The sequence below is a fragment of the Sciurus vulgaris genome (assembly GCF_902686455.1).
Source record: "Sciurus vulgaris genome assembly, chromosome: 7".
NCBI classification, from domain to species: Eukaryota; Metazoa; Chordata; class Mammalia; order Rodentia; family Sciuridae; genus Sciurus; species Sciurus vulgaris.
In genome coordinates this window covers 120,203,286-120,347,464 of record NC_136467.1, presented here as the reverse complement: position 1 = coordinate 120,347,464, position 144,179 = coordinate 120,203,286, and the positions used below count along the sequence as shown (strand labels likewise).

The 144,179-nt window shown below is 42.9% G+C and overlaps 3 protein-coding genes across 5 annotated transcripts; 1 reads left to right on the top strand and 2 right to left on the bottom strand.

Annotated features, from left to right (window-relative positions):
• Window positions 1-17,829: 17,829 nt before the first annotated feature.
• On the bottom strand, window positions 17,830-18,659 carry LOC306665918 (transmembrane protein 217-like). The gene has a single exon (XM_079147583.1). It carries the CDS (start codon window positions 18,629-18,631, stop codon window positions 18,059-18,061), a length of 573 nt encoding a protein of 190 aa, XP_079003709.1. The 5' UTR covers window positions 18,632-18,659; the 3' UTR covers window positions 17,830-18,058.
• Window positions 18,660-52,161: 33,502 nt separating this feature from the next.
• Window positions 52,162-127,419, top strand: TBC1D22B (TBC1 domain family member 22B). Of its 3 annotated transcripts, none has more exons than XM_079148353.1 (13): window positions 52,162-52,379; window positions 66,153-66,209; window positions 74,917-75,224; window positions 77,383-77,562; window positions 78,073-78,143; window positions 80,266-80,394; window positions 81,656-81,721; window positions 85,874-85,988; window positions 99,528-99,634; window positions 100,087-100,162; window positions 102,500-102,627; window positions 102,903-102,998; window positions 127,341-127,419. In XM_079148353.1, exons 1-13 carry the CDS (start codon window positions 52,324-52,326, stop codon window positions 127,347-127,349), a joined length of 1,398 nt encoding a protein of 465 aa, XP_079004479.1. In that variant the 5' UTR covers window positions 52,162-52,323; the 3' UTR covers window positions 127,350-127,419. The 3 variants fall into 3 exon arrangements, with proteins under 3 accessions (XP_079004479.1, XP_079004478.1, XP_079004480.1); XM_079148352.1 differs by lacking the exon at window positions 127,341-127,419 and adding an exon at window positions 117,383-117,648 and having other exon boundaries at window positions 52,163-52,379; XM_079148354.1 differs by lacking the exons at window positions 52,162-52,379; window positions 66,153-66,209; window positions 74,917-75,224; window positions 127,341-127,419 and adding exons at window positions 75,302-75,352; window positions 117,383-117,648.
• Window positions 127,420-133,411: 5,992 nt separating this feature from the next.
• LOC306666370 (BCL2/adenovirus E1B 19 kDa protein-interacting protein 3-like) lies at window positions 133,412-136,030 on the bottom strand. Its single transcript, XM_079148400.1, has one exon. The coding sequence runs from the start codon at window positions 135,962-135,964 to the stop codon at window positions 135,305-135,307; it is 660 nt and encodes a 219-aa protein (XP_079004526.1). The 5' UTR covers window positions 135,965-136,030; the 3' UTR covers window positions 133,412-135,304.
• Between the last annotated feature and the right edge of the window lie 8,149 nt (window positions 136,031-144,179).

Below are 144,179 nucleotides of genomic sequence, written 5' to 3'. Positions count from 1 at the left end.
CTCCAAGAGACCTAGCGGTGTCCTCCTGCAGGAAGACTTCCCTGACTGCACCCTCTGACAGTGCTTCCTCCAGCACTTGGTATGTTGGATCCAAGTGACCCAAGTGACCGGTCTCCTCACTAGGCTGGGAGACTTTGAAACGTGGGCTAGGACTTGCTTCCCAAGGTACTGCCTCGTGCTAGCATGAGCTTCATGACACAGGAATAAACTGTAAGAAGAGCAGCGGGGGCAGCTAGAGAATCTTCACAAAGGGAGGGTATGGGGGGATGCGGGCTCTGAGGGTCACCCTGCTCAGGGACACCTGCACTGCAAAAAGCACTTATTTCACACTTGAAGAGAAGGAGCTGGAGGTGGTGTGGTGTCCCTGGCCTCAGCGGTTGATGTAAAGGAAAAGGAGTGGGGAACAAAACCGAATAAGGAAGCTGAGATCTTCTCCTTGGTGGGTGTTGTCCTTCCTGGAACTCTCTAGATTCCTCACCAGGGTCTGCAGAAGTGACTGAGAGAAGAAAGGGGTAGGAAGAGGAGATGCTGAAAGACCAGTAAGAATCTGCCTGTCTCGCCAGCTGGAAAACCAGAAACAACGGGCCATTTTGTTCTGCCGAGGGTCTGTGTCCATTCACTCCTCAAGTATTTATCAAGTGCATGTTAGGTGCTGGGCCTTGCTGTAGGGAAATAGCATGGTGCTCCCACATCTTGCGGGTGGGAAGGATAGCTGGATATGGTTAGGCAGGTGATAATATGTGCTAATAAAGAAAAATAAAGCTGGACTCAGTGGTGCACACCTGTAATCTCATTGACTTGGGAGGCTGAGGAAGGAGAATCAAAAGTTTGAGGTCAGTCTCAGCAACTTAACAAGGCCCTAAGCAACTTAGTGAGACCCCATATCAAAATAAGTAAATAAATAGGGCTGGGGATGTAACTCAGTGGTTCAATCCCCAGTACCAAAAAAATAAAATAAATTTAAGAAGCAAGGGGCTAGGGTATAACTCAGTGTTAGAATGCTTGCTTAGCATGTGCAAGGCCCTGGATTCTGCAGCCAGCATCAGAAAATAATTTAAAATTAATAAAAAATTTAAACATCTAAAAAAAATTTTTTTTAAATAAAAAAATAATAAAAAGCTGGATAAGTGGGTCAGAGAGGGATGGGAGGGGCAGGGAGAGGCCGTTTCACGTAGGTCAGTAGGAGGCCTGTCTGCTAAGAGGTCTTTTGAGTGGATACCTGAAGGAAGCCAGTGCATATTGGAGCAAGAACATTCTAGGCTGAAGGTACAAAGGCCCCAAGCCCGGAATGTGCTGGGTGTATTAGAGGAAGCCCAAGGAGGCCAGCATGGCTGGAGCAGAAGGAAGGGTGACAGAGTGATTAGAAAGATCAAAGGGATAGCAGGGAACTGGGTCACTGAGTACCTAGTGACATGGCACGAACTCGGGAGGTTTTATGCTGTGTGGGGGAGACTCTGGTAAATTAATAGGCAGAACGTGATCCGACTTAGGTTTCAACAGTCTCCCCCTGGTGGAGAATTGACCTCAGGAGGAACAACGTGGCCTTGGACAGACCAGCCAGATCCACTGACTCAGGCTCTCTCGCTTGCTGCCAAGATGTCAGCTGGGGTTGAAGTTGCCCCAGGACTTGACTAGAGCAGGATCCGCTGCCCAGCTCACTCAGGGGCTGCTGGCAGGATTCAGTCCCTTGTGGGCTGGTGTCTTCAGTTCTGGCCACCTGCGCCTCTGCGTGGGGATCCTCCCAGCATGGGAGCTGACTTCCCTTAGGGAGGGAGCAGCACTCATCGCCTTTTGTGACCTGATCTTGGAAGTGACATCCATTCCTTTTGCTGTGTCTCTTTGTCAGAAGAGGGTCACCTGGTCCAGCCCAGGTTGAGGGATGAGAAGTGTGAATGTCATTTGGGGGACTATGTTAGAGGTGGTCTCCATTCCAGGAAGCAACCGGATAAACACGTCCAGAGTTCAGGGGAGAGGTTGGGGCTGGAGACATACGGGGGTGTCTCAGTAATGGGCCTGGTTGAGGTGGGCAGGGAGAGGGAGAGACCGAGAAGAAGAGAGGCCCCGGGACCAAGTCTGGAGCCCTCCAGTGTTTGGGGGTCAGGACGATGAGGAGGGGCCAGGGAGGTGGATGGGAGTGGAGAGAGTGGCCGCCCTGGTGCCCCATGGACCCAGGGAGAAATCTATTCTCAGGACAGCGAAGGGTCAGCAAGTCAAAAGCCACCGAGCACTCAGATCAGTGAAGGCGGAGAACCAACGAGGCACTGGGTGGCGTGGAGGTCACCTTGACAAGAGCAGCCTCAGCGCAGCGTTGGGGTGAAGGCTTGACTAGAGGGAATGGAGGGCCAGAAAGCGGAGGCAGCCGCTTCTGAGGAGTCTCAGGGTAGAGCGCAGCCCAGCTTCGTGTTTTAAATGTTCCCTCATCAAGGGCTGGGATGTAGCTCAGTGGCAAAGCGTCTACCTTGCATTCGCAAAGCCCTGGGTTCAACCCCCAGTTCCAAAAAAAAAAAAAAAAAAAAAGAAATGTTTCCTCATCAAGTACCTGGTAAGGGGCTGCTCCTCCATGACACATGGGTCTCTGTCTCCTGGCCTCCGCACTCCAGCCACTCCAGCTAGGAAGGGCCATCAGAACCCAGAAATTTGCTCATATTTTATTTTTTGCGTTTTTGGTGCTACGAAGAAAAGGCATGCCTGAGACTAGAGCAGAAATACACACCCTTAGCTCCTGTCATCAGTTCCAGGCTCCCTAAATCTTAAATTAGTTCCCTTCAGAAGACCTGGTGACTGGAAAATGATGCTGACTGGAAACTTATTACTGACTGCCATCTTGTGGTCATTTTGGGCACTGCCTTAGGTCCAAATTCATCTTTTATAAGTTGGGTGAAGCGTTAGAATAGGACCTGGCGGTTATTAAACAAATTTCAGTAAAAGTGACATACTATCATGGTAATCATGGTTTGAAAAACTGTAGTCAAAACAGTGTCCCTTGACTAGGGACAAGTGAGCTACACCCTCAGCCCCCAAGTCCCTCTTTTTATCTTGTTCAAAGTAAGAGTGCTAGGCTGGGTGCAGTGGCCTGTCATCCCAGCAACTCGGGAGGCCGAGGCAGGAGGATCACAAGTTCCAGGTCAGCCACTTAATGAAACCCTGTCTCAAAATAAAAAATAAACAATGGTAAGGGCTGAGGATGTAACTCAGTGGTAAAATCCCCCTGGGTTCTATCCCCAGTACCCAAAAGAAAACAAAAACAAAATCAAAACATTACAAAAGGCAGTTGAATGTAACAACTCTCAACTCTAGGGGTGCATTTCTTTAAAATAGTATAGTTCTCAACTGGGGGTAATTTTGTCCTCTAGGGACATTTGGCAATGTCCGGAGTTTCGCTTTTTTTTTTTTTTTTTTTTTTTTTTCGTACTGGGGACTGACTCCAGAGGCACTTTAGCACTGAGCTACACTCCTGCCCTTTTTATTTTTATTTAGAGACAGGGTCTTGCTAAATTACTGAGGCTGGCCTTGAACTTGCGATCCTCTTGTCTCTGTCTCCTGAGTAACTGGGATTATAGGCGTGTACCACTGCCCCCAGCTTGGAGATACTTTTGGTTGTCACAACAGGAGGCTGAGAGGATGCTATTGGCATCTGCGGGGTGGAGGCCGAAGAAACTGTTTAACATCCTATCATGTACAGGACAGGTGCCCAGCACAAGGAATTATCAGGTCCAGATTGTGAAGTGTTTGAATGGAGATCCTGGAGCAAGTTTGCTTGTTTTTTCTTTCTTTCTTTTTTTGGGGAAGGGGGTACCAGGAATTGAACTGAGCCACATCCCAGCCCTATTTTGTATTTTATTTAGAGACAGGGTCTCACTGAGTTGCTTAGTGCCTAGCTTTTGTTGAGGCTGGCTTTGAACTCGAGATCCTCCTGCCTCAGCCTCCCGAGCTGCTGGGATTACAGGCGTGAGCCACCATGCCCAGCTGGAGTTTTCTTAAGTGGGGATTTTTCTTGCCATGTTGTTATGAACCAACATGATGATCTACTTTCTGAAGAGTCTGAAAGAAGGAGAGTGATGCATGAAGCTGGAGGGGGTCCTTTCTCTGGCTAGAAGCAAACGGAGTCCCCGGTACACCATGCTCTCCAATGAGAGTAACACCAGCCAGTCACATGTGACTACTGAAATCGAAATTAATTAAAATGGAATAAAATTTAAAAAGTCCTTGCTGGGTGATAATAGCCACACCCTAAGTGCTCAGTAGCCAGCTGTGGCTCATGGACAATACAGAGATAGAATACTTCCACCAGCCCAGAAAGTTCTATTGGCCAGCACTGCTTCAAAAAGGGCTGAGTGGGCTGGAGAGATAGCTCAGTTGGTAGAGTGCTTGCCTTGCAAGCACAAGGCCCTGGGCTTGATACTCAGCACCATAAAAAAAAAGGGGGGGGGGCGGGGGCTGAGCAGAGCCATGCAATTTTTGGACAATCCACAACAGGTAAATTAGAAGCCAAGAGTACAGAGAGGAGGGGACTGTGAGGGACAGAAGCACACACCAACGCGATGGTGAATAAGCATGAAGGTAATATATCATTGACGCTAAAACAAGTTGCGCATCCTCACCCTGACACAGGATCAGTCCATGCAACTTTCCCTCCCCCAAGAACTCCCCTCAGTGCAGAAAACTCAAAAACCCAGAAAGGGCAAGCAGAATCACCGGAAGGCATGCGCCCTGGCACAGTTTAGTTTAACTTGCGGTACAACATTCCCTGTCCGACCGGTGGCCACGAGTCCATGGTGCTAATGGAGGAGTGCCTGCGGCGGCCGGGCTTGCCCAAGATCCTGGAGTCCTTGTAGATGGAATAGCCGTGGGTGGCCACGCAGGGCAGGCCGCAGAAGTGCAGGATCATCCTCGAGACTTGGAAGACCAAGTACAAGTGACTCAGCTCCCTGAACTGGTTTTTGATGATCTTGTGGAGGAGTATGACTATGGAGAGGTGGATGCACTCGTAGAGGACGATCCACACGGCGTAGATCGGCAGCCCGGTGTAGACGTTGTGGTGGATACAGTAGAGGAGGAAGCAACTGACGGCCACAGTGATGACGGACAGGAAGGTGTTGATGAGCTTCCTTTTGCTCATGACCCAAGAGTCCAGCGCAGAATCTGTAGTCTTGTAGATGTGGAACTTGTCTTGGTAGCCGATATACGTCATCTGGTTCAGGTCAAAGATGAAGAGCTGAATGGTGTTGAAGAGGGAGAAGAGGCCCACAATGAAGGACAGCATCCTGGCGTCCATTGTGTACCTGGTTTACCAGAGGATTTCCTGCAGACCAAAAAAAAAAAAAAAAAGAGAGAGAGAGAGAGAGAGACACATACACACACATAACAAGATGGCAGAACTGGCCTAACTCCCCAAGCCACTAGGGCTGCAGAGAGCAATGCTGCTCTGAGGACAAGCAGTGGATGGGAGGTCAAGGGACAAGGGGTGTGATCCCTGCTCTGATCTAAGCAGCTGTGGGGAACCACATCGCTGGAAACTGAAAGCACCCGTGGCCTGGGATGACCGAAGGAAGCTTCCAACTCTGCTGTTCTAATGCCGGCTTTGCTTGAAGATGCCAAAAAAAAAAAAAAAAAAAAAAAAAAAGTGCTATTATTACTGTAGGTCTGTGGGCCTCAGGAAGCTCCTGTGTCTGGGGTAATCATGGAATGAGTTTCAGGGCTCCCTACTGGTGAATTTGTTTCTCCACAGAGAGAAGACTCTTCTGGCTCCTCAAAGCTTGGTATCATCCCCTGACCCTTCCCCCTTTCTTTCTTTCCAAACCCTTAGAAATGGAATTGTTCTGCTTTGCTCCCTGAGAGTGCCAGTCTTGTCCCCATAGGGTTGGGCCAGCAGTGGGTGACCTGGGGGAAGGTTTATGAATGCCAGGTTTACTATTGAGACCAAGATGCTAAGCAGGAGAACCTGGCAGGCAGGCAGGCCTCCAGCTGCAACCTTGGTTAGAGCTGAACTCTACAGGTTGGCTCCAGCCAGGGTGGAGATTCCCAGAGCCCAGGCAGACTTTGCTGAGCATTTATAACAAAGATGTCCCTCCACAACCTGAATCACCTCCTTCTAGTTCCTAGTTCAGAAGACTCCCCAGCAAGCCTCTTGCCTCTTCATTCACCACCCCGGTGAGCTACCTGGTGAGGGAGAAGGAAGGGGCACAGTCACACACTGAAGGGAACACATACTTATTCTCTGACTGACAAACTTCCCATGGGGGATGGTTAGGCGTGGCTGTCAATTTGATCAGGTTGACAGACATCTAGAAAATTTGTGAAGAGCACTTCTGGAGTGTGTGTGTGTGTGGGGGGTGTGTGAGGGTCCTATGAGTCAACAAACTGAGGGTGGGGGGAAACCCACCCTGAATGTGGGCACCACCAGCCAACAGGCTGGGGACCTTCAGGGAATAAAAAGTGGGAGAAGGGATACATCCTCTGCAGGTGGGCCAGTTCATTATTATTTTTTCCTTTTCTCCTCCTCCTCCTCTTCCTCCTTCTTCTTATTTGATACTAGGAATTGAACCCAGGGATGCTTAACCAATGAACCACATCCCCAACCCTTTTTTTTTTTTCAATATATTTTATTAGAGACAGGTCTCACTAAGTTGGCTAGGGCCTTGCTAAGTTGCTGAGGCTGGCCTTGAACTTGGGATCCTCCTGCCTCAGCCTCCTGAGCTGCTGAGATGACAGGCATGTGTGACGCCTGGCTCAAGTCTTTTTGAATGGGTGCGTCCTTGCCATTGCCTGTGGACACCAGACTCTGGATTCTCCAACCTTTGAACACAGTGACTCTAGGGAGCATCCGGACCTTCAGCCTTGGACTGGGGCTGCGTATTGTCCATCTTCTTCTGAGGCTTCCAGCCTCTCCTTCTTCTTCTTCTTCTTTTTAGTTCGTTTGTTTGTTTTGCAGTTCTGAGGCTCGAATCCACAGTCTTGCACATACTAGGAAAGTGTTCCATCACTGAACAACATGACTGCTTTTTTGTTTGTTTGTTTTTTTCTTTAGAGGAGGAAAAGTTTATTTTGGCTCATGGTTTCAGAGATTCAGTCCATGGTAGGCCAACTCCATAGCTCGAGGCCCAAGTTCAGGAAGAACATCATGGTGGGAGGGTGTGGCAAGAGAAAAGCTGCTCAGGAAGGAGGAAGAGAGAGAGAGTGAGAGCTCAGAGGAGAGGAGAGGGAGATTTTTATGTTGAGACAGGGTGTCACTCAGTTGACCAGACTGGCCTCAAACTTGGGACTCAGCTTCCTGAGTAACTGAGATTACATATGGGGCACCCGGCTCCTTGTTAGATCTTGATGGCTAGATCACCTCTTCCTCCACAGCATTTACCACACTGCATTATAAGGTTTTGTTTGTTTGTTTGTTTTCTTTTCCTTAATTTTAAAAAGCATCTTATTCATTCGCCTTTTATTTGTCTGGCTTCCCCACTGGTATGTTTGCCTGTGTATCTGCTGTGTCCAGCACAGTTTCTGTCACACAGTAGGTACTCATTAGATGTCTGCTGAGTGAAAGCTGAATGAACAGAATGCACCAGAGGATGTCTGCAGGAGGCAGAAAGAGAAGCTAAGTGGTTAGTTCAGTGTCCTGGGGAGGTGTTGAGGGTAGAGACCAAGGCTGGGGCGGTAGGGATGTGGCACTGTTGGGATATATAAAGGCACCACCTTGAAACTTACAACATAGACATAAAGCAAAGGAATAAAATTGTGTGATTTGGGCCCAATTTTTGGAGAGTTCAGGCCAATGCTTCATTGGTAGTGTTCGCTCTGGAAGCTGCTGTTTGACGCAGGACAGAGGTAGGCCATGCTTGCAGGGGATGGAGAGGTATCAATACAGCTATGAACAGCCAATACACTGCCTCTTTTGCCTGCCCTGGGCTTTTCCAGACCTGGGGTACAGTGAGAGTTTTGTGTATCTGAAGTCATGCAGGGTCAGGAGGATGGTGGGAAATTAAGTGCAGGAATAACTAGGATGCACCTTAAAAACATGATACCAGCCAGGCATGGTGGTGCACACCTGTAATCCCAGTGGCTGGGGAGGCTGAGGCAGGAGGATGGCAGTTCAAAGCCAGCCTCAGCAATTTTGCAAGGCCCTAAGGAACTTAGCAAGACCCTCTCTCTAAATAAAAAAATGAAAAAGGGCTGGGGATGTGGCTCAGTGGCTGATTGCCCCTGGGTTCAATTCTCAGTACAAAAAAAAAAAAAAAGAAAAGGAAAAAGAAAAAGACATTATATTAAGTGAAATAAGCCAAATACAAAGGGACAAATATTGTATGATTCCACTTCTATGAGTGACCTAGAATAATCAGATTCATAAAGACAGAAGGTAAGATTATGGTTAATTGGGGCTGTGAGGGGAAGAGAGAATAGGGAGTTAGTGTTTAATGGGCATGGGATTTTTGTTGGAGATGATAAAAAAGCCCTGGAGAGTTAGGCATAGTGCTGCATGCCTGTAATCCCAACTACTAGGGAGGCAGAGGTAGGAGAATCTCAAGTTCAAGGTCAACCGGTGCAATAAAGTGAGACCCTGTCTGAAAATAAAATAAAAAGAGTTGAAGATGTTGCTCAGTGGTAGAATGCTTGCCCAGCAAGTGCAGGATCCTGGATTTGATCCCCAGTACTAAAATAAATAAATAAATAAATAAATAAATATATAAATAAAATAAAAGGAAAGGAAGCATATTATTGTACTACCCATAAGGTTCTTATATTAGATGTGTAGTAGCATAATATCACTTAAAAGTAGACTGTGATGAGTTAACTATGTATACCATAAACCTTAAATCAAATACTAAAATAACACAAAATAATTGTATTCAATAAAGTAACAAAGACAAAATAAAACCATAAGAAGTATTAAATTAATACAAAAGAAGGCAGAAAATCAGTAAAAATGAATGAACAGATGAGACAAACAGAAAACAAATAACAAGATGACCATTAAATGTAAATGGCCTAAATACTCAAATTAAAAGTCAGTGGTTGTCAGATTAGAATTAAAAAGTAAAAAAGCAAGACCTGATTATATACTACCTATACTTGGCATACTTTAAAAGTTAATTAATTAATTTATTTATTACATTGGTGGAGATGGAAACCAAGACCTTAGGCATATGATAGGCACTTGCACTACCACTGAGTCACATCTCCCGCACGATAAGCATACTTTAAATATAAAGACACAGTCGGGCAAGGTGACCTGTAATCTCAGCAGCTTGGGAGGCTGAGGCAGGAGGATCATGAGTTCAAAGCCAGCCTCAGCAACTTAGTGAAGCCCTAAGCAACTCAGTGAAACCCTGTTTCTAAATAAAATATTAGAAAGACTGGGGATGTGCCTCAGTGGTTAAGCACTTCTGGGTTTAATACCCTGAACCCACCCCACAAAAAATAAGGACACAAAGGAGTTAATAAGTTAGAAGTAAAAAGATAGACATACCATATTAACAAAAATCAAAAGAAGAATGGAGTGGATGCATTAATACCAGACAAAAATAATTTCAGGGCAGAGTATTCCCAGAGGTAAAGAAGTTCACTTCAACCAAGTGCAGTGGCACAGGTCTTAATCCCAGCTACTCAGGAGGCTAAGGCAGGAGGATCCCAAGTTTGAGACCAGGGGATGGGGATGTGGTTTAAAGGTGGAATCCTCCTGGGTTCAATCCCCAGCATCCCCCTCTCCATAAAAGTCACTTTTGTTATAGCAAAAAGATATAACAACCCTAAACATTTACATACTCATTAACATTCAAAATACACAAAGAAAAGGCTTATAAAATTGCAAAAATAAATAAGCAAATCCATGATTATAGTCAGAGATCTTAATACTTCTCTTCAAGTAACTGATAGAAGTAGACAGAAGTGGCCGGGTTGTGGCTCAGTGGAAGAGTGATTGCCTAGCACATGTGAGGCACTGGGTTTGATCCTCCGCACCACATAAAAATAAGTAAATAAAATAAAGGTATTTTGTCCATCTGTAACTAAAAATATTTTATAAAAATTTAGAAAAGAAGTAGATAGAAAATCAGGAAAGGTATTACAAGAATTTGAACAATATTATCAACCAATTTGATCTAGTTCATATTTATAGAACACTGCATCTAACAGTAGCAGAATATTCTTTCCAGGTACAGGTGGAACATTTATCAAGATTTAATGTCATAAGACTAGTCTTGGTGTTGGGTGTATGGCTCAGTGGTAGTGTGCTTGCCTAGCATGTGCAAGGCCCTGGGTTCAATACCCAGCACAGGAAAACAAAAACAAAAGACTAATCTCAATAAATTTAAAATGCTTATAACTGAAATTGCATTAGAAATCAATGACAAGACGTGTGCAGTGGCACACACCTGTAATCCCAGCAACTCCAGAGGCTGAGGCAGGAGGATTAAGGTTCCAGGTCAGCCTTGGCAATTTAGCAAGACTATGTTTCAAAATAAAAATAAAAAGGGCTGGGGATGTAGCCCAGTGGTGGAGCACACCTATCTGGATCCAATCCCCAGTGCCACTAGGAAGAAAATAAAAAAGGAGAGAAAGAGAGAGAAAGAAGAAAATATAAATAAAATATAAAATAAATCTGACAAAAGACATGAAAGACTGGAATGTTGAAAGCTATAAAACATTAATGAGAGAAATTAAAGACTTGAATAAATGGGAAGATCTCATGTATTAGAATTGAAATCACCAAGATTTGAAATCAAGATTTTAATTCTCCCCAAATCCATGTATGGATCCAATGCAATCCCAATCAACATCCTGGCAGGCTTTTAAAAATTTATTTTAGCGGCCTTTTAAAAATAGAGTTGCTTCTGAAGTTCCTAAGGAAATGTAAATGCCTGACTGCTGTTGGAATGTTTGCCCCTCCAAACGCCGGTTGCAATTTCATTGGCATTACGGCAGTGCCCCAGGTGCGAGCTTTGCACCAGGGCTCTCCTCTCGAGTGGACTCAAGCTACAACTGTGGGAGGGGCTTGCCCAGTGTGTTCCCTTTCTTACCCTCTTCTTGTCCATCTGCGTTGTGAGACCTTCCGTCATGTCATGACATAGCAAGAAGGCCCTGGCCAGATGCGGCCCCTCGTTCTTATACTTCCCAGTCAATGATGAATTTCTGTTCGTTTCAAATTACTCAGTATCAGGTTTCCTCCTCCTCCTCCTCCTTCTTCTTTCCCCTCTCTCTCTCTCTCTCTCTCTCTCTCTCTCTCTCTCTCTCTCTCTCTTTTGGTACCAATGATTGAACCCAGGGTTCTTAACCACTGAGCCACATCCCCAGTCCTTTTTATATTTTATTTAGAGGCAGGGTCTCATAAGTTGCTTAGGCCTTGCTGAGTTGCTGAGGCAGGCTTTGAATTTGTAATCCTCCTTCCTCAGCCTCTTGAGCTGCTGGGATTATGGGCATGTGCCACTGTGCCTAACATTTTTTTTTTTTTTTTTTTTTTTGGCGGTGCTGGGGATGAACCCAGGGTCTTGTGCTTGAGAGGCAAGCACTCTACCAACTGAGCTATTTCCCCAGCCCCAACAACATATTTTTAATTGGCAAAAGCTCTGAATAGACACCTTGCTGAAGAAGATATAAGAGTGCTAAATCAGTACATGAAAAAATATTCAACATCATTTGCCATCAGGGAAATTTAAATTAAAACTACAGGGAAATACTACTATAAACCTACTAGAATGACTCTGATGAAAAATTCCTGTCCAAGCTAAATTCTGGGGAAGATGTGAGGCAACAGTAATTCTCGTAAACTGCTAGAGGGAATTTAATGGTACAGGCACATTGGGAGAGGAAAAAAAACCAAAAACAGTTTCTTTAAAAGTGCAAATGGTATTTAGTGAAGATAAATCAAAGCACAAATCCATATAAAACCTTGTACACAAATATTTAAATTTTTCTTATTCATGATTACTTAAAAATCAAAAACCAAAAACAACAATAAGAGAAAAACCTGCCAGATGTCCTTCCACAAGCAAACGGATAAATGCACTGTGGTACCTTCATGCCAAGGCACACCTGTCAGAAGAATACCCCATCCACACACACCTGGATTAATCTCAAAGCATGACATGAGTGCAAGAAGCCAGACCAAAGAAGGGCACATCCATTAGTGAATTCTAGAAAGCAAAGGTTAATATATAGCAATAGTGAACCAGTACCTGCTGATGGTAGGGGGAGGAATAGAGAGTTGGAAGACAGGGATTATACGGAATGTGGGATGATGTTTGCTCATGAATCTGATCCTAGCGATGGTTCATGGGCTATACATATGCCAACACTTGTTAAATTACAGGCTTTATTTTTCTTTGAAGGTCGTGTAGAACTCGGCTGAGAATCCGTCTGGTCCTGGGCTTTTCTTGGATGTTAGGCTTTTAATGGCTTCTTCTATTTCATTGCTTGATATTGATCTGTTTAAATTGTGTATGTCCTCCTGGTTCAGTTTGGGAGGAGCATATGTCTCTAGAAATTTGTCGATGTCTTCAGAAGTTTCTATTGTGTTGGAATACAGATTTTCAAAGTAGCTTCTCATTGTGTTATGTATCTCAGTGGTGTCTGTCGTGATATTTCCTGTTTCATCACGAATTTTAGTAATTTGAGTTTTCTCTCTCCTCTTTGTTAGTGTGGCTAAGGGTTTGTCTATTTTGTTTACTTTTTCAAAGAACCAACTTTTGTTTTGTCAATTTTTTCAATTGTTTCTTTTGTTTCAATTTCATTGATTTCCGCTCTGATTTTAATTATTTCCTGGCTTCTACTACTTTTGCTCTTATTCTGTTCTTTTTCAAGGGCTTTGAGCTGTAATGTTAGGTCATTTAGTTGTTGACTTTTTATTCTTTTCTTGAATGTGCTCCATGCAATGAATTTTCCTCTTAGTACTGCTTTCATAGTGTCCCAGAGATTTTGATATGTTGTATCATCGTTCTTATAGACCTGTAAGAATTTTTTTTTATCTCCTCCCTGATGTTTTCTGTTATCCATGTTTCATTTAATAGCACATTATTTAGTCTCCAGGTGTTGGAGTAATTTGTTTTTTATTTTGTCAATGATTTCTACTCTCAGTCCATTATGATCTGATAGAACACAAGGCAGTATATTTATTTTTTTGCATTTCCTAAGGGCTGCTTTGTGGCATAACATATGGTCTATTTTCAAGAAGGTTCCATGTGCTGCTGAGAAGAAAGTGTATTCGCTTGTTGATGGATGAAATATTCTATATATGTCTATTAAGTCTAGGTTATTGATTATGTTATTGAATTCTATGGTTTCTTTGTTTGGTTTTTGTTTGGGAGATCTATTCAGTGGTGACAGTGGTGTGTTAAAGTCACCCAGAATTACTGTGTTGTGGTCTATTTGATTCCTGGAATTGAGAAGGATTTGTTTGATGTACATGGATGCACCGTTGTTTGGGGCATAAATATTTACTATCGTTATGTCTTCCTGATTTATGGTTCCCTTAAGCAGTATGAAATGTCCTTCTTTATCCCCTATGACTAACTTCGGCTTGAAGTCCACTTTATCTGAAATAAGGATGGAAACCCCCACTTTTTTACTGAGTCCATGTGCGTGGTAGGTTTTTTCCCATCCTTTCACCTTTAGTCTGTGGATATCTTTTTATGAGATGAGTCTCTTGAACGCAGTATATTGTTGGGTCTTCCTTTTTAATCCAATCTGCCAGTCTGTGTCTTTTGATTGATGAGTTTAGGCCATTAACATTCAGGATTATTATTAAGATATGATTTGTATTCCCAGTCATTTGGGCTTATTTTTGGTTTTTAACTTGGCTTGGTTTCTCCTTTGAATGGATTTTTCTTTAAGGCAGTTCCTCCCTTTGCTGATCTACATTGTTGTTTTTCATTTCCTCCTCATGGAATATTTTGTTGAGAATATTCTGTAGCACAGCCTTTCTATTTGTAAATTCTTTTAACTTTTGTTATCATGGAATGATTTTATTTCATCTTCAAATCTGAAGGTTAGCTTTGCTGGGTATAGGATTCTTGGTTGGCAACCATGTTCTTTCAGAGCTTGAAATATGTTGTTCCAGGCCCTTCTAGCTTTTAGAGTCTGGGCTGAGAAATCTGCTGATATCTGTATTGGTTTCCCCCCTATATGTAATCTGATGCTTTATTTTGTATGTTAGGCATTTTCATTATAATACGCCTTGGTGTGGATCTGTTGTAATTTTGTGCACCTGGTGTTCTGTAAGTCTCTTGTATTTGATTTTCCATTTCATTTTTCAGGCTTGGGAAATTTTCTGATATTATTTCATTGAATAGGTTGTTCATTCCTTTGGTTTGTATCTTTGTGCTTTCCTTAATCTCGATAATTCTTGGTCTTTTCATGATGTCCCATAGTTCTTGGAGGTTCTGTTCATGATTTCTTATCATCTTCTCTTTGGGCAACTTTATTTTCAAGATTAAATATTTTGTCTTCATTGTCTGAGGTTCTTCCAAGTGGTCTAGTCTTTTGGTGATGATTTCCATTGAGTTTTTTACTTGGTTTATTGTTTCCTTCATTTCAAGGATTTCTGGGTTTTTTGTTTTGTTTTGTTGTTTTTTGAGAATCTCTATCTCTTTGTTGAAATGATCTTTTGCTTCCTGCAGTTGCTCTTTCAACTGCTTATTGGTATGATCATTCATTGCCTGTATTTGCTCTCTTATTTCATCCTTTGCTTCATGAATCATCTTAATCATGTATAATCTGAAGTCCTTTTCTGACATTTCTTCTACCATACTGTCACTGGATTCTATTACTATAGAATCTAGATTAGTTTGGATCATTTTCTTCCCTTGTTTTCTCATGTTGTTCATGTATCTTCCCCTCCAGCAGTGCAGATCTGGGGTATTGCAGTTTTCCCCCATAGGCTTATAGTGATCCTATACGTTTCCAAAACCTTTTCTTTAAGGGGGGGGGGGGGGGATCAAGATTAGCAGTGCCCAATTCAGACAGTATGCAATCCTGGACCAAATAGCCCCTATGAGGACATTAACAATATTGTCATAATAAACAGAATGAGTTCAAATATTATCTTCAGTATAACAAACAGATTTGCAATAAGGTCTGCAGTTTCTAATGGAGGACAAAGAGGATGTGGAGGGGTCTAGGATGTTTTTGTTAATGGGATAAGAAAGGAATATATAGAAATTCTAGATCATAGAAAGAGTGAGAGTGTAATCAAAAGAAGTTGTTTGTTAGCATGGGAAGAGGGAGAGACTCTGAGGAACAGGTAAACAAAAGGAAAAGAGAGCAAGAAAAGTAAAGAAATAAAAACTTAAAAATTTTCAATGAGAAAAAAGAAAATCTACACTATAACAGTCATATAGTATTCAAACCTCCCAGTCTTCAGTAGCCTGATGTATGAGAGGTACCTGACAATGAGCTTCAAGTCTCCAGCAGGCGTCTCAGGATGGGATTTGCCCCACCTAAAGATCAGAGCTATGGCTTCCAGGATTATCCAAGATGGCCACTCTGGCTTCCAAATGTGTTGGCAAATGGGGAGCTGCAGCTGGGGGTGTGGCCATGGTCTGCTGGAGGTCCTGTAGGTGGGTGCAGTTGGTCAGGCAGGGGTCCTGGAGGTGGGGTGTGGTCAGTATGGTTGCGGGGATCCTGGAGGCCAGGTGCAATCAGTCAGTCTGGGGGTCCTGGTGGCGGGGAGCAGTCAGTAGGGCCGGGGTTCCCGGAGGCAGGGAGTGATCAGTCAGGCTGAGGGATCCTGGAGATGGGGCTCAGTCAGTCCAGCCAGGGGTCCTATGGGGTCTGGCTGTTGTCTCAAAATGGCGGCAGCCACGTGTAATCAAACCTGCAGGTACTGTAACAGTGAACTTCCAGGCAACAGCAGGCAGTTGGTGCTCCACTGGTGGTCGGCGGTCAGTTTGCTGACTGCTGTCAGACAATCGGGAGGTAAACCTCTGGCGGTGGGTGATGGATAGGTGTAAGGCAAGCGATGGCAGGCAAGAGGCAGGCAAATGGCGGATGATAGGCGCCTGACAGTGAGCAGTCTGCACTCAAAAAGGTGTCAATATGCTGGCAGACTACAGGTGATCACAGTAGACAAATGGGGTAAACAGCAGGGGATCCATAAGCAGCAAAAACTGCAAGAAACAGATATCCTCTGTGTAATGTATAAAGCTGTTCCCTGCCCATTCCATTGCAGTCATTTTTCCCCGCCTCCCAACCACTTGTCAATCTGTGAACATCCTGGATAGCTATTGGTTCATCAGTCAGCTTGCAAGTATCCTTCTCCGTTATTGGTCCCCTGTTAGCCCGGGGGAATTCAACCGCCATCTTTCCTTTCTTGCTTCTCTCTCCTACACACTTGCTTTTTCTCATCCTCGCTTTCCACTCTCTCTAGCGTGTGCCCTTTCTCTTTCCTTTCTCTTTTCCTCTCATTTTCTCTCTTACCCTGCAGGGAGACACTCTGTTTGCTTAATAAAGTCCCTTATGTGATTTCCCGTGTCCGGCGTAGATTTCTGGGAGCTATTGTTGATCCGCAACTGAGACCGAGTGTGTGGAGCGCCAGTTCCATTGGAGGGGCTGGAGCTACCATGGGTCCTGAGCTGAGCTGCATTTTTCCTTACACTCTGCTTGAAACCCAAGTTATGGATCGACAAGGAACCCAGACTCCCTCTAGTCCGCCATCTTGGATCCACAAGCGTTGATGGATGTTGTTGCTGGTCCAGGAATTTGACACTGAGTAGCAAGGAACTGACGAGCAAAGGCATTGTTTTTATGTTTATTTGATTTTTGGTACTGGGGATTGAACCCAAGAGCACTTTACCACTGAGCTACATCTCCAGTCCTTTTTAGTTTTTATTTTGAGGCAGGACCTTGCTAAGTTGCTGAGGCTAGCCTGGAACTTATGTTCCTCCTGTCTCAGTCTCCTGAGTTGCTGGGATGACAGGCATGCACCCGGCTATATGCTCTAAAATGTGTGTAATTTATTGTATGTTGGTTGTATTTTCAGAAAGATATTAAACAGACAAAAGCTTAGCATAATGTCTAACATTTGAAGCAAAAGTTTCCTCAGTGTTTCTTCCACACCAGTTTAAAGTGCTTCTGACATTTTCGGAACCTAACCAGGAAGTAGAGTTTGTTGATTTGCAACAGTGTACAACTGTACATCACCTCATATGGTTGGTTAATTGATTCATAAACAGTAAATTAGTCTCTTCCACTAAGCTACAAAATCCTCAAGGATACTTTTTTTGGTAACCCCCACAGTGTATAGCACAGGGATAGTCATATAAATAAGTTTAATTACCATTTTTCTTTTTTTTTTTTTTCCAGTACTGTGGATTGAACCCAGGAGTGCTCTACCACTGAGCTACATCCCCAGTCCTTTTAATTTTTTTTTTTTTTTAATTTTGAGACAGGGCCTGCTTAGTTGCTGAGCCTGGCCTTCAATTTGTGTTCCTCCTGCCTCAGCCTCCCCGAGTGGCCACTGTGCCCCACAAATTTAATTACCTTTTGAATAATCAAGTCCCCTTGGTGCTTCTTGACAAAGGAGGGAAAGAAGACAGAGATTGAAGAACGATTCTCCTCTATTTTTATTGTCTTACTTATCTGGAATATAGCATAGAAGACAGAGGGGAAAATGATAGCACAGATCCATCCCAAAGCCAACAGTAATATACTTGTGCTACAAAAATCAGCGAATAAATACAGATGAGGCCAACCTGGGGTTAAATTAGGAAAGCTGTAGGTTGAAGGTTAATGAAGACATACCAAAATGAAGGGCTGGCTCTCCAGTAAATAAGCTTAATTTCTTCCTTTACTGTCTTGATTTTGACCAATAAGGTGCACTACTAACCAGAAAAAGAAGACAGAATTCAAGGAGGGCTTGATAGACAATCATGCTCTCTAACGAAATAAATGCTCTCAAGGAGCAGGAGATTCCATTTGTGATCGTACTCACTTTTCTGTCCACATTCCCCTGAACGAGTGGCAGTGGGGTCTTTACTTGCCCAACTACTCAGCAAACTGGGCCGGTTGCGGGGAGAAGGCAAGACATGAACGACCCTCGGAGCCCGAGGCCGGCCTCTGGGGAAAGGCCGGAGCCACCTCACTCTTTGTAGTGGTGGGCAAAGCTCAGGATCTTGGACTTCCGCCGGGGGGTTTCTCCGCTGCCCATGGAAACGCGCCGGTCGTAGAAGACGATGTTGCCCTGGTTCTGACTCTTGTAGACCATGTGGGCGTAGACGACGACGAAGAACATCCCGAAGCAGTGCAAGAGGGCCCTGAACACGAACCCCAGCCAGCGCATGACCCGGACCTCTCCGATGCTGAATTCGTTGGTGAAGATCTGAATGACCAGGTTGACGGCTTCGTAGACGAGGATCCAGGCGACGTAGAGCAGCAGGCCCTTGTAGAGCTGGGCGTAGACGGAGTAGAGCAGGCAGCAGCCCAGCGCGATGGTGACCGCGGACAGGAGCAGCACGATGCGGAAGCTCCAGCAGATGACGAACTGCCGCAGGTCGCTGATGTTCTCCTCCTGAGGGCCGATCTCGGAGCAGTTGCCGTTCCCCAGGTGCTTCTGTTCGAAGATGAGGTACATGTTGGTGGCGATGATGGTGAAGACCCCCGACAGCACGGTGCCCATTTTGGCCGACATCCCACACCACTGCTGCTGCTTCATGCTGAGTCCTCCTGTGGAGACAGACAACACGCCCGAGACCGGGTCCTGCCCGTGCTGCAAGTGCCAGGGCCTCCGCCTCCTTCTCCGATCCACCTTGGAACGATGGAAATAGGGGAGTCGCGTAGAAAAGCCGGCCGGCTGGGGTGGGGACTCAGTGGAAGAGGCTTGCCTAGCAAGTGCAAAGCCCCGGGCAGGAGCCTCAGCACCGTACAAAAACAAATAAATAAAAATAAAGGTATAGGGCTGGGGTTGGGGCTCAGCGATGGAGCGCTTGCCTGGCATGCATGAGGTGCCAGGTTCAATGTTCAGCAGCACATAGGAAAATAACTTTATATGATTTATATAAAGTTATTATGTCCATCTACATCTATTATGTCCATTTTTTAAAAGGTATTTTAAAAACCCCACCCGATTGTGGGGTGGGGAAGAGGGAGGATTCAGTCTGGAGCTGGGAGCAGCAAGCTGATAAATTAAAAGTGGGGAATTCTCAACCCTGGCTGGGCATTTGAATTGCTGGAAGTACCCACCCCAGACCAATCAAAACTTCTCTGGGTTCAAAACCTCCTAGTAATTTTCATATGTAGGCAGTGTTGAAAAACATCAAGTTATACAAAGGTGGTTTATTATTATTATCATTATTATTAAACTGGGGATTGAACCCAGGGATGCTTTACCACTCAGTCATATCCCCAGTCCTTTTGATTTTTCACCAAGTTGCTTAGAGCCTTGCTAAAGTGCTGAGACTGGCTTTGAACTTGCAAGGCTCCTACCTCAGCCTCCAGAATTACAGGGACTATAAGGGTGTGTCACCTCAGGCAAAAAGGTGGTTTAAATTATGCTCTTACCTCTCCCAACATTGCCTCAGGCAACTATTGCTGCCCCTGGCGACTGCATTTGTTCAGACCTGAGAGCAGGTCTCAGACCAATCACCAGGGCAGGACAAGGACAAAGTGCCCTGCGGCTGAGGAGTTGGTGAAAACTTCCTAGCTTTGGGCAGTCACTCCTCTATCCATGCCAAAACTTGAATCTTAGTGAAAGCTGTGTTGTAAGGGAAATTTAGAGCCCTAGAATAGAATAGGCTTATAGTAGGAAAGAAAAAGCAAAGTGGTATTTACAGTTTACTACAATTTACAACTCAACATCATGGGGACAAAAACCAAGAACAATAAAAAAATAGGAGAAAGAAGTAAACAGAAAGAGTGGACATCAATGAAGCAGGAAATGAAGTGGAAGGACCTCTTGTTGCTAGGTTATTTAAAAGGGTAACTTGAGGCTAAAAACAACTAAAAAAGAAGTTTTTGTTTTGTTTTGTTTTTGCGGTGCCAGGGCTTCTAGCTTTCTAGGCAAGCACTGTACCACTGAGCTACAACCCCAGCCCTGAAATAACTTTAAAATATTTTAAAAGCACAGAAGTGTTAATCAGGTGGGAAGTTTAGGAGTTTGGCAAGCAAAACAAGGATTCAGTTGTGCTGAGGATATTTGCCAATCTAGGCAAATGTAAATTTCTTTTTTTGGTACCAGGGATGAACCACCAAGCCACATCCCCAGCCCTTTTTATGTATTATTTAGAGACAGGATCTCACTTAGTTGCTTACGGCCTCGCTAAGTTACTGAGGCTGGCTTTGAACTCGCGATCCTCCTGCCTCAGCCTCCAGAGCTGCTGGGATTACAGGCATTTCCCCACCCCCCAACCTTGCCTGGCAGATGTAAATTTCATTATGACTGCTTTGCAGGGTTACAAGGAATGAACCCAGCTCCACCCACATGGCACATCTGTTTTGAGGAATTCCTGCACATTAGCTGTGGTTGGTCCTCCAAAGGGCTACAACCAGGGTAACCATGCATCAAAAGTATGCCCCCTACATCTTTCTCCCAGGAGAGACTAAGTTCACAGTACCACACTGAGCAGACAAGGGAAAATCCTTCTTGAGACCTTGGAACCATCACCTCGTGAGTGTCTGTAGATTTATAACCCAACTTACGTAAAGTTTTTTTTTTTTTTTTTTTTCTTAAATCCTTTCATTCATAAATCTGATTTAGAATGGTCTTAAACTGGAAGTGTCTCTAAGTGCCTGGCAGAAACAAACTCAAATCCTCCCTGGAGGACTGCACTTTTTATGCTGGTCCTAATCCCTCAGTCACCATCAGCAACTTTTCAAGGACAATGACCCAGTACATGGTAAAAAAAAAAATAACCAAGTCCATAAGAACAAGCTGCAGGGAGAACCATCCAAACTTCAGGAATAGAACTACAATAAACACCAGATTATAAAACAACTCCGATGTCATTTTTATTTTATTTGTACTGTGGTATAATACACATAAAGTAAAATTTGCCATTATAACCATTTAAAACGATTTTTTAAATCTTTCTTTCTTTCTTTATTTTTTGAGACAGGGTCTTGGTCAATTACCCAGATTAGCTTCAAATTTATGATCCTCCTGCCTCAGCCTCCGGAGTAGCCAGGGTTACAGATGTGTAGATGTGTGCCACCGTGCCCTGCCACCATATTAACCATTTTTAAGCATATAGTTCAGGAGGAGTGTTAAGTATATTTATACTGTTATAGACTCTCCAGAACTTGTTCATCTTGTAAAATAAATTCTATACCTCTTAAACAAGATATTCCCATTTTTGCCTCCTCCAGTCCTGGAAACCACCATTCAACTTTCTGTCTCTGTCAGTTTGACTGCTCTAGATAGCTATATAAGCAAAGTCACAGGGTATTTGTCCTTTTATAACTAGCTTATTTCACTTGATACAATAAACTTAAGATTTATCAATGGGGGCTGGGGTTGTAGCTCAGTGGTTGAGCATTTGCCTCACACATGTGAGGCACTTGGTTCAATGCTCAGCATCACATAAAAATAAAATAAAAAGGTATTATGTCCATCTCCAACTAAAAAAAATTTAAAAAAAGATTCGTCTACTCTGTAGCATGTGTCACAATTTCCTTTGATTACTTTATTTATTATATTGAAATAAATAAAAGGTAAAGTTGAAAATATATATAGAAGTAGGAAATCATAGAAAATGACTAGCAGGGACTGGGGTGTAGCTGTGATACAGTGCATGCCCAGCATGTGCAAGGCCCTGGATTCAATTCCCAGCACTACAAAAAATAAAATCAAATACAATAAAAAGAAAGAAAGAAAGAAACAAAAGAAGTTTCAAAAGCAACCAGGGATCTTTCTATTCAAAAGAGAATCAAAGGAAACCAAAATCTAATGAGACCCTTCACCAAATAGAAGAAAAAGTAGGCCTGAATCTCCATCACATTGGCTTAAGACCAGACTTCCTTAACAAGACCCCTATAGTGCAAGAAATTAAAACAAGAATCAATAAATGGGATTTAGTCAAACTAGAAAGTTTTTTCTCAGTACAGGAAACAATCAATAATGTGAAAAGAGAGCCTATAGAGTGGGAGAAAATCTTTTCCACACACACTTCAGACAGAGCACTCATCTCCAAAGTTTATAAAGAACTTAAAAAACTTTACACCTAAAATACAAAGAACCCTATCAATAAGTGGGCTAAGGAAATGGGTAGACATGTCACAGAAGAAGATATACAGGTGATCAACAAATATATGAAAGTGCTCATTATCCCTAGTAATTAGAGAAATGCAAATTAAAACCACCCTAAGATTTCCTCTAACTCCAATTAGAATGGCTATTATCAAGAACACAAGCAATAATAAGTGTTGGCAAGGATGTGGGGAAAAAGGCATGCTCATACATTGCTGGTGGGGTTGCAAATTGGTGCAGTCACTCTGGAAAGCAGTATGGAGATCCCTCAGAAATCTTGGAATGGACCCACCATTTGACCCAGCTATCCTACTCCTTGGTTTATACCAAAAGAACTTAAAATTAGCATACTACAGTGATGCAGCCACATTGATGTTCATAGCAGTTCAATTCACAATAGCTAGATTGTGGAACCTACTTAGATGCCCTTCAATTGACGAATGGATAAAGAAACTGTGGTATATAACACAATAGAATATTACTCAGCCATAAAGAAGAATAAAATTATGACATTTGCCAGTAAATGGATGAAGTTGGAAAATATCATGCTAAGTGAAATAGGTCAAGCCCAAAAAACCAAAGGCTGAATGTTTTCTCTGATAAGAGCATGACAATATATAACGAGGGGGGGGGGGTGGGGGGAAGAGAAGAATGAAGGAACATTGGATGGTGTAGAGGAAAATGGGGTGGAAGGAGGTGGAGGACAGAAAGATAGTAGAATGAAACAGAGTATTACCCTATGTCTATGTATGATTACATGAATGGTGTGAATCTACATTGTGTACAAACATAGAAATGAAAAGTTGTACCCCATCTGTGTACAATGAATCAAAATGCAGTCTGTAAAAATAAAAGATTTTAATAAAAAAATTTAAAAAAAGAATCAAAGGTAACTAAAATCAAATGGATTGATTATATATATATGTATATATATATATATATATATAAAGATATTTTTAAAAATTTTTTTTATTGTGCTAGGGATTGAATCCAGGGCTTCGTGAATGCTCAGTATGCACTTTACCACTGAGCAACACTCCCAGCCTGGACTTATATTCTAATCATGATTAAAAAAACAACTGTCAACCTAAGATTCCATAACCAGAAAAAATATCTTTTGAGCTTGAGGGCCATAGGATGATGATAACTGTTTCACAAAATTCAAAAACAACTAAAATGAGATAATATGTTATTTGGGCATACATACATGTGTGGATAAAAATTTATTTAAAAAGTAAACTGGACAAGGTGACACATGCCTATAATCCTGGGAATTCAGGAGGCTGAAGCAGGAAGATCTCAAGTGCTAGCAGCCTGGGCAACTTAACGAGACCCTGCCTCAAAATAAAATGAAAAGGAATGGGATGGGACTTGGTGTTAGAGCAGCCCAGTTCCATCTCCAGTACCCACAAAACGGAACAAATTGAAGTGTAAGGGGAGGTTATGGGAAGTGACAATCCCCGAGACAGTGTGACCCGGGAGGGGGAGGGAGGAAGAAGGCATAACATTGACACTTCCCCAGTAAATCCTCTCCCAGTGACAAGACAATCCCTGGGAAGGACGCACACAGCAGTCCCTGGGAAGAGGATAAACATTGATCCCTTCCCAGTAAATCCTTTCCCAGTGACAATGTAGTCACACATTAATCCTGTCCCAGTGACAATATTATGACCTCCAGAGGAAAAAGATAAGCACTGAACGCCGACCTCTGGACCCTCCATCCTTGCCCAGTAAAAACAAGTTTCAAATTCTCACAACCTGTTTCCTGTCAGTTCCTCAAACTGACACATTCTTTGAATAATTAAGTCACCTCTCAGTGTAACCTATAAAAACCCTGCCCCCTCCTGTAACCGGTGGCCATTTTCCACCCAGAGAGTGAGCTGCTGCAAAGCCTGACTCCGCTGCTAAATAAAAGGCATAGCTGGCCCGTGAAGTCAGCTCTGCCCTGGTTGTTTGTGCTTTCATTGTGGTGCCAAGACCGTGTTGGTTATTTTTGCTTATGGTAAGAGTGGTGAGAGTTGAGGATAGGGCAGGACGTAAAGAAAAATGTAAGGGATTCACAAGTTCTCATCGTAGTTCAAAGATACGAACGGTTAAATAAAAGAATAAAAGTGCCAGCTGCAGTGATGAATGCCAGTGATCCCAGCAGCTTGGGAAGCTAAGGCAAGAGGATCTTGAGTTCGAAACCTGCCTCAGCAACTTATCGAGGCCCTAAGTAACTTAGCGAGATCCTGTCTCTAAATAAAATACAAAATGGGCTGGGGATGTGGCTCAGGGGTTGAGTGCCCCTGAGTTCAATCCCTGGTACCAAAAAAAAAAAAAAAAAAAAAGAATAAAAATGAGCTATGCATGTACTAATGATGACTGCTTTTTATGACCTGGGATCATGAGAAATCCAATGCTGTACACCTTGTTCCTGAAGGAAAAAAATAGATTAAAAAAATAAAACATGTATGCTAACCTTGTACTTTGTACCTGCTGCATAATTGCCTCACCTACCTGTAATGGATAGCAGGCAGACATCTGTCCTCTTAGTATTCCTTTAAAATCTCATAAAAACATTGATGCAATCTACTGTCATGTACAACTAATTAGAACAAATTAAATAAAAAAGATTTTTTAAAAATCTCATAAAAATTTGGGTTCCCATTGATCTATCTCTGGGAAAGATTAATAATTGTCTACCAATATCCATTTTCCTCTTCTCACTTCTAGCTAGAGACGAGGCCAACCAGTGAATGAATCCTTGCTTGGCTTCTCTTGCAGCTTTGTATGGCCACATGACCAGGGGATGTGAGTGGAAGCCTTGTGTGCCACTCACAGCCTCACTCATGGAAGAATCAGGAAGGTGCACACACTCCCTCCTCCTATTTCCTTTTTCTTTCCTTTTGGTGCTGGGAATTGAACGCAGGGCCTCAATATGCTAGGCATGCCCTCTACCACCCAGCTACACCTCCAGCCCCTCTTCCTTCCTGTTTCTTAGCCATGATCAGAACTGATCTTTGACCCAGACTTGGAAGCTCTTGCTGAATATGGAAAGCACCTTAATCAGTCACGGATTATTGCTCCTTGAGATAGAAAAGAAATAAAACTCCTCTCACAAATAAGCTACTATCTTTAAGCCTTTCTCATTTTTATTTTATTTATTTTTGGTACTAGGGATTGAACCTAGAGGCAGTGTAATGCTGAACTACATCCCCAGTTCTTTTTATTTTAAATTTTGAGACAGGGTCTCCATAAATTTCTGAGGCTGGCCTTGAATTTGCAATTCTCCTGCCTCAGCCTCCCGAGTTGCTGGGATTGATTACAGGCTTGTGCCACCGTGACTAGCAAGGCTTTCTTGTATGCTGCAGTAGCTTATCCTGTACTTTAACATACTACTGAAACTCCTCCATTGGAGAAATCCAAAGAGGACTAGTGACCCAATGGGTCACTAGTTCTTTTGCAGAATCCAGCAGATTCTCCCTCTTTGCTTGTCCATCTCACTGGCCCATGTTTCTATTTATGTTCTCCTCATAAAGGTGCCTCCTTGCTGGTGCAGTGCCACACCCCTGAAATCCCAGCAGCTGGGGAGGCAAGGCTGCATCAGGAGAATCGCAAGGTTGAGGCGAGCCCTGGCAACTTAGTGAGATCCTATCTCAAAATAGAATAAAAAGGCCTGGGGATATAGCTCAGTGGTAGAGCGCCCCCCCAGGTTGTTCCAGAAGCGCTTTACCACACTGAGTTACATCTACAGCCGTTTTTGTTTTTTATTTTGAGACGGGATCTCACTAAGCTTAGGATCTTGCTTAATAGCTGAGGCTGATCTCAAGCTTGCCATCCTCTTGCCTCAACCTCCCAAATCACTGGGATTATATCCCTTTAATCTTTGGGTCACTGTTGTCTTTATAATTCATTTGGTAATACATCATGTATGTTTTCCAATATCTTTTGCTTTAATTGCTACTTAAATATTTCATACTTAATAATCACTTTAATACCTATCAGTCAGGGCATTAAGAGTTAGAGAAGCTAATTAATTTTGTCTGAAGTTGGTCATCTGCTTCAGTTGCAAAAACAGGATTTGTTGTTGTTTTGGTTCTAGGGATTGAACCCAGGGTGCTTAACCACTGAGCCATATCTCCAGCCCCATTTTGTATTTTATTTGGAGACAGGGTCTGAGTTGCTTAGCACCTTCCTTATGCTGAGGCTGGCGTTGATCCTCCTGCCTCAGCCTCCCGAGGCACTGGGATTACAGGTATACACCACTGCCCCAGCCTACGTGTGAACTCTTAATTGTTCCAAGAGGAAGCAATGGTCTCCAATCTGGGAAAGTAGAACAGACCAGGAATTGCAGGGAACAAAAATTATCAACCTGACCCTCGAACATGTTTTGTTTAAACAACAGCCTTTTAAAGGAATTCAAAATGCTTTTAGGCAGGCTGGACACTGTCCTGTTGCTCCAGGCTCCAGTATTCCCTATTATCCGCATACCCCTCAACCTTACTAATTTATCCTACTTGCCTGGCTCTGGAAGGCCTTGGAGTTTGAGATCCATGTTTTAGAATCTCAGTAGCTCATTTGATAAAACAAATGTGAAATTTTCTGTTACATGAAAACATCATTTGTTTGTTTTTTGTGGTATTGTGAACTGAACCCTGGGCTTCACACATGTGCCGTACTACTGAGCCATATCCCCAGCCCATGAAAATACTATTAATGTCTTTTTTCCTGTATTCCTATACTTGTGACTTAAAATCTTAGTACTGACTCATTTTTTTTGTCCCTACAGAATTATATCTCTCAAGTTATATATAAATTATATATACAAAGTCAGTAAAAAAGTATGCTTTTGTGGGGCCTGGTGTGGAAGGCTGAGGCAGGAGGCTCAGAAGTCCAAAGGCAGCCTCAGCAATTTAGGGAAGATCTAAGCAATTTAGCAAGACCTGTCTCAAAATAAAAGGGCTGCGGATGTGACTCAGTAGTTAAGCACGCCTGGGTTCACTCTCCAGTACCAAAAAAAAAAAAAAAAAAAGAAGAAACCAAAATAAAACAAAACAAAAAAAAACCCCCAAACCCCCCACCAACGTATGATTTCACAATTCTGTAGGCCAGAGGTTCCAGTTCTCTCAACACCTAACTGGCTTCTCTGCTCTAATTCTTGCTAGATAGAAACCAAGGTATCATTGACTGGCTTGCTTCCAGGTTGTTGGCTGAATTCAGTTTCTTAAGTGTGGGACCCACCTCCCCATTCTTTATTTTATTTTAGCATACGGGCTGCCCTTAGTCCTTAGGAACCTTTTGTTTGTTTTATGGTACTGGGGATTGAACCCCTGGCTTCGTGCATGCGAGGCAAGCACTCTACCAGCTGAGCTCAATCCCCAACCCTAGCCTTGGCTCTTGGTGGTAGGCTTTGACTCTTAGCTCCCGTGATCTCAGAGCCAAGAGTGCTCCTTCAAACCCTTCTTGTGCTTGGAATTTCTCTGACTTTTTTTTCGGTACAGGGATTGAACCCAGGGGCACTTAACCACTGAGCCACATCCTCAGCCCATTTTACTTCTTATTTTGAGACAGGGTCTCACTAAGTTGCTGAGTCTGGCTTTGAACATGTGATCCTCCTGCCTCAGCCTTCTGAGTCGCTGGGATTACAGGTGTGTGCCACCACACCTGGCCCCTCTTTTACCTCACTTTGACAGAATTATTTTGGAACTCATGAAAGTATGTAATGTTTATTTAAAATACTCTTTGTCTTATAGGTCCTGAACTTAGTTTTTATCCTACTTGCAGATTTCGCTCACCAATCTGCTACTCAGTTTAGCCCTTTTTGTGCAGGCTATGTTAGGACATGAGTGTGTGTGTTGTTTTTGGTGGTAGGACAGCCCTCATAGGATCAATCCCTGGATTAGGTGAGTTAGTTAATTAGTCATGTTCTGGGTCACCAAGGGCATCCTGAAAACACAAGGAAAGAAATCTGTAAGGCAGGTGGCAAGGTTAAGAGTAGCAAGTTTTCAAGTCAAATGATCAGAGTTTAGATCTTGGCTTTGTCATTTGCTGTGAATTCATTCTCTCCCCGTCTCAGCTTCCTCATCTTTCACTCAGATGTGCCAGTTACTGTTTACTGATTTGCATAACAAATTACCCCAAAACTTCGCAGCACAAGACAATCATTTATTGTGTGCATGGATTCTGTGAACGAAGACTCTGGACAGAGCAGGAGTTTTGCTTAATTCTGTGCCTGGTGGGACGCTGATAGGGCACATTCAGAATGACTTCTCACCCCTCTGAATTCTGGAGATGCCAAAGGACACACATGCCTGGAATGGCTGCCAGCTGTCAGCTGGGGGCCTCAGTTCCTCTCCACCTGGTGTTCTCTGGGTGTGGAGAAGGTTCCTTTGGGCTTCTTTGCAACCTGATGATTGGCGTCCCCTGAGTACCCTCAAGGACCAAGTGGGGGGCAAGCTATCTCAACTTGTCTTAACCTAGCTTCTGAAGTTCCACAGTGACACTTCTACTGTATCTACTCTTTAGAAGTGAATCATCCAGGTGGACTCATACTCAAAGGGAGGGGAATTAGATTCTATCTATATGGGAGAGTGTTAAAGGAATGTGCCAAAGCTCAGGGGATTCTGGTTATTTGGGTGTTCATGATCCAAGTTCCCATTTTTGCCAGGGCCCAAGGAAGATAAATCATCATAACAAAGGAATATTCGCCAATGAAAAGATAGTCTCTGCCTCTCCACTCCCCCCAACATTCCTCTTTGCAGAAACTAAGGGCTTTCTGTGTGCATCAAGCTGCCTCAAGTCTAAGTCTTTATTGGTCAGTCTCTTCTGGGTAGCCCAATGTCAATAACTGACAACACACAACATAAAGTAAGTCACTTGCAAAACATTATAGCAAGTCTTGCAGAAAATGCAGGCTCTCATGTCATCATTAAAAATGATGTAGGGAAACTGCTAGAATCACATGCAAAGGTATTAGAAAACACGGATGTGACAGACCGATTAATAGCTAGAAAAAGAAAATCAATAAGAATGTAATAGGCACTTCAATAAGAATAGTTTGAAGATGAATAAACTGCTACATATTTGCTCTGTTGAACTATTAAATGGTTGTCAAAATGAATGACTGTAGCCACACATAAGGACGTGGTAGATTTTGGCAGAAGACATACTGTTAAGAAAAACTGCATGACCAGGCAGAGTGATACCACCTGTAATCCCAGTGGCTTGAGAGGCTGAGGCAGGAGAATCACAAGTTCAAAGGCAGCTTCAGCAACTTAGCAAGGCACTAAGCAACTTACCAAGACTGTGTCTCAAAATGAAAAATAGAAAGGGTTGGGGATGTGGCTCAGTGGTTAAGGGCCCCTGGGTTCAATCCCGGGTATCAAAACCAAACCAAACCAAACAAAACAAAAACAAACAAACAAAAAAACTACACACACATACTTTTTTAAGGACTGCATGTGGACGTAACAAAACAATAAAATTGTATGAAAAAGGAAGTAAAGTAATAATAAACTCAGGAATCAGGATGATGATTACTTCAGGCTAGGATAGGCAGTCAAATGAATTGTGGGGACCATAACATCAGACAGAAATTCCTAACAAGATCCTAATTTTATTTTGAGTGGAGAATTTGAAGATACCTGCTACCTTACTTAAAAATAACTAATATTTTTAAAGTAAATAAAAGAGAATCACACATAATAGACCAATGAGGGTATGTCATGAACCAAAGATCATAATTGTGAGTAGATGAGGTATAATAAAAAATACTAAGATAAAACAAAGATAATAACAATATTTACCTTATAAAATTGCTGTGAGAATATATTTAAAACACTCAGAACTGTTCCTAGCACATGGTAATCACTGTACTATATAAATGCTTGTTATCATTATTTTTACTTTATGCCAAGGAGTAACTACTATTTATCATGCATATAAAACCACTATTTATTACACTGTGTTACAGTAGACACCCATGAACTTCCTTCCCAATACCTATTTCTTTCTTCTTTGCTAATAGAAGTCTGCTTTTGTTTCGAATGGCAATGAGCCCAGATCCAGGTAAAATATTTGCTTTTCCAGACATTGGTCTGTATCAAGGATATCCATAAGACACAATTGTAGCATATGATATACAAGCAGAAATTTGCTGATGGCTCTAGGAAGACTTTTGTTATTTCTGATAAAGAGGATAATGTGACTGACACCATCTTTACATCTTCTTTTTTCTTAGCTTGACTGTCATGTGATGCCTGGAACCTCAGCAGCTATTTTGTACCCAGGTAAAAGGCATGAAAACTAAAAGAAATTTGCTAAGGATGTCAACAGGAAAAAGGAACAGTCTTATTTTATTTTTGCACTTTTCTTATTACCCTTGAAATTGAGGATTCATCTAAGCATTGATTTTTTTAAAATCTGTCAAGGACTGGGAATGTGGCTTAGTGGTAGAGTGCTTGCCTAGCCTGTGTGAGACTCCAGGTTTGATACCCAGCATGGCAAAAGCAAAAACAAAAAAATTCATGTCTAAATCAGTCTGAAAATTATTGCGACTGGCAGAAAATAAAAATTAAAAGACTCAAGAAAGCATTGGGGCATAATATGATTAAGAGCATTTTTTTCTCTCAGTGGTAGCTAAAATAATGGTGTATCTTGCAGTTGATGACATTGTAGGTTCACTCAGTTATGGGAAGAACTTTACATTTTTCAATTGCTCTCACAATTTGATGTGTGACGCTGGCAGAAGCTATTGCTGCTAGTTCCTTTAGACTGGGTCTCTTGCAACATTGAGTGAGGGGGAAGAGAATAATTGTTCTGAGTACATTATAAGACTTCAGAGCTCAGGCACCCAGGTCTATTTGGCTGTAGGGAACAGAGACTCAAACAACAGTAGTTTAAATTAATAGAGATTTATTTTCTTTTCATAACAGGAAATCTGGCAAGCAACAGTCCAGCATTTGGGGAGTGGCCTCTGGGGAACATGTCTGAGTGGCTAAGAACAGGTGGGGCAGAAAACAGCTGTTTTGTTTTTGTTTTTATTTATTTTATTTTTTTGCACTGCCGGGATCAAACCCAGGTCCTTGGGCTTGCTAAGCAAGCACTCCACCATGGAGCTACCCTCCCAGCTTTATTTTGTTGGTTTTTTTTTAGAACTTTGGGTATATCCAATTATTTTCCCCTTCCAAATGTTGTATTAGTTATTTACTTGTCTGTGACAGATTACCTCAAACCTTAAATGCTTCTGAGAACAAACATTTATTACTCAGTTTCTAAATCAGAAGTCCAGGAGTGACTTGGTAGGTGTTCTGGCCTAGAGTCTCCCGTGAGCTTGCAGTGAAGCTGCAGGTTGGAACTTCTGTCATCTGAAGGCTCTCCCAGTGGGAGAGAGAGCCTTCCACTTGTCCACGCCCACTCACGTGGCTGTTGGCAGAAAGCCTCAGTTTTGCTGGACGTTGGCCAGAGACTTCAGTTCTTCACATTCTAGGTCTTTCTATGGGTTGCTTGAGTTTCCTTGTGATATGGCAGCAGGTTTCCTCCAGAGCAAGCAATGACCGGAAGGGGCATCCAAATAGAAGCTGCAGTATCTTTTACAGCATAATCTCAGAAGTGATGTCATCATTTCAGCTGTATCTGATTGGCCACACCTACTGATGCTGCAGGGGCTTATGGGGAGGGACGGTGCAGGACATAAGTGCCAGGAGGCAGGCATTAGTGAGGGCAAACTTGGAAGCTAGCTACCACAACTATGTCTGCATAAAATTCATTTAAAATAATAAACATTCAAAAAAGACTAAGAACACACCAAATGGTTGCTGCTAATTCACTCTTTCACCCAAAATACATATGCATACCCATTTTAGTACACTTGTCCCCATTTTGTATTATTATTTTCAAGTTCTCTCCTATTTTAATTTATTCCCTCCATTTAACCTAGGTGGTAGGTGAAAAGTATTATTTTCATTTTTGCATCTTATGATTACTCCTAATGTTGAACATGTTAAAAGTATTTGTTATGTACAAACAGAAACAACATGTATCCCATTTGTTTACAATAAAAATGAATTTAAAAAATAAATAAATAAAGTGCAAACTGGTATGGATATTAAAAAAAAGTATTTGTTAGAGCTGGGGTTGTGGCTCAGTGGTGGAGCACTCGCCTACTATGTGTGAGGCCCTGGTTTGATTCTCAGCACCACATAAAAATAAATGAATAAAATAAAGGTCTATCAACATCTAAAAAATATTTTTTTAAAAAAGTATTTGTTAACTGGTTTTAGTGCCTTTTTTGCAAGTTATGTCCTTTGCCTAATACATGCACATATTAGGATGTTAATAATTTTTTTCCAGTGTATATGAGTTCCTTATATAATAAATGCATAATTCAAAGAAAGAAAGAAAGAAACAAAGAAAGAATGAATTTCCCCACTTCCCTCTAGGACAGTGTGGAAATCCTACATGCTTAGTGACAGAGTTCCAAGGAAGGAACTGAATCCCAAAAGGGACTCTGGGCTTTGTATCTGGAGAGGAGAGTGGATCCCAAGTATTAGGGACGCTCTGCTCCAAACTCGGCAGGAATGTCTGCCACTCACGTGGGGCCTGAGCCAGGAGCTGTGGGTTTCAGGGCCCCATTGGGTGGGTAGGCCTGCGATGGCAGCAGGCAACCCCAGGATGCCACGGGTGAGAGGCCAGTCTGTTTGTGGCACCAGATTCCGTATCTGCATTCTGAGCCTTGCCCAGGGGCCCAGGGAGCCTGAGTGATAACAGAGACTGAATTTCCTTTTAGTCTAGCACTATTGGGCCAACTTAATTAGATTTTTTAAAAATGAAAATAGACATTTTGTGTGCATACGAGCTTGAGTTCTTAGAGATATACCTTGTACATTTTCTTATTAAAAAATCCATCAACCTAAAAAAATAAAAAAAGGTACCGAGATCATTTATGGCCTCTTCTCAGGTTCATTCCCTTGGTTCTGTACACCACAGTATGAATTTACACCATTGTTGAACGCTGTAGTGCAAGAAGTGGCTTTGTTGTCTTATTTGTTAAAAATAGTGTAAAATCTCACTCATCCTCTCTCCTCCAGGAATTTTTTCCTCTTTCCCTCTCCCCTATCTTTTGCTAAAATCACATAGAACCCCCAAGTTCACCCCATCTTGGAACCTCAGGGAAGGGCTCTGGATTTCACACAGGTGTGGTCATTGTGAGGGACTCAATGTCCAAATTTTGGTGGTCCCACTTCTTCTAGACCTGAGGTTGAGGCTCAGAGCTCAGTCCCCAGCTAAATGTCCTCCTCCCACCCCAGGGTCTATAACAGGGAGCCAAACTGGGGACTGAACCCAGGGGCGCTTTATCACTGAGCCACATCCCCAGCCCTTTTTATTTTTTATTTCGAGACAGGGTCTCATTAAGTTGCTGAGGCTGGCTTTGAACTCGTGATCCTCCTGCCTCAGCCTCCCAAGTCGCTGGGATTGCAGGTGTGGGCCACCGCACCCCACCCCCTCTCTCTTCTTATCCCACTTGCTGGAGGGGGCTGGGAACCATTCCCTTCTTATCAACTTTTCAAAACGAAACATCCTACTCACTCACATGTCTAGATCTCTGCTTTCATGAGTCAAGATTTTCCTAAACAAAAGCCCTTTTACTTCCCAGTGGGGAAAGAAATGGGTAATCCTCTTAAACCTGGAAAGAAAATGCCTGTCACGCTTTGGTGGGGAATAAGAGGACAAGCAGGGAAACCAGCCCCGACTCAGAATGAGGCAATTCTGACAATAAATCACACTGCTGTGTACAAACCCCTCCGGATCCAGCTCCGATTCCACTCCCAGGGGCATTTCTCAGCATTCTTTCCCATGTGCGTAATACTCTCACTTCCTCAGATATCTTTTCTTCCCTTCTCCACCTGGCTCATCCCTTAAGGTCACTCAGATCCTCAGAAAGGCTCCGGGCTCTAGGTGGGCAGCTGTGGATGGCCTGGCCTCTCTTTTGTGGTCATCAGTTGACTGCCACAGTGCTTCTCACCGGTATCCCAAGCAGGAGTGTTCCAGTAAGCTCTCTGTGGTTGTCCCTTTCAGAGGAGATAACACATTGCCTGGAAACCCCCAGCAGTCTTCCCCTCGTGGCTTTGAACTGGGTCACATGGCCACTCGTAGCCACATGGGAGGCTGGAAAAGCAAATTCCTGGCAAAGCTGAACAGGATTGCCAAAACAGATTTAGACAAATGATTTAGGCCCAGATGGGAACAGAGTTGTCCTACCCTGCCAGAAAATGAGCCCTCTTCACATGAAAGAAGAGAATGGCTAACACAGTCTACCATGGCGATCTCGTTCCACTTATTATCTCTTCTTTAACATGGTGGAGACTGCTGTCTCCCATTCCACAGAAAGGGTGTTTAGATCAGTGCTTGATTGGCCGGGTTAAAGTTTACATTTCCCTGCCTTCTCTGCAGCTGAGTGCAGCCATGTGACCCATTTCCGAGAATGGATTGAAGGAGGAAGAAGCAAAGGTCACCATCCGGTATTAAGGATAAGGGTCGTGTCCGCTCTTGTCCTCCTTCCAGTGACTGAAATGTGGATGTGTTGGGGGCCCTCTGGACCGACTGGACCTTCTCAAACCTTCATGTCCTTATGTGATGGAGTAAAAGAGAGAAGGAGCTGAGGTCCGTGAAGATTTTAGAGCACAGGACAGACACACCAACTCAGGGTTTCCCAGGAGAGGGACGAACTGTAAGCTTCTATCATGTTTAAAGCACTATTATTTTGCAGCAACACTTGTATCTTTTCTTTTTTAAATTTTTTTTTAGTTGTAGATGGACACAATACCTTTATGTATTCGTTTTATGTGGTGCTGAGGTGCGATGCAAGCGCTCTACCACTGAGCCACGATCCCAGCCCCAACACTTGTATCTTAACAGACCCAGTTGCCTCCAGTCCCATCCATAAGCATGCTGAAGTCTCTCCTAGCTCACTCTCTCCCTTGACCCTATTTTCTTTCTCATTCACCTTCAGCCTTCCTCTGTGTCACAGCAACAGATAACAACTCTTGGCTGACTTAAGCAGAAAAAGCCGAGTTTATAAACCGGTGAGGAAGGCTGGAGAGTCATGTGAATCAACCTCTGTTGCCACAATAATGCCATATAAACAATCATAAAACCTCAGCAGTGTGTAACAAATGAGTGCGTCTTTAGTTCACAAGTGTGTGGTGTTCTGCTTCTTTGGGGCTGGGCTGAGCTGGGCTGATCTCAGCTAGACTCGCTTGATTGTCTAGGATCAACTGTTGGTTGACCAGGCAGCTCTGTTGATTTTGGCTGATTTCATTCTTATGTCTGAGGTTCAGCTGGCTGTTGGCTGATCCAGGATCTGGGCTAACTCAGGGAGACTTGGCCTAGTTCCCTGTGTCTCCCATCCTCTGGCAGGCGAGCCTAGACATGTTCTAACGGCAATGGCAGGGGGCGGCAGTGAGAGCGAGCCCAATTACACAAGTGGTGCTCTTCAAGCGTCTGCTGTGTAATGTTTACTAAAATCCCATTGACCAGAGCAATCACAAGGGCGAGCCCCGCGCCAGAAACGGAAGGCCCAACGAGATGAGGCCCTGTAGGGAAGAACCCAGGCCATTACGCAACCAATCTAGGGTGGGAGCCAACATCACACGGCCCAGCAGGCCACTGAAGACGCTGCTACTGCCCCAATGAGCATTTGACTCCACGGTGACACTGAGAGTCCTTTTGGCACCAGACCCTAGGCGTCACTGTTGCCCTAACTGTTCTCCCAAGCTGGACGCTGCTGCCATGCCCGGCACTGCCCATCCATAAACAAATTCTTTTTTGCTTCTTTGCATCACAAGCTCCTGCTGATCCATAAACCTAGAGAGGACTTTTTTTTTTTTTTTTTTTTTTTTGGTACCAGGGATTGACCCCAGGGGCGTTTAACTGAGCCACATCCCCAGCTCTTTTTTATATTTTATTTAGAGACAGGATCTTGCTGAGTTGCTTAGGGCCTTGCTAAGTTGCCAAGGCTGGCTTCGAACCTGCGATCCTCCTGCCTCAGCCTCCCAAGCTGCTGGGATTACAGGCCAGCGCCACATGCCCAGCCCACAGCTGTGCTCTTGAGAGAGCACTCCCAGCTCCCTTTCCACTTCTCGCCCTCCCTCCTATAGTAGAAGCCAGCGTTGCACACGCTCAGGCCTCTGCATTTCTCACCCCTGCTTCAGCTGCAGCTTGCCTGGCCTGGGGTCCAGCTCGGGTTGGGCTCTGGTCTACTCTGCCAGTCTCTCTTCTTTGGATCAGAAGCTCCCCCGGGCAAGTACTGCTTCAGGTGAAGGGCAGGAGGTTGAGAGTGGGAGTGGAAACGTGACACCTCTTAAAGCTGTCACTTTTGCTTACATTCCACTGGCCATAAGTCCAGTAGGGAAATACACACCACCCACTCTGCAGCACCGTGAGGTCAGTGGAAACTAAAAGCAACCGTCTAGTCTTCTCCACTCTTCATCTGGCTTCTGCCCCTGCCCGGTGGATCCCACCACTGCCAAATCAAATAGACGCTTCTCAGAGGCACGCAGGGGCAGGGCAAGCCAGATTGCTTAGGTCACAGCAGGGAGCGTGGATTTCATTCTAAGTGCAGTGGGAGCCATTTGGGGTTGTATATGTGACTCAAGGGGTCTTTTTACCGTGGAAACCTGGCATGTCATGTTCCTGCTTACACTGTCAATGAATGTCCCTTCACTCAGAGGAAAGGACAGGCTCGTGTGGCGTTAGAGATCCATCAGTAGGCCCTGGCCTCAATCTTTGCACTCGTTGGTATCGCCATGTGGTTAACGGTTTCTTTTAACTTATATTTTCCTACACACTCACCCGAGACAAGGACTTGAGTGCAAGCAGTCTACGTGGAGGTGATGGAAACACCAGCTGGAAAGATATGGAAGTGATGCAGGGAAGGAATAAACAAAGTAGGAGCTGGTAAGCAAATTGCCACCGTGGACAACAGAAACTTGGTTCTTTTTCCTCTTCTTTTTCTTCCTCTCCTTCTCTTTCTTTTCTTCCTCCTTTTTTTTTTTTTTTTCCTTTCTTTTGGTACTAGGGATTGAACCCAGGGGCACTGTACCACAGAGTCACAACCCCAGCCCACTTTCAATATTTTGAGTTGACTTTTGTGCAGGGTGAGAGATATGGGTTTAGTTTCATTCTGCTGCATATGGATTTCCAGTTTTCCCAGCACCATTTGTTGAAGAGGCTATCTTTTCTCCATTGTATGTTTTTGGCGCCTTTGACTAGTAGGAGAAAACTGTATTGACGCGGGTTTGCCTCTGTGTCCTCTATTCTGTACCATTGGTCTACTTGCCTATTTTGGTGCCGATACCATGCCATTTTTGTTACTATTGCTCTGTGGTATAGTTGAAGGTCTGGTATCGTGATACCCCCTCCTTCACTCTTCCTGCTAAGGATTGCTTTAGTTATTCTGTGTCTCTTATTCTTCCAAATAAATTTCATGATTTCTTGCTCTATTTCTATGAGGTATGTCATTGGGATTTTAATTGGAATTGCATTGAATTTGTATAGCACTTTGGTAGTATGGCCATTTTGAGAATATCAATTCTACCTATCCAAGAACATGGGAGATCATTCCATCTTCTAAGGTTTTCTTTAATTTCTTTTTTTAGTGCTCTGTAGTTCTCATTGTAGAGATCTTTCACCACTTTTGTTAGTTAGTTTTTTTTTTTTTTTTTTTTTTTTTTTTTTTTTTTTTTTTTTTTTTTGAGGCTATTGTGAATGAGGTCATTTTCCTAAATTCTCTTTCAGAGGATTCATCACTTATGAATAAAAATGCATTAGATTTATGAGTATTGATTTTATATCCTGCTACTTTACTGAATTCATTTATGAGTTCTAGAAGTTTTCTGGTGGAATCTTTCGGCTCCTCTAAATATAGAATCATGTCATTGGCAAATAGGAGTAGTTTGAGTCCTTCTTTTCCTATTTGTATCCCTTTAATTTCTTTGGTCTGTCTGATTGCTCTGGCTAGAGTTCCAAGGACAATGTTGAATAGAAGTGGTGAAAGAGGGCATCCTGCCTTGTTCCTGTTTTTAGGGGGCATGCTTTCAGTTTTCTCCATTTAGAATGATGTTGGCTGTGGACTTAGCATAGATTGCCTCTATATTTTATTTTGAGGTAGGGTATCACTAAGTTGCTTAGGGCTTCAGTAAATTGCTGAGGCTGGCTTTGAACTTGTAATCCTCCTGCCTCAGCCTCCTAAGCCACTGGGATTACAGATGTGCACCACTGCACCTGCCCGAGAAGCTTGGTTCTTCTAAATCTGTGTAACAGGTGACATAAAGAGAGATGCATGCCATATAGTGATGGGTAAAGGAACTCAGAAACTCGTGCTTCAGAATTATCCCACCTATCTTAGTGCATTTTCTGTTACTAGAACAAAATATCTGAAGCTGGGTATTTTATAAAGAAAAGCGTTTTATTAAGCTCACAGTTCTGGAGGTTTCAAGAGCATGCACCAACATCTGTTCAGCCCTATGAGGGCTTCAAGATAGATGACCTCACTGCGGTGGGAGTGCACGAGAGAGTGGTGAGCAGAGCATGAAGAAGAGGGATTGGGGGAGGTGCCAAGCTCCATTACATCAACCTATTCTCTTGAGAACTAATCCCGTCAAATGAACCCTTCCCTTCTCAGGTCCGTGCCCCTGTGACCTAGTTACCTTCTGTCAGGCCCCACGTCTCAAAGGTCCATTACCTCAAGACTACCACGCTGGGGAGGGACCACGCTTCCAGTACGTGAGCCTTTGGGGGACACGCTCAAACCATATCCTAACCATAGTACCACCTACATGTAGAAGGACCTGGGTATTTAACCCCCAACTTCTGAGTGTCTGAGGGCGACTCCCAGGAGGAATGAACTCCCAGGCATTCCAGTGTGCCCCGAGTGTGGGCAAGGTGACCTTGGGAGCTGGGGTGAGAAAAAACAGCGCCCTGAGCACACAGGGGCTGAGGATGCGGAGAGGCTCGACAGCGCCTCCTACTGGTGTCTCAAGTGTAACGCCTCTTGTAGACCGTTAGGGTTCCATGTATTCACCTTCTGCCCGGACGCTTTTCTCTCCCTCTCTCCCTGGTAAACTCTTGTTCATCCTTCAATACATTTTGCAGCTTGCTTAAAGGACCATGTTCACTGTGTCCTGAGGGTATAGCACACACGGGTTTGCATCACTTGTCACGCTGCTTTACCTACTAGCAGGACATCCCTGCAGGATTGCTGAGGGTAGAGACAGTTTGCTCACAGTCTATGACGTAGTTTGGTGCCTGGGATACAGAAGATGCTCAATAAAAGCTAAATGGACGGGAGAATGAACAACTTCTATTCAGAGTGTGACAATGATCTGGTATGGTGCTGCCTTAAACTGAGGCAAAATTATACCAGTTTTTATGTCCCTTTTATGTCCCTTTTTCACCTCTAAGGCATCCCTCTTCCTTCATTCACCCAGTACCCTCCTCACCTCTCTCCCTACTGTAATATCTAAATCTGCTCCTAGATGCTTCCCTGCCTCAAAGGAGACCAAGAAACAGGAAACCGGGTTTGTTGTTCATCTTTGCCACTGACTAGCTTGGGGAGGTCCTTCATCTTTTTAAGTTCAGCTTCCTCATCTGTAAAATGACCTTTAACGTCTCTGTCCATTATCTATCTATCTATCTTGCTTTTTGTTGTACCAGGGGTATTTTAACATTGAGCTATACCTACAACCCTTGTTCATTTTTTATTTTGAGACAGAGTCTCCCTAAATTACCCAGCCTGGCCTCAAACTTGTGATCCTCCTGCCTCAGTCTCCAGAGTTGTTGGGATTACAGGCCTGCGCCACATCCAGACTCTCTGTCAATTATTAAGGCGCTCTGAAAGAACGTTTCCAGAAGGATGACACACAAGGAACGGACAACAGTGGTTGCCTCTGGGAAGGAGAAATGGTGGCTATGGGCCAAGAGTATGAGGGAGACAAACCTCTTCATCTCCTGCATGGTCTCCAACAAATCACCACACATGCAGTAGCATCAAAAACCAGAAACGTGTCACCTCGCAGTTCTGGAGCCCACGAGTCCAAAACGCAAGTGTCCGTGGGGCCACTCTCTGCGAATGTTTGGGACAGAAAGCTTCCTCGCTTCTGCTGGGTTCTGTGGCTCTAGGAATTCCCTGGCTGTGACCACATGGCTCCAGTTTCTGCCACCAAGGCCACACTGCTTCATTCTCTTCAGTGTCTTCTTTTCTATGAAGATACTGTTATTGGATTTAGGGCCCAACCAAGCAATCCAGAATGATCTCATCTCAAAAATCTTGATTATACCTGTAAAGACCCTTTCTGCAAATAAAGCAGCATTCACGGGTATTGGCGATTTGGATGAAGACATATCTTTTTGGGTCCACTGTTTAACCCGCTGCATAACCATTTGTATGTTTTGAATTTGTGCCATGCACAAATTATGAAAGAAAGAAAGACTCATGTGTGACCAAATAGAGATTAAGATTTCTACTTTTCTACTTCCTGTTCAACCCAATTTTGTTCCTTTTTAAGGATATGACTTTGATCGACCATTCTCTGCTGGACTCCAGCCCTAGCAGCGGTCAGGGGTCCTAGGTGGATGGGAGGTGTCAGCGCGGTGCAGAAACAGCAGACAGAGACACCAAGTGTTCTGAGGCTGAATCTCTCCCTTTATTTTTCTGCCAGCCTTTTTATACATTTTTTCTTCAGTAATGATTATTTCATTTTACGGCTAGTTTAAAATAAGAAAAACCTTCAAAAGTACAATCCATGCTTCTTCCCAAAGTACACATTCCCTCTGTGTGACAGCCAATACCAAAGCAACCCTGTCCCCAGCCAAACCGAGGGCACCATGATCTGCCAACCTTCAGCCTCCAGAACAAACATGTCACTAGATTTTCTGAGAAACCACCCCCACCATGAACTCCAGTGTTAAACAGTGAAAGGCTTTTACTATTATTAACAAAGGGCAAAGAAATCAACTTATAGTTAATATTTAGTCTATTCTATTTCATTTAATGGCAGACAAAATCTTATTTTGATTCTCAAAGAATTAGACTAAACATAGGAAAAACACAAATTATATTTATGACTAACCCAAATATTTTTATTATGTAAAGTAGCTCTAGAATCAATTATTAAAACTAGGAAAGCAACAAAGGCTAAACACTGCATCCAAGCTCAGAGGAATGCCTCTTTATCCATCTATATTTAGAAATCATATACTAAAGTAATCACAGGCTCCTTTTAACTCGAGCATAGCTACAATTGTTTATTTTCATATATTTATCTATGTATTACTGCTACATTTTTATTGTGCACTATTTTGTGTCCCAATTCAGTAAAACCTTCCCAATGTTTTTCCAATTAGTTTCTAATGATATATTGATTTTTAATATTAAAAAGCAACTACACATGGAGACATACCACGCCTATGTCTCCCAAGAGGGAGGATGATCTTTCAACAGAACTGTGTCAAGTGTCAGATTGGCAGGAAATAGATGTGGCATTTCTCTCCTAATTCTACTTTACTATTGGAACCATGTTATAGGACATGAAAATGGAATTCTCAACCCATGTGGGTGGTTGTGGAAAAAAATACAGACAATTCAAAAAGCAACCGGACAGTATTTTGCAAAATTAAACATCCACATGTACATTAAACCAGCAATGTCACTCCTACATCATCCCAGAGGAATCATTCCAAGTGTTTTCTTCTCTAGGAGGAAGGGATGAGAATGTTCATAGGCATAGAGTTCATAGTAGCATAGAGTGTGAAATACCCAAATGTCTGTCAATAGTAGCATAGATACAACATGATTATTTAAAATGGAGTATTATACAACAGTGAAAATGAGTAACCCTAGCTATGGGATGGGTAAAACTCGAAACCATGCTATTGTCTAAGAGAAGGAAGCAACCAAATAGCTATAATGCAATATTATTAATATAGGTAATATATTAGATAAGGGGACAAACATGGGAATGTAGAAAGCATAAAGGAAAAAAAGGAATGATTAATACAATATTTGACACAGTGTTTACATCTGACAGAGGACAAAGAGGAGCCAAGGGAGGGATCCCCACCACCATGTCCTATTGTGTAGTATGCGGAGCGAGTACATGAGTATAAAAGTTATAACTGGGCACAGTGGCTGTTATGGTTTGGATGTGAGGTGTTCCCCAAAAGCTCATGTGTGAGACAATGCAGGAAGGTTCAGAGGAGAAATGATTAGGTGGTGAGAGTCTTAACCCAATTAGTGAATTAATCCCCTGAGAGGGATTGACTGAGTGGTAACTGAAGCAGTAGGGTGTGGCTGGAGGAGGTGGGGATTGGGGTGTGGCTTTGGGGCATTTATCTGTATCTGGTAAGTGGAGACTCTCTGCTTCCTGATCACCATGATGTGAGCTGCTTCCCTCCACCACACTCTCTGGCCAGGACATTTGGCCTCATCTTGAGCCCTGAGGAATGGAGCCCGGCTTCTATGGACTAAGATCTCTAAAACTGTGAGCCCTCAAATAAACTTTTCTTCCCTAAATTTGTTCTGGTTGGGTCCTTTTGTCACAGTGCTGAAAAAGCTGACTAAAACAGTGGCAAACACCATAATTCCAGTGACTTGGGAGGCTGAGGCAGGAGGATTGCAAGTTTGAGGCCAGCCTCAGCAACTTAGTGAGGCCATAAGCAACTCAGTGAGAACTTGTCTCTAAAGAAAATATTTAAAAGGGCTGGGGATGTGGCTCAGTGGTTAAGTACTCCTGGGTTCAATTCCCAGTACCCAAAAAAAAAAAAAAAAATTACCTCCAAGATATCCATCTATCCATCTACTATCTATCTATCCATCTACCTACACATACACACGTGTATATACACACATACAGGTGTGAAAAAGCTGAAACAAAAATTTTGCAGAGTAACACTTTCTCATATTAAATGCAGCATAGTCTGATCGTTTCTTCTCCTGTTTTATTTCATGAAAGGCCCCAATCTTTATTTCAAATCACTAATGGTTAATACTATAGTCTGAATGTTTATGTCCCCTCCAGATTCATATTTTGAAACCTAAATACCAATGAGTTGGAATTAGGAGGTAATTGGGAGGTTAATTGGGTCATGGGGGTGAATTAGTAAGTACCCTATAAAAGAAGCTCGGGAGATGGGCATGGTGGCCCCCACACACCTGTAATCCTAGTGACTTGAGAGGTTGAAGCAGGAGGATCAAAAGTTCGAAGTCAGCCTCGGCAACTTAGCGAGGCCCTAAGTAACCTGGCAAGATCCAGTCTCTAAAGTAGAAGAAGGGCTGGGGCTGGGGTTGTGGATCAGTGGCAGAGCGCTTGCCTAGCATGCGTGAGGCCCTGGGTTTGATTCTCAGCACCTCTACAAATAAATGAATAAAATAAAGGTCCATCAACATCTAAATAATACCTTTTTTAAAAAAAGAGCTGGGATGTGACTCAGAGATTAAGTGCCCTGGGTTCAATGCCCGCCCCCCCCCCCAAAAAAAAAAAAAAAAAAAAGCAGCAGCCCCAGAGATTTCCTTGCCCCTTCTACCACATGAAGGTGTGGTCAGCAGCACCATTTACAACCCTGAAAACAGGCCCTTAAAGACACCAAATCTGTCAGTCCTGTGATCCCAGACGTCCCAGCCTCCAGAACTCAGACATGAATTTGTTGTTTTTAAGTTATCCAGCCTATATTTTGTTACAGCAACCATGTGGACAAAGACAATTGACAGGCAAGAATTTAAAGAAAGCTACCCTAGAGGAAAATTTTGCACAAGATACTACGTGAAAGAATGTTGACCAATACAGTTCAAAACAAAAATAACTGGAAATGAGAATTAAGGAATATTCATGTAAGAAGCAGTATATCACAACTGAGATGAATAGACTAGCGCACTGTTACAGGCTGGGGAGTGAAGGAAGCCAGTTGCTGAAGCATATGTACAGTGTGATGCTATTTATAAAGTTTCAAAACATGAAAAACATGTTGTTTATGAATACGCACATATGTAGGAAGAGTCTGTCGTGTGCACAGGAATGCCCAGCCACTCACTCAGGATCATGGTTTCCACTGGAGAGAGCGAAGGGCATGGGGTCAGAGAGGGACAAAAAGGCTTTTGTTGTATCTTAAGGTTTTTTGTTTCTTAATCTTCTCACTATACATTATTCATTGTTTAATATTCACTGTAGCAGCTGGCAAACTATTACCTGTGGACAAAATCTGATGTGTTATTTTTGTGACCTGTGAGCTAAAAGTGGTTTTTACATTTTTTAGGGGGGGTACTGGGGATTGAACTGAGGGGTACTCGACCACTGAGCCACATCCCCAGCCCTTTTTATATTTTATTTAGAGACAGGGTCTTGCTGATTGCTTAGGGCCTTGATAAGTTGCTGAGGCTGGCTTTGAACTTGTGATCCTCCTGCCTCAGTCTTCTGAGACGCTGAGATTACAGGCATGCAGTACCACACCCCGGGATTTTAAATTTTAAAATTATTGAAAAATTGGAAGAATATCTTGTGACATATGAAAATTACATCAAGTTCAAATTTCAATGTTGTTAAATAAAGTTTTATTCAACCACAACAATGCTAGTTTACCTACCTATTGTCTATGGCCGTTTTCACACTACACAGTAGAACTGGGTAGTTGCAACAGACAATTGTATGGCCTGCAAAACCTGAAATATATACAATCCGGCCCTTTATGGAAAAAGTTTGCTAAGCCCTAGTTTATTTTTTATTTATCTTTGGTACCAGGGATTGAACTCGGGGGCACTCAACCACTGAGCCACATCCCGAGCCCTTTTTTGTATTTTATTTAGAGACTGGGTCTCACTGAGTTGCTTAGGGCTTCGGTAAGTTGCCAAGGCTGGGTTTGAACTCCTGATCCTCCTGCTTCAGCCTCCCGAGGGCTGGGATTATAGGTGTGTGGCACAGAGCCCAGCTGCCCCCTGGTTTATTGTATGACATATATTTTATAATATTAGAGAATGGTAGCATTACCTTGGCATGCTACTGCATTCCTGTAATGTCAGGGACTCAGAAGCCTGAGTCTCTTGAAGCCAGCCTCAGCAATTCTGTGAGACCCTGAGTGACGTAGCAAGACCCTGCCTCAAAATTAAAAAAAATAAAAAATAAAAAATAAAGGACTGGGGATGTAGCTCAGTGGTAGCATGCCCCTGGGTTCAATCCTAAATACCAAATAAATAAATAAATGCAGCATTAAAGAAAAATTCCAGAAGTAAAAAGATGCTTAATTCTACCATCTACCAAAACTTACTTTATTTTTCCATGTGTTCTTCCAGTCCTGGACAAAAATCCATATTTTTTTATTGACATCAGGCAAAGATATTTTGTGTTCTACTGCCCCCCTGCTGTGCATCATTTCATACACCTTTTTGATGTGATATGGAGCATTCAAATTTGCACTCTGTCGTGGCATAATATGGTTCAAATTTACAAACTATATGCCATCTCTGTGGAACTACCTTCTCATGTTTAAACCTTACACTGGTTTCATTCCCCCCTGTTTTTAATTGGTTACCAGGTAAAGAACATCTTTTTGTTTTTTCTTCCTGGTAACAAATTTTTAATAACCTTTATTTTTTAGAACAGTTTGATTTACGGAGAATTGAGCAAATAGTAAAGAGAGTTCCCACATGTACCCCACACTGTTTCCCTTCTTGCTAACATCTTGTATTTTAATTAGTATGGTACATTTGCTATAATTAATTGAACCAATATCAATACATGATTATTAACTAAAATCCATCCCATTCGGATGTCCTTAATTTTTACTTAATGTCCTTTTCCTGTTCCAAGATAACATTATATTTAGTCTTCATGTCTCCTTAGGCTCCTATTGGCTGTGACACCTCCTCAGACTTCCTTTTTTTTAGTGGTATTGAAGATTGAACTAGGGGCGCTCTACCACTGAGCTATATACCAGCTCTTTTTATATCTTATTTTGAGGCAGGATCTCACTAAGTTGATGAGGTTGGCTTCAAACTTACCATCTTCCTGCCTCAGCCTCTTGAGTAGCTGGGATTATAGGTGTGTGTGACCATATTTGGCTTTCAATTTTTTATTAATTCATTTATTTATTTGGTACCAAGAATTGAACCCAGGGGCACTTTACCACTGAGCTACATCCCCAGCCCTTTAAAATTTTTTTAGTTGACATAGGGTCTTGCTAAATTGCTGAAGGTCTTGCTAAATTGCTGGGCCATGAACTTGCAATCCTCCTGCCTCAGCCTCTCAAGTAGCTGGGATTATAGGTGTGTGCCACCATGCCCAACTTTCAAATTTTAAGTCAGGATCTTGCCAAATTGCCAAGGCTGGTCTCAAACTTTTGATTTTCCTGCCTCAGCTTCTTCAGTGGCTGGGATTATAGGTTTGTACCACTATGCCCAGCGACTTCCTTGTTTTTGATGAATTTTTTTTTTTAGAAAACTGTAAAACTTCATGAGAGAACTTAAAGTCAAAGATCCAATGCAAGAAGAGTTTCTGCGTGTACTTATGTAAACCTCTGGTCGTCCTCTACCTGCTTCTGGCTCTTGAGCAGGCTCTGGATCTCATACAGTCTCCCTCTTAACATCAAGACCATCTCCTCTTACCTCCAGTCTTTGCATGCAGCAGTCCCTGGAGATCAGCTTCCAGATCAGGCCTTATGAACCTCAAGGGCTCCTTCGTCCTCTCTCTCCTGACCAGGGGTCATGTCCTGACTTTCAGTTGGTGGTTGTTCTCATTGAGATGGTTCATCCCCAGACTGCTGGGCAACCACAGGCCCAAACAGCTGAGAAAATTCTTGTTCCTCTCTTCTTCCTTTAGAGTTAGATGTTGATCTTGCAGTTCCATGAGAACAAATGAAGATATGGGCTCTCCTGGAAGGGCCTTGTGCATAGCCTTGAGGTGGCCAGCAAGGCCTTGCAGTTTCGAGGAACAGTGCGCAGGTGTGCTGCAGGATTCCCTCTGTCAGGTCTGTCTGCTGTTTTTCTCACCATGAGACCATTAGGGTTATGGGTTGCTGGGAGGAAGCTCACAGAGGTCAAGTGCCATTCATCACATCGTATCAAGGTACACATTATCAATGTGATTTGTGACTGATGTGACCTTGATCACCAGGCTGGGTGTTTTAGTCCAATTTTTCCACTGTAAAGTTGCTCCTTCCCCAACCCTCTTCCAATACTGTATTATCGGGAAGAAATGGCTAAGGCAGCCTGGAGTTCTGCTCGAATTCCTGTAGGGTGGAGCAGCTACAAAATTTATTTGGAATTCTTCCACCCTGGAGACCTGCCTCTTCTTCCCCATTTAGTAACCTATTCAATCATTGATTTATGTCAGTACGGACTCATGGATACTTATTTTATACCTGGGGTTAGAATCCAGTTCTACTTTACAGTGGTTCCTCCTTACCTGTGGGGATTGGTTCCAGGTCAACCCTGCTGTGTGCCCCCAAGTACCTAATCATCCCTTCACCCCACAAACTCTAACCACTCTCTCTTCCTCTCTTCACTCCAATATACTCTTGCCTCTTCTGTGTTTTTGCTTATTCCCTTGCTTTCTCTAATACACCAACCTCTCTCTTTTGACTCTTCCTGATGGTGGTTTAAATACTGAGAAAGCTCTCCACTCAAAAATCCCAGCCTGACCTCACTATTTCTTAGTTAGTTCAACATTTGGCAATGCTCTGTGAAGACGCCTTCTTGTTCTAATCTCTTAATTCCTCCTCTCATCACAGTCTTCCTCCTTGCACTCCATTCCTCTGCTAAAGCCAAAGTCCACCAGTGATCTCTCTGTAGGTCCAAAGGTCAGTCACTTTCTCTCTCTCTCTCTCTCCCTCTCTCTCTCTCTCTCTCTCTCTCTCTCTCTCTCTCTCTGGGGCTAGGGATTGAACTCAAGGCCTCACATGTGCTGGGCAAATCCTTTTTATTTCATTGTTTTTATTTTGAGACAGGGTCTCAATAAGTTGCCCAGGCTGGCCATGAACTTGTGATCCTCCTGCCTCAGTCTCCTGCAGAGCTGGGGTTAGTGTGCCACCATATCTGTTTTTTTTCCCCCCTATAATGCAATCTACTCAGGAGGCTGAGGCAGGAGGATTGCAAATTCGAGGGCAGCCTCATCAACTTAGCAAGATACTATCTCAAAATAAAAAATAAAAATAGGGGATGGGGATGTAGCTCAGTGGTAGATTGCCCCTGGGCTTAAACCCTAGTACTGAAAAAAAAAAAAAAAAAAAAGGCTCCAAGGACCCCCTTTGGAACATCAAACAATGACTTTCACCTCTAGTTGGACAAAGTTTGATGTGAGGGTGATCTGGCTGCCACAGCTATCATCCCTTTGATGAACAGGGTTGATCTGAAGGATTTCCTAGCTAGGCAGGTACTCTGTCATTATTCTAGGTACAGATACATTCTGCTGAAGCTGCAAAAGGGTTTGAAGAAGACACTTCTTTTCAAGAGGCAATGACTTCTTCAACCAAGAGTGTAGGAAAGCTTATAGAATCTTTGGTAAAGTGGACACATCTCACAATGGGTAAGGAAACATAATCTCTCCTAACAAAAATGTGTATGAACAGCATAGAACCAGAAGACCAGATCGTTTATATTCTTCATTCCCTCTTACTCATTAGGTATTTATTAAGCACCTACTATGTGCTAAGCTGTCTTGTAGGTGGTGGGGATATAGCCGGGAACAAAACAAAGTCCTTGCCTTAGTGGAGTTTACAGGGATGGAGATGGACAGCGACGGAAATTATCATGCAGCATGTATGATAATGCGTTGAAGAGAAATAGAGTGGTCAGGTGTGGGGCATGCCTTTAATTCCAGCAACTCAGGAGGCTGAGGCAGGCGGATTGCAAGTTGGAAGCCAGCCTCAGTAACTTAGGGAGACCCTTTCCCAAACTGAAAAATAAAAAGCACTGGTGGTGTAGTTCAGGAGTAAAGTGCCCTTGTGTTCAATCCCCAATAACAGAGAAAAAAAAAAAAAAAAGAGAGAGAGAGAGAAGAAAGAATAAAGAAACAAAAGGAAAAATGGAGTGGTGGAGCCTGCAATTTAAAATGGCAGTTAGGGCAGGCCTCTCCATGGAGAAGACATTTGGGAATATCTGAATGAAATGAGGGAGGAAATCGTCCAATTTTTTGGAGGGAGAGACTTCCAAGCAGAGTAAATGGCTAATGCAAAGACCTGAAGTGGAGCATGCTTAGAATGTTCTAGCAATAGCAACAAAGACCTAAGAGTGTGGTTGGAGAGGACTAAGAAAGAGAATGAGAGAAGACCAGAGCAGTGAGTATAACCAAAGTATGTAGGATCTCCCGCCCCATCCCACCAGTACTGGCAGGTGAATCCAGAGGCACTCTTTCACTCGGTCACACCCCGAGCCCTTTTTAATTTATTTTGAGGCAGAGTCTAAGTTGCCTAAACTGGCTTTGAACTTGAGATCCTCCTGCCTCGGCCTCTCCAGTCTCTGAGATTATAGGCACATGCCATTGCACCCAGTCCAAAACATGCAGGATCTTTAAGAAGCTTGACTTTTATGCAAAGTGCAAGGTTTTGAGCACAAGAGTAACACGATATGACTTACACTTTAAAAGGCTTCCCTTGGCTACTGTATGGGGCATAGAATCTAAGGGGGCAAGAGTAGAAATAGGGAGGCCTAATAAAATTTACTATAAGGTCCGGCATGGTGACACACACCTGTAATCCCAGTGACTCAGGAGGATGAGGCAGGAGGATCACAAATTCAAAGTCAGCCTCAGCAACTTAGCAAGGCCCTCGGCAACTTAGATTCTTCTCTAAATAAAAAAAATATATAACAAATAAAAAGGGGCTGGAGATGTCGCTCAGGGGTAAGTGCCCCTGGGTTCAATCTCCAGTAACCAAAAAGAAAAAAGAAAAAGAAAATCTGCTTTAAGGGTGTGATTGGTTTAGTTTATTAGGGTAGTCAGTCATGGTAGGTGTGAGAAAGAGTCCTATAATCCTGGCTTCCCTACCAAATATATTTATTTTCATTTTTTTCTGGTACTGGGGATTGAACCCAGGGCTCTATGCATGTGATGGAAGTGGTCTACCTCTGAGCTACATCACCAGTTCTACAACTATTATTTTAAAAGTTATCACTGGGTGCCTGAAGTTGGCTTTCTTTTATTTTTTTCTTTTTCTTTTTTTTAAAATCTTGGATGGAAAACTGGTTTAAATATAGGAAACAAAGAAGAATAATGGAGCTTCTCTGGGTCGAGCAAGGTTAAATGCAGCCCCTGGGAATCCGTGTTATTTAACATTTCATAAATGATTTTCAAAAAGGGATACTTTGAGACGTCTATAGGTACACAAATTATACTTTCCTTCCCAGAGAATGAAATGTCAAGTCAACAGGGAGCATCTTCTGGAACATTTCTAAAGCTATGTGAGTTGACTGGAAGGTGGCAAATGTCTTGCCACATGACCAAGTGTAAGGCAGCTCATGTCAGGAAAGACAATTCAGGCGATGGCTTTTAAGACAATGAACTCTGAACTGCTCGTTGCCACCAAGGAATGGGATCTAGAAGTTGAAAGAAATCTTTTCTTCAAGACCTCAGCTCTTCTAAAGCCCAAAAGACCAGTAAAAGTTCTGACTATCCAGAATAATTATAAAAACATCAGCTCCAACAAAAACTCAGGACACCCCTCTTAGAACTTGGTGTGCAGTACTGATCACTGCATCTTAAGGGGCAGGGGGAGGGAAAGGCAGAGAAAATAGGGAGGGGGTTGTTGATGGGTTAAATGTGCAAAGAGAAGACAAGATCAAATTCTATAGAAACATTAAAGATTCAGAGAGAATAGAAATGACCCTTTTCATACCATCGTATAATTCTGAAATTAGAAACTTGAAAATGGGAGTAATGTCTATGTAGAAAGATACCATTGAAGGCATGTAAAAGAAGGACCTTCTTTAGACAGGGTGGGTCCTTAAATATCCTTCAATGTATGGAAGAACTTGGGCTAGCAGTAAATGGGATGAAGTGGAGGGTAATCAACCCACCTTCACAGTCCTTTGTTGGGACAAAAACTACTCTAGACTGGTTTGTACTTTCCATGTGCCACCAAATCATCAGGGAATACAACCACAGAAACTTAAAAAGAGCAAGACTCACTGACAAGACTTTCAAAGGATTAAAAAATTCTAATATTAGACCTCATTATGAGTCAAAATTAGATTGAAAATAAATTCAAGGTGAAAGATTTAAAATGTATTAATTAGGGAAATTAAGGATATTGGGGAGGGGTACATCCTTAAGGGTTGTGATTGATGCCATGGAGATATTCTGTGTCCTCAAAAGAAAAGGTACTTGGTAATATGAATTGGATGGAAAAAGTAAGAACATTTCTTAAACCCTATTTGTCAGCCTCTGGGTTCTCATTGTTAGAAAGTAAGAGTATGGACTGAATTCATAGGAATTTTACCCAAGGCACAAGTCCTTTAATGGTGTTCAGTTAACACAGAGGAGAGGGAGATTCTGATGAACCAACTGTTAGGGGTTGAACAGTCACCAACCCTGGACAGGGGAGTCGTAGAAATCTTTCTTCTCAGAAAAAAATTTTAAAATCAGGATTTTAACAGGATGAGAAAGGGTAGGGTAATTACCAGAGTGTCCCCAAATTGGGAGATTTTATAAATGGGCCACAAATATTAGATGGGCCCTTAACGTTTAGGCCAAAGAATTATGTATATAAATATATACTAATGCTCTGTCCTTCAAAAAATAGAATCGGTTACAGCAACCTCAACCCCTCCAAGCCGCCTTTCCTCCCGCCCTGGGTCCCTTTCTTTACCTGGCTCCTCCTCCCGCGGTGGGAACTTTCAGCCCCGCCTCCCTGCTCATCCAAGCTCCGCCTTCTTGGTCCACCTGTGTGCCTGACGTTGCCGTTGGGCTTCAGCGGCCTGCAGGATTCCGGCTCCCGATTGGCCCGCCCGGCCTCGGCCTGCGCAGCCCGCCAATGACAGCGGCGCAGGGTCGGGGGGTGCCCACATCCAAGATGGCGCCCCCAGGAGCTGGGAGCGGGTGACCGGCGGCGGGGAAGCGGCCTGGGTTGGCCCTCAGATCGCGGGGTCCTGGGGGCATCTCGCCGGCCACCCCCCGGCCCGCCTGCCAGGCTTTCCCCGGGCCAGAGCAATGGCCTCCGAGAACAGCAAGCAGTTTTGGAAGAGGAGCGCCAAGCTGCCGGGGAGGTGAGCCCAGGACGCTGAGAGGGAGAGGGGATTGGACCAAACCCTTCCAGATCCTAATCCCTCAATCCCGCGGGCCCGAGGTGCCACTGAGGCCGGAAGCCCGGTTTTGGGGAACCCTGGCCGGGGAAGCTGGGGCTGCCTGGCGGTGGCAGGGCAGCTGTCACGTTAAGGAGCGGGCGAGCTGTGGGGACCGCTGGGTGCAGGATATACATGGGGACCTGGGGGCGGAGGTCTCAGGAGGGGTGACTTCAACCAGCAGGTAGCTAGCGACCTGGTTCAAGAAGCAGTGGAGTTGGGTGAGAGCCTGTGTCGGTCCTGGGCTCGGAAGGCCATCCCCAGAGCTGCTTCCCACTTTAGACAGGACTCCTTCTCGGGGGTCTCTACCAAGCACAGGTGGTTGGTTGCTTGCTTGAGGATGGCCACTTGCCTTGGAACCCCAGGTCAGCACGTACGAATCTTTTTACTGGATTCCCGAAGGGCTCTGGTAGGGGTTTGGACTGCCTGAGGGATTGGGAGTAGGAAAACTGAGCAATTTTCAAACCTGATCTTACTTTATCTTGAGTTGGCCTTTTTCCATTGAGAATTATTACAGGGTGACCACAGGATCGGGTTATTCCTTTTTCTACGAATTTGTCCAATCCAAAGTAATCTGTCCCTCCCCTACATAGTTATGCACTTTTGTGCAAATGCACCAAAATTTTTCATTCTTAAATTGTATATAGTTGGAGAGCAGACCTGCTAAGCTGTTTTTCCCCCCTTCTCCATGTATGCTGACACTCCTAGCTATTGTCCATTCATCAATCTACTCTTCGTTTACAGTTTCAATTTGTTTTGGGCAGAGTCCTGAAAAGTAAAAGGAGGAGTGTGTGTTTCAGTTGTGAATTTAAGATTTCTGCCAGCCACAGATTACTTAATGATAAAATTCATGTTTGGTTGTGCCCCACATGTCACCTTTCCTAATAGATTAAGGTATTTTCCTTCTGGGATAATCCTTTGACCTTGTGATTATTTTTTTCTTTCTTTCTTTAAGCAAGAGAGACTCTGGCTATGTAACTGTCTTATTTTATGAAAGATCCTATTAGACATGTTGAATAGGGTGGGAATCAGTTTTTAGTATTATATATTAAAATAATACAAGGGAATGCAAAGATAGCTTCAGATTAAAGCTGCGGAATAACAGTGCTAAAGATGTTCTGTGTTTTTAGATAAGCACCACTTCCTACCATCTGATTCCTTTTCCTTCCTGGTCTTGTAAGCTCTCCAGTTGTGCTAATTGTTGTTCTCTGGGGTTTTCCATAAAGAGATCATTAAATTTTGACATTCTAAGATTATAATCATAATCAGTGGGAAAACTGTTAAATCAGGAAGCAGCAATAGGAGATGTGGCATGTGGCCTGGTCCTCAGTGCCTCTGACTGCTGGTTGTTATTAGCTATCTTTTTTTTTTTTTTTTTTTCTTCTTTTTTGGTCCCAGGGATTGAATCCAGGGGCACTTTACCACTGAGCCACATCCTCAAGCCTTTTTTATATTTTATTCAGAGACAGGGTCTCACTGAGTTGCTTTGGACCTCACTAAATTGCTGAGGTCACTAAATTGCTGAGGCTGGCTTTGAACTTGCAATCCTCTTGCCTTAGCTTCTTAAACTGTTGGGATTACAGGCATGCACCACCACACCCAGCTTGTTGTAACTATCTTTTTTTGTGTGTATATTTCTTCCACTGGATTTTAGGAACAATTTTTTTTTTTTTGGACTGGGAATTGAACCCAAGGGTGCTCTACCACTGAACTACATCCCCAGATACTTTTTTTTTTTTTTTTTTTTCCCTAATTTTGAGACAGGGTCTTGCTAAATTGCCAAGGCTGGCCTCTCACTCAGCCTCCTGAATAGCTGAAACCACAGGCTCGTACCACTGTGCCCAGCAACAGTCACCTTTTTTAAAACACTACTTTTGTGAGAGGGGAAGAAGAGTTTTCAGATTCTTCAAGTTTTTGTTTTCCATTTTCATTTTGAGGACTATACAGGGCTAGAGGAGAGAACTTTTAAGTTCAGAACAACTTGGATCATTATTTGGACTCTCTTAACTTGTGTGACAAACAACAAATAATGAACAATCTCTCTAGATCTCAGTTTCCTTATCTATGAAATTAGGGAAAAAATACAGTCCTTGGGGTTACTGTGAGGACTAAAAGAAATACCCTATTTTTTCAAAAACCTGGGACAGAATTTTAGCACATTATGCACAATAAGTAGTAATTATCAACATTACTGTTATTACTAGAACAAATGTAAAAGAATGTTTCTCAGATCCCTATACCAGTACAAATTATTTGTTTTATTTATTCTTAAGGTATTAAAATGTTGCTACAGTTCATAGTAGTTGTTAGTCTCTTTTTTATTGAGGAGAAGTATTGTTCAGCTGTGTAATTTTAGCAGGGAAACCCCAGGAGCTCCTAGTTACTGAAGAAAACCAAGGTGCTTTTAGATGGAAAGGTGCTTTTGGTTTAAGGAAAATGCTAAGGCATTTTCTAAAGAATAGAATTTTTACATCTGGACTCTTTCAGTCTTGAAAAAGAAATACTTTCTCCTAGGCAGATTAGTGACACAAATGACCATGGACTAGGTTCAGGGCAACCTAGAAGTGAAACTAGTTTGCTCTTTGCAAATTGAAAGGTTAAAAATCAGTTGGGTACAGTGGTGCTCACTAGTAATCCCAGAGACTCAAGAGGCTGAGGCAGGAGAATTGCAAGTTCAAAGCCAGCCTCAGCAATTTAGTGAGCCCTGTCTCAAAAGAAATAAAGGGTTGGAAATGTGGCTCAGTGGTTAAGCACCTCTGGGTTCAATCCCCAGTACAAAAAAGAAAGAAAGAAAGAAAGAAAAATCAAAGCAATGGCAGGTTATTTTCACTTTCTTTGATCATAATTCAATGACCTAAGTGACAACAAATAGGAATTTTATGAAAGAAAATAGCCAAATTCAAAATGAATGAAGCATGCTTTTAAAAATAACATTATTATGATATAATTCACATACTACAAAACTCACCTTTTTAAAGTGTACACTTCTATGCTATTTAGTATATTTATCTAGAGTATAGATGGTTTTGTCAAACCATCACCAATTTCAGAACATTTTTGTGTTGTAGCATTTATTCTTTTTTATGACTGAATAATATTTCATTGCGTAGAGATACCACATTTTGTTGATCCACTCATCAGTTGGTGGACATTTGGGTTGTTTTCACTTTGGGGAACTATGAATAGTGCAATGGGAATTGAAAAACTGATCAGCTGGTGTCTGGAACCCTCAGTGAGCCCACTGCAGGGAAGGGTAACCAAACCATCATCCACTGTTAATTAGGTAAAAGGTTTACAGAGACGCAAAGAAGACCCATGAAGGGCAGCTGTGGCTAGCAGGTTTTGTTAGTGATGAGTATTCTCAAACTTTAGTGAGTCACCTGGAGGACTTATTAAGACATGCATGGCCTGTCCCCACTTCTAGAACTTCTGATTCAGTAGGTCTGGACATGAGAAGTTGAGTTTCTCCTAATATCCCATGTACAACAGCTCCTGCTTGCTAGTGTAGGGACAGCACTTTGAGAACCACTGAGAGAAGAGTCCTGAATTAGACTGAGAGAAATCCGAGTCTTGGTACTTTTGTCATATGAATCTGGAACAACTAATGTATCTCCACTTGGTGGTCTCACAGGCATCTCGTACTTAACATGTCCAGCCAGAACTCTGTATTTCCAATCAGCCCCTCTGCAAAGCTGCTCTTCCCATCTCAGTGGCCCCAACACTCACCAAGCTTCTCAGGCCCTATATTCTAAGCTCTGTGATTCTTTCCCTTCTTTCCATCCCAGTCATCAGTCCTGCTGGCACATCAGAATATATTCCAAATCTGAGCTGTTTCTACCACCTCTGCCTCTGGTACCCTGGCTCAAACTGAGTCCTCTCTTGCCTGACGACTGCTGTAGTCTCCTGGCTGGTCTTCCTACTTCTCTTCTTGCCCTTCTACAGACCTCCCATTTGTGGTTAGAATAAAATTCAGATTCCCTGCCTTCCAGGTCCTTCAGTTCAGTGGTATTTAGTATGTTTGTCTAGAGTGTGGACGGTTCTGTCTGACCAGCACCAATTTCAGAGTGGATTGGGTCATCATCGGGCTCTCTTGACCTACAGGTTAGGCAGGGCATGTTGCTCGCCTATGATCCCAGTGACTCGGGAAGCTGAGGCAGGAGGATCACAAAGGGAGCCTAAGCAATTTAGTGAGTCCCTGCCTCAAAAATAAAAGATCAAAGGGGCTGGGGGATGTGGCTTAGTGGTAAAGCACCCCTGGGTTAAAGCCTTGGTACCAAAAAAAAAAAAAAAAAAAAGCCAAGTTAAGGACTCTGATCTTAATCTTAAAAGTGGTCGGATAGCATTAGAAAATTGTTGGGAGGGGGTTGATACCAGCAGGTTTGCATTTATTAAAATATCCTGCTGGTGATTAGTGCAATGGTTAGAGCAACCAGAGCCCAGTATGCCCAGCACCACAAAACAAAAACCTTTCTGGCTGCCCTGTGGAGACTGTTTTTTAGTGGCTGCAGGACTCATTTTTTTGTTTGTTTGTTTCTGTGTTGGGGACCAAACCTAGGACCTCACCCATGCTAGGCAAGCATCTTACCAGTAAGCCATATTCCCAGCCCCAATGTCTATAGAACATTTAACATCCCTGGCCCCCACCCACTAAATTCCAGGAAGCCCACCAGTTATTGGGACAAACACTCTTCCCACACACATTGTACCCGTCCAACACTCCAGCCCCGCCCTTCAACCCGGTGAGATCAGAGAAAGTGTGGGAGGCTCATGAGAGGCCACTGCATCCAGTGGTGGGAAAGGTGATGTTGGCTTAGAGCTGGGCGGTGACAGCGGAATTGGAGAGGAGATCAGTAGGGAGTAGGGGAGGAGGAGGGGCCAAGGAGGTTTCTGCCTCGGTGGTCAGATAGCCTGTGGTGTCAAGCTCCTGAGAAAAAGCCTCGTGTAGGCTAGAGTACTGAAGTGCTCGGAGCTGGATTTCCTTACCTCTGAAATGAGAGGTTTGGAATGAGTGAACTCTCAGGCCCCCACCAGTTCTGACTGAGTGTTGAATTCAAAGCTTCCCACTCTAGCCGCCGTGCATGGGTATTTCTTTCTTGTTCTGTCACACGAGATCCTCCTGTGGATAGAGGGGAGGGACTGGGGCTGAAGGTGGGCTTTCTATTTTGCACTTTCAAAACTAGCCAGTTGCTGACCCGGCTGCACATCTGAGTGCCATGAAACCGTAGAATGTTAGAACTCAAGACTGATAGAGCCGCTGCAGATGAGGAAACAGGCCAGAGGGAAGTGACGTGCCCAAACCGTGCTGCAGGTTTCTTGACTCCTGCCACAGTGCTCTTTCTGCTACTCCCTCTCCCTCCCTCCCATCTCTGCTAAGATTCACACACCCTCTGTGGCAGCAGCCCATCCAGCCCCAGGGTGTGGACTCTTCCAGTGAGAAGATGTGGAAAGCCCTTGGGATGGGAGAGACCAATGTGAGCTTGGCTCTTTCCCCACATTCTAATTTCTAATCCTGCTGGGAAGGGCTTCTCCCTCTTTTCAAGCCAAATGTTATTCCTAAAGTCAAGGAAGTTCTATTAGCATGGAAAGGAGTTGGGCTGGGGGTGGAATGCAGTTGCCTAGTGTGGGCAAGGCCCTGGATTCTGCTCCCACCCAGCATGGTGGGGTGGGCAGCTGTTAAAAAGAGTGGCTAATCTTACTTGAATTGCTTAGGCACTGTGTATTTTTAAATAAAATTTCTGTGTCACTTGATCATTTCTCATAACATTAATGAATCTGATAGTGACTCGGTATAATGGTCCCGGCTTGTATGGGCAGGTCCATTACAACATCTTCTTGGCTTGGAAATGTTTTTTCTGATAAAGTAAGTGACTGGAAGATACTAAATTATCACTGAAACAGCCAAGATCCCCAGTTTTGGAAGACGTCCACGGAGCACAAGTGTGAACCTGACTCGGTTGCCAACACGTTTGGCATTGAAATTGGATAACTCTATTCCCATATTTGCTTTAGCTCCTTTGTCAGTGCCAAACAAATACCTGTTGATTTTTCCTACCAGGGTTTTTGCACTGTTGCAACTTAGTAAAACTACTATGCAAATCCAGGGTGTGGAGTTGGTTTTATTAAAGAGAATGACAGAGGTTGAGCGTGGCCTTGACTCTGTCTCCGTGGCAGCACACTCGTGGCGCCGTCCTCTGCGTGCGCACTGTGGTTTCTCTGAGCTGCAGCGGATTCGCCTCTAGTTTTCAGGTGTAGCTGGAGAAGAGTCGGCTTGAGCAGAGTCTGGGTTTTGTAGGGTTCTGATTTTTACTCCCTGACTATTGTGAAGCGCCTGCTGGTGTGTGTTGTGCTCTGCCAGGTGGTGAGAACACTACAGAAAAAGACCATGGCTTTCTAGAAGCCGAAAATGTGCTTGGCACTGTGGCTTCCCCTGGTGAGGACGCTGTATATAATTGACTTTCCGGTTTTTCCACTAAGCATATGCTACTTTTATAATCAGAAAAACTTAAAAGTGGAGCTGGGTGAAAACACATTGTTGAGTGAAAAAAAATCGAGATGTAGATATGTGTATAGGACGGGGGGGCGGTGCAGAACGGGGGCAGAGCACTTGCCTAGCACGAGGCCCTAGGTTTGATCGCCAGCACTGCACCCCCTCATCACACATTATAAATATGTATTGAAATGTCACACTGTACCCCATAAATATGTATAATTACCATGTGTCAATTAAAAATAAGAATTTTTTTAAATGTGTAACAAAAGATGGAAGGGATATCCTCCAACTTCAGAAGAGCAGTTATTTCTTGGGGAGGGAGTGAATGGGAATTGGACATCAGTGATCTCTCTAATGCTTTATATTCTTTTTTAAAATTTACTTTTTATTTAATTAATTTATTTATTAAACAAAGTTATTACTGTTACCAGGGATTGAACCCAGGGGACCTAACCACTGAGCCACACCCCCAACCCATTTTTAATATTCTATTTAGAGACAGGGTTTTGCTAAATTGCTTAGGGCCTTGTTAAGTTGCTGAGCCTGGCTTTGAACCTACCATCCTCCTGCCTCAGCTTCCCGAGCCACTGGGATTACAGATGTGCACCAATGCACCTGGCTAGTGCTTTATATTTTTAAATTAAATGTGACAAATGTTAACATTTGTGAAATCAGTATAAGTTCATGGATATTTGTTATATTATTTTCTGTACTTTTCTGTGTGTTTAAAAATGTCAATTAAATGCTTTTATACTGTGAGAGCAAATTTTTTTCTTAAAACCTTTCTTAGATATCAGCCATCCAGCCATGAAATTATGTAAAATTTAAAATAGCATTTTGATTTAGAGTCAAAATAAGTCATATTTACAGTTGGGTGGCATTTATATTAAGTTTAAAAATATGCAAAACAACATTTTGTATTGTTTTGGGATACACACATAGAAAATAAAAACATAAGCTGATGTGCTGGCTCATGCCTGTAATCATAGTGAGGCAGGAGGATCACAAGTTTGAGGCTAACCTGGGCAACTTAGCAAGACCGTGTCTAAAAAAGTAAAAAGGGTTGGGGATGTAGCTCAGTACTGAGCACCTCTGGGTTCAATCCCTACTACCACACAGTAACAACATCCATTAACAAACACGCACTAAAAATGAATGTGCAAAATGTCAAATTCTAAGTGGCTTCCTAAGAGGGAGTGGAGAGAGGAGTGTGCTAGGGGTTTGAATTCCATAATGTCTTATTTCTGAAACTAGGTACTGAACACCTATGTGAATGTGCCTTATATTATGATTTAAATCTAGTTTATTTTTACAAATGTATATAGATAAGCCGTGATTTATGTACGTTAAGGAATCAGAGAGTGCTGGGGTTAGTGGGTACTCGGGGGTTATGACATGGAAAGTCTCAGGGGGTGGATATAGAATTTGAAGGGCATGTTGTAAAATGGATGCAATTTTAAACAGGATTGTAGAAAATAGAAAAGCATTGGGCACTGTGGTGCCCACCTGTGATCCCAGCAGCTTGGGAGGCTGAGGCAGGAGGATTGCAAGTTCAGGACCAGCCCAGGGAACTAAGCAAGGTTCTAAGCAACTTAGCGAGACCCTGTTTAAAGTAAAAAAGGACTGGGGATGTGGCTCAGGGGTTAAGTGCCACTGGTTTAAATCACTGGAACCAAACAAAATAGAAAAGCATTTGGAATAGAGGAAAGAGCCTGATATGATAATCAGGGTTATGTTTGGAAGGTGGAGTGGACAGTCTTCCCTAGAGTTGGGTTTGGGTTTGGGAGATGTGGAGATGGAATAGGCTGATGGGCAAATTATAAAATCAGGAAATTGAGCACCTAAATTGTTAGGCTCTTTTAGTTTGTCTTTGTTTAGCCTCTGTGATCATTTTGGTTTCCTTTTCTAACTTCTTGCCTGTCTTTTTGAGGTACAGTAAATTGATTTATTATACAGAGTGTTCCAGGTTAGATTCATCATGGTTTAGTTCAGCAATATGTTAACAAATTCAATTTGGGCCCTGATACCTTTGCTGATTAAGTCCATCATTTATCTTAGACTTTCTGCCTGTACCAGCACATCGCTGACATCTTTAAAAGTAGTCTAGTGTGATTTTAAGATTTCTTTCCTAGGTAATTGATGTCCTCTGGCCCTTCAGCCTGCTTGGTTAGATTTGCTTTTTCTCTGCATGGGTTACTGGCAGGTGGTAATACTCTCTTTAGAAAGGAGTTAAGGATCCTGTCTTATTTTTATATCCAGTCAGCTAACCTAACTGGACTGTTGAGATCTTCCTGCAGAGTTTATCCCCTGATTTTATGTTTCACTAAGAAGAGGACTTTTGGACTTGGAGAGTTCAAGTGTACTCAGGATATCTGCAAATGCTGCAATGCAAATCAAGGGCCTTTTAGGTTTTTTGGTTGTGTTTTAATTTTTATTTTGTCTAAGTCCTCTCTTTCGCTAAGCCAAAGTTCCCCTCCTTTATTCTTTGGTTTCTCTTTCTTTCTCTCTCTCTCTCCCTCCTTTTTTTTTTTTTTTTTTGTACCAAGAATTGAATCCAGGGGTGCTTAACCATTGAGCCACATCTTCCACCCTTGTTATTTTTCATTTTAAGACAGGGTATAACTGAGTTGCATAGAACTTTGCTGAGTTGCAGAGGCTGGCCTCCAACTTGCGATCCTCTTGCCTTAGCCTCCCAAACTGCTGGGATTTCAGGTGAACCCCACCACACTTGGCTCTTGTTTTGTTTTGACTTTTGTCCTTTCCCCCAGCCTAGGAAACTCTTCAAAATCCATTAGAGTGGTATTTGCTTTTCAGAATTTGGTTTCTGTAGTAGTGTCCATACTACCACAGGTTACTTAATAACATTCCAGAGAGGTTTAAGGAGTAGAGATTCTTATAGCTAAAAAGGTAGGGACTGTATACATAACTAAAGGTAATACATGAAAAAAATTCCCTCTGAACTCCATTTTACTTGTTTCAGTGCTGGGGATTGAACCCAGGTGCTCTACCACTGAGCTATATCCCTAGTCCTTTTTATTTTTTATTTTGAGATAGGCTTTCACTGGGTTGCCCAGACTGACCTTGAACTTGTCATCCTTCTGCCTCAGCCTCTTTAAGTAGCTGGGATTACAGGTGTACACTATCTTTCCCCTGAACTCTTAATAGAATCAGTGTGAAAATGATTGAATTGCTTATATTTTTATTTAAAAAGAATTTTTAAGATCACCTATGTACTTGGTGAACTTGTTCTGTTTTCTAAATGTTGGGTGTGGATTAAATTATAAAATGAGAGGAGGAGGAAAGCCAACATTTCTTGGCACTGAGTGTGTGCTAAGTAGTGTTCTAAGTTTGCAAAACTGTCTCACTACCTGCTTACCATTAAGTGAGTATTACCACCCACCAGGAATTGTGCTAAAGGGCTTTTTGACACATCATCCTATTTAAACCTTCCAACCTTCTTAAGATTGCTTGATTTATTTCTTGCAGAAGTGATACTTGTACATGACGCTGAGTCAGAGAGGCACAAAAGGGTTCGTAACACACACTGAGTCTCCCTGGAGCCTGTCCTGGCCTTCAGTCATTAGCCTTCTCTTCTGAACCTCTGGTACTGATGTTGGAGATACCCTACAAGACATCGACTTTCCCCAGCACCACCAAAAAAAAAAAAAAAGACATGGACTTAATCATACATAGATATGTGTGGACATTTTAAAGATTTTTACAAAAATGGTGTCACATTATACATATAGTTCTGCGTCTCTTTTCAATTAATGTCTTAGTTTGTTTCATGTCAGTGGATATAGAACTGCCTCCTTCCTTTTAGAAGATGGACTGTGCCAGGCATGGTGGCATATGCCTTTAATCCTAAGAACTCAGAAGTTGAGGCAGGAGGATTGTGAGTTTCAGGCTAGCCTGGGCAATTTAGTGGGACCGTGTCTCAAAAAAAAAAAAAAAAAAAAAAAAAGGTGGGAGGCTGGGATGTATCTCAGTTGTATTGTATAGCATCTCTGGGTTCAGGCCCCATTCCAAAAAAAAAAAAAAGATGTGCTAAGGATATGCTGTAATTTTATTTATTTTGTGATGCTGGGAATTGAACCCAGGACCTCATATGTGCTTGGTAAGTGCTCTGCACTGAGCTGCATCTCTAGCCCAATGTACTGTAATTTATTTAACCAGTTCACTGTTGACAATAATCCTTTTCTTTTAATAGGTAACTTCAGCACATTTATTTTAATTGGAATAGCTGATGTATTAGTCTTAGTTCTATTTTCAGTATTTTCTTTAAAAAAATCTTTTACTAAAAAAAAAGTCTTTCATTATACAGATTGTGCCTCTTTTCGTGGGGTCATGCATGTATACATTCTGATAATTTGGAAAATTTGTTTTTTTATTTTAGTGATTGAATTTGTACCTTTTTAATTTTTTATGGTATTGGGAATTGAACCAAGAGGTGCCCTACCACTGAGCTATACCCCATTCCTTTTTACTTTTTAATTTTGAGATAGGGTCTTTCCATCCTCCTGCCTCAGCCTTCTGAGTTGCTGGAATCACAGGTATGTGTTGCCATTCCTGGCTGTACTTAAAACTTCTTATATTTTTTAGACATTATCTGTTGATTTCCACCATGATCAATGATTAAATTAATAGTTATATTTCTTGCTTCTTCTTTCCCCACCTACTTTCAGTTCCTTATATTATTTATTTTATAAATTTGTTTGCTTAAAGGCAAAACATAAATATATTTGCTTAAATTATTTGCCTTTTGTTTTTGTTTATTTGTTTTTTGTAGTACTGAGGATTGAACCCAGGGGCACTCTTCCACAGAGTTCCTGCCCCACCCCACCCCACCTTTTTTTTTTTGAGACGGGCTTCCCTGAGTTGCCCAGGCTGGCCTTGAATTTGCAATCCTTCTGCTTTGGCCTCCTGAATCACTGGGATTACAGGCATGTGCTATTATTCCTGTCTTGTTTCTATCTTAAAATATACTATGCTTCTATTGTTTGAGTATCAGCTTAAATATTTTGTGAGCTATCAAAGATGAGGAAATCAAGGTACTTATTTGTCCTCATTTTCCTCCTTTCTATTTTAACATTTGTCAGTTATATTACCTTCACACTCTCTTCTGCAACCATAAAGTCTCAAATTTGAGACTTAGTCCTATACTGGTCCTGCTGTGGTTTCTCCTCTTATTTTGGGGTTAGTTGAAACTTGTCCTCTCCTAGTTTCTTCAGGCATAAGACAATTCCTGTATTGTCTTTTAGTTCCACCAGGGATTGAACCTAGAGGCACTTAACCACCGAGCCACATCCCCATCCAAGTTTTTTATTTATTTTGAGACAGGGTCTTGCTAAATTGCTGAGGCTGGCTTTGAACTTGTGATCCTCCTGCCTCAGCCTCCTGAGTCGCTAGGATTACAAGCGCGAGTTACTGCACCCTGCCTGTTTCCTGAATTCTTACATGTCAAAAATGTTTTTTTCTGTTCCATTATATGTGGATCAGTTTGGTTTGATATACAGTTATTCTCATTTTCTTTCTTTTAATTGTGATGTACACAGGTACATGAAACACAGTGTGTGGTTTGGTGACAGCTTGATGAATGACCACAGGCGAACACAAGTGAACACCCAGCAGATTTGAGTTTGTTGTTTCCCCTCCCTGCTTCCCTCACAGAGAACTAAATCTTTTTATTTTAATCATCTCTTGCCTTCTTTATAATTTTAGTACTGTGCTTACATCCCTAAACAATTGAAATTATCTTTGCCAGTTTTTTTTGTATTTAAATTTTTTTCATTTGTTCTAATTAGTTACACATGACAGTAGAATGCACTTTGACACCTCATGCATATATAGAGTACAGCTTCTCATTCTTCTGGTTGTACATGGTGTAGAATCACACCAGTCGTGTAGTCATAGATGCACATAAAGTGTACAGGAGTGGAACCAGACAACCATACAGTATTTTCTTTTTATCCGTTTTTAACTTTGCTTCTTTTGCTTAGTGTGGTATTTGTAAGATGCATCCACATTGTTACTTGCAGCACTACTTCACATAGAAACATTGCAGTTTATTTCTGTTTATTATGAAGGAATATTTGAAGTCTTTCTAGTTTGGGGCTTAGAGGAACCACGGTGTTTTGAACAGTTTTATATGTCTCCTGATCTACGTATATTTATATTTCTCTTCGGGTATGTATTTGGGAGTGAAAATGCTGGATTTGTCAGGTGTGCATATTTCCTTTTCCTATCTAGAGCCAAGTAGTATTTGAAAGTCATTATGTCACTTTATCCTCCACCCACAGTATCTGATTCCTTGGGTCACTCTTCCCTTGATGTACAGTGTCACTTCACTGTCTTTTAGCCTAGTGAGCCTTTAAAGTAGGTGATAATCCTATTTTACAGATGAGAAAATAAGTTCAAAGAAGTAAAATAATTTGGGGTAAGTTTACAGTGCTACTGGGTGACAGAACTGGCTTTTGGAACTCTTCTTTCTCTAACTCTAAAGCCTGTTAACTTTCCATGCTGCCTTCTTTACAGATAGAACTTCCTGACAGTCAGGTATGTAAGGCATTGTAATTTCACCAGGGAAATGAACAGTCAAAAGACTTTTTTTGGGGGGGCAGTGGGGATTGAACCCAGGGATGCTTAACTATCGAACCACAATCCCAGCCCTTTTTTGTATTTTGTTTAGAGACAGGGTCTCACTGAGTTGCTTAGGGCCTCGCTAAGTTGCTGAGGCTGGCTTTGAACTCAAGATCCTCCTGCCTCAACCTCCCAAGCCACTGGTATTACAGGTGTGTGCCACACCTGGCCCATCAAAAGACTTTTTAAAACATTAAAAATTTCTTTTGAATTTTATTTCATTTTTGGTCTGGGGATTGAACCTAAGGCCTTGGGCATATTAAGCACATGTATTACCAATGAGCTACACATACCCTAACCTCAAAGACTATAGTGTGTGTGTATGGGGGGTGCTAGGCATTGAGCTCAGGGCCTTATGCATGCTAGGCAGATGCTCTACTGCTGAGCTACATCCTCAGCTTGCCCCCAAGAAACTTTTTTTTTTAAAGATTGGTATCAGTTGGGCCTGGCTTGGGCATAGTTTGTTCTTAGAGGTAACCTATTTCTCAAAGTCCTGTCCACTTTGGTGACAGATTAGCCCACATGTGTGGCTTCCTGACCACTTGCTTCTTCCTGTTTCTTTCTTTCAGCATCCAGCCTGTGTATGGAGCACAACACCCTCCTCTGGACCCTCGACTCACCAAAAAGTAAGTCAAGACATTGTTCCTTTCATGCCTCTGCTTCTTCCATCACCCTCTCCTATTTTGTTGAAATGACCATTTCCATTTTGTCCTTTTCTGGCTCTTACTCTGCCCTATTTTGGACCAGGAGATGAGCATTCTTCTTACCTCTAAATGGTACATTACTAAATGGGAAGTTAACTCACTTCAGAGATTTGGTGAATATTATTCCTGAAACCTAGGGGGACCCCTCTCTCAATCTTCCAGCAGGAGATCTGATTTCTGGGACTCTCTGCTTCTGAATATAAGTAGGCCTGCCTCCCCCCTGCCCCAAACACATAGACACACACACTGCCCTGGTGAGGACCAGGGCAAGTAGCATACTAACTGTCAGCTGGTATTCTTCAGGTCTGCTTACTATTTGACAAATTCGAGGAATCCCAGGCATACATACAGTAGAGTTAGAACCCACTGGAGACTATTACTCTGGTCAAACTCTTAATAAATGCTTTTTAAGCACAACAGAGACCTTGGTTAAATCCAAGATTTGTGAGTATATATCCATAACCCCAATTTTCATTTTATTACACCTTTCTTTCTTGGGTATCACTCAGTTCCAGTGAATTTAAATGAGCTGGTAGTTCACCTGCTCAGCTTAGAACTTTGGCCTTCGTCTTTGGGTATGCTTAATTTTTGGACTTGTGTTCTGAGAGAGCTGTAGTTTGTAATGGAAGCTGAATGATTTGGGAGATACAGACCTAGGTTGTCACCCTCCTGGCTGCTGTGTAATAATGTCCACCCTTCTTTCCTTTACAGAGTCAGTGGGGAAGGTAAAGATAATGTGCAAATTGTGATTCCAATTATATGACATTCTGGAAAAGACAATCTCTGGAAATAATAAAAGATCACTGGTTGCAGAGGAGTTTTAGGACAGATACTATAATGGTAGAGTAACATCATTATACATTTATTCAAATCCATAAATGTTCAGTACCTAGAGTGAAAACAGATAAACCATGAACTTTGGGTGATGATGATGTGCCAGTGGAGGCTCATCAATTGTGACCAGTGTGCCACTGTGGTGGCGGTGGGGGTGGGGATGTTGGTAATGGGGGTGAGCTGTCTGTTCTGTTGACCTGTGTGGCAGGTACTCTTGATTACCTACTTGATAGTCTTTCCAGGTGCCCCTGCTTTTTCCTTTCACAAGAACCATAATTTTAAGCAGATGTTGAGTGAATGACAGTGCTCTTAGGCAGTATTAGGATTGCTCTAAGCCTTTTAAGATGATACTTTGGTCATCCCAGTGACTGGCCTAGGGATGGTCTCATCTCATCAGGCATCTCCTGAGGGAGGGCTTGGAGAAAGGTTTTCTTAGAGAAAGCTTCTGAGAAGGAAGCCTGTCTTTGCCACCTCTTTCCAAATATGTGTGAAAGTAAGATCCATAAGTTGTAGCTAATTTGTACCCTGAGGGAAAGGCCAGAGATTGTGGAGACACCAAACCAATGGCTTGACATTGTGGACTTCAGTATATAAGCATTATAGTTGAGTATTCTGTTACTTGTAGCTAAAAGCATTCTGAACGTAGGCAGGAGTTGTTAGTTAGAAATAGATCTATTTCAGCACAGTTTATAATTTCCTTTGATAAACATGTGATTAACATATAAACCCATCTGTCCTCCCATTCATAAAGCAGTGAGGTATACTGTCCCATTTTATGTTTGGATCAGAGTCACCATATCTTGTCAGTACTGTCATCAACTGAGCTTTCTGTATCTATGACAGTAATACCACCGTATCTCAAATTGCCAAGGTAAACTTTTTTAAACTTTATTTTATTTATTTTTCTATGTGGTACTGAGGCTCAAACCCAGTACCCCACACGTACTCTACCACTGAGCCATAACTTCATCTCCAAACTTTTTATACTCTTGTTCTCTCACCTATTAATGGTGTAAAACCATGAATATTTCCACCGATAACTCGGCAGAGTTTATAGTCATACTTTCACTAGAAGTAATCACTTAGATTTGAAAATTGGGAGGAATTACTTGTCACTGAATTAATTGCTTCCCTTTTCCATGTATGTCATGGTTCATTATTAATACTCTACAACATGGGACAACATCTAGGTATGCACCAGACCATTTTACAATTCCAGATTGTTGCTAATAAAACATTATCACCCTTATTTTAATACCTTTGTTGGGGCATTTTTATTGTTTTCTCTGCTACATGATTACCTTTCCACTTCAAACTGTCATTAATTACCGTGTGGTTAATCCCCATCACAGCAGAAGCCATTACATTAGGTCTTCAATTATCTAAACTGCACAAGCACAGTAAGTCATTCTCTGTCCATGTATATTGACTTCAATTTGCCAAATTATTACTGTTAGTGATAATATTGCCTGCAATAATTTTTATAGCTCAAATAAAACTAGTCTTATTGCCAACAGCCCCATTGGCCACTTGATGGCAAGACAAGCTTCTTAATGTATTATTTTCTGAATTGATACTAAAGTTTGATAGTTCTTCCAAGTTATAAAACTGGTTCATGTGAAGAAGTCACAGTATTACTAAGATGACTTGTAATTTATTTGAAAGGTAATAAATTTCCCCACTTGCTTCACATCACTTACCAGTGTCAAACATTTTTCTGAAAATACTATTGTCTTCCCATAAATATGTACAAATACTGTGTATCAACCAAAAAATTGTATTAAGGGGAACCACCATATTAGCATATTGGCCACTCTTTTTCAAAATGTACTTCACCAACTCCTTCTCAAATGTGCCATTTTTTATATTTGAGTTTTTAGTGTTACCTGGACTTCTTGAATCTCTTTTTCTTTGCCACTTAACTAGCTCCACAGCCTTGGGCAAATTACTTAGCCTCTCTAAGCCTTGGTTTCCTCATCCATAAAATAAAGATAATAAGACTGACCTCACAGGTTTGTTGTGAGAATCGCTGAAGTGTCAGGAAGGGGCTGGCTTTCTGAACTATACTTTGGCACACAGGAGTGAGGAGGTGTGGTAAAAAGGCCCATCTGAGGCCAGTTTGACTGTAACTTTGATTATAGTTGTGTTTAAATAATGTTGGTTAAGTTTCAAGTCACACTGTGGCGCTTTTGCATGTTGGGTTAGGTATAAATTAGTTGGGACTATGTTAAAGTGAGGTAGCCTATCAACGGAAGGCACCTCCACCTAGAATTACCTGGATCAACTTTTTGCCACAATCACTGGGGTCAACAGTGAAGGGAGACATTTCTCTTTCAAGGATCCCATCCCTAGATGTGGCTTCTTCCTTTTCAGGCTTCCTAAATCTGACAGCCCATTGTAGGAAATTTCCCTACAAGGTGAGCGAGGGGCTGTGGGCTGCGCGCATCCTGGGGAATTGTAACTGTGGTGTGTGGCTTAGTGTACTCGGCCACTCCTCTCCCCAGACTGCATTGCCTTCCAGACTTCACCCTTTTCTTTTCAGCTAGTTTTTCTTGGTGGAGAAGTTAGAGAGCTCCTGCTGGCTCTGATATCAGGTAGACCTGGTTTTAGCCCAGCTTCACTGCCTGCTTGTGACATCAGCAAGCGCCAGTTCCCTCATCTGTTAGAGGGAAATGGTAGTAGTAGCCTCACAGGTGTGTTAGTGAGCATTACATAGGGAAACAGGGATGCATAAAGATGAGCACGGGACCTGCCTGGTGAATAGCCTCTAAATGTTAACTCATCTGTGTACGTGTCCATGGATTCATGTGTCTCTTTTGGAATGATGATGTTAGTTAACATGGGAAAGCTTCAAGGGGAAGCCTTGTGTCTTTCCCTCATCGTCCTTATTCTGTGGCTGTTTCCGCCTTCACCTAGTGACACCCACAATGTTTGTGTCTTCCTTACTGTTCCTTCCATCCTTGTGGGTGGTTCTCACCAACTTTTTCTGCCCTTAGATTCCCACCCTCTTCTGGTGATGCCAACCCCTTTCTTTTCCCTAAGGACAAAGCTGGTTGGTTCTTGGGTTTTGTAGGCTAGGTAGGTGTCTGTAAAATAATTTCTTGCATCAAAATGGTCTGCCTTGAATCTTATATCTTTCTGTCTCAGAGAATGACAACCTTTTTTTTCCTGATTTCTTCTTCATTTTCTTTCTTTCTCTCTCTCTTCCTTTCTCTTCTTTCTCTCTTTCCCTCTCCCTGCCCCACTTCCCTGAAAATTTTAATGCCGAGCCTTACACAGGGTAGGCAAGTGCTTTTCCACTGAGCTACATCTTCAGCCCCACATCTGCAAATCTTCATTTGAGGCCAGGCACAGTGGTGCACACCTGTAATCCCAGCAGCTTGGGAGGCTGAGGTAGGAGGAGAATCACAAGTTCAAAGCCAGCCTCAGCAATGGCGAGGTGCTAAATGGCTCAGTGAGACCCTGTCTCTAAATAAAATACAAAATAGGGCCGGGGATGTGGTTCAGTGGTTGAGTGTCCCTGAGTTCACTCCCCAGTAAACCCCCCTAGCACAAAAATAGTCTTCATTTGAGTAAATTCCAAATTTTTTTTTGTACCTGAGATTGAACCAATGGATGCTTCACCACAGAGCCCACATCCCCAGCCCTTTTTATTTTTTGTTTTAAATAGGGTCTCACTAAGTTGCTTAGATCCTTGCTAAGTTACTGAGACTGGCCTTGAGCTTGTGATCTTCTTGCCTCAGCCTCCCTAGTCACTGACATTACAGGAGTGCACCACCACACCTGGCCTCTAATTCTTAATCTACTTCAATTATATTGAATAATTATCTGTTTTAAAAACATAACGAAATATCCAAATACATAAAAAGCTATAAAGAAAGATACAACAAACACCCCTGTACCCACATACCCACAACTTAGCTGATTTACTTCTTCTGCTTTTTCTTTGCTTTTGCTGGTGCTGGGGATTGAGTCCAGCACCTTATGTATGCTAGGCAAGTGCTCTGCCACTGAGCCACACCTCCAGGTCTAAAATTTACCTACTTTTTTTTGGTATTGATGATTGACCCCAGGGGCATTTAACCACTGAGCCACATCTCCAGCCCTTTTTATTTTTTTATTTTTGAGACAGGGTTTCACTAAGTTGCTTAGGGTTTTGCTGAGTTGCTGAGGCTGGCTTTGAACTTGCAATCCTTCTGCCTCAGCCTCCTGAGATGCTGGGATTACAGGTGTGTGCCACAGTGCCCAAAAAAATTTAACTTCTTGACTTGGTTTATTTGAAGAGTCTTCAAAACTTGCAGTATTTATGCAGTCTAGATATATGTGTGACCTCTAAGTGGGAAAACAACAACAATAAGCACATACTCCTGCACGGTGGTTTGTAGGTGACAGATCTTTCTTGCACCTCTGCTGATTTCTTCTAGAGAGTGAACGCCCTGAGGTGATACTGCAAGTGGTAGGCCTTGGACCCCCTCTTAGAGAGGAGAAGCGGTCACCCTTAGCATGTCTATGCAGAAGCAATTTGCCTTTTGCCCAGAGGTGGATTTTTATATCTGCAGATACTTGTACTAAATTGCTTAGTTTTATTAGTTTTTATTTGATCTCTTGTTTGTTTCTCATTGTTCTTTCAATGGGTTATGAGTACTCTTCCTTTAGGGATTGATGAAGGCCAACAAAACCACCTATTGCACTGATTAATAAAAGCAATATGCTCGCTCATTGTAGAACACATGACTAATTCAGAGAAGTATAAAAGTGAAATTAAATGTCACCTATAATTCTACAGCCCAAAGATAAGCACTGTTAATATTGAGATTTTTTTTCCTGGTCTTTTTTTTAATGAATGTACCTTTTTTAAAATACAGAAATCATAAAAAATTTATAACTTGGGAGCAGCCTTGGTGGCGCATGCCTGTAATCCCAGCTACTTAGGAGATTGAGGCATGAAGACCCCAAGTTAGAGGCCAGGCCAACCTCAGCAACTTAGTGATACCCTGTCTCAAACTAAAAAATAAAAAGGGTTGGGGATGTAGCTCAGGGGTAGAACACTTGCCAGGGATGTGTGATACTCATCCTGCAAAAACAAAATGGGAAAGAAAAAAGAAATATATAACTTGGGATCCTATTTTTATTTACTTTGTGGAGGTTGTTGGCCATAATTTAATTGCTGCTTTTTTTTTTTTTTTTGTACAGTACTAGGAATTGAACCAGAGGTGCTGAACCACTAAACCACATCCCCAGACCCTTTTTAGTTTTTATTTTGAGACAGGGTCTTGCTAAATTGCTTAGGACCTCTCTAAGTTGCTGAGACTGGCTTTGAACTTGCAGTCCTTCTGCCTCAGCCTCCCCCAGTCACTGGGATTACAGCCGTGTGCCACCATGCCAACCCCAGCCCTTCCTTTTTTTTGGAGACAGGGTCTTGCTAAGTCACAGTTGCCAAGTCTGGCCTGGAACTTGGAACTCTCCCGTCTCAACATCCTCAGTCTCTAGAATTATGGGCATGTGCCATCGAGCCTGGCTAGAAGTTTGTTTTGTTTGCAATTTTTAACCAGAAGAAGTAACACTGGTATAAACTGTTTTAGATCATCTGTGTCTGCACCTCTGATTATCTTCTTATGGTCAGAGATAATGAACTACATTAAGCCTCATGGTGTGCATGTTACCAGATCATTCTCCAGAGGGTTAAGTGATACACACACATCCATTGTGGTATTAGAGAGCTAAATTCCCTGTGTCCTACTCTGCATTAAAAAGAATTACGTCTTTAAGACTTTGTTTATGTAATGGATGAAGAGCTATATCTTGTTTCCATTCACATTTGAGATAAGTCCTTAAGATCTTGTGTTTTTCTGTATTGTGTTACCATGTATTTTCCTTTACTCTGCATGAAATTAATGTTTGAAATTAATGTCTAAGGATATCCTGCCCCCTTTTTTGGTGTTCCTAATGGGGGCATTTTGATGAGCTATATAAATTGTCAGACTATACATATCAATGTTAATTTAAACTATCTTTTACAACAGGTAGTGGACCATCTAGGGAGATGGGATGGGTTAGCATACCACTGACCTCTACCCAGAGGGAGGAATACCTCTTAGAAGTGGGGACTTCAGTTCTTCTGGCAGATCTGTGTTTTGCACTCTGCCTTGCTGCTGCGGGGGCGGGGGGCAGTGGGCACACAGGATTTTAATGACGCTCCGATCTCTGTGTACTGTAAACTTAGATAAGACTATATCTTCTGTTTCCCTGGAGGGATGCTAAGTAAGGCTGAGTTATAAATGTCCTAATCAGATGGTTCCCTGGAACCAGAATAATGGCCTTCAGACACTAAGGGAAAGTGGGACTTGGGACATAAAGAAAAAAGTCCAATAAAGTAGGAATGACGTTATATGACTGTCTTTCCTCAATGGGTTAATCTAATGTTTCCCAAATTTTAGTTATATACCATCTTTATGAGTTTTTGCTATATCCCATACTATTCTTTATTAAATACATTTAAAAAATTTTTTTATTATCTTTACTTAAGTAGATATATTTTTAAAAATAAACCTCATCACTGAGGAACTGTATAGAGGGAAAAGGGGGGGGAGGAAAAAATAACAGAATGAATCAAACACCATTACCCTATGTAAATGTATGTTACGCAAATGGTATGCTGTACAAACAGAAACAACATGTATCCCATTTGTTTACAATAAAAATAAATAAAATAAATTAAAAATAAATAAATAAAATAAACCTTATCATGTCTCTAAATGAAAAACCAATATCATTTGCCATAAATAGAAAGTAACTTTAAAAATAGACACAGCGGGGGCTGGGGTTGTGACTCAGTGGTAGAGCATTTGCTTGGCACATGTGAGGTCCCGGGTTTGACCTCAGCACCATGTAAAAGTAAATAAATAAAATAAAGGTATTGTGTCCACCCACAATTAAAAAAAATAAAAATAAAACACACACACACACACAAAAATAGACAAAGTGAAAAACAAAATAATCTTATTAAATTCTAAGCTAGATCCTGTTGCTTGCAAATGTTAGTCCTGAGGCTGCCCTCGCTTTGTTAAAATTTTAAAAAAAGCAGTCTTAAACAGAGTAGCACCAAGCTTAGACTTTTTATCCTCTAAGCTCGCAGAGGACTTTTAACAGAATTATTAAAAGGAACATTTTCATTTTGGGACTTAATGCTTAATGCTACATATGTGTTGTGTTATCTCCTCTTCTACCAGAAGCTATGTCCTACTCTAGTTTAGCTTATGTTGCCATAAACATTAACTCTGAAATCTTGGTGGATTAATAGAATGAAGGTGCATTTCTTGCTCATACTGCTTGTCCAGAATAGGGTGGGGTGGGATGGAGGGCAGACTGTGCTCTACCCTGTTACTCAGGCGGAGGGAGGCCCACCTTGTAGAGGCTTGCCAGTTACCATCACAGAAGGGAGTCATGGAGAACTCACACCTGTTCTTTTATACTTTGGACTTGAAGTTACTACATCACCTTTTCTCAACCCACTGGCAAGTCATATGACTTTACTTAAGTACAGGGGTACTGGGAAATTTAGAGGAGTACGTGACATATTTGGTGACCATTGCTGTCTCTGCTACATCTACCTGTGCTACCTAGGGCTGGTCTGGATGCATCTGGATGAGCAATGGATATGGGCAGTTTTTATCTGAAGAAGGTAATGATTGTGTGTGGGCTAACTTATTATATTATTAATGTTATAAAAGCAAGTAAACGAAAGTGGTCAGATGTATTGAACAGCCTCTTGGTAATGTTGTCTCCTTTCTTGAAGCTTCATTAAAGAACGGTCAAAAGTCAACACAGTTCCTCTGAAGAATAAGAAGGCCTCAAGTTTCCATGAGTTTGCCCGGAATACCAGTGATGCTTGGGACATTGGCGATGACGAGGAAGAGGACTTTTCCTCACCTTCTTTCCAAACTCTGAACTCAAAAGTTGCTTTAGCAACTGCAGCCCAAGTTCTAGAAAACCACAGCAAGCTGAGGGTAAAACCAGAACGGTCCCAGTCAACAACATCTGACGTTCCCGCCAGCTATAAGGTCATAAAGTCCAGCAGTGACGCCCAGCTGTCCAGAAACTCCAGTAAGTCCATCCTGCCCCCTCCACAGCCTGGGCCTTCTCAGCAGAATACATTTTAAATAAAAATGATTTTTCTTTAGGGCATCACTCAGATCTTCCATGGGATGATAAAAAGCAAGCTCAAGCCTGAGGTATGACATCAGTGAACCTAACCGGTCACTAGCTGTCCTTGCCCCTCCTACTTTGGTCACTGCTTAGCCCCGTGACCTGGGCCTTCACTTCCTGATACCCAAATGTTGCCTGCTGTTTTCCTCCTCTTCTTCCTTTTTCCGTGGTGGTGTCTAAAATTTCTGTGGTTTGATTGCTTCACATTGCTTTAGGTCTGCCAGGTTTGTGAATATCGACTTATATCTTTAAAGTTCATGGCTGAAATGAACCTGGATCAACCCTTTATTGACTTCCTTGGCTCTGGGGAAGGCAACCAGCATAAGGTGGTCTTTTTTTCCTGTTTCTGCAGGAGGGAGCAATACATGCTAGAAGGCACCAGGTCACAGCTCCCTGCCCATCTAGCAGACCCATCAGCTTGGTGGGATGAGAGGAGAGGCCTGTTCTATTTCTTTTCAGAAAACTGGACTGAATAACTGGTGGGGTGATGGTGGTGTTATAAGAGGTTTGGGGACTTTCGGTGTACTCTTAAGTATCCATTGCTGAGTTTAACGTTGCCCTAAAGGGTTTTTAGGAAGTTAATTTTTCAGCTGGGAAGGGAAGGGCCATCGTTCTAGTGAAAGTTAAAACGGCTGACTGGTAATGGATGAAAATATACTGGCACACAGACAGGAACCTCTGTATCTGTCTCAGCTTTGCATTTTCTAGGTTCCACTTGTTACAGTAGATATCCCAGCCAAGTACTTATTGACAGCTGTTTTTATAAACCTTCTAGTTGTGCCTGTTAATTTTTGTTGTGACCACTACTTTTTTGTTTGTTTGTTTGTTTGTTTTTGGTATCGGGGATTGAATGCAGGGGCACTCAACCACTAAGCCACATCCCCAGCCCTTTTTTTTTTGTATTTTATTTAAAGACAGGGTCTCACTAAGTTACTTAGGGCCTCACCTAGTTGCTGAGGCTGTCTTTGAACTTGAGATCCTCCTGCCTCAGCCTCCTATGCCACTGGGATTACAGGCATGTGCCACCACGCCCAGCTGTGACCACTATTTTTTAAGATCTAGATATGTTAAGAATATGAAACAGTCATGATTAAAAACACTTCTCTTTTGTGGTAGCAAAATAAATTAGTGTTTTGGAGTCAGACATAACTTAGGTGTTATTTCAGCTCTCACAATGACTTAACTGCCCCAAGCTGCCCTCTCTTTGTCTGTAAAATAGTTATAAATTCTTACCATGTGTTGTAAGGATCAAATGAGATCATATAAAGGCTTTGGCATGATGCCTGATACACTGATACATAGTAAGTACTCAATAAATGTTAGTTCTCTATGGCTCTTCCTCCTACCCACCATCTGATTTAAAGTATCTGGGACTAGACAGAGTTCTGTTCCTCTTACTTCTGTCATATCCTGGTAAAGTCAAAGCTGGTTCGTTTTGGTGGGAAATGTGGGAGCGCAGAGGAAAAGCAGCTCCTGGCCTGGGATTGCCTTTGACCAGAGCTGCTCACCCAGTGGTTCCCTGGTGGGCTAAGGACAGGGTAGAATTGTGCCAGGGCTGTGGGTCCCCGTGCCTTGGGACAGCCGCACGGGGCCTGGGCTTGAAGAGAGCAGCGCCCCTTCATTGCGTCATGCCTTGGGTGTCACCACTTCTCATGTGCTCCATGACATGGGAAGCAGAGAACACCACCACCTCAGACTGCACTGCCACCTGACTCACGTAGGCAGGGTAGAAAGGTGCCAGGCTGGGGCAGAAAGAAAACATTTGACTGTCCTTGGAGGCACCATGCGTGTTCTCAGAAATTGCTGCAGCACCTGGCGTCTGTTAGCACACAAAATGCCTCGTCTCATGGCACAGAATGCAGCCCTCCCTGTGGGGGAGGAGTGGAGCCCGGTGGGGTTTCCACTTCTTGCTGCCCCTCATCTGGGGCTTCCTGCAGCGCTTGCAGGCACAGCCCCTGCTCTGGAGGAGGAGGCTGTGCTGGACAGTCAGAGTTGAGGTTTCTCAGAAGCTGTGCTCTTCACATGGTCATTCTCTTTCTCTTTCAAATGATCTCAGGTGACACATGCCTGAGGAACCCACTCCACAAACAGCAGTCACTCCCTCTCCGACCCATCATCCCCCTTGTTGCCCGGATCTCAGACCAGAATGCTTCTGGGGCACCCCCAATGACAGTCCGGGAGAAAACTCGCCTAGAAAAATTCCGTCAGCTTCTCTCCAGCCACAACACTGACTTAGGTGAGTCCCTGTGAGCCTAGGCGAGGTAGGAGCTCTTGGTGACTGAAAATCTCAGAGGCCTGGAAGCTATTGCTCTTTATTCTTCCTTCTTTTACTTTTTCTAGTATCTCCTGATCTGGCACCATTGCAGTGACATGCAGGTATTAAGGCAGAAGTATGTTACTAGAGATTAGGGACCCGAGTAAGGTGGGATTGGTTTCTGGGGCCTGTAGACGTAGTGCAGCTATCCTAACTTTGGTCACCTGCCTTAGGGTGATTCTTACTGAAATTCACACCCACGGGTCTTTCTGTTCCCCTCTAACACGTCTCTGAGCTGACTTGATGGCTGCTGCAGGGCCTCGTTCGTGGCCTTCTGCTGCTCAGGGCTGTTTTTTCAGGTCTCTTCCCTGTGCTTGTAGGTGGCAGGTGGTGCCACTCGAATGGTGGGAGGAGTCAGGCGGCACTGGTGGAGGTTTGTTTCAGGGCCTTTGTGGGAGGACCTAATCCAGCAAGGATGTTTTCTGTTTGCAGATGAACTGAGGAAGTGTAGCTGGCCAGGGGTTCCCAGGGAGGTTCGACCAGTAACCTGGAGACTCCTGTCGGTGAGTTCTACCCACTGTGTAGAGAAGCGTGAGCCTCACACAGCCCTTCTTGCCTGATGAGGTTAGTCTGGACAAGCTGGTCTTACTCCATAGACTTCTCTGGTCCCACTGGACATGACAGAGCTGTGGGGCTGCAGTCCTATTTCTGTGCACAGAGGCACATTCTTTTTTTTTTTTTTTTTTTTTGATACTAGGGATTGAACCCAAGGGTACCCTACCACTAAGCTACATCCTCAGTCCTTTTTCTTTTTTATTTTATTTTATTTATTTTTTTTTTTTTGCGGTGCTGGGGATCGAACCCAGGGTCTTGTGCTTGCAAGGCAAGCACTCTACTGACTGAGCTATCTCCCCAGCCCTTATTTTATTTTATTTTATTGATACTGGGGATTTAACCTGAGGGGACTTAACCACTAAGCCACACCCCCAGCCCTTTTTATTTTGAGACAGGGTCTCCCTAAATTTCTGAGGCTGGCCTCAAACTTGAAATCCTCCTGCCTCAGCCTTCAAAGTAGCTGGGATCATAGGCATGTGCCATTGTGCCCAGCAAGACACATTCTTGAGAGTTTATTCCTGCAGTGCAGGGTGGAATGTATTTTTTTTTTTTTTTTTTTTTTTTTTTGGTACTGGGGAATTGAACTCAGGGCCTTGTGCTTGCAAGGCAAGCACTCTACCAGCTGAGCTATCTCCCCAGCCCTTGGGATGTATTCTTATTCCCATACATGGAGAGAAGCATGAGTTAGCTCCTGTGGTCACAGTCGCACTTTCTTAACAGCAAAGAGGCAGAATATGAATATAGTAAGAAGGGTGATCCCAGCACTTGCTTTTTTTTTAATTGGAAATTGAACCCAGGGCGGGGTTTACCACTGACCTAAGTTCCTAGTCCTTTTTTTTTTTTTTTTTTTTTTAATTTTTTGAGACAAGGTCTCACTAAGCTGCTTAGGGCCTTACTAAATTGCTGAGGCTAGCCTTGAACTTGTGATCCTCCTGCTCAACCACCCAAGTTGCTGGGATTAAGGTGTGCACCACCATGTCCACCCAGCACTTGCTGTGAGCAAGCTCTGACACTCCCTATACTTCACTCCTTTTTCAGTAGGAAAAATCAAAGTAGTCAAAACCCACTCAGCAACTGTGAAGAGTTAGTAAGTGAAACTCCCTCTAGAACCATACTAGTCTCACTTTCACTGAACACAGAGCACTGTGGCAGCCACTGCAGTAGGAACACTTGGATTTGCTCAACCTGTGAATTTCATTCATTCATCCAGTAAGAATTGATTGAGGGCCTGCTGCTTGTCAGGCACAGTGCCAGGTGCAATAAGCATATACAAAATCAGACAAAACAGCGTCCTCTCCAGACACTGGCTAGACGCGTTGCATGAATGTCTTCCAAAGGAAGTATCTCTCCTTCACTGCTCTTCCACACCAATTTTGCAACCATGGAATCATCCATCACCTCTGCCACTTTGAGTAAATGTGAATGCTGCTCAGAGTGGATTTGGTGAGCAGAAGAGGAAAAGGAGATGAGAGTGGGATCGGGACCAGGATAAGACTGAGAGTTGGCCTGGAGCTTTGGCTAGGAAGGGCCTGCTGCCAGAAGTTCTGTTTGGGCATTGTAACTGCCACGTCATAGATTCCATTCAGCTTCCTAAGCTGCTGATTCTGAATGGTACACTGGAATAGAATGTGTAACCAGTACCACGTTCCTGAGATGCACCATAGAAGTTGCCAGTTCCTTGTGATTCCCAGAGGTGCTGGCCTACACGCACGCGGCCCTTAGAGGCCGTGACCCGGGTCTAGTTCCCTCCCACTGACCTACATACGCTGCTCTAGCCTGCCAACTCTGGGAGCTATGGAGTGCTCACCAGCAGCATGTGCTCCAAGTGCAGTGCAGGGCCAACAGAGTAGGGAACTCTGAGAAAGTTAGCCTTGTTTCTTCTGCCCACATGTGAACCTTGTTGAATAAGGGCAAACACTGTGGCCAAAACCAAAAAGGGATTTGTCTGTCCTCTTGGCAGTTTTCCTTCTGTTCCTTTGATAGTTTCCAAACTACTGTTCAGGCTACAATAAAAATTAAAGACTCATCCAACCAATGTCTGTCGCCACTGATGGGCAGTCTTATCTATAGGGCTACCTCCCAGCCAACACTGAGCGAAGGAAGTTGACTCTGCAGCGGAAGCGAGAGGAATATTTTGGCTTCATTGAGCAGTATTATGACTCTCGAAATGAGGAACATCACCAGGATACCTACAGACAGGTACAGTCCTCACCTGCTGCCTCTCTGCCTGATTTTGATGTTCTTTAGATGTGTCTTCTGGTAGTGTCTCAGGTGGAGGTTTTCCAAGTCTTCAAGCTCTAGTGTACTGATTAGGGATGAAATTTATTTCCAGAATCCCTTTCCTGCTTTTCATTCAGTGAAATATATTTAGTTGTAGATGGACACAATACCTTTATTTTATTTATTTATATGTGGTGCTGAGGATCAAACCCAGGGCCTCACATGTCCTAGGCAAGTGCTCTACCACAAAGCAACAACCCCAAACCCTCAACCATTTTAAATAGAACATTTTTAGCACTGGTCAGTGACAGTGATTCCCAAACTAGTGTGCAAATCCCCTAGGACCTTAAATCCCCACCTGGGGACTATGAGAAAATACAGGTCTGTGGTGAGGCCTGTCCTTCTAATAAGCTCCCTGGCAACACTGGTGTTGCTGTCCACAGACCACAGTAAGTATTATGGAACACAAGAGGAAAGACAGGCTCACTCAGGAATGATCCAGTCTCTCTGAACTGTGACATCACCTCTGGCAGCTGCAGTGCCCAGTCAGCACCTATATCTGCCTGTCCATCTGCAGAAAGTTCTAAGGAGTCCAGGGGTGGTGGACCAGCCCCAAGAACTGAAGTAGCCTCTGCTGCTGCTGACACTGACTTTAGGATAGTTAGACTGGGTATTGGGAAGTCCTTAAAGTCAAAACCAACCATTAGTGACTGCTTTGGCAACAAGTGAGATTTTGAGCTCCAATTCATGAAGACCAGTCCCCCTGGTCCTTCCTCACTTCTTGTGTGTCATGTTTTCATAAACAGGTCCTTTGCTTCCCTCTCCCCGTATGTTTTTTACAGTTATCAGAACTCTTTTAGTTCTAGGGAACTGTTGATGAGTTAAATTCTGAAAGAGGTGTACAATTTAGATCAGACCTGGTAAATAAGTGCCACCCAGAGTGAATCAGACTCCAGAAGAATGGGAAAAAGCACTGAATTCTCTTAGGTTGTGAAGCTATTGTTTGTTTTAAGTGGCTTGTTTGGGAAGGGTCTTTGCTGCTTAATGAACTGTTGCTCTCATGGAAACATACTGCATATAGATAGGAGGGTTTAACTGACTTTTTTCTGTGTTGGTCAGTTCTTTCTAAAGATAATCTGTACTCTAACCCTTACTCCTTTGATTCCCATTTCTTAAGAAAATGACTCGTCAAAAGAACACACTGGCATTTGTGCTTTTGGATATGGCTTCTCTTTTTCAGATTCACATTGACATTCCAAGGACGAATCCTCTCATTCCATTGTTCCAGCAACCACTTGTACAGGAGGTGAGGGGTTCACTTAACCTTCTTCGGTCCTTCTCCCCCGTGGCCCAGGCACCTGGCTACAGTTCTCGTGCTCCTCATAAACACGTGTGGAGCTTTGGTTCAGAGCACTTCCTCATGCATTCTCATTTGATCTTCATCAATGTGAGTGGAGAACTTGTTCAGAATCTTGGGGGCCATCTGGTATTAGGGTGAAGAACCCATATCTTAGAATTCTTATTCCTAGGTTTGCTGTACTATATCAAACTAGAAGTAGTGGTTGTTGTTGTTTTTAATTTGTGGTGAAACATACATAACATAAAATGTACCACTTTAACCTTTTTTTTTGCGGGGGGCGCTATATGGGATTGAACATAGGGTCTTGTGAGTAGGCAAGTACTCTACTGCTGAGCTACATCATCACCCTTCTTAAATTTTATTCTGAGACAGGGTCTCATTAAGTAACCCAGGCTGGCCTTGAACTTTCTATCCTCCTGCCTTAGCTTCCCAAGTAGGATTATAAGCATGTACCATTGTGCCTAGCCATTTTAGTGGACAGTTCAGTGGCAATAAATAGATTCCATTGTATTTACTGGAATGTATGAACATCACCATCATCCATTTTCAGATCTTTTTTCACCGTCCCAAACTGAAACTCACTAACCATTAAAAAATGACCTCCCATTCCCTAGCAACCAGCATTCTGAATTTGAAAACTCTAGGTACCCCAAATAAACAGAATTACATAATGTTTTTCCCTTTGTGACTGGCTCACCTCACTTAGCATGTTGTCTTCCAGGGTTCATTCCTATTGTAACATGTGCCAGAAGTCCCTTCCTTTTTCAAGGCTGAATAATATTGAATTGCATGTATGTAATGCATGCTGTTGATTTATTTACTGTCAATGGATACCTGGGCTGCTTCTTCCTTTTGTCTATTGTGAGTGATGCTGCAGCGAACATGGTTGTACAGACATTTGTTTGAGTCCCTGTTTTAAAATCTTTGGAGATTAAACCCAGAAATGAAATTAATAGTGATATTTTGAGACCTAACAAGTTAATGAAGCACATAGATGGTCTCAGTGGGACTGTTATCTGGCCCAAGCGGTAACTATAAACTCTTTGAGATGAAGGATTTCCTTTGTAGCTTTGTGGTAGCCAGGATGCTGAGTGTTAATGCTCTTTGAATTGAGTTTTCAGCTCTCATGATAGGGATGATGGTAAAAATGCTCAAAAATAATTTCTTTTTGACTCTGGACAATATTCATGATTCTATTTAAACATAGGTGTCTCTCCCCTGGTGGGATTCCTCATGACTTACCAATATCATGAGAAATATTTTGAGGGTAACACCATTATTTTACCTATAAGATTCAGCTCAAAAGAGGCTAAAAACATATTCCATGCTTGTATAATTATCAAAATGGATTCTACTATCACGTATTACCAAGAAGAACTAGTTTAAAAAAAGAAGAAGCTAAAAACATTTGGAATCCCTTTCTGGCTTTCAGGCTTTCAGCATTCAGCTTCCCACTACTCAATCCTGCTCGTTCCTTTTTTTTTTTTTTTTTTTTTTTTTGTGGCAGTACTGGGGATTGAGCCCAGGGGCACTCTACCACTGAGCTACATCCCCAGTTCTTTCTATCTTCTATTTTGAGACAGGGTCTTGCCATGTTGCCCAGGCTGACCTTGAACTTGCAATCCTTTTGCCTCAGCCTCCTGAGTCATAGGATGCACGTGCTTGGCTAACCCTGCTTATTCCTTATTTTAACTTGATGATATTCAGATACTTATCCTTTCCTTGTGCATGCTTACTCTAAACTTGGAGATGGGAAAGTAGTTTGTTCCTAGTTGTGGAACCTGAAAATGAAAATAGAAATTCAAACTTTATTCTTCACTCTTTTTTCTTTCTCTTCCTCTTCCTCTCTCTCTCTCTCTCTCTCTCTCTCTCTCTCTCTCTCTCTCTCTCTCTCTCTCTCTCTCTGTTTGTTTTTTTGTTGTTGTTGTGCTTTTTGAGATGCTGGGGATTGGATTGAATCCAGGGCCTCAGGCAAGCTGGGCAAGACTTTACCACTAAGCTACATGCCCAGCCCTTTTTATTTTATGAGACAGGGTCTCAGTAAATTGCCCAGGATGACCTCAAACTTGAGATCCTCCTTCCTCAACTTCTGAGTTACTGGGATTACAGCTTTATCTTTTCTCTCACATCACCTTTTTATGATACAGGCTGTAGTCATCTTAAGCAAAGTAAAAATGCCAACCAAGAAGCAAAGAAGTAAGCAACACTCAGTACCGAAAGGCTTGCTTTGTAAATCTGAAAGACAATTGAGAATTAGCTATAGTAAGTCAGAATCACTCACATTAGCAGAGGAGGTGAAAGAAAACCTTCAGGGATTATCCTGTCCACTCCTGTCTGTAGGGCAGTGTTATTCTGCTTTTCCTATAGTGCAGATCCCATATTCTCCCTGGTCACTAGGTTTGATGCTCTTCAAATGCCTTCGCTTATATGGTGTGCATGTGTCTGCATTGTACCATACTTACTAGAAAGGCATTACTGCACGTCTCCTTGTACTTAGCCATTGTTAAAGCCAGTCACCAAGGATCTGTGTATTCATAAGGGGCCAGTAGTGTGGCATAGAAGCCCTGGTAAGTCCCTAAGAAAGACTGACCTGGGGATAGGCAAGTGCTGTGCCGCTGAGCCACACTCCAGCCCCTGGAGAAGCTTTTTAAAAAAGGTGTCCAAGCAAACACAGGCCACAAGAGGTGGAGGGAAACAAAGGGGGGCAGGGAGTTCTTGAGATTTCCTGAAATATTTTGGGTCTAGTTCAAACTTTGTTTTCAAGAAAGGAGAGAGGTCATTTAGACCAAGAGAAAAGAGTAAGAAGGCTCCCTTAGTGTTAGGCCTAATGCAAATGAGAATGCTACACCCTCTCCAACCACAGACAGCAAGTGGGTACATGTCGTGCAGGCAGAGGGGCCAGCTCACTTCCCGGCAGGGCCTTGTTCTCACTGCCACTGGAAGTGCTCTCGGCCTTCTCTGACTGTGAAAGGCAGACCCAACATCGATGACGCAGGGGCTGAGAAACATCCTTTATTGTCTGTAGATTGTTTATATTCCTACACTAAATAACCATCTCCAAAACCACAGAACCATTTCCTTTTTCTTGGTCTCCCTAGGAGCCCTTGCCTGCTTAGGAGGGCCTCTCCAGTCTGACCCCAGAGCTAGCTACAGAGTTTGTGTGCTCTGGAGGCCCTTTGAACTCCTGCCCCACCTGCACACACTAACTGTCACCTCTGCCATTCCTTGGGGGTGGCAGCCCAGTTAAAAAGCCATCCTCAAGAATATGTAAGGCCCAGGGATTGTGGTCATCAGGATGAAGCCAGGCAGCGGGTATCTTTAGATGGAGAAAAATGGAGGGAAAGCTAATGTAAGCAGAGGGGAGCATAGATGACAGGGCAGGACTCCGTTAAGGAGCTGTAAAGATGTTTTCTTTATCCCTGACCTAGACCTGTGGCTTCTTGTGACTAACATACTTTAGCCCAAAGGTTCTCCCATGGGAACCTTAGCAGTTTTGTCTTTCTCAAAGTCCCAGCTGCATAGAATTTGATTTCTTTGACTTCCTATCTCTAGCAGATGTCTGGGCTGTATCCTGATATAGGAAGGGACTTCCTGCATGTATAGTCTGTCACTTGTTCCTAGTCAGGCAAGAATAGAGCTAAATCTAGATCTCCTTCCTTCTCAGCAGGGAGAAGGTATTTCCTCTTTAATTCCTGTGATGACCAAAAAAGATTTAGAAAAAGGTATCAGAACTAAGATGCTCTGATATCTTACTCTTGGAAATAGAGAAGCAGCATCCACAAAGGAGAACATGCTGGTTTGAATCAGTCACATCCGTGGCAACCCTTGTTTCTAAGTCATTTGTGTCACTATCTTTTCCTTTTCCCAATTTTATGTCATAGTAACCAGATACTGAAAAGATAAAGGGCAAGAAGTAACTTAAAAAAAACTAGGGTGTTAGAAACCCTGCATTTATATCTTCTTTGTCCCACAGAATTTAAAAATTTTCCCCCAAATTGTACACACACCCCGACTTAAACTGTGCAGTAGGTAAGTGGAGGGAGGGAGTGTGTCCCCATGATTTAACACTCGCGTCTTCTTTCTTTCTCATTTTCCTAGATCTTTGAAAGAATTCTATTTATTTGGGCCATCCGACACCCTGCCAGTGGGTATGTCCAGGGAATTAATGACCTGGTCACTCCGTTCTTTGTCGTCTTCCTCTCAGAATATGTGGGTAAGAAGCATGAGCACCAAGTTGAACAAGCTGTCACTCTTTCTCATCTGCCATCTGTTTGTTTGTTTTTCCCAAGAGTGCAGCCAGTATATGCTGCTAAAAAAGAGACAGATAGTGGCTTTGGAATGCACAGCTAAACCTGTTTTAACAGTGGTACCAGCCTGGGATTCATCTCTTGAGATGATCACAGGTCTCACCTCAAAAGACCTGTTTTGTCACAAGAATAAAAAAGGTGATGTATTTATGTTCTGCCATGAATAAATGGTATGATGGCTTATTGGAAGTTGTTTTAGGATTACTTTGAACTTGTCGCAAAGGCTCCTGTCCATAGTGTTGGCATTTTAGGTTGTACATCAGGCCCTGACACGTCACTTCATGTGCTGGATCTTAAGAGCAGGATGTGGACACACGGGACAGAAATTGTGGTACCAGAATCCAACTCATTTGGACAGGTTGGGCCAGGGAGAGCCCCAGGACCTTGATTTCTCCCCACTCCTCCTTCACCTTTACCACACTGGGTTCTCCTCACTTTGGAGAGTGGTTAATTTTCTGGTTGCAATTAGGTTTTCTCACAGTTCCTGCCTAAATGAACAGAGTCTTAAAAGGAGTTGAGGTTCTTGTTTCTCCTCTCTGGTTTCCTCGATGACCTGTGCTTAGAGCGTCACAGGAAAACCCATTTGTTGTGTTCTGAGGATTCTCATGGATTATTTTGGGCCTTGGAGGAAGAGGTCCATCCCGTTCAGGTTTTCTGGTAGGGCACAAAGAGATGGTGTTTTGGTCTTTGATGAGGCAGTCTCAAAAAGTTAAGACAACTGAATATCATCCCTTCCTTTGCTTAAGTAACAGCAGCCAGGGTAGAACTGGTAGTAAGGTCTGGCATGGTGGCACATACCTGTAATCTCAGCTACTCAGGAGGCTGAGGAAGGCCAGCCTTAGCCACTTAGTGAGATACTGTCTCAATATCAAAAATAAAAGGACTGGAGATACAGCTCAGTGGTAGAGCACCCCTGGATTCAATCCTTAGTTCTGTAAGTATACACACACACCACTGGGAGTGAGGGTGGAAGGTCATTCTTGTCCACTCTCTCAGGTGATCCTAAGTAGCAGCAAGACCAGTTAAAATTTAAGCTTCCAAAACATATAAGAAAGTCTTTTCTATAGGACTTTATTACTCCCCTCCCTGGCATAATAGGTCAACTTGTGGAGGCAACTTAATTCTACTGTCTTTTCAATTTTGTTAAAAAAGTAGTTCAAAACCAGGCTCAGTGGTGCATACCTGTAATCCCAGCAACTCGGAAGGCTGAGGCAGAAGTATCATGAATTTAAAGGCAGCAGCCTCAATAACGATGAGGCACTAAGAAACTCAATGAGACCCTGTCTCTAAATAAAATACAGGGCTGGGGACGTGGCTCAGTGGTCGAGTGCCCCCGAGTTCAATCCCCAGTACCTCCCTAAAAAAATTAAAAAATTAAAAATAAATAGGGTTAGGGATATAGCTCAGTATTAAAGCACCCCTGGGTTCAATCCCAAGTTGGAGAGAGAGAGAGAGAGAGAGAGAGGGAGAAAGTAGTTCAGCTAATTTATTGGGATTGGGGTTTGCTTTTTATAATAGTAATCACTGTGTTTTCTTCTTTTCCTTTCCTCCTCTTCCTCCTTTTTTACATTTAGCTTTTAAAATTTCTATTAGTGCTTTATTTTCTTGTGTGGCAGGAGTGGGGATTTTGAAGTTACTATCTGATTGGATGGCTAGTTGTTTCAATACCATTTATAAATAATATTGTTTTTTCACCTTAGGAGCCTATAGCTCTAGCCCTTGTTTTTCACCCTAGGGCCTGGCCACCCCAAGCAGTAATAGCATCTGATTTTCCAATTACTTTACCTTTTCTTTTTTTTTTTTTTTTTTTTTTTTTTTTTTTTTTTTTTTTTATTGTAAACAAATGGGATACATGTTGTTTCTCTGTACATGGCGTAAAGGCATACCATTTGCGTAATCATAAATTTACATAGAGTAATGTTGTTTGATTCATTCTGTTATTTTTTCCCTTCCCCCCACCCTCCCACCCCTCTTTACCCTCTATACAGTACTTCCTTCCTCCATACTTGCCCCCCTCCCTAACCCTAACTCTAACCCTAACACTAACCCTTCCCTCCCCCCCATTATGTGTCATTCTCCACTTATTAGCGATATCATTCGTCTACTTTACCTTTTCTAAAGTACCTTGACAAACATGATTTCATTTAGGAGACCCAAATATCTCTTTAAGGTAGATGTACTAACCTACTTTACAGGAGAGAAATTCAAGGATCAGAGATTTAATGAGCTCCCAATTCAAATCCAGATCTTACGACCTTAATACTTGTGCTTGCCACTTGACCTGGCGATCTCTCAACTTAGATCCTTGTCCTTGCACATCTAAAGGCTCTCCCTACAACATTCTTCGCTCCAAAGTAGGTTCCTTGCCTTTAAAAAAAATTGTGGCCAGGCACGGTGGCATACTCCTATAATCCCAGTGACCCAGGAGGCTGAGGAAGGAGGATCACGAGTTCAAGGCTAACCTGGACAACTTCGTGAGACTCTTGTCTCAAAAGATAAAGGGCTGAGGATATAGCTCAGTAGTGGTAGAGTTCTTGCCTAGCATGTACCACCAAAACAACAAAAACGTGTGTGTGTTTGTTGGTATCACGTGAAGTTGCTAATGTTCAATTGTTTTTCACTTCGTAACATGAGAATTTTATATGGTTCAACCTAATATTTTACCCCTGGCCATATTTGTCTCATAATTTTGTTTATTGTGTTTTCTTATATGTAACTTACTAATTTTTATGTATCAACTCTGTCCATTCAGCAAGTATTTATTGAGCTCTTACTATGTGCCAGGGATTAGTGACTAAAAAAAGACAAAAGTGGACCCTGCTCTGTGGAGCCTCCTGTTTAGTGGAGAGGCTCAAAACAAGTTAAAAAGTATTTGCAAACTGTGATAAAGACCATGAAGAAAAAATCTTCTTTAGGGTTTTTGGATTGGGATCTTGCTTAGGAAGTCTTTTGTTCCCTACCCCATGATTATAAAAATACTCCCATGTTTTCTTCTGATACTCTTGTGGTATCATTTTTACATTTAGCTTTTAAAATTTCTATTAGTGCTTTATTTTCTTGTGTGGCAGGAGTGGGGATTTGAAGTTACTATTCTGATTGGATGGCTAGTTGTTTCAATACCATTTATAAATAATATTGTTTTTTCATTGATACAGAATCTCTCTATAATATTTTATAAATTCTTTTATTTACATTGTTCCACTTTATTCTGTTCCATATATCTCCATTCCTATCCAAGGACCACAGGACTTAGGTTTATTTTATCTTGTGTGTAGGGGGCGTGTGTGTGTGTGTGTGTGTGTGTGTGTGTGTGTGTGTGTGTGTGTTTAAATCCAGGACCAGTCTCATCCTTTTTGTTGTTGTTGTACTGGGAATTGAATCCAGGGGTATTCAACCACTAAGGAACATCTTCAGCCCTTTTTATTTTTTATTTTGAGACAGGGTCTTGCTCCGTTGCTGTGGCTGGCCTTGCACTTGTAATCCTCTTGCCTCAGCCCCGCAACTTGCTAGGTTTACAGGTATGCACCATTGCACCTGGCTCCGGTCTCATCCTTTTTTGAAAATTGTCTTGGCTCTTCTTTTTTATTTTATTTATTTTTATCTTTTTAAAAATTTACCGTGATAAGAACATTTAACATTGTTTATTTATTTATTTATTTATTTTTGTACCAGGGATTGAATGCAGGGGCACTTAACCACAAAGCCACATCCCCAGCCCTTTTTGTTTTTTATTTTAAGATAAAGTTTCACTAAGTTGCTTAGGCCCTTACTAAGTTGCTGAGGCTGGCTTTGAACTTGCAATCTTCCTGCTGCAATTACAGTGCCACAGTGCCTGGCATGAAGTCTAACTTGATGATTTTTTTTTTTTTTTAATATTTTGAGATAGGGCCCCACTAAATTTGTGATTCTTCTACCTCAGCTTCTCAAATTGCTGGGATTATCAGAGTGTGCCACCACCCCATGCCTTCTTAATGAATTTTGACATACACAATAGAGTACTGTCAACTGTGGGTACAGTGTTACACAGCAGATCTCTAGAAAGTATTCATCTTGCATGACTGAAACTTTGTGCTCACAATATGGCAACTGCCCCTCTCCCTGCCCCTGGCAACCACTATTCTTTCCTGTTTCCATGAACTTGGCTTGTTCCAGCTACCTTCTTAGTGGAATCAATAGTATTTGTCTGTCTGTGAGTAGTTTATTTCATTTAGTATAATGTCCTCTAGGTCCATTCAGAGGAACTTTAGAATCAGTTTCTCAAATTTAGGAGGTAGGACCATTTTGAATTTTTATTGGAGTTGCAGTAATTTTTAAATTAAATTTTATGGGTTTCTTTTGTAGCTTTATTGAGATATATAATTCATATACCATATAATTCATTCATTAAAAGTGTACGATTCAGTAGTTTTGAGTGCATTTATAGAATTATACAACCACACAATCAATTTTAGGACGTTTTCTCACTTCAAAAAGAATCCTTGGGCTGGGGCTGGAGCTCATTGGCAGAGTGCTTGCCCAGCATGTGTGAGCCCCTGTGTTTAGCCCCCAGCACCACCAGGCGCCACCCCCAGCCCCAGAAGACAAGGCAGCCAGCCAAGCAGCCGCCTCTGTGGACTTGTCCCGCTGGAGCATGTGTTAATATTTCATTCCTTTTTATGGGCAAATATCTTATGATGGTAACACTCTGCCTCTTAAATTTATCTACTTATCAATCAATAGACAAAAATTAAGGTTTTTGTTTTGTTTTGTTGTTTGTTTGTTTTAGTGCTAGGGATGAAGCCAGGGCCTCACACACTCTACCATGTGTGAAGTCAGTACTGACTTCTTCCCAGCCTCCAGGCCTTTCTTAACAGAAATACAACATTGTTTGCTGTCTTCAACAGTGGTTCTTTTGTTTGGTAATAATGCTGCTTTTCTCCCCTTCTCTAATGGCACCCCATCCTGATAAGGCAGCTGGTTTACAAGGCTTTCTGCTTTGACCCCTCGGATGACCCTCCCTGCTGCAGGAGGCCTCCGCGGTCCTTCCCCATGGAGCAGCCTACAGCCTCCTGTCATCCTGGGCAGGTGTCACTCCACTGACTGTGGCATGGGGAAGGGTCCCAGTAGAGCTACAGGGTCCACGTGCCACTGGGACGTTGTTTGGTCTCTCATCACTTCCCTCCCATTCTCTACAACCTCTACCACTTTTATCATGTTTGCTGTAAAATAGTTGAAAACAGGGAGACCTGGCAACTGCCTGTGAGTTGATAGAGCAGTCTGTAGCTAGCCTGGCCCCCAGCAGCTTCTCTATCTGCAGAAGGCAGCTGCTTCTGTGAAAGTGGGTCCTCTGCAGGTAAGTCAGCTGTGCCCAGGTTCACTGCCGACAGTGCTGGAGGGTCATGGCCGGGAGAGCCTCCGGACTGGATTGGTGAGTCTGTGGGCTCTGGACTCTCACCTGAGAGCTTGGGCTCAGGCCCAAATTGTTATGGATCCAGCTTTGAACATATTAGGATCCAGTGTATTGAGGTGTGGTCATCATCAAAGTAAACTGCTTAACAACTGCTAAGTGATGTGAAGAGGAGCAGAGCTCATGATGTGCCCTGTTTTCAGAAGAGGGGTGATGCCTGGTTGGCTTCTTTCAGGGCAAAATGTGGTACCAGTTGTGAAATAACTTTCCCCTCATGTAGTAAGGCAGGATTTTCATTGCAGGTCTTATTTGATAGCAGTGGAATTCCCAGGAGGGAAGTCCTTCCCAGATCTCTGACCCATGTGTCCAGTTCTCTGTGTGACATTTCCACACAGATATTTCTTAGGATTAGCATGATTACATGTGACAGAGGATTCCAATAACAGTTTGTAACTGAAGTTTCTTTCTTTCACATTAAAAGTCCAGAGGTAGGAAGCTGATCCAAGATATCAGGGTCCACACTTTTCTCTTTTTTTGTTCTGCCATCTTTAGCATTGTGGTTTCCTTCTCATGATCCAAGGTACAGCTTGCGCTCCAGCCACCACATCTGTATTCCAGCCAGCATAGAGAACAAAAGGAAAAAAGTATACTCCTTCCATTTAAGAACATTTTCCAAAACTGTCCATGATGTTCATGCCCAGGTGACCAATACCTAAGCGTACCTATTATAACACCCTTAGGAATCCTTTTAAGAAGGGGGCAACAAGGCCCTGGGTTCAATCCCCAGCCCTGCAAAAAAAAAAAAAAAAAAAGGGGGGGGGGTTAAGAAGGAACAATTATTTGAAGAAAACTGGCACCCCCTAGCTCTCTAAACTGTTTCCTCTCCTTCCCTCACCTCGCCACCCTTTTCTCTCAGTTGGCAGCATTTCCTGTCACTGAAGTCAGAAATGCTAAGGATTGTTTATGATTCTCTTTTCTCACTTCAATGTCTAGTTATGACACTTAAGGATTTTACGTCTCAAATCTTTTTTGAATCTCTTTCTTCCTCTCTGATTTTTTGACTCTTCAGTCAGCTCTGAATTGCCAAATGGCCAAGCAGGTTTTTCTGTCTCATTTTCTCTGCTTCATCCTATCATGCACACCATTCAGACTTGCCCAGGCGCTCCTCTGCTTAAAGGCCCGAACATTCCATCACTGCTGCTTGTAATGCCCAGGCTGTCAGCAGGGTGCAGTGGTTCATACCTGTAGTCCCATCTACTCAGGAGGCTAAGGCAGGAGGGTCACTGGAGCCCAGGAGTTCAGACCCAGCCTGGACAACACAAAGACGCCATCTCAAAAAACTAAAACCTAAGCAGCCGGGTTCTCCAAGTTGGTGTGCAAGGACCTGGGCAGGCTGCTCCCTGCTTCATTCCTTCAACTCAACAATCCAAAATTAACATTTTAAACTAGAACCCTGTCCTGCACCATCTCTTCACCCCTGGCTGAACCCTTGTGCATGTTTAAGACTCTCCTTCCTCCTGGAAGCCTTCCCGGAGACCACCCCCACGCCCCCATCACTCCCCATCCCAGCCGCATGCTGTCCTATGCAGTAGCACACCGCAGCCTCTACGCTTCTTTCACTTCCACACCAGGATAGTGCTTTCCTCCCGCCCTCTGCCACCAGACTAGCATTCTTAGAGGCCAGAGACTATTTTAAGTTTCTTGATATACCCAGTACTTTCATTTTGGTGTCCAAAATAGGCTTTCCCCACATGTTTGTGTCTAGATGAATGAGAGAATGGAAATTCCATGGAAACTGCCGGATACTGGGTTCGGAAGTTTTGCTGGGCTTGGCCACTGGAGGGCAGTAATCACATTTCTCTGATTTAGGACTGAACTGGCCCAACCTTCTCCTTCCTAAGGGTGGAAATGGAATCCAGCACACATGAGCAAGGGTTTGCTCGCACCTGTGCTGTGCCTGTCGCTGCTCTAAGCATTAGGCTTACAACCATAAACAAATTAGGCAAAACCTGCCTTTTACCTTTAGTTATTTATTCAATTAAAATGAAAACTGAAAGCCTCTAAAAGACTTGTTCAAGAATTTTCAAACAGATGAAAACTGAAAACAACCCCAAAATCCATTAACAGCTGTTTATACCAGGGAGTAGTACTCAGCAACAAAAGACATACAATTGATAGATGGAACAACACAGAAATCTCAGAAATCATTAAACTGGACTGAAGATGCCAGATAACCATAAAAAGTGCATATTGTATGATTCCATGTATGTGAAGTTCATAAATGGGCAAAACTAATCTATGGCAATAGAGATCGGAACAAAAGTTGCCTCTGGTGGGAGACTGACTGGGAGGGGGCATGAGGAAACTTTTGGGGGTGATGGAAATACTCAGTGTGATTGAGGATGGTCTTTACCACTGTGGGTGATCTCTGGGGAGGCCTTAGAAGATTAGTTTGTGCTGGATCTTGCCCTTCCTTTGTGCCCTTACCTGGAACATTCATGTGGTTTGGGCTCATAATCTGGGTCCCACAGCAGTGCCAAGAGGCTGACCTACCCAGAAGCTTCTAATGTTTGCCAAATAAAAGCAAAAGTAATACAGGAATCTTAAGGAAAGTAGAGGAAACCTGGAGGTATTTTGGTGTTTTGCTTTGTTGCTAGGAATGAAACCCAGGGACACTCTACCACTGAGCTATGCTGAGTTTGACCTGGAACTTTCAATCCTCCTGCCTCAGCCTCCCAAATAGCTAGAATTACAGGTGTGCGCCACCATGCCCTGATAGTACATTATTTTTTTTTAATATTTTTTTAGTTGTAGATGGACATAGTACCTTTATTTTATTTATTTTTATGTGGTGCTGAGGCTCGAACCCAGTGCCTCACGCATGCCAGGCAAGCACTCTACCACTGAGCCACAACCCCAGCCCCTCCTAGTATATTGGTTTTTAGAAGTAATTTTAACCAGGATATTGTGACACAAGGACATCCATGCTGAATAGCCAGAGTTCAGGTATGATTCCGAGTTACTAGTCACTGCCCTGACTGACGGGTACAGTGTCAAGAAGATTCTACAGTCAGCTTCTTCTTTGTATCTTCAGAATCTCATTTTTCCTTCGGCAGGCAGAAACATGGGTTTGTTTTCCACCAGGGCCTCATAATAAGTCTTCCCTCCCTCCACCTGTCTCTGGAGCAATGTCTTCTCTTCAGAAAGCAATTCCCCTTTCTCTGTCAGGTGATTTGGCTTTCCTGGGTTTGTCCAAGTGGCCACTGTGCCCTGTCTGTACATACTAAAGGTTTGTGGTGATGTTGCCAGGTCCTTGTCTGAAAGTGACAGATGAGTAGCACCTACAATAATAAGTTTGTATAGTGCTTGAACCACTTAGAAATTATATAGAACTGATCAGATGAATGCCTTGGCGCTTCTTCTCTGTTTTCTGCAGTCTGGGGTTCCAGCCTAGGACCTTCTACACGCTGGGCAAGTGCTCTGTCACTGAGATGTATCCCCAGCCTTTGGCACCTTTCTTAAAACTGTATTCCCAGATAAAATATCTAAGTTTCTGTTTTATGAGATTCTTTAGGCACATGGCCAAAAAGATTTTATTTTTTTGTTTTCCTCAGTCAGTCTCCTTCTGTGATTAGAAAATACTATGCAAGGTATTTTTAGGAGTCCAGTTTTTATTTAAAAAAAAAAAAAAAAAAACACTGGTCAGGTAGATCAGAGGGTTTGGAAAACAGAGAGACCACCTGCAGCTGCCAGCCAGGCAGAGTCACTGGTTCACAAGATCTGAAAATGGCCCTGGGATCACAGATGGATCCTGGTAAGTGCCTGAAGCAGTGAATAGACGTTACTCTTGTCAGTTTGGGCAAAACAGTTCTTCCCAAAGCTGTCAGGGAGTTTGTGAGGCATACATTAAGTGCCTTCAGGCCCAGGACTCAGCGTCCTCAGGAAAAATAAACAGTTGAGTGAAGCCACCACTCAGCTGCGTTTTATCAGCTAATAAATAGGCATGTTCTCCTCAAGCCCAGAGTGGGCAATTTGATTTTTATAAAGAGCTTTTGGATTTCCTCCTTTTAGATGCTTTGCCTCTTAAAACAGCCATAAAATATCCCTTAAAAATCTTAGTCCCTCCAGCCTGAGTCCTGGCTGCCGTATACTTGTCATGACAACCAGAGACGCTGCCCTCACTGGAGACGGCACGGCTGGCATGGTTTCCCATTTCAGCTTCAATTATGTGTTGAATTTCCTCAAGTGGACGCTTAATGATCCTTCTGAACAGATTGTTTATGCTGAATGAAGCCCTTCAGAGAGCATTTGCTCCTCCTATTCTCGCTGCTTCTTGCTGGTGCACTCAGCTCACAGTTTTTGACTGAATGCGTGAATCCTAACCTCCCAGCAGGCGGAAAAGAGGGCTCTCCCTCCCTGTCCCTGAGAGCAGAGGGCCAATGGGCAGGCCAGAGCCACCAACTCAAGGCCCCAGAATCATACTCTAGCACCTTGTCTCTTGGTCCCTTAGCTCCCTGCACAGCTGAAGGTTTGGAATTAGTGCAGTAATTAACCTGGCTTTCCTTCTTTATTTTATTTTTTTTAAGAATTTAGATTTTATTAGGTTTTTTTTTTTTTTTTTGCAATTGAACCCAGGGCCTCATGCTAGGTAAGTGCTCTACCAATGAGCTACATTCCCAGCCTGAATTTCCTCCTGAAGGCCCAAAGGTAGAAGTGGGAAGCTTTGAACATTGACCAGTTTAAAGGTATTATTCAGGATGGAGGGTTTATTATTAAAGATTATATTTGGTGGCAAATAATAGTCTACATCTCAAATGTCAATATATTTGTATCTTGTATAATAATAATAATAATAATGCCAGCTAAAACTTACATAACGCTTATTTCATCCCAGGTACTAATGTTAGCACTTTCCACGTATTAACTTATTTAACCCTTAAATATCCTCTGACACTGGTACTGATATTACCACCTTAACAGATAAGAACTTGAGGCACATATGGTAAAGTCATTTGCTCAAAGTCCTATAGCTGGTGGATGACAGAGCTAGGATTTGAGTTCTGCAGTCTGGCTGCAGAATGTGCCCTTAACAAGTGCTATTCTGTCTAACAGAAAAACCACAGGCCAGGGGGGTAGATAGGCTAGCTAGGCTAGCTCTGCGCCCCCTGCTTGGGAGCAGGCTCTTCTTTCCCTGTGGCTCAGTTGTGTGTGGCTTCCACTACAGCGTTCTGGATTCCTGGAATGCCAGGTTGGGAAAGAGCCTTCCAATTTTAATGGACCTCTGGATCTTCCTTTGGGAAATGTGTATCTGAGGGGTGAGGGTGTTTTTTATCTGGAGCCTTCCTTGGGGGCTTCACCTTTTTCTTGCACCCCCCCATTCTCATGACAAGGGAGCTGCTGCCCAGCCTGGGTTAGCATGGGTCCTGCACTCACTGTAAGGAAGGGGAACTCCTTTTTCCTGCACTGATGAGAGACTGGTCTCCGAGAGTCATCTGCCAGAGTCCACTCAGAGCTGTTCTTGTACAGGCTCAAAAGGGACCATTCCTTGGGACATTGTGGTCGTGAGAGGTGGAGGCAATCCCTGGGGAAATGGATAGATAAAGTGTGCAGAAATGAGCTGGAGCTACGTACAGCAACCTGGGAAGGTCTTAGGAATGGAATACAAAGCAAAAAGAAAAAGGAAGAGTCTGAGCTGGGTCTTATGGCTCAATGTCATTTAACTCAATTAATAATATATATGGCCACCCAAAAAGCACTGCCTAAATAAATGTTGACATTAGGATGAAAAAGCAAATGATATTTCTTGGATAATTTTTTTTTTAGATGGGATTTCTCAAATGGACTTTTATACATTATCTAAATACTTAGTTTCTGCAAGTTTAATGTTGTTTTAAAAAATCTTATTTTTTGTGTGATAAAAGGTAAGTGTACTCAGTTGTGGCTTTTTTTTTTTATTCTAAAATAATGTGCATTTGGGTGGACTATAAAAATTAGCTATTGTGGAAATTTTGAAAAGTCTAGTAAAGCTCAAAGAAAATAAAATTCTTCATTTATACCACCTGGGAATAAGCACTGTAAACCTTGTGATATGTTTTGTATTTCCTCTGTGCTTATATAAATAATACACATAAATAATATATGTACAGTAGCTGAAAGTCTACTATAAATAAGTTTGTTCCTTACTTTTTCCTTTGATGCTGTGACATACTTTCCTATGTCATTTTACATTCCTTCTAAACTTCATCAGAAATAACTCCAGTGTGCCAGGCACCTTGGTTAGCACTTGACATGTTTACACATTGACTGTGACCAGACTCCAAGCCGGACATCTCAGTCATTCCCAGGGTCATTGTTTTTCTGACAACCCTCACTCTCCTCAGAAGTGTTTTTGGTTTTTTTTTAATCTCCCTCAGTGTTCTTTAAGCAGAGTGAGAATCTCAGCGTTGTTACGTGTATGTGTTGTCATGAGAAGGTTGAGATACAGTAATAGTTCCCATAATAAAAAAGGGCTGGATTCTGAATACATGTTGTCAGTTGCCATGTCTCTTTGTAGCACAAGTGTCTGCCATGAACATCCTGTTTCAAAATAGGGCCTAGGGGCCTAAGGAGAAAAGCTGCCTTCGGCGCAGAACTCAAAGGCCTGAACACTTGGATGTGCAGCCTCTGACAGACGTGTGGTGCCTGCCTGGCTGGACAAAAACCTTTCTGACTACTTTGTCTCTTTGTGACTGGAAGGGGGAGTTGAACAAGGACCAGAAGGAAATATCACATGTCCTTTTCTTTCTTTGGATTTCATTCTTTTCTATCTTTCTTTTTTGTTTGTTTGCATTACTGTGGATTGAACCAAGGGATCCACCACTGAGCTACATCCCTAGACCTTTTTATTTTTTGTTTTCAGACAGTGTATCACTAAGTTGCTAAGGCTGACCTTGAACTTGAAATCCTTCTGCCTCAGCCTCCTGAGTCTGGGAGCACAGACTTGCACCACCACGCCCAGTTTCTTCAGGTTTCTTGAGGGTTTCTCATATTCTCCTCACTTGTATCTCAGACCAGATTGCTTCTCACTCCTCTTGTTCACTGTGTGGTTTCTGTGAGAAACTGATAGATAATCCTATGTAGAAGACGTTCCATGGTTAAATAAACTTGGGAAATGTTGGATAAACAAAGTTTAGCAGGTTACCCTGGTACAGAAGTTCATGTAACTTATCAAATCCTTTTGTATTCTGTAATCTTGATGAATCTCCAAGATATATAATGCAGTGTTTCTCAACTGCATTTGTCTGTGCAATCCCTTTTTTCTTAAGTATTCTTTAGAATTGATATTTTACAGAATCCCTCTTGGGAAATACCAACTTGGTGGAATTAAATCCTAGAAGCACTCAGTCTGGGTCCATCCTCCTTCATGCACATACCTTCACTTCTGAGTGATAGTACGGTGGGTTCAGGTCCAGGGTGCAGCTCAGTGGTAGAACATTTACACAAGCACAAGTCCTGGGCTCGATTCCCAGTACTGCCAAAAATGAAAGTGAGATAGAATATGAAAGAGTGTGTGTGTGTTTGTGTGTGTGTGCATGTGTGCATGCACACGCATACACATGTACTGGTCTGCCTTTTATCAGCATCTGGGGTTTCCACCCTCAAAATGCACTGTGTGGGCTCTCTGATCCCAGTGTGAGTGTGAGTGTGTGAAGACAGCTCACAGAATTTCTGAAATCAAAGAATTTTCCAGACTGTCTCCAGTGAGCTGGGTATAGCTCATTGAACACAAGACCTGAATTATCACTTTCTAAAGCCGAATGAACAAGTGCAGAGGAGGAGAAAGAGTTGTTGGCCCCAATGGGATTGGTGAGAAATGGCCTGTTCAGTGTTGTAATGAGATCCTCGGGAACTTCCCTGGGATCCATTTGTTCCCCTGACAAGGGGAGTCGAGGGGCAGCTCCTTGACATCGGGTTAGCCTGGTTCTCCCCTGGTCAGAAGGACCCTGTTGAAGACACTAGACTCTTTCTCTCTCCATTTTTAGATAAGACCTCTGGACTTTCTTCACCTTTTGTTTTACAGAAGAGGATGTGGAGAATTTTGACGTGACCAACTTGTCTCAGGACATGCTGCGAAGCATTGAAGCTGACAGCTTTTGGTGCATGAGCAAGCTGCTGGATGGAATCCAGGTGAGCTGGTTTTTCCTTTGTGGGGACATCTAGGTCCAGAGGCCCCTTCAGGCCTTCAGCGCACTTACTGCTCTTCAGTATCAGGCAGGGCCACCTGCCCACCATGGTTCCTCCTTTATCTCTTTTATTATTAACTTTGCAGCCATCTAGTGTCCCTGGGAATCTGAGAAAATCTCGTGATGCACTGGCTCTACCCTCAGAGTAGGCCCCTTGTTTCTGCCCCCCACCCCCACACACGGCCTGCGGCTGTGCCTACACCCAGTGGGACTTCATCAGTCTTACTCATACTCTCCTGTTCTGTCAATTCTTTGTTCCCCAAAACACTGTCACCAGGCATTAGCAATAGGTTTGGAAAAATAACTTGTACTTCTAGATGAGTTTCAGTGAACTTGAGGGGCAAGAGCACCACTGTTTGGGGTCCCTGTTCATCCTGGGCTCTGTATCACTTGCAGGATAACTATACCTTTGCACAACCAGGGATCCAGAAGAAGGTCAAGGCACTGGAAGAGCTCGTCAGCCGGATTGATGGTAGGTTCGGAGGAACAGGAATTCTCTAGCAGTGGCCCACAGAATTCTGACACAAGCCAGGGACACTTGGTCCCTCAGCTCCCTTCCTAGCCATGGCCCTTCCCAGTAGCTCACAGCTGTTGTCAGCACCAGCATCCTCTCAGCAGGAAGGTAAGGCGAGGCCTCTGCTGTTATCAAGTTTTTCTCTCCTCCTGGTTTCTATTACCGAGTTCTATCAGTTCTCTCGCAGCAGTTCTGCCCTGTCTACCTCTTCTGCATTTCCCAGGCCACACCTCTGGTCCAGCTATTCCTAGATTTCCAGTTTCCTTCTCGAAGGCCTCACCTCCTCCATACTCTCTTTTCTCCTCCAGACCATCTGTCACGCATTTGCGTTCTTCTAAGGTACTGTTCCAGTCCATCCTCTTCTGCTCAGGAGCCCCTGGTTTCCATAGCCCTGAGCATCAAATCTGTAGGCTGCCCTTGTCCTTCGTGTGGTGATGTAACTCAGAACTTTAGGCTTGATGCTGGGTCCTCTGGTCTCATTGAGACCCCAGCAAGCAGGCCTTCCTAGAGCTCTCTGGGACCTGTGTGGGCTGGGGGCATGGAGGCATGGCCTTCCTGTAGCAGATGTCTTTGAGAGCCAGCAGCCTTACAGGAGTGGAGTCCCCAGCTCTGGCCTGGGGTCATGGAATGGTAGAACTACAGGGCAACTCAGAAAGCTCAGCTGCTCCCTGTTGAGGACACCCAAGCCAGAGAGAGAACTGACGTGAAATCCCCATAAAGCAGGACCTTTAGCATCAGTGGGGTTCTTTGGGATTCTGCCAGTCGCCACACCAACCAATAAATGCCACGTTCCACTTTTCCTGTACACAGACTTTGTGCATAACCCAAAAGGAGCTTTTCTTTTTTTCACACACAGATGTTGCGTGTCATCCTCTTTCCTTTCCCAACTTCTCTTTTCATGAAAACTCTCCTTGTTCTGGTCTCCTCACTCCTCTTCTCCTGTTATGACTTAGCATTCCATCTTCCTCCCTCACTTGTTTACTCACCGTTTTTCCTGCACATTGCTGTGGAACGTTCTCCTGTGTCTTATCACCCTAACCTAGCTGTAGGCACCCATGACTCTTCCAGAACCTAGTATGGGTGTGTGCTGCCCTCTTCCAGTTGCTAAGCTGGCTGCCAGAGGCTAAGCAGCACTCAGTGCCAGAGAGCAGAGACTGTGGCTTCTGTCATTGTCTGCCTATCTTTTTTTTTTCCTGCCCTTAAAATTACCTGATAAATAAAGACCTGGCACTTTAGGATAGAAGCTTTTAAATGTATATGCTTTGTTTTTTTGCATTATAGGAGTAGTACTTCCTCGTTATGAAGTTAAAACCACACAGAAAAGCGTAGTAATTAGAAATCTATTCCCTTCCTTAAATTCTATTCCCCAGAAATAAGCATGGTTAATAGTTCTTTCAAGAATTGTATTAGGAGCCAGGCTTGGTGGCTTATGTCTGTAATCCCTGCTACTCAGGAGGCTGAGGCAGGAGGATCACAAGTTGCAGGCCAGCCTGGGCAACTTGGTGAGACTCTGTCTCAAAATAAAAAAAATTAAAAAAAGGTATTAAGAGCTAGTGCTATAGTTCAATGGTAGAGTATTTGCCTAGCATCCACAAGGGCCTGGGTTCCATCCCCATAACTGCAAGAAAAGAAAAAAAAAATCAAACCAAAACAATCCCATTAAGCATTATTTGAAGGGATGTCATGTAGAATGGAAATCAGGTTTGTTTTGACTTGCTTCAGAATACCACATGGGTCCCAAGGGCTGGAAGTTAGTGGGTGGCTAGTTTCTGTTGCATGTGGTAAAGTGCCTTCTGATAAATCGCTCAGTGTATCAGTGGAAGAAGCTGCCCTTGAGTGGGGTCAGTGAGCCACTTCCACTGGCAGTGTCTAAGTCCCTGCTGGCTAGCCATCTGTCAGGGATGCTGTCAGGGAATTCCTCACTGTGGGGAGAATGGCCAAGGTGACCTCCAGGGTTCTTTTCCATCCTCTGATGAGTAATAAGATCCAGCAGCCAAATGAACCTTATGTCTCCAGTTTTGTGGCCAGAGCAGCCCCGTGGAGGCAGAGGGCACCGAGAGCATCACTTTGGGATGTGAGAAGAGAGGGTTCCATGTGCTTGGCTCACTTAGCCATGCAGCGTTCTGTGAAAAAAGGGAATCAGGAACCACCTGATGCCTGTTTGCCCCCTCTGGGTCTGGCTCCTGGAGGGAGTGGGTGATAAGAAATGAAATCTGCCTTTTGGGCTCTGGAGACCCTTTCAGGGTCTGATCCCTGCGGTTGCGCCTCAGGGGCCAATGACGCTTCCTGTTTCAGAGCAGGTGCATAATCACTTCAGGAGGTACGAGGTTGAATACCTGCAGTTTGCCTTTCGATGGATGAATAACCTGCTTATGCGAGAACTTCCTCTTCGCTGCACCATCCGTTTGTGGGACACGTACCAGGTACGAAGAGACTCCTGCCTTCTCCATGCCAGGCAATCCCTGAGGTGCCCAGCTCCCCGCCCCGGTGAGGGGTCTGGTGGCCCAGAATTTCTCTCCACCTCCTTTCTACCTCTGTGTCTGCCTCTGCCTCAATCAGGGGCTTTGCCAAGTCTTCTCAGCCTCTGTTTGCCCTGCCGTAAAAACGGTGTTCTGTTGCTTTTGCACTTTCCAGAAGGGTTGGAACTAAGAGGACCACTGCTGGCTCCTTGTCAGGGCTGTCTTTTTTTCCTTCCCAGTCTGAACCAGAAGGGTTCTCCCACTTTCATCTTTATGTGTGTGCGGCCTTCTTGATCAAGTGGAGGAAGGAGATCTTGGACGAAGAGGACTTTCAGGTGAGCGGCCAGGAGTCAACCCTCAATACTATACAAACAGTAGGTGCTACAGCAGGTACCAGGTGGGGCGAGGAAGGGAGAAAGGGTGCTCAGGAGAGGGTGCCCCTCCCAGGTGGCAGGAAGTCATTGGGGTCCAGAATAGCTGGGCAGGCCTAACATCTTTCATTCATTCATTGACATTTATTGAATGCCTGCCATGCTAGATCCTGTTAACAGTGTAGGATATCAAATTGGGAAGTGAAACAGACAGAGGTCTCTGTTCTTATGAAGCCTAAATATTAGTTGATGGGAGACACACAGTAAAAGCATAGTAAATAGTAAATTTTTAAAAATTTCAGAAGGGGGCTGGGACTATAACTCAGTGTTAGAGTACTTGTCTCACATGTGCGAGGCACTGGGCTCAGTCCTCAGCACCACTTTAAAAAAAAAAATGAACACATAAAAAGATATTGTGTCCATTTTTAAAAAAAATGTTAGGAAGGGATAAGAAATATATATTCCTTTTTTTTTTTTTTTTTTTTGGTACTACAGATTGAACTCAGGGGTACTCTACCACTGAGCTGCCTCCCCACCCCTTTTTATTTTTTATTTTGAGACAGGATCTTTAAGTCGCCCAGGCTGGCTATGAATTTGTGACCTTCCTGCCTCAGCCTCCTGAGTCACTGATTTTACAGGTGTATACCCTCCTATATATTTCTTAAAAGTAGGACAGGGTAGGGGTTGGGGGTGTAGCTTAGTGGTAGAAAGAACACTTGCCTATCATATACAACGCCCTAGTTCCATCTCCAGCATGCAGGAAAAAAAAAAATGTAGAGATTTGGTGGTAGGGAGGAGACAGGCTACAATTTCTTTCTTTTTTTTTCTTTCTTTTTTTCGGTACTGGGGATTGAGCCCAGGGGCAGTTTTCTACTGAGCTTCATCCCTAGCCCTTTTTATTTTTTTGAGACAGGGTCTCATTAAATTGCTTAGGGCCTCACTAAGTTGCTGAGGCTATCCTCGATTTATGATTCTCCTCCCTCAGCCTCCTGAGTCTCTAGGATTACAGGTGTGCACCTAGCCAAGCTGCAGTTTCAAATAAAATAGTCAGGATAAACTCACTGAGAGGATGGCATTGGAGCAAAGGCTTGAGATAGGCGAGAGAGCAAACCGCGAGGACTTCTGGGGGGAGAATTGGAGAGAGGGAAAAGCCAGTGCAAAGGCCCTAGACAGCAGCATGCCTGGCCTGTGGAAGGATACATGGTGGTGACCCACGTGGCCTGGAGCAAGGTGATCCCAGAGAAGAGCAGAAGAGTGAGGTCAGAGAAGTCACAAGGGACCCAGACACAGGACTTTGTAGCCACTGCAAGGACTCTGGCTTTCACTTTGAGTGGAAGGGAAGCCACAGGAGGGTCTTAATCAGAGAAGGCACATGATCTGACTGATAATCTTGAAAGAATCACGCTGGTTTTTCGTGGCCTGTGGATGTGGATAGGGTGGAAGCGGAGACCTGCTGGGAAGCCGAGGCTCTGCAGGGGAGGATGAAGGCGGCCTGGACCGGCGGTGATGGAGGGGTGTGAGTGAGAGGTGCGCAGATTGGGGATCTATTTTGTAAGTAGAGCCAACAGGATTTTCTGATGGATTGAGTTTAGGGTGTGACAGAAGGGACTTTGCAGTGTGTGGAGAAGGCGGGAAGAGAATCAGGTTTACGGAGAAGTCAGGAGTTCAGTGTCGAGCAAGTTGAATTTGAAATGCCCTACCAAATAGGGATGTAGATGAAGCAAAGAAATATTACGAGTCTCGAGTCTGAAAAGAGAGGGGTCTGAACCGGACATGTAATTTAGAAGCCTTTGGCTAGAAGCTACTTAAAGCCGGGACACTGGTGAGATCCCTGAGGAAGTGAGGGTGAGCCCTGGCACACCTCCAAGAAGAGGTCAGGAGAGAGGCAGACGGAACAAAGGAGGCCGAGAGCCGATGACCTGAGGGAGGACAGCATCCTGGACAGCCTGGGTGGGGACACTTCAAGAAGGAAACTCCAGAAAGGCCTAATCTAGGTGGTGGACTGCCAAGTGGCTGCCCTAGGGCGGGGGAAGTGTGGAGAGAGGAGAGAGATGGCCAGGCTCTGCCATCTGCAGTGAGTACAGCCTGGAGGTTGTTCCTGGTCACAATCGGGTGTGAGGGACATTTGTTTCTATGTTTTGTTCATTTTTGAACTGATGGGGGTTTTTGTCTTTAATGGGCATATGTTTCTTTTAAAACTGGGAAAAGGGGAAACGTGGGGAGCCAGAGATGCTGAATGTGTTTCTGAGTTCTAACTAACAGCATAAGAGCGTCAGCATCTCCGTGTGACCCCTGAGCAGTTCTGCTCGGTAAGTGGTGTTAGGTGGTAAAAGAACAGATGTCTGTTGGGTACAGAGATGGGGAGACAGGACCCAGCTTGCCCGAGGAGGGCATGGAGAACAAGGAGAGCAGATGATCTCACTTCCCTGAGTCAGTGCTGGCTGAGGTGCCAGGGCTGCAGACCGCTGATTAAGAGCCTGGCTCCTGCCAACGAGCAGCATATGTGACATCCCAGGATAAATGAGGACAAGGGACTGGAATGGCTGTGTGCCGGGGTGAGCTATCAATTTTGATAATGTGGTTGAGGTGCAGTAGGATATTGAGAGTATGAGGTCTAATTTAGTTATCATGAGCCAGGCCCAGAGAGCCTTGTCAGATGTGATCAGAGTGTCCCCCAGATTAGCGTAGGGAGGTGGAGGTGATTCCTGGAATGGCTTTTTAGCAATTCACAGTGTTGGCAGAGCAGAGGACAATGCTCTATGACTTTAAGACTGTGTTAGTAACCAGGCATGGTAGTGCATGCCTGTCAATCCCAGCAATTTGGGAGGCTGAGGCAGGGGGATCACAAGTTCAAGGCCAGCTTCAGCAACTTAGCAAGGCCCTAAGCGACTTAGTGAGACCCTGTCTTAATATACATAATAAAAAGTGCTGGAGATCTAACTGAGTGGTAGAGCACCCCTGGGTTCAATCCCCAGTACCAAAACAAAAACAAAAAACAAAAAACAAAAACAGTTAGTCAGTGATGTTCTTTACTACATAGTATATTCAATTATCTGATGGGTTTGAGGCCTTTCAGCAGTAACCCACAGAATAACACTGGGCTTTTCTGCTTTTTATCTGCTGCTTTGTTAACACTTCAGTTAATCCTTTTGGGGGAAGAATCTCCCCCTCTTTCTTTAGACAAAATAGAATGGGCGATTGAACTGGATAATCTGCAAAGTGCCTTCCACCCCTGCAGTTCTAAAGTTCTATGAATACTGAAAGAAAAAATACACCTGACTGTGTTAGGCTAGACAGGCAGTAGCCTTTAGGAGAAAGAATCATGGCCAGTGTGCGGATGAGAGCACAGAGCACTGGGCAAGATTGTGAACTATTGGACATGACCTTTGCAGAGAAGGTAGACGTGTGTGCATCCCCCCTGCTAAAGGGCTGCTGGTATTAAATCACTACAAAGAAGCTCTGTGAATGAATTCAGGTATCACAGAAAGCCAATTTTAGGGCTAAAAGCTACCATAAGTGACACAAAGAAAAACCAGGTAAAGTGGTTGCTGAAATAAAAATGGGAGTTGTGGCAATTTCAAAAGCCCAGCCACTTGTCACCCTGAAGAGCTGGGAAGAGGAGCTTGTTATAAGGCAAGCCCAGTGGAGAAGTTTCAAAGGGAAAACAGCCACCTTGGGGACAATGCAAAATAGTTCTGTGGTCTTTGGAGCCAGACCACTTGGGGTCAACTTCTATCTCTGCCACTTTTCTGGGTGTGCAACATTAAGCAAGTCACTTGACTTTGTATACATTGGTTTTCCTATCTGTAAAATGGGAATAATAGTACCTACCTCCTAGGGCTTTTATGAAGATTAAACAAGTTAGTACATGTAAATCAATTGGAATAGTGTACTTGGCAAATAGTTGTTAAAACAGTGAGTTTATTAGCAGGCATGGTGGCACACACCTGTAATCCCAGCAATTCAGAAGGCTGAGGCAGGAGGATCACAAGTTCCAGGCCAAATTTAGTGAGACCCTATCTCAAGAATAAAAAAAAAAAAAAAAAAAAAAAAAAAGCAGAGAATGTAGCTCAGTGGTAGAGTCCTTGGGTTCAGTCCCTGGTAGAGTTCCCCAGAACCCAGTACCACACACACCAAAAAAAAAAAAAAAAAGAAAAAAACCAAAAACAACAACAACAACAAAAAACCCCCAGCAATTTTATTATTGATATTATCACTACCTGCAATGCTCTCTGAGTCTGGGAAGCAGTGAAGTGAAGGCAGAGCTTTAAAACCTAAGTGTTTGCTGGGTACAGTGTCACACCTGTCATCCCGGCTACTCAGAAGGCTGATGCAGGAGGATGGGGCAAGTTTGAAGCCAGCCCGTGTGTGTTTCAAAATAAAATAAATCACAAAAAGGGCTCGGGATGTAACCCAGTGACAGAGTGCTTGCTTAGCACGGGTGAGGCCCTGGCCAATCCCCAGAACCAGGGTTGGGGGCAGGAGACCCAAGTTTCCAACCTAATGAGTCAAGCATGCTGGGATAATTCCGGGTGAAACTGCCAAACCAGACAAGCAAAGTGCACTGGAGAGGGGGTGTCCACATGCACCGGAGCGAAGGGCAGTGTCCCAGCTGCGGTGAGAGTCCCCAGGAGGAAGGTCACCTGCTGGCCGAGCAGCTGTCAAGACTACTATCTGAGAGCGGGCACTAAATACTGACAAAGGAGCATCACATTAAGAGGTCTCCTTCCTGAGAGCCCTGAGCAAGGGAGTCTGAGGCATGTCACGAGTACTCTGGGGTAGAATGACCAGGTCCTCAGGGGCTTATGGGCTGCTTGAAATGCGGGCTTGTAGCAGGACTGGGCCACGGCTCTTTTGTAGTAGGAGGAGGCCCTTTGCACCTCCAGCCCTCCGCCTGGGCTGGTATAGTAGAATAATGCTGATGATGTTAGGTTGAATCATACGCAGTTGCTGTTATAAGAGAAAATATTTGAATATTGGCAATTTCATAAGGTTCCATATAATAAGAGCTAATTCTTGGCACTTTTAATGTGTAGACACTATCCTAAATGTTTACCTAACCTCCCAGGTAGTCCATGACTAGTACCCCCACTTTTACAAATAGGAGAATTGTCACCACAAGTAATTAGGCTAAGGTCACCCAGACAGTGAGTGGTTTCTACCTGGAATCCACTGTGACCCACTGTGCCCTGCTGCCACTCCTCCTGGGGCCTGGCTACCAGCTTCTAGGCTGCTCACAGGTAAAGGACTGCTTATTCCTCCCTAGGACTCCCCCACCCACCTCCCTTCATCTTAGCAGTTGCTAGCAGGCTCTCTCACACAGAAGTGTTTAACACAAAAATTGTTTCTTTTAAAACTGAAAAAGAAGGGCTGGGGATGTAGCTTAGTTGGTTGAGTGCTTGCCTCCCTCGCAAGCACAAGGCCCTGGGTTCAAATCCCCAGTACCACAAAAAAAAAAAAAAAAAAAAACTGAAAAAGGATTCCTCTAAGGTCCTCCTTGTCCTATTCTCACTTCTGGGTTTTTCTCCTTCCACTGCCTGTGATTCCTGCTGCCCTTTCATGCTCCGCATCCCAGGTGGCCTGAATTCATCCCCATTTCTCTGTGGGAGATGGAGGCACTCGTGAGCACCAGGCAGCAGGCAGTCCCTGGAGACAGGTTGCTGGGCTTTGGTCCTCTCCTGGAGCCCTGGAGCCTTGCCCCAGCCTGGTGGAGCCGTGAAATCTGGGTCAGATCAGCTGCTGAGGGGCAGTATTGACTGCGGAGCAACTGTGTCTTCCAGGGCACAGACGGTTCTGTCCTGATCTCGGGGGTGGGTGCTTGGGCATGTGTATATGTGTAAAGTTATTGAGCTGCACACTTAAGGTGTGGGCCCTGAGGCCACCGTCACGACATTGGGAGGAATATGATTGGAGACAAGTGTTGACAACCCTAAGTTCTACCTACCAGATACACAATTGACCATGTGAAAATCGCCCAAAGGAAAATGGATGAATGCTTCCTTTCTCATATGGGAGCGCTGAAGAATAAATGATTAGACTCTTGGTACCAAGTGAGGATCTTGATGTTGTTGGCATCTTGGGTATTTAGGGGAAAAAGGGTGACCACTAGGATGCAGGGCTACCAAGTCACAGAACCAGTTGAATGTAGGTGCGGTAGCTGTCAGGAGATGGCGTGGTGTTCAGTGTGCTGGGGCATGAGCAGTGACAGTGGGAGAACTCCCTGGCCGAAGGGAAGCTCTCGCCCTGGTCAGACAAAGACACCTGCGCAGGACACGAGCACCGAACTCAACCGCCTTGCAGTTGTGCACCACCAAGGGAGCGAGGGGGCTTCTCTCACCAGGCTTAAGAACAGAGGGCTGTGAGCCCGGGCCAGGGCTGTGTGTGTCCTGTTGGCAGCAGGATCCTAGAAGGAAGTAAGCAAAGAGGACTCGAGAGCTAGACAGGAGCATGCGAGGTCTGAGATACCTGCCAGATATCCCCGCTCCATTAAAGCCACACCAAGCCGGGCGTGGTAGTGCACGCCTGTAATCCCAGCAGCTTGGGAGACTGAGGCAGGAGGATTCCAAGTTAAAAGCCAGCCTCAGCAACTTAGGGAAGTGAGACCCTTTCTCTAAATAATATACAAAAAAGGGCTGGGGATGTGACTCAGTGGTTAAGGGCCCCTGAGTTCAATCCCTGGTACCAAAAAAACAGCCATACCAAGAGCAAGCCCTTCTCATGCATGCTTCTGGCCTGCACTTTGCTAGGAGTCATCTGCCAGAGGGCCAGGTAGAGAACAAGTCCTTACAGCTGCAGCCAGCCACGCACAGATAGGTAGGAGAGTCCTTTTGGCAGAGGAAATAGCCAGAGGGAAGGCCCTGTAGGAGTAAACGGGGAAGACTTGGAGATAAGACAGCCACTAGCGGGTCACACAGGGCTGAGGCCAGAGCAGGGCAAGAACCAATTTTGGAGAAGACCATGGGAAAAATATTGGTTTATTCTAAAACAGGGAAACTTTTAACCCCTTCCTGAATCAACAGCCCCAGCCCTATAAAGCCCGCCCTATAGCATTTAGGCCCTGACCTGCCCTTTAATTCTGTGGGGTTGGAAGGAGGAGTAACACCTGGGTCCCACCCCACCAGGGAGCATTAGGGATACACTCCATTGTTAAACAAAACCATAGCTGTAGGGTAGACTTTCAGCCCCATACCCTCTGGCCAAGGCTGAACCTGAAATGTTGAATGAGACTGGGAGAATCAGCTCACCAGACAACATGTTTCTATTCCTGACACCCATTCACAGAATATGCCATTGATGCAGCTTGCAGACATGGGACTTTGGGAAAGACTTTCCAAAGCAAGTTGATGTGAAACTCAGGACAGGAGTCATGAATGAGTTCTCTGAGGGGTAGGGTCCCCTAGATCAGAGCAGCCACAAGGAAGTGCAACCAAACACAAAGGAGCTGCCAGGAGGGAGGGGGACACCTCCACAAGGAAAAGAAATCAGAAGAGCACCAGTTACACTGAGCCGTGGGCACCAAGGCAGCACCGTGCAAGAAATTTGTACAGGATCAAGTAACTCAGCAGAAGCCTGCGAACTGTTGGTCTCTAACCTGAGATCTCTAGGAGGATGTGAGAGTCAGAAGACAGACACCCCACAAACACCTGGTCCCTCTGCAGTCTAGGAAGCCATTCTGGGAAAGCAGCATCCACAAGAGTACATGGAGCCTACAGACGTGTCATCTCAGGTGCCAACACTCAGATGGCTGAGAAGCACCGCGCAGGAGACCTAGGCTTAGTAACTAAAGTTCCTTTAAATGTATAAAAAGGGAAACCACAAGGGAGTCAATGTGACCATCCAGTGACTCTAAACCACAGAACTGGAGAATTCTTTGTTTCTTCTTTGCAGGAGAGTCTTGGAGAGATTCCCACTGTGAAGGTCCATTTCATAGGAGACAGGTCAGAGTTATTAAGTAAAGTAGTGCAAGACCAGGGGATGTTCCAGTCCTCAGTGACAAACTAAAAGTAAATGAATCTCTTGAACCAGATGGCACCACCCACGACTTCTGCGGGAACTCAGGGTGTGGTTGTGGAATGTTGCCCGAGCGCGCAGGCCCTGTCTTCACAGACATTTGGTGAATTGCCAGTTGGAATCCTGCCCATAAGAAGGGTTTGAGGGAACCCTGAGCATTGAAGATCCACCCCCAAAAAAATTGGTATGAGAAAGGAAATGATTCCTAGCCATGTAAAAAAAAATTTCTGTTCGGCTTTCTGTGAGGGGGGAAAAAGCCAGCTGCACTAGGTACTTTGGTGCAGGAGAAGCCAATGGATACAGATTTGACTCTCGAAGTTCGTAGGCAAGGACTTGTTTTTGAAAAGTTATATTGGGACCAGGGGAAATATTTTGTTACCTCACTGATTCTCAGAATAGGGGGGGTTTGTTTTAAAGTACGTATTTGACTAGGGCAGTATTTTTACATGCCTGAATACACCTTATATTGCAAATAATGTTCCAATATTGCAAAGTGATTCTTCATACAACATCTTATTTAATAGTCTAATTTTATGCTACCTTTTAAGTTCTTTTGCTGTTAATTTTTACACATCCTGTCTTTGGCTGTGCTGAACCCTTATCTCTGGGTGAAATTAATCAACTTGCAGATTTCCTTCCAACAGCTTCTCCTAGGACTTGTTTTCTTTTTGTTCCTTTTACTTTATGCCCCACTTCTTTCTCACTCCAGGGCTGGCGGCACATGGTACTGTGGTTATGAGCACAAGCTCTTGAGCCAGGCTGTCAGGACTTGTAACCTTGGGCAGATTCCGTAACCTCTGTGCCTCAGTTTCATCTTCTCTAAAATGGATATAATATGTAACTTCTAGAGTTGATGTGAGGACTAATTGAGTGAGTACAAAGTACAGGTGAAGCACTCAGAGCCCCATCTGGTATTTAGTAAGCCTCAGTAAGTGGCGTTAATCATTTGCTAATGGGCTTCCCCCTGCCTTTTCCTAATCAGAGTTTCTGTTCACTACCTAATAACCTCCTCCTTTAGCCTCTTACCTAATTGTTTTCTTCCATTCATCGCACATGGCTCAAATTCCTTCTCTGTCACAGTGCCTTTTCCTTTGGGATTTGTAGATTCTCAGCAGGTGCTATGCCAGGCCCTTTTCTTCCATTTCAGCCATTGCTAGCCTTTTTCTATGAAAGGCAGCTTCCCCTTTCCCATTAATTGAAAACTGCTCTCTGTTGCTTGCCCTACAAGCCGTCTTCTGCTCCCGACTGTCTACCTCGTATTTCATCTAACTGCTGGTCATGCCTAATGCTCCCGCGGAACTGGCTCTGTAACAAATCTTCAGCCATTCCCTGCAGTGTCTCTTGTCTACCCCTAGATAAGAGCTCCTGATTTGTGATTAATACCTTTGTCCCCCAGCTATGGTTATTCACTACGCTATGTCTTTATCCACTAGACGGGATTTCCCATTTTTGCAGCACTGCAATGGGGAGCCATGGGGGTGATGGAGGCTGGGGGTGGGGTACTGCAGTTCAGAGGCATGGACGCCAGGTGGCAGAGTGGTTCCTTGCAGCTAAGCCTCGCTTCTCTTGAAGGAAGTGAGAAGTTAACTTTCCGGGGGTGGAAGTATTTAGAAGCTTCCCAGAAGTTTCTGTTAAGCCTAGAAGAATTAGAAGTTATAGATTGCTCCCATCAGAGCAGAGTGTATTCTCTTCTAGAGAGCTTAGCTATTTCTTGGTTGTTTTTGTTTATCAATTATACAAATTATGTAAGCATTATAGAAAAAAATTTAAATTCCAATAATCCAAAAAAAGAAAAAAATGGGTACCTGAAAATTTGCCATATAGAGGTAGGCAATGTCCATTTTAAAAAATAGCTTTTAATAGCTATATTATATATTTTATGTATTTTAGATCATTATTCTGAGAAAGGATTCTTAGGCTTCACCAGACAGCCAAAAGTCTAAGAAACAGAAAAGGTTAAGGCCTTGAGAATTGCATCTGCCCAACTGAGAATAAAAGTTGACTCCTGAGAAGGAGGTTGGCGAGGAGAGATATGCCTTTTCCAGTTTGTGTGGGGCTGGGGACGTTTTAAGGGAAGGAGCAGCAAATAGGAGGGAAGAGTCAAAGGGGCCTCAGGGCAGGGAGTTCAGGGAGGGCATTTATATTCCAAGGTCATCACACCCAGATTCTTGAGACTGACCCAGGAGGGCCACAAGTTCAGGGCTAGCCCCGGGCAACTTAGCGAGACCCTGTCTCCAAATAAAATACAAAGGACTAGGATGAAACTCAGTGGTTGAGCATTCCTGGGGTCAAGTCCCAGTACTGTTAAAAAAAAAAAAAAAAAAAAAGAACGAAAGGGAGGAAAGAATGCTAGCAACCATGGAAGGGAGAAGATAGACATACGGAAGTGTGTAGCCTGCTTCTTTCCTCATGATGGCCTTCCTGTGGGTTCATCACCATTTTGACCATAGGTTTTGAGTTCTGTCCTCAACCATGGGGATCTAAGGGAAAACCATCACAACAAGGTCTGTCTGTTTTAGTGAGTGTATTGGTGATCTAAGGAAAAGGGTGTTCTCTTGGAATGCACTTTCTGAATTAAGTACCTTTAAAATGTTTGCACTCTTTTTGTTGTTGTTTGTTTTTGGTTTGTTTTCAGTAATGGGCTTTGAACCCAGGAGTGCTCTAACACTGAGTTATACCCCCAGTCCCTTTTTATTTTTTACTTTTGAGACAAGGTCCTCACTAAGTTACTAAGGTTGGCCACCCCACCCCACCCTCTTCAGTACTGCAGATTGAACACGGAGCCTTGCACATGTTAGGCAAGCATTCCTTGAGGCTGGATATGAACTTGCCATCCTCCTGCCTCAGCCTCCTGAGTAACTAGGATTACAGGCATTTGTGCCCTTTGAAACGATAATTTCGTTTCTAGGAATTTACCCCAAAAAATAATCCAAGGATAGATTTATGTGCAAATATGTTCATTATAATTTTATTATAGTGAAAACCCAGAAATAATTAAATACAAAGATATAAATTATGCCATCTTACATCATGGAAAAATTCTCCGGCTGTTGAAAATGTCTACAGGAATTTTTTTTTTTTTTTTTTTTTGTACCAGGGATTGAACCCAGGGTCACGTAACCATTGGGCCACATCCCCAGCCCTTTTTTCATATTTTATTTAGAGACAGGATCTCTCTAAGTTGCTTAGGTCCTTGCTAAGTTGCTGAGGCTGACTTTTAACTTGAAATCCTCCTGTCTCAGCCTCCCAAGTCACTGGGATTATAGGCGTGCACCACTGCACCCAGCTGGGAGTTTTTATTAATAGAGAAAAATGCTTATGATAAATGTCAAATAGATTCAAAATTATATAGAGAAAATATTTACTATATAAAATGTGTAGGAAAAGGGTTAGAAAGAAATATGCCAAAATGTTTAAAAATGGCTTCCTCTTGATTATGAAGTCCTGGGCAATTTATTTTCTGCTTTTTTAATTTTGACTAAATAAAACTTATACTGTACTACATGAAAAAAAATTTGATCACACATGTAATATACAGACTTCATTTTAAAAGATACAGAAGTATAGAGAAAAGTGAAAGATTTCACTCCCCAAAGGTAACCACTGTTAAGAGTTTACCACCCAAGTTGTTAAGTACACACGTGTGTATGTAAATGTCATGTTTTCTTTTACCTAAGTGAGATATACTACAGCTATTTATAGATATAAATATATATAGATATGTGAGATATACTACAAATATTTTTTGCAACTTTCGCTTTTAGTCATTTAAAAATGTCTTGGCTATCTTTCCATGTCAGTCCAGGTAGACCTTCATTTGTCATGAGCACCACCATTTCTCTCGTGATGTGGGTAATTCTTCATTTATCTGTTGCCATAGTGACGGGCATTTTCCCCATCATGTGAAGCAATGATGCAGTGTGTACCTTTGACCATGAATGTAAATATTTCCCCAGGATAAAGTTGCTAGATCAAAGACCATGTACATTTCTTTTTCTTTTTCTTTCTTTTTTTTTTTTTTTTTTTTTTGCCATGCAAGAGATCAAATTGGCATCCTTGCAGAAGCTAGGCAAGTGCTCTTCTCCTGAGCTGTCGCCCTAGCCCAAACACACACATTTTGTTGTGGCGGTGCTGGTTCTGGGGATTGAACCCAAAGTCTCACACAGGCAAGGCGAGTGCTCTGTCACTAAACTACATCCCCAGCCCTTTTTCTATTTATTTTATTTTGAGAATTTATTTTATTTTGAGTCAGCCAGGCTGGCCTTGAATTTGTGACCCTCCAGCCTTGGCCTCCTGAGTAGCTGGGATTACAGGAAAGCACCATCGTGCCAGGCTCAACTACGGGCATTTCTAATTTTGATCGATACAGCCAAATTTGTTAAGAGGATATAAAATTGTCTCTGTAACTGATGACCCCAAAATAACAGTGACTTAAAACAAGATGGCTGTTTACTTTCCCTGAACTAGCAGTCCAGGACTAATGTCATGGTTCCAGAGAGGCAGGGCGTCAGGTGTCTTCTATTTATTGCTCTGCCATCTTCAACACATTGTTTTAGTCACATGCATAGGTGACCATTTCCAGTCTTTCATTCATATCCATTTTCTGGGAAGAGGAGGAGAAGCTTAGGGCAGAAGCTAGAAGTTACATGTGTATCATTTCTGCTCCCATCCCAGAAGTGGCTGAGACTTGGTCATATTGGCTGCACATGGCAATGAAGTGCCATGGGCAGCTATGTGCCCAGCTAAACTTTTTTAACTAAAGCAAGAAACCTCCTGGAAAATGTGTAAGACCTTGACACTGAAAACTATGAAGCACTGGCGGGCTATGCAGAGCAGCTGCAAGCAGGGTTTTTGGAAGTGATAATAGTGTGTGGAAGGGCTAGAGGCATTTTCTGTTATCTGTTCTCATCACTCTTCTGTTGCCCTGTTTTGTCTTTTCTTTCACTGATCTGTAGGTACTCTTTGTGTGTGTGTGTGTGCATGCGTGTGTGTGTACCTGGGATTAAACCCAGGGACGCTTAACCACTGAGCCACATTCCCAGCCTTTTTATATTTTATTTTGAGATAGGGTCTTGCTAAGTTGCTTAGGGCCTCACTAAGTTTCTGAGGCTGACTTTGAACTTGTGATCCTCCTGCTTCTACCACCCAAGTTGCTGGGATTGCAGGTGTGTGCCATCATGCCTGGTGGTATTCTTTATCAATGTGGATATTGACCTTTTTATCTTTTATAAGGTGGTATAAATATTTTCTCCTAGTTTCTTATATTTTAAATTTGTTTTTAGTGTCTTTTGACATATAAAGAATTGTATGAATTGTATGTAATCAATCCTATAAGTTTCTTATGGCTTCTGTATTTTGTGTCTTATAACTATTACTTTTATAATTGGAAAAATAAGAATATCCAATTCAGAAAGACAGAAAAATAATATGAAGCAGCAGTGGATAGCATGGGTAACTAAATTACAGAGATAACCAAAATCACATTCATTTTATTCTAATATACTCTTTAATAGGCTATGTCCATGGAGCTCTTTGAGAAAACTGGACTTTGAAAGCTGAATAGGATTTAGCTAGGTGGAAGAGAAAAGAGAAAGTGTTCAAATGAAAGGAAGCGCATAAATTAAACCATGGAGTCACCGATAAATGTGGCTGAAGTGGACCTGGCTGGATGGGCGGGGCGGAAGGGCAATAAGCCGACCAGGTAGGCTGAGGACAACCTTAGAACAAGGGAAACACGGTGACAGCAAGTAAACAGTGAGATTAGGAGAAAGATGTCCAGATGCCAAAGGATACACACTGCAATAATTATTAATAAAGACAAAAAAGAAGTGAATTCCCTGTCTAACAAGAAGTGGTTGAGCACATTAGGGTCTAGCCTCCATGGCCTACTAGCTTTGAGAATAACCATTTATGAAGGCTGGATTGAAAACATGAAAATTATAGTTTAAAAAAGGTGACTAAAGTACATATAAAATCATAATTGTGATCACAACTATTTAAAGAAACACACATGGGAAAAAATTACTGAAAAGGAATACCTCAAAAGCAGGAGAGCTATATTTGAATGATGAGCGATTATTTCTCTTAAAAGATTTTTTGTTATCATTCTCCATTTATGATTTTTAAAGAGGCATGTGCTAATGGATCAGAGAATCAGCAGAGTCTTCATGGTTTCTTGGGGTGAACCAGGGGCCAAGGCTGTGTGCAGTTTGGGAGGCTGGACCTGGGCATGTGCAGCACAGGAGGAAGGCCCATTCCAGCTCTGGGTCTTGAGAGGGGGGCTGCCAGTTTGGGACCTGCAGCCTGGAAAGCAGTAAAAGCCCTTTCTTGCCTTCCAGGGTCTCCTCATGCTGCTACAGAACCTACCTACGATACACTGGGGCAACGAAGAGATCGGGCTGCTTCTGGCCGAGGCGTACAGACTCAAGTACATGTTTGCCGACGCCCCCAATCACTACCGCCGATAGGTGCTGTCTCCCCCCCGGGGACCCAGACTGCCCCCATCTCTGATGGCAATCTGATCACTGTGGCCACTGTGCGAGCCGTGGACCCCAGCCAGGAACACTCCTGCTGTAAAAAGCTCACCCCCACCACCCAGGTCTTAACTTTTTGGCGTCCACCACTCGATGTCTCTGGATGTGTCTCTTGGACCACTCTCAGTATTCCATGCCATGTGGATGGGCCCAGCTCTGGGAGAGGACAGAAAAGGAGGTACAGGGTTGTCTGCCCCTTTAAAAAAAAAAAAAAAAAAAAACTGGACAAAAGAAGGGGAGGCTCAGGGTCTCACTCACATTGTCCCCACATGGACTGACATGGACTGGCTGGCTTTTGCCTACAGGTCCCAAGTGATGTCACTGCTTTTTTTTTCTTCTCTCTCTCTCTTTAAACAGGAAGAAGAACCCACAAAATTTATTACATGCCTACGGCATGGAAGTATTAGGCTCTGATATGGTTGCTTTTTGTGACTTAGTTTGATTTGATCACAGGTCAAATATGCCTTATGTTTCAGAAGACTCCGCCCCCTCCCTGGTTTCCTAATCCTCCTCTCTCTGCCTGAGTCTGAGCCAGTGAAGGGCAGCTGCTTGAGAACCACAGTTCTCAGATGGAGGAGGCACTGATGCTCTGGGAAGAGGCCTACACCCAAGGGCTAGGAATTTTCTTTTCCTTTTTCTCACCAGACTCCTGCGTATGTGCATGTGTGTGAGTGTGTATGTACACACCCATCAGCATTTCATTACGTCTGAATTGCTGTGTCCACACTAGCCCCATCAGAACCAGATGGGAAAGGGCCCCAGTGACCGAGGGTACAAGCGTCCTGGAGAATGACCAGGCAGGAAGGGAGAAGGGGCTTCTTACCTCTCCAAACTTTTGTTTCCATGATGACCCACTCCAAGATATTATGTGTAAATTGTGTTATTATGTATATGGGTGAAGATGTAAAATATGTCTCTTTGTAGCAGATATGATTTTATATTTATAATGTGCATCAACATGTGAAAGCAACCTAGATCACTTGCACAGATGAAATCGCCAGGCAGGTGGCTTCAGCGCCTCCGGGTTGGTTTCCGGGCACCCCTCTGAAGGGAGTGGAGCAGGAGTCTGCTAGAGAGGCTGGGCCGGTGGAGCTGCCAGCCCGAGTGTCCGCGTCTCAGTGTCTTTCCTCCCCTTTCTGCCCTTCCTGGGCCTTTCTGGAACATCTGCCCCCCCCCCCGCCCCTCTTCAGTGGCAGAGCTCCCCTGCCACCCCACAGCCTCCCCACGAAGGGACTGCAGAGGCGGAAGCCCTTTCTCCATGTTTTTGACTCTTCCCTTTCCCTGGACTCTGGGGAGGGCTTTCATTTCCCCATGTTTAAGTCAGCGTTGGATTAAGGACAGAAGCTGTGACCAACGAGTCAGTGCCAAGGGAAGGAGTGTCCTGAGTGCCCCTGGGTTTGGGCTCTTCTCAGAGAGCAGCATTGGTATCCCTACTGTCACCATCACACCCACACAGCTCATGAGATGTGCGACCCGTGTTTGACTTTTGGTGTTTGGTAGTGGAGAAGTGGGGGGAACGGGGCAAGCTGTCATCCTCTTGGGAAGCCAAGCCGTGTCCCCAGGGGGGACATCCCTGAGTCTCTGCCAGCGAAGCCCCTCCACACACCTCCCACCCACACCGCTGTGCGAGGTTCTCGTCGAGCTGTTTCTCAGGCGTCCTCCTCCTCTCCTCCCCGTCCGTGTGCCTCAGTAGTCCCCTTTCACAGAGCGAGAGGGCTTCCGGCCCTCCCTCCACCAGACTAATTAAAGAAAGACACTTGTGTTCCCAAGTGGTGGTTTTATTTTTTTAGTTTTTATGTTTGTATGGGAAATTGTGGATAAAGTGAACAAATTGTAAATAAATAGTGTATTTCCTCCTGCATCTGCTGCTTTTTCTCTGATGCAACTGGGTCACCTGGAGCCAAAAGTGTCTCCTTTTCCTGGTTTTTTCTTGCTGATACTCAAATGTGGGGGCAGGCAGGGAATCCGCTGAATACCAGCGGGCATTTTCCCAGGTCAGCAATACTGAGCACCTGCTTTGTGAAAGGTACTGTGGAAACCACAGAAATAAGCGACATGGTTCCTAAAAGATAACATGTGCTATACGTGTGCCAAGCTCTGTGGCCAGCTCTTCACATGGATTAGTTCAGGTGTTCAAAAGGAGCATGCCATCGGGGCTGGGGCTGTAGCCCAGTGGCAGAGCACTCGCCGAGCATGTGTGAGGCACTGGGTTCGATCCTCAGCACTGCCTAAAAATAAAGGCATGCTGTCCATACACAACTACAAGAAAAAATTTTTTATCCTTAAAAAGGATTATATAATCTAAAGGTGTTTGAAAAGGGACTAGAACCTCAGGATTGGACAAAATCCTGGAGATGTCTGGCTCAACACCCTCATGGTGCAAAGGAAATCCCAGCCCTGGCCAGGAAGGCAGCCTCAGAGTCAAGCGAGTACACGGGCTCCTCCTGGTTTCCTGTTGAGTGTTTTTTCACCAAACTATATAGAACGAAGGTGTGTAGAACTAAGACTGGTCCTCTCCATTGAGGGTCCTCACTTAGGACTTTTGTTAAAAGCTGTTGGTCTTTTGGTAACCTTGACATTTGTCATCTACAAAGAATAGGTTGGCATTGTTTTCCCACCCAGAAGTCCTTTCTAGGATTCATTCGAGTGTTTCTTGCTTTCTGTCATTAGACCTGTATAAGGATGCAGTTCAGCTACATGTAACAGAAACCAACAGCAGTTTTCACAAGATGGGAATTTACTTCTCACATAAACATCCAAAAGTAGGCAACCCAGGGATGTGCTGATGAAGTCGGCAAGCTCAGCTCCATTCCTAGCAGTGATCCGTGTTTCAAGGTGCTCGCTAGCACCCCAGCTGTTTGTGGTGGGGTTTTTTATTGCTTTGTTTCCCCCAGAACTGGATTTTGAAACCACAACCTCACGCATGCTAAGCAAGCACTGTACCACTGAGCTACATCCCCAGTCCTTTTTAAAAAAACTTTTTTTTTATAAGTGGATGACAATATATAACAGGGGGTGAGAGGGAGGCAAGAATGAAAGAAGGATGGATTGTATAGAGGAAAAGGAGGGGTGGGAGGTGGGGGGAAGGAAAAATAACAGAATGAGACAAACATCATTACCCTATGTACATGTATGATTACACAAATGGTGCGACTCCATATACAACCAGAGAAACAACAGTTGTATCCCATTTATGTACAATGAATCAAAATAAATTAATTTTTAAAAAATGAAAAAAAAAACAAACACATATTTTGAGACAGGCTAAGTTGCCTAGGCTGACCTCAAGCTTGTGATCCTCTTGCCTTAGCCTCATATGCGTAGGCTAAGGAATCACAGACATGCACTGTTGTACTTGGCCAATTCCAGGTATTTTTCCAAGCAACAGGATGGATTAAAGAAGTTACAAAATAGAGGGCTGGGGTTGTGGCTCAGTGGTAGAGCATTTGCCTAGCATGTGTGAGGCACTGGGTTCGATTCTCAGCACCACATAAAAATAAACAAGGGCATTATGTCCATCTACAACTAAAAAAAAAAAAAGTTACAAAATAGAAGGAGCCAGGTGCAGCTAGTGCCTGCCTGTAATCCTAGCTATTGGGGAGGCTGAGGCAGGAGGATGGCAAGGTTGAGGCCAGCCTGGCAACAGCCAAATTCTGTATCAAAATAAAGAAGGGCTGGAGGTTCAGTGAAGAGCTATTTGCTTAGCATGCACAAGGCCCTGGGCTTGATCCCCTGCACTCCAAAAAACGATTTATGAAAATAAGTTGAAAATGGAGACAGACTTCCCATAAGTACAAGGAAGGAATTTGACTTCGAAATTCTAGTGACTATTCACAATTAACTTTAGAATTTAACTTTTGTCATTAAACATGGGCACTCTTTCTACTTCATATTATTTGTGCTGAGGCTATTAATTGTTCCTGAGGCTGAAAATAACTAACCTGAACTAGGCTTTCTTCAAAAAAATCTGCTTTTCATTTATGCAGAAAGTCAAGCATCTTCTAAACCATGTTTGATTCTGACTAGAAAATTGATGAAGACTTCCAAACTGATCCTGGCATACTCTGACTGCAATCCAGTCAACGTTTCTGCACTTCAAATCTCCATAGTTCTACTTAAGGAGGCCCTCCCTCAGTTTTTATTCACCAGTGAAGGGATAGTGGCACAGATTCCTCAAGCAGTGGCATCACCTGCTTCTGGAGGAAACTCTCTTCTTGACAGCAGGTGACTTGGGCAGTATTTCTATGTGAAGCTTTGAGCATCTGAGACAGAAACAGCCCCAGGAGCCCAGGCCTTCAGTAGCCAGGTCCTCTCTTGGGACTTGGCAATACACATCTCCTGGTTGAAGGCAGTTTGGGTAGCTACCATGGACACCCAAGTACTGATTTTTAGATTCATGATGAAAAATATGAAATTCACAAAGAATCAGAAAGCATAAAGTACAATGCCACAAGACCGGAATCTCACGAGTCTGTGCCCATTGCCAGGGTAGTGGCAGCACACACACAGTTGTGGCAGAAAAAGCATTCCCTGCCTTTGGCAAAGGTTGAACTAGAATTCTTGGAAGTAAGGGAAGCCCTGTTCAGTTTGGTGCTGCAGGGGGTTCTGAGCTCTGGATTCCGGGGTGCGAGGTGAGTGTGATAGCTGTGTGGGGAATCTGGAGCTAGACCCTGGGGTACATTTGCTTGTAGCCACCCTCCCTCATTTCACTGGTGATCCCCTCCATTGTCCCACTCAACCCAGGTGTCTGAGAGAAGAAAACCCAGACATTCTCTTCTCTTCAAACCACTGGTCTCCATTTTATTTTTTTGGACTCTACTTTTAATCTGTGTGTGTCTTTATATTTAATGTGGATTTTTAAAGACAAATAGAGCTGGATCTTATTCTTCAATTCAGTCTGACAATCTCTTGGGGGTTTTGGTTTTTGTTTTTGTTTTTGTGGGGGGTTGGTTTTTGTTTTTTGTCTTTGGTGAATTTATACCATTTATAATTAATATAGTTGAATTTAGGTCTATCTTTTCATAACCAGAGTCCTAGGCCAGAGACATGATTTTGGGAGTTCCAGCAAAGTAGGTTCAGCCACTTACCCCCCCCAAAAAAATAGAAAAATTAATGGTGAAAAGCAGGAAAGAAAACTTCAATCAAAATGGCTGTATTAGGAAGGCAAAGTGAGACCAACCATCTCACCCTGTCTTTGAGGCACTGATAGAAGTTTTAAATTTATTTATTTTGCAATATTGGGGATTGACCCAGGGACTCTACCATCAAGCTACAGCACTTTTTTTTTTTTTTTTTTTTTTTTTTTTTTTTTTTTATTTTGAAACAGGGTCTTGCTAAGTTGCTGAGGTTGACTTTGAACTTTCAATCCTCCTGCCTCAGCCTCGCAGTTTGCTGGGGCTGCAGGTGTGCGATTGTGCCCAGCTGAGAGTTCTGTTTAAACAGAGGAAGAATTGGGGCAAGGGAAGAGGTGCCTAGTTAAGTGGTCTTGGTCAAACTGTGGTCTAATTGATCATTCTCTTAGTTCTGGTTCTGTGCAGTGGCTCTGGAGAAGTCCAGAGACATCATTATCACTTGAGGGAGCAATTTTTATTTGTTTCTCAGGGTGTTTATTTATCAAACCTGTAATTCTGGAAGGGGGCAATTTCCAGTTCCCATGAGAATGGCTTCTATTTCAAAAGGCAGTCTCATTGTGAGGTGATGTGCCTGCAAATTCCCCTGTTCCTGGAAGTGACTGCAGATTTAGGGCAATGATTGGAGACTCTAGGCACCACTCCAGGGATCTAAAATAGGACGCTGTGAAAACTGACAGTCAAATGTACCTGTAAATCTTGCCTTAGTCTTAAAGGGGGAAAGCCAGACAAGGTAAAATTAGGGCTAATAAATCTCATATTACCAGTTTTTAGATGGATACTCCTTAAATGATTAACATGCCCTATGTGCAGAGCAGAGCAGGGATCTGAAGACAGATACAAAATGAAGGCAGAGATGCCAAGCTTTATCTGCTTTCAGTCGTCCATTGGGCGTCTGCAGGCCCAAGAGTCACTGCTTTTAGCAAAAACAGCTTCTCTAAATCCCTGTTACATTTTGTTTGTTTTCTCTTCCTCTCTCCTCCCTTTCCTGCCACCTTTTGAATTATTTTGATTTTGAACCCAGAGCTTTGCACATGCTCAGCAAATCCTCTATCCCTGAGCTTCGTTTTGAGACAGAGTCTCACTAAGTTGCTAGGGATAGCCTCCAACCTCTAATCCTCCTGCCTCAGCTTCCCACTTGTGTGCACCACTGAGCAGGTTGTGACTAATTCCTTTTTGTATGCTAATAAGTTTGCCGATGGCTGGTATCCCCTCGGTAGCATCAGGATGGGACCTGGACACTGGAAAGACCTAGCAGGATTAGAGGGTTGGCACCTTCAACTCCACCCCAATCTCCAGGGTGAGGAGTGGGGTCTGAGGCTTGACTTGATCACCAAAGGCCCATGACTTAATCAATCATGTCTGTATAATGAAGCCTCTATGAAAGCCCAAAAGGACAGGTTCAGATTGCTTCTGGGTAGATGAACATGTGGAAGTTCCTGGAGAGGTTGAGCCAGAGAAGTCACGCAAACTCCAAACCCCCATCCATTCCCCCATCCATCTTTTCATCTGTATTCTTTTTATAATAAACTAATAAATGTGTTTCTCTGAGTTCAATGAGCCACTTAGGAAAATTAATCAAACCCAAAGAGGGGGGTTGTGGTTGGTCCCTCTAAAACACAGGTAAAGCAACTAGGGACTTGTGACTGGCATCCAAATTGTTGGGAAAGGTGACAATCTTTGGGACTGAGCCCTCCACCTGTGGAATCTGGTGCTATCTCCAGGTAGATAGTGTCAACATTTAATTGACAGTGGGCAGCTGGTGCCCACTGCCAAATTGATTACTTGCTTGATGTGTGGAGGGGGAAAAATCCAACACATCTGGTGTCAGAAGTAATCTCTGTTGAACCGAATGTGGTGGCGCAGGCCTGTAATTCCAGTGGCTTGGGAAGCTAAGGCAGGAGGATCGCAAGTTCAAAGCCAGCCTCAGCAATGTAGCGAGCCCTAAGCAACTCAGTGAGATTCTGTCTCTAAATAAAATATAAAAAAGAGCTGGGGATGTGGCTCAGTGATTAAGCGTCCTGGGTTCAATCCCCAGTACAAAAAAATAAATAAATAAAAGAATCCATGTTGATTGTTGTTGAGTGAGAATATAGGAGAAGCTGAGTTTGTTTTTTCCTATATAGTCAGATGAATTCATCCTGTTTGGAGTTCACTGAGTTTTCTTTCTCTTCTTTCCCACCCCCGCCTTCCCCCAGCAGCTGGGGATTAATGCCAGGGTCTCATGCATATAGGCAAGTGCTGTGCCACTGAGCTACACCCCTGGCCCAGACTGAGTTTCTTGAATCTGTCATTTTATGTCTTTCACCAAATTTGAGAACATGTCTTTATTTTTTTCCTGCATCAATCTCTTTCTTCCCCTTCCACTGGGACTCTGATAATATGACTGTTAGGTCTACAGTTCTGGGACTGTTCATTATTTTGTCAATTCCCTTTTCATTTCATTCTTCAGATTAAATATTTTCTCTTCATCTGTCTTCAAGTTCATTGCCTCTGTCATCTCCATTCTACTATTAAGCACATCCAGTGAATTTTTATTTCAGATTGTGTTTTTGTTTCTAAAATTCCCATATGGTTCCTGTTATAGTTTCTTTTTCTCTGCTGAGAAGGTCTATCTGTCCCTTCAAGTGTTCTTACTTTTACGTCAGAGAGCATAGTTATAATAGGTATTTTAAGTCTGTGTTTGATAATGCCAGCCTCTGGATCAGCTTGGGGTTTGGTATCTTCTTATCATTTTTATAAAAATTGGTCATATGTTCCTAGGGCTATGTTGAGCAATTTTGGATTGTGTCCAGACATTATTTTGAACATTATGTTGTCACTCTGGGTCTTGTTCAAATCTTCCACAGTGGGCTGGGAGTGTAGCTCAGTGGTAGAGCACTTGACCAGCATGCACAAGGCCCGGGTTTGATTCCCAGCTCCATAAAAAAATAAAAATAAAAATAAAAAACTTCTCTACAATAACGCCATTCTCCTATTTGTTTTTGGTTTTTGCAAGTGCTGGGGATTGAACCCAGGGCCTCGAGCATGCTATGCTATGACCGCAGCCCCTCCCGCTTTTGTAACTCCTTTACTGAAACATAGTCAAGCCTGTTCATTTACACACTGTCAACAAACGCTCTGGCACTACAACAACAGAGTTGAATGATTGTGATAGAACATCATGGCCCACAGAACCTAATATATTTACAATCTGGGCTGGGTGCAGCTCAGTGGTAGAGCACTTACTTGCCTAGCAGGTACAGGCCCTGGGTTCCATCCCAACACACACACACAGACACACACACACACACACACACACACACACACACACACACACACAGGATGAGACTCATTTGCTTTATAACCTTGGATTACAGACTCAAGGTTCAAACCCACCTTTTCTCCCCATCTTCTCCAACCCTGAACAAAGATGAATTGAATTGTGGAATTTTGTGATTTTTATAGTGCACAAATAGTCAACTCAGAATGATATAATTCAATAATAAATCAACCCATGACCAAATTTTATATTAGGCACTTGGTACTGTATATTACTTTCAAAAATCAACAACCAGAAGCCAACTCTTCAGGGAAAGGAAAGCAGGCAGTAATTATTGATGGCTTATTCCCATCGCCTTCTTTCACTCCCTCCCCCCTCCTCCATAAAATCAGATGGGTAGTAAATATTTGAACTGGATGCTGATCCTTGGCAAGCTAAGGGATGTAGATGCTTAAATAGCCAGAATCCAGGCTAAAAGGAAATTAGATGAGAAAACAATTACATACAATACTAATTATAAGTACCTTCACAATATCCATCTTAACTATCAAGATCTACAGATACCTCCAGAATATAATTACGATGACTTGTTATAACTGCTTCCAAAATATAATAAACTTGATTAAAGCTATCAGAAATATCTTACAATTCTATACTCGAAACCCTGTGTTTACATAATAGCACTTAATTCGCAAGGCATCCAAAGCAGATGGTCCCTTTTATCCTCTCTGTTTGGTTTGCTAGAACATTTCCCCTAAAAACCAAGACAGCTCCCCCAGTTCCTTCAGCGTAGAGTGTGACATCTCCACCTCCCTTGGGGATGGGTGGAGAAGAGATGGTAGGGAATAAAGGGGTTAGGGAAAGGTAGAATCATCTGGAATGTGGAACCATCAGTACCTCACCCGGTTCCCCAACCCTGTTCCCCAGGTTGTATCATCCCATCTGGGATCACACTGTCTCAGTCACCCGGCGGTGCCCCAAGCTTAGGGTGCCCATTTCTGCACTCTTCCCATGCTACCCCTAAGATGCTAAGCTCTATGATGTGTTGATAAGTTGGCCTGTGGTCGCAAGCTGAGAGAGGACAGAGTACACAGGACTTTGCTTGAAAAGTTTAGGGTCTTGCTAAGTTGCTGAGACTGGCTTTGAACTTGCAATCCTCCTGCCTCAGCCTTCCGAGCCGCATGGGTTACAGGCATGCATTTCTGTGCCCAGTTAGGGAGTGTGAATCTTACCAGACTCTGGAACCCAAGGTAATAAATCAAAATGATGATGGTGACAAAGCTTTCTCTCCTGCTTCCTTTCTTTTTATTTCCAGGGAGCAGAGGTAGGTGAAAGACCAGGGTAAAAGCTTGGCATTTTGCTCTCTCCACAGCTTGTGTGACCAACTCGTTCAACTCCAAGGCTGCTGAGCAGGGTGGTTAGTTGTGTGGACTCTGGAGCTGGAGGTGAGTTCAAATACAAGCTCTGTCATTTAGCAGATAAGAGACTTTGTGTATGTCATTTTGGGGACAAGACAGTTAAGAATAAGCCTGCCTTCTCCTTCCTCTCTCCTGTTTTACTTTCTGAACACAGAGGATACATGCCAAGCCCTGGGGAAGAGAAGACACACCATGAGTAGTTCTGAGTTCTTGGGTGGCTTGATGGAAGGCAGTCCACCCGTCAGGGACACTGCTGTGAACCAATGAACCGACTCCCTGGGTTTCACACCTGTGGATTCAACCAATCACTGACTGAAAATATTCAAAACAAATCGTGTATGTATTGAACATGTGTAGACATTTTTTCTTGTCATTGTTCCCTAACCAGTACAAACTACTATTCACACAACATTTACATTCTATGAGATATTATACGTAATTTAGAGATGATTTAAAGTATAGGGGAGAATAAGCATAGGGTATAGGCAAATACCCTGCCATTTTATATAAGGGTCTTTTTTGGGGGGTACTTACGGGAACTGAACTCAGGGACACTCAGCCACTCAACCACTGAACCACATTCCCAACCCTATTTTGCATTTTATTTAGAGACAGGGTCTCACTGAGTAACTTAGTGCCTCACTTTTGCTGAGGCTGGCTGTGAACTCACAATCCTCTTGCCTCAGCTTCCTGAGCCGCTGGGATTACAGGCATGTGCCACCGTGCCTGGCTTATAAGGGTCTTTCATATGTGTGGATTTTGGTATGATGGGGAGTCTGGAACCATTCCCCCAGAGATACTGCGTGACAACTCAATGTGAGTGAGTAGTAAACTTCGATTGCATTAAACCACTGAAATTTGGGGTTTGTATGTTACATCAGTTAGTACTATCCTAATACAGAAAGCACACAACCAACCCAAGAGCCCCAGCATGTCTCCACACCCTTCCTGTTCATTCTTTTTTTGGGGGTACAGGTATTGAACCCAGGGATGCTTAACCACTGAGCCACATCCCCAGCCCTTTTTTATATTTTATTTAGAGACAGGCTCTCTCTAAGTTGCTGAGACCGGCTTTGAACTCGTGATCCTCCTGCCTCAACCTCCCGAGCTGCTGGGATTACAGGCGTGCGCCCCCACCCCCAGCTCTGTTCCATCCTTTTTGCTGCATAAGCATTGTATTATGCTCACAGATTCTCTGGATCGGGAACTCAGAGGGCTTGGATCTACTCCAGTGTCTGGGGCCTCAGCTGGAAAGACTCAAAGGTTGGGGTGACAGGCTGAAGGGTTGGTATCATCTAGGGCATCTTCATTCTCTTGTCTGGCAGTTGATGCTGTTTGTCTATTGGGACCTCAGTTGGGGCTGTTGACCAAAACATCAACCTTTGGCCCCCTCATGTGATCTCTCCACTTTCTCATGGTGACTTGACTTCTAGCAGCAAGCATAGAAAAGAGACCGGTGGCGGCTGTATTGCCTTTTATGATATAGCATCACCTCCACTTCATGGGAGGAAATACAGACTCCATCTTGCAATGTGAGGACTCCAAGGTCACATAAGATGTGGTAGGATGGGAGATCTTGTTTGTTGGCCTCTGTCCCCGCCCCCGCTCCTCTGTACTTGGAATTGACCCCAGCACTTAACCACTGAGCCACATCCACAGCCCTTTTTATTTTTTATTTATTTATTTTTACTTTTATTTATTTATTATTATTATTTTTTATTTATTTATTTATTTTTTTGCAGTGCTGGGGATGGAACCCAGAGCCTTGTGCTTGCAAGGCAAGCACTCTACCGACTGAGCTATCTCCCCAGCCCCCCTTTTTATTTTTTGAGATAGGGTCTTGCTAAGTTGCTTAGGGCTTATTAAATTGAAGAGGCTGGCCTTGAATTGGCGATCCTCTTGCGCTGGCCTCCTAAGTCTGGGACTATAGGCATGTGCCACCATGCCCCACTTGTTGTGATCTCTTGTAAAAGTGCACGTAGCCACAGTTCCTTTCCGTGTTTTTCGCCTGCCTTTCCCTTTCCCCTTGCCTGAGCTTCCTCCCATTCTTGCTGTTTTCCTTCCCTGTGCCCCAGGTGTTGTAGTCAGCTTTTTCTCTGCTGTGACTAAAGGACCTGACAAGAACAATTTTAGAGGAGGGAAAGTTTATTTGGGGGCTCACGGTTTCAGAGTTCTTAGTCCAGAGAAGGCCGGCTCCATTCCCCTGGACTGAGGGGAGGCAGATCTTCATGGTGGGAGAGTGTGGCAGGGGGAAGCAGCTCACGTGGTGATCAGAAAGCAGAGAGACACTCCACTCTCAGATACAAATATATACCCCATAGCCACGCCCCCAGTGCCCGCCCCCTCCTGTCTCACCTTACCCGCCTTCCCTTATCACCCAATTATTCCCATGGGGGATTGATTCACTGATTGGGTTAAGACTCTCATAACCCAGTCATTTCTCCTCTGAAACTTCTTGCATATTCTCACACACGAGCTTCTGGGACACCTCACGTCGGAACCATAGCACCAAGCCTCTCCACCATCGACCCTAACATTCCTGTCTCTGTTCGGTTCCCATGTAATGTGACAGGCATCAGATCCAAAGACACCACATAGCTCTCCCCAGGCGTTTTTGCACACTGTTCTATCTTTCTCCATTTTGAGAAATACAGGGTTTCTCTCCTCAACATTATTGACATTTTGGACTGGATAACTCTTATTGTAGGGCTATCTTGTGATCTGTAGGGCGTGTCAGCAGCATCCCTGGTCTCTATTCATTAGGTGTCAGTAGCACCTTGCTCCAGTCACAACAATCAAAAATGTCCCCAAACATTGCCAAATGTCCCTCAGGGGGCAAAATCACTCCCCAGTTGAGAACCACTGCCCTCAGGGAATACATACAGGAGGTGGAGTTAATAAACGCCCCCCCCCCCCCCCAGATCTTAGAAAGCAGGGGTCTTCAAGCTGTATTGATCATGCAGTCTTAGCTACTAGGCACGTTTCTGAGCACAGAGCCCAACAGATGCATATTTACTTATTCATCAACAATCGACTTGTTCTCTATGTTGTTCTTCTATATAATTATAAACTATTACAAAAGTGGACTCTTTTGAAGGGGATACTTGGGATTGAACCCAGGGGTGCTCTTCCACTGAACTACATTTCCAGCTCTTTCTATTATGAAAAAAATTTTTTGAAACAGGTCTAAGTTGTCAAGACTGGCCTCAAACTTGTGATCCTCCTGCCTCAGCCTCCTGAATACCTAATATTGATCACAGGCATGTGTCACTGTGCCTACACAAATGGACATTTTTTTAAAGGATGAGACAGAAACTAATTAAACATCCTTTTTAAAAAAAAGGGTACTTGAGGTGCTGAGATTGTGGCTCAGTGGTAGAGCGCTTAGCTAGCATGCGTGAAGCACTGGGTTTGATTCTCAGCACCACATATAAATAAATGAATAAAATAAAGGTCTTTCAACATCTTTTTAAAAATCTTTTTTAGTTGTCAATGGACATTTATTTATTAATTTATAGGCAGTGCTGAGAATGGAACCCAGTGCCTCACACATGCCAGGCAAGTGCTCTGCCACTCAGCTATGACCCCAGCCCTCCATCAATATCTTTTTTTTTATTAAAATCTTTTTTATTTTTACAGACTGCATTTTGATTCATTGTACACAAATGGGGTACAACTTTTCATTTCTATGGTTGTACACAATGTAGATTCACACCATTCATGTAATCATACATAGAAATAGGGTAATACTGTTTCATTCTATTATTTTTCTGTCCCCCAACTCCTCCCACCCCTTTTTCCTCTACACCATCCAAAGTTCCTTCATTCTTCTCTTCCCTCCACCACTCACCCTCGTTATACATTGTCATGCACTTATCAGAGAAAACATTCAGCCTTTGGTTCTTTTGGGCTTGACCTATTTCACTTAGCATGATATTTTCCAACTTCATCCATTTACCAGCAAATGCCATAATTTTATTCTTCTTTTTGGCTGAGTAATATTCCATTGTGTATATATACCACAGTTTCTTTATCCATTCGTCAATTGAAGGGCACCTAGGTTGGTTCCACAATCTAGCTATTGTAAATTGAACTGCTATGAACATCGATGTGACTGCATCACTGTAGTACGCTGATTTTAAGTCCTTTTGGTATAAACTGAGGAGTGGGATAGCTGGGTCAAATGCTGGGTCCATTCCAAGATTTCTGAGGGATCTCCATACTGCTTTCCAGAGTGACTGCACCAATTTGCAACCCCACCAGCAATGTATGAGTGTGCCTCTTTCCCCACATCCACGCCATCACTTATCATTGCTTGTGTTCTTGATAATAGTCATTCTGATTGGAGTTAGATGAAATCTTAATGGTGGTTTTAATTTGCATTTCTCTAATTACTAGGGATGATGAGCACTTTTTCATGTATTTGTTGATCACCTGTATATCTTCTTCTGTGAAGTGTCTACCCAGTTCCTTAGCCCACTTATTGATTGGGTTCTTTGTATTTTGGGTGTAAAGTTTTTTGAAGTTCTTTATAAACTTTGGAGATGAGTGCTCTGTCTGAAGTGTGTGTGGAAAAGATTTTCTCCCACTCTGTAGCCCCTCTTTTCACATTATTGATTGTTTCCTGAGAAAAAATTTTTAGTTTGAATCTATCCCATTTATTGATTCTTGCTTTTATTTCTTGTGCTATGGGGGTCTTTTTAAGGAAGTCTGGTCCTAAGCCAACGTGATGGAGATTCCAGCCTACTTTTCCTTCTATTTGGTGAAGGGTCTCAGGTCTAATTCCTAGATCCTTGATCCATTTTGAGTTGAGTTTTGTACGGGGTGAGAGATAGGGGTTTAATTTCATTTTACTGCATATGGATTTCCAGTTTTGCCAGCACTATTTGTTGAAGAGGCTATCTTTTCTCCATTGTAAGTTTTTGGCACCTTTGTCTAGTATGAGGTTACTGTACTTATGTGGGTATGTCTCCATATCTTCTATCCTGTACCACTGGTCTACCTGTCTATTTTGGTGCCAGTACCATGCTGTTTTTGTTACTATTGCTCTATAGTAGAGTTTAAGGTCTGGTATTGTGATACCTCCTGCATCACTCTTCCTGTCAAGGATTGCTTCGGCTATTCTGGGTCTTTTGTTCTTCCAGATGAATTTCATGATTGCTTTCTCTATTTCTATGAAAAGTGTCATTGGGATTTTAATTGGAATTGCATTAAATATGTATAGTGTCTTTGGAAGTATGACCATTTTGATAATATTAATTCTGCCGGGGGGAGATCTTTCCATCTTCTAAGGTCTTCTTCAATTTATTTCTTTAATGTTCTGTAGTTTTCATTGTAGAGATCTTTCTCCTCTTTGGTTAGATTGATTCCCAAGTATTTTACTTTGTGTGTGTGTGTGTGTGTGTGTGTGTTTTTTTTTTTTTTTTTTTTTTTTTTGAGGCTATTGTGAATGGAGTTGTTTTCTTCATTTCCCTTTCAGATGTTTCATTGCTTATGAATAAAAATGCTTTAGATTTATGCATGTTGATTTTATATCCTGCTATTTTGCTGAATTCATTTATGAGGTCTACAAGTTTTCTGGTGGAGTTTTTTGGATCCTCTAAATATAGAATCATGTCATCAGCAAATAGTGACAGCTTGAGCTCCTCTTTTCCTGTTCGTATCCCTTTAATTTCTTTAGTCTGTCTAATTGCTCTGGCTAGTATTTCAAGGATGATGTTGAATAGAAGTGGTAAAAGAGGGCATCCCTGTCTTGTTCCAGTTTTTAAAGGGAATGCTTTCAGTTTTTCTCCATTAAGAATGATGTTGGCTGTGCGTTTAGAAAAATAGCCTTTACAATGTTGAGGTATGTTCCTACTATCCCAATTTTTTCTAGTGTTTTGAGCATGAAGGGGTGTTCTATTTTGTCAAATGCTTTTTCTGCATCAACTGAAATAACCATATGATTTTTTTTTTTTTAGTTCTCTTTACCAGCCTCTCCAATTTTATTCAGATTTTTCAACAAACAAACAAACAACAATAACAAAACAGTGGACCATCAGATTTACTTTCTTCCCAAAGAAATTCAAACATGAAGACTTGAAATAAATAGGTTAGAAGGCAAATCAAGTGCTACCAGTTTAAGAGTAAGACAAAAACAAGGTAAAATAAAAAGATGTCCAAAATTATTTAGATATCAAATGCTAGAAAGAAAAAAATAATTCAGGAAACTATTTTGGATATATCACCTTTCTTAAAGATGGCCAGCTATGTTCTCAAAAAAAGCTAGAAACTAATTTTTTGTTTAATCTGTGTTACTTTCCACTGTAACACATTAATTTTTACCAAACTTGATGTGAGAAAGAAGTTAGTTTCTGCAAACTGGCAAACCTGGTTGTCATAGTGTTTTTTATTCAAGTCAACCTGATGCATTTTATAGATTGCTAGTTTTAAAGTTTAACAATGGTTCCCTAGATATTCAACAGCAATGTCTATATCATAAACAGTAATAGTTTTTATATATAAAACATACAGTAGTATCCTTCAGTCATGCTGTATGTTCTGAAATCCAATAAAATCTACTTGAAATAATTGGCAATCCTGATGCTTTCTAACAATTTGGTCCTAAAAGCTTCACATTTTAGAAATAAATGAAAAAGCATGTCATTGAAGGAATCTGCTGAGTGTTCTGGAACGTCAAGAGTTTAACATAACTGAAAAGACTGCTACGTGAGAAAATCACCAGCGCCCATGGAATCCCAGGGACCACCTTGGGAAGAAGCACAGTAAACACCAGCAAGGGAGGGACCAGAAGGAAACGAATGGCATCTTTCCAGAACTTTGCCAACTGTTCCCACAACCCAAGTCTGTTTCTCAAAGTTGCACAAGTGCTTGGAATAACTCTGAAGCAATTTTCTTCAGAGTTTAAAGGCTTCAGAGTATAAGTGAAGCTTCCTAAAACAAGAAGCCTATGTTAACACCACAAAATGGACTCATTCAAGTCTCTTCTTCGAGAAAAAGAAAAAAAAGAAATAAAAAAATGTAAAGTCATGAAAAATTCACATGCAGCTAACACATGAAAATACCAAATACACACAAAACTCAAAAGCAATTTTGCATGTCTAGGCCTGAGACGTTCCTTATCAGAAATAAAGATTCCCTACCATAGAAAAGACAGCATTACAGCATACTAGTATTAAAATCTGCTGATGTATCTTAGTTCTTACTCTATTTCCTACCTATCATTTACACAGCCCGCCTCCTACAAATTAAAAGACACTATTAGGAGGCTTAGGAAAAAAGTGGCTCCAAAGCTGGTTTAAAATAATTTTTTATTTCCCAGGATATTTTTTTTCTTGTGTCTTGCTTTTTTGTTTGTTTGTTTGTTTGTTTATTTGGTTTTGGGTTTTTTTTTGTTTTGTTTTTTGTTTTTGCTTTCTTTTTAATAACTATAAATTCAAGCTTTGGGAAGCTTGACTTTGTCTTGGAAAACAAAACAAAAACTAAACAACAAAGCATTTTATATCATTTGCTAAGAACCTGATCTCATTTTGAGATGGTAGTTACACTGCCAGAGTAAAATTCCTACCATGAATGATACAGGTCTAATTCTGGTGGTACTAACAGGAGACAATAGCATTGTTGACAAAATTATAATCTGCTGGTGGCATTTGCAGAAAGAAAGCCCTTGCAAATTTCTAAACAACAGTAAATTCTGTTGGGAAATTCTAAAGTGTCTTACAGGCCAAAAAGGGAATATAGTTAGTAAAATGCCTCAACCGAGTTTGAATAAAATACTGGAATTGAGAGTTACTGGACTGGATATGTAAAAATAGGGGGGAAGGTTAGTCATGCTTACAATGGTCTCAAGTTCAAATAAACTACTGTGACAATACACCACTTCACAGGCCACACGCATCTCCAGGGGCTTTTTCTTCCCTCAGTAGGTGCTGGCTGAAGGTGTGCTCAGTCGCTTTCCAATATAGATGCCTAGCCCTAAAGCCAAAACATGAGAAAGGAAGAGAGATAGAATGAACACCTTCAGAAATTCTGCAGAAAAAATACCGCCTTTCTTCATGGCTCCACTTTTCCTCATGCTTAGAGACACGCAGCGCTTGGGATGTCTGAAGTGGAACTCCTTGGGTGGAACATTTTCAGGTCTACTGGACCAGTCCGACACCCAGTCTGCACTTTTCTTCAAAACCTCAACTTCCTTCTCTCCTTCTACCACTTCTTCCTCTGACTGAGAGCTATGGTCCCTGCTGGTATGCATCTCCACATCAAACATGATCTGCCCATCTTCTTGAGGTGAAGGGCTGTCACAGTGAGAACTGCCTCTTGAACTGCTCTGTCCTGATTCATGCTGTGCATCCAACAGAATCTTTTCCATGTCTCCATTGTGGATGGAGGAGGAAGAAGGTACGTGTTCCAGCCCCCCATTCTTCCCATTGCCATTATCATTGCCATTGCTGCTATTCATAGGTAACTCCACCCAGGAACTGTTGAGGCCGGCTGGCGGAGGCAAAGCCTGTTCCCCTTCCTCGCAGTTGTTGTTGTTGTTGTGTAGGGGCGGCGGTGGCTCAACTAAATGAGACGACATCGTTGGGCGGCTGGAAGACCTGCGGCCGCAGCAAAGAGCGTCTTCGGTTCTCCGGCGGCAATACAACCAACCATATGATTCTTAACCTTAAGTCTATTGATGTGATGAATTACATTTATTGATTTCTGAATGTTGAACCAACCTTGCATTCCGGGGATGAACCCCACTTGATTGTGGTGCACTATCTTCTTAATATGTTTTTGGATTCCGTTTGCCAGGATTTTGTTAAGAATTTTTGCATCTATATTCATCAGAGATATTGGTCTAAATTTTTCTTTCCTTGATGTGTCTTTGTCTGGTTTGGGTATGAGGGTGATAGTAGCTTCATAGAATGAGTTTGGTAGGGTTCCCTCATTTTCTATTTCCTAGAATACTGTGAGAAGTATTGGAATGAGTTCTTCTTTGAAGGTCTTGTAGAACCTGGCTGAGAATCCATCTGGTCCTGGACTTTTCTTGGATGGTACGCTTTTGATGGCTTCTTCTATTTCATTGGTTGATATTGATCTGTTTAAATTGTGTATGTCCCCCTGGTTCAGTTTGGGAGGAGCATATGCCTCTAGAAATTTGTCAATGTCTTTGGTATTTTCTATTTTGTTGGAATATAGATTTTCAAAGTAGCTTTTCATTATATTATGCATTTCAGTGGTGTCTGTCGTGATATTTCCTTTTTCATCACGGATTTTAGTAATTTGGGTTTTTTCTCTCCTTCTCTGTTAGTGTGGCTAAGGGTTTGTCTATTTTGTTTAGTTTTTCAAAGAACCAACTTTTCGTTTTGTCAATTTTTTGAATTGTTTCTTTTGTTTCAATTTCATTGATTTCAGCTCTGATTTTAATTATTTCCTGTCTTCTACCATTTTTGGTGATTTTCTGTTCTTCTTTTTCTAGGGCTTTGAGCAGTAATGTTAGATCATTTAGTTGTTGACTTTTTATTCTTTTCTTGAATGTGCTCCATGCAATGAATTTTCCTCTTAGTACTGCTTTCATAGTGTCCCAGAGATTTTGATATGTTGTATCATCATTCTCATTTACTTCTAAGAATTTTTTTATCTCCTCCCTGATGTTTTCTGTTATCCATGTTTCATTCAATAGCATATTATTTAGTCTCCAGGTGTTGGAGTAATTTCTGTTTTTTATTTTGTCATTGATTTCTAATTTCATTCCATTATGATCTGATAGAATACAAGGTAGTATCTCTATTTTTTTTGCATTTACTAAGGGCTGCTTTGTGGCATAACTATGGTCTATTTTCAAGAGGGTTCCACGTGCTGCTGAGAAGAAAGTGTATTTGCTCATTGATGGATGGAATATTCTATGTATGTCTGTTAAGTCTAAGTTATTGATTATGTTATTAAGTTTTATGTTTTCTTTGTTTAGTTTTTGTTTGGAAGATCTATCCAGTGGTGACAGTGGTGTGTTAAAATCACCCAGAATTATTGTGTTGTGGTCTATTTGATTCCTGGAATTGAGAAGAATTTGTTTGATGTACATGGATGCACACTTGTTTGGAGCATAAATATTTACAATCATGATACCTTCCTGATTTATGGTTCCCTTAAGCAGTATGAAATGTCCTTCTTTATCCCTTCTAACTTTGGCTTGAAGTCCACTTTATCTGAAATAAGTATGGAAACCCCCACTTTTTTACTGAGTCCATGTGCATGGTAGGTTTTTTCCCATTCTTTCACTTTAGTCTGTGAATATCTTTTTCTATAAGTCTCTTGAAGGCAGTTTATTGTTGGGTCTTTCTTTTTAATCCAATCTGCCAGTTTATATCTTTCGAATGATGAGTTTAGGCCATTAACATTCAGGGTTATTATTGAGATATGATTTGTATTCCCAGTCATTTGGGCTTATTTTTGGTTTTTAACTTGACTTGGTTTCTCCTTTGAGTGGTTTTTCCTTTAAGGTAGTTCCTCCCTTTGCTGACCTACATTGTTGTTTTTCATTTCCTCCTCATGGAATATTTTGTTGAGAATATTCTGTAGTGCAGGCTTTCTATTTGTAAATTCTTTTAACTTCTGTTTATCATGGAAGGATTTTATTTTGTCTTCAAATCTGAAGGTCAGTTTTGCTGGGTATAGGATCCTTGGTTGGCAACCATGTTCTTTCAGAGCTTGAAATATGTTGTTCGAGGCCCTTCTAGCTTTTAGAGTCTGGGCTGAGAAATCTGCTGATAACCATATTGGTTTTCCCCTATATGTAATCTGATGCTTTTCTCTCCCAACCTTCAAAATCCTATCTTTATTTTGAATGTTAGGCATTTTCATTATAATGTGCCTTGGTGTGGCTCTATTGTGATTTTGTGCATTTGGTATTCTGTAAGCCTCTTATATTTGATTTTTCCATCTCATTCTTCAGGCTTGGGAAATTTTCTGATATTATTTCATTGAATAGGTTGTTCATTCCTTTGGTTTGTTTCTCTGTGCCTTCCTCAATCCTGATAATTCTTAAATTTGGTCTTTTCATGATGTCCCATAGTTCTTGGAGGTTCTATTCATGATTTCTTATCATCTTCTCTGTTTGGGCAACTTATTTTCAAGATTAAATATTTTGTCTTCATTGTCTGAGGTTCTGTCTTCCAAGTGATCTAGTCTGTTGGTGATGCTTACCACTAAGTTTTTTATTTGGTTTATTGTTTCCTTCATTGCAAGGATTTCTGTTTGGTTTTTTTGAGAATCTCTCTGTTGAAATGATCTTTTGCTTCCTACAGTTGCTCTTTCGACTATTTATTGGTGTGACCATTCATTGCCTGCATTTGCTCTCTTATCTCATCCTTTGCTTCATGAATCATTTTGATTATGATATTCTGAACTCCTTTTTTGACATTTCTTCTACCATGCTGTCACTGAATTCTATTAATACAGAATCTAGGTTTTTTTCGATCATTTTCTTCCCTTGTTTTCTCATGTTGTTCATGTATCCTCCCCTCTAGCAATGCAGATCTGGGGTATTGTAGTTTCCTTCCTCTAGGCTTATAGTGACCCTATAGGTTTCCAGAACCTTTTCTTTAAGGGGGAGAGCAATATTAGCAGTGCACAGTTTGGACAGTATGCAATCCTAGACCAAATAGCCCCTATGAGGACATTAACAATATTGTCATAATAAACAGAATGAGTTCAATTATTATCTTCAGTAAAACAAACAGATTTGCAATAAGGTCTGCAGTTTCTAATAGAGGACAAAGAGGATGTGGAGGGGTGTATAATGTAGCTGTTAATGGGATAAGAAAAGAATATATAGAAGTTCTAGAAAATAGAGTGAGAGTGTAATCAAAAGAAGTTGGTTGTTAGCTTGCGCAAAGGGAGAAAGAGACTCTGAGGGAACAGGTAAACAAAAGGAAAAGAGAGCAAGAAAAGTAAAGAAATAAAAACTTAAAATTTTTTGATAAGGAGAAAAAAGAAAATCTACACTCCAGCAGTCATATAGTATTCAAACCTCCCAGTCTTTAGTAGCCTGATGCACGAAAGGTACCTGACAATGAGCTTCAAGCCTCCAGCCTGTGTCTCAGGATGGGATTTGCCCCACCTAAAGATGGGAGGTATGGCTTCCAGGATTATCCAAGATGGCCGCTCTGGCTTCCAAATGTGTTGGCAAATGGGGAGCTGCAGCATGGGGTGTGGGTGTGGTCAGACAGGGGTCTTGGAGGCGGGGTGTGGCTGGTGGTTGTGGGATCCTGGAGGCCAGGCACAGTCAGTTGGTCTGGGTGTCCTGGTGGTGGCGAGCAGTAATTCGGTCTGGGATTCCCAGAGGCAGAGAGTGGTTGGTCGGGCTGAGGGGTCCTGGAGACGGGGCTCGGTCAGTCCGGCTAGGGGTTCTACAGTCCTGGTTGTTGTCTCAAAATGGCAGGTGTAATCAAACCTGCAGGTATTGTGACAGTGAATTTCCAGACAACAGTAGGCAGCTCGTGCTCCTCTTGTGGTCTGCAGTCTACTGGCTGCTGTCAGACGATTGGTCGGTGAACCTTGGGTGGCGGTTGCTGGGTAGGTTAAAGGCAGGTGATGGACAGGCAAGAGGCAGGCAAATGGCGGATGATAGGTGCCAGTCAGTGAGCAATCTGCATTCTAAAAGTAGTCGATATGCTGGCGACTGCAGGTGATCGCAGTGGACAAATGGGGGTAAACAGCAGGGGATCGATAAGCAGCAAAAACTGTCTCACGGAGAAACAGTTATCCTCTGCTTGAAACCTGAGTTATGGAGCGAAAAGGAATGCAGCCTCCCTCTAGTCCGCCATCTTAGATCCCATTAATATCTTAAAAAAAAAAAAAAAAAAAAAAAATGGTACTTGAACCCAAGGCCCTGTACAGGTTAGGCAAGTACTTTGCTACTGAGTTACACTCCAAGTCCTTTTAAAATTTATTTCGAGAAAGGTCTCCCTAAGTTGCCTACGCTGACCTCAAACTTGCAATTCTCCTGACTCAGCCTCCTGAATATCTGGGATTATAGGCATGGGCTACCATGCCCATCTGGAGAACTTATTTTTGTACTGAGAATTGAACCCAGAGGGGCTTTGCCACTGGGCTACATCTCCAGCCCTTTTTATTTTTTATTTTGAGACAGGGTCTCACTAAATTGCTTAGGGTCTTGCTAAATTGCTGAGGTTGGTCTTGGATTTGTAATCCTCCTGACTCAGCCTCCAAGTTGCTGGGATTGCAGGCATGTGCCACTACCCCCAGCTCTGGAGGATTTTTTTTTTTTTTTTTTTTTAGTGTGATGAAATTATTCTCTATTGATAATGTATTGGTGGATACATAATATTATGCATGGGTACACCTGTGGAAACAACTTTTTCAGTTACAGTACAGTACTTACATGCAGGTCTTTTGCCTTTAGTCCTGCAGACTATGCTCATTTCTGAAGTTACTTAGGTCAGCACCCTTTCCCCCAACCCCTTCAGAGAGTAGTAAAACCTCAGTATGAACTCATGTTAAGCTTGGAGAAATGTATACAGTTGGCCTTCTATTTTCAAGGGTTGTGCATCTGCTGATTCAACCAACCAAGGATTGAAAATACTTGGGGAAAAAATGCATCCGTACTGAATATGTACAAACTTTTTTCTTATTTTTACTCCCAAAACAATAGAGTAAAATAACTATTTGTATAACATTTGCACTGTATTCAATATTTTAAGTAATCTAGGGGTGATTTAAAGTATTCAGGAGGACATGAACATTATATACAAAGACTATGTTAAATAAGGGTCTTTAGTATGCTCCAATTATGAAACCTGCAGAGTCCTAGGAACCGATCCCCCTAGAGCCCAAGTGATAACTATATACACACACATGTGAATGTATGCACATAAATATGTGTAAGCATTCCTAAGTGTGTGTATAGAGGGGCTAGTTCACCTGTGTATTGTTTACTTGCTATAACAGCTGAGAGGATCTAGAAGCAATGACCTCCCCGTGGCAACAATCACAGTGCCCGGATCTTGGTTTGTTACACAGTTTTCCAATAAAAGGAACCACAGCTCTTTGGAGAGTTGGTTGATCTTAGGTCTGGACCACTTTGCACCAGAAAGTAAGAATATGTTCAATAAAACACAATGATGGGAGTATGCCAAAGGGGGACCACGGCCAACTGGAAGTTGCTCAGTGGCCAAAGTGAAAAACAATTTGAGAAACAAAGTAATAAAGCAGTGTTGAACTATAACCAAAGTATAAAATAAATATCCATGGATCTCTAATGAGATAAATAAATTATGGAATAAATAAACAGGAGGAGAGAGAAAACTTTACAGAGAATCTCAAATATTTTATGCAGATACACTTCTCTTTCTCTCTCTCTCTCTCTCTCTCTCTCTCTCTCTCTCTCTCTTCGGTACTAGGGATTGAACACAGGGGATTGAACCACTGAGCTATATCCCCGGTACTTTTTATTTTTTAATTTTGAGACAGCCTCATAAGTTGCCAAAGTTGGCCTCAAACTTGGAATGCTAGCCTCAAGTTTATCTAGTTGCTGGGATTACAGGTGCATAACCACCCCCCAAGCCCTTCCCCCCCAATTTGCTCTTGAAGAAGTGGAGCTTAACTCCCTACTCCTTAAGCCTGGGCTTCTAATATTGACTTTTCTCAAAGTATACATTATAGAAAAGGGGAAACAAAAGTTCATGGTGGAGAAACCTGACAAACACTACAACTAGTCAGGTGCACAAGATTAACATCTAAGGGGCTGGGGATACAGCTCAGTTGGTAGAGTGCTTGCCTTGCAAGCAGAAGGCCCTGGGTTCAATCCCCAACACACACACACACACACACACACACACACACAAAAAAAAAAAAAAAAAAACACACAGTGATTGTGGTGATTGTTTGGGTTGATAGCATGTACCCCTGATTATGAGAATGGTGCTTTACCTTCATGGTCTTTCATCTCAAATTAATCTCAGTCTAATTATGAGAAAAACATCAGTAAGTCACAATTGAGGGGCATTCTACAAAATACCTGCCAGTAGTCCTCAAATTGTCAAGGTCATCAACAGTAAGGAAGGCTGAGCATGGTGACAATACTCCTGTAATCACAGCAGCTAGGGAGGCTGAGAAAGGAGGATCATGAGTCTGAGGCCAGCCTCAGAAACTAAGCGAGGCCCTAAGCAACTTAGTGAAACCATGTCTAAAATTTTTTAAAAAGTAAGGAAGGTCTAAAGATCTGCCACAGTTGAAAGGAGCCTAAGGAAACAGACTAAGTGTCAAGATGGCCTCTATGTGCAGTTGCTGTTCCTGGGACAGAGTGCTAAGGTGGGAAACCAACACATTCATTCATTCATAGCCTAGGGAAGAATGTCCATGACTGCACCTGTGGCTCCCACTAGTTGTCCTGACCCTCTGTGGAGATGGGGGCTGCAGTTCTTGATCTGACAGTGTCACACAGATAAATCACTCCAAGCTGGGTTTGCAGCCATAGTTAGGACATTAGGCTTTGAAAACAGACTCTGTCATTCTACATTTGCCTTTTTTTTTTTTTTTTTTTTTTTTTTTTTTTTTTTTGCGGATTGCAGGGGTGTTGGGGTACTGAGGATGAAACCAGTGCCTCAGGCATGCTAGGTAAGTGCTCTACCACTGAGCTCCATTCTCCAGTCACAGGTTGTTACTTTTCAAAGCAACAAATTTGTTATTTTTCACTTTTCAAAGTAACAAATGTGTTACTAAACCACCTGGTCTCTTCTTTCATCATCCCAAAAGTAGGAATTACAATTGTAACTACCTTCATCAAATAGTTCATAAAGAACACATAAAGTCAAGTAGGTAGGGGGTTTGGACTAGTCTCTGGCTAGTGCTCAATAAATGTTAGCCATTAACTGTTACACTTTTTTTTTTAATTGTTTTTAGTTGTTGATGAACCTTTATTTTATTCATTATTTATATGTGGGTGCTGAGAATTGAACCCAGTGCTGCACACATGCTAGGCAAGGGCTCTACCACTGAGCCACAACCCCAGCCCCTGTTATACTTTTTAAAATTCATTTAGTACACGTTTTTTTATTTTTTCCTGACAGAACTTAGTATAACTAAATTGTTAAGCAGGTATTGGAAAACTAAAAAAGCAAAAGGCAGCACTGAGTTAGCAGAGTAGTTACTACAGGTAGCAATTATCACTCTATACTGGAGAATCTAAGGGAAGAAGTTGAGATTGCAATTTAAAAAAAAAATTAACGACTTTATATAGGATAATTTACATACCACAAAATTCACCCACTGAAAGTGTGCACTTCAAAGATTTAGTATACTTGTACAGGTGTGCTATCATCACAATACACTTTTAGAACATTTCTATCACTATCCCCTTCACAAGCTCATTTGCATTCAATCCCCACTTCCACAATTAACCCTGGGTAGCTGTGCTTCCTATCTCTGTAGATCTGCTTAGAATAAACTTTAAAAATCTACTAACAAAATGAGGTCGTGCAAAATAGATGCTATTTAGGAAAACAACCTAATTTTAGAATAAACAACCTAAAATTATCACAAGTATGTGTGTGTCCACGCGCACACCTGTAATCCCAGTTACTAGGGTGCCAGGCAGGAGGATGGCAAATTCAAGGCTAGCCTCAGCCATTTAGCAAGACCCTGCCTCAAAATTAAAAATAAAAGGGGAAGGAGGGCTGGAGATGTGGCTAGCTGCAAAGCGCCCTAGGGTTCAATCTCCAATATCACCCTCCATGCCCACAAATCTCAAATTTCAAGTTATTTCAAAAGTAGGCCACAATGGGTTGGGG

Excerpts from the sequence above, each read along its gene's own strand:
- LOC306665918 (XM_079147583.1), bottom strand. The coding sequence starts at position 18,631 with ATGAAGCAGCAGCAGTGGTGTGGGATGTCGGCCAAAATGGGCACCGTG.
- TBC1D22B (XM_079148352.1), top strand. The coding sequence starts at position 52,324 with ATGGCCTCCGAGAACAGCAAGCAGTTTTGGAAGAGGAGCGCCAAGCTG. Across the intron at positions 75,225-77,382 it reads CCAGCTGTCCAGAAACTCCA|GTGACACATGCCTGAGGAAC; the intron begins GTAAGTCCATCC and ends AAATGATCTCAG. Across the intron at positions 99,635-100,086 it reads AGCTGCTGGATGGAATCCAG|GATAACTATACCTTTGCACA; the intron begins GTGAGCTGGTTT and ends TATCACTTGCAG.
- LOC306666370 (XM_079148400.1), bottom strand. The coding sequence starts at position 135,964 with ATGTCGTCTCATTTAGTTGAGCCACCGCCGCCCCTACACAACAACAAC.